The sequence below is a fragment of the Salmo trutta genome, chromosome 30 (genome assembly GCF_901001165.1).
Source record: "Salmo trutta chromosome 30, fSalTru1.1, whole genome shotgun sequence".
NCBI classification, from domain to species: Eukaryota; Metazoa; Chordata; class Actinopteri; order Salmoniformes; family Salmonidae; genus Salmo; species Salmo trutta.
This window is the reverse complement of record NC_042986.1, coordinates 35,606,059-35,750,237: the sequence shown is the minus strand read 5'-3', so window position 1 is coordinate 35,750,237 and position 144,179 is coordinate 35,606,059. Positions and strand designations below refer to the sequence as shown.

General features: G+C 41.0%; 6 protein-coding genes and 1 long non-coding RNA gene across 12 annotated transcripts in view; 1 reads left to right on the top strand and 6 right to left on the bottom strand.

Annotated features, from left to right (window-relative positions):
* Positions 1 to 16,348: 16,348 nt before the first annotated feature.
* On the bottom strand, positions 16,349 to 25,658 carry LOC115168575 (uncharacterized). 4 transcript variants are annotated; one of them, XR_003870700.1, is made up of 7 exons: positions 25,477 to 25,658; positions 25,039 to 25,210; positions 23,609 to 23,740; positions 21,862 to 21,946; positions 19,335 to 19,413; positions 17,406 to 17,479; positions 16,349 to 17,233 (listed from the first exon to the last, which is right to left on the bottom strand). It is a non-coding gene; the product is annotated as an uncharacterized LOC115168575 (long non-coding RNA). The 4 variants fall into 4 exon arrangements; XR_003870698.1 differs by lacking the exons at positions 16,349 to 17,233; positions 17,406 to 17,479 and having other exon boundaries at positions 19,235 to 19,413; positions 25,477 to 25,654; XR_003870699.1 differs by lacking the exons at positions 16,349 to 17,233; positions 17,406 to 17,479 and having other exon boundaries at positions 19,235 to 19,413; positions 25,039 to 25,133; positions 25,477 to 25,652.
* An 8,252-nt stretch (positions 25,659 to 33,910) lies between these two features.
* On the top strand, positions 33,911 to 60,701 carry slc6a8 (solute carrier family 6 member 8). Its single transcript, XM_029723975.1, has 13 exons — positions 33,911 to 34,904; positions 43,126 to 43,257; positions 43,560 to 43,824; positions 46,245 to 46,377; positions 48,434 to 48,568; positions 48,691 to 48,794; positions 48,919 to 49,043; positions 53,712 to 53,824; positions 54,247 to 54,384; positions 54,495 to 54,597; positions 54,780 to 54,880; positions 56,150 to 56,320; positions 56,835 to 60,701. The coding sequence occupies exons 1-13, from the start codon at positions 34,592 to 34,594 to the stop codon at positions 56,973 to 56,975; spliced, it is 1,974 nt and encodes a 657-aa protein (XP_029579835.1). The 5' UTR covers positions 33,911 to 34,591; the 3' UTR covers positions 56,976 to 60,701.
* Positions 60,702 to 65,022: 4,321 nt separating this feature from the next.
* bcap31 (B cell receptor associated protein 31) lies at positions 65,023 to 88,110 on the bottom strand. Its single transcript, XM_029723974.1, has 8 exons — positions 87,962 to 88,110; positions 84,113 to 84,221; positions 82,869 to 82,969; positions 82,546 to 82,690; positions 78,751 to 78,886; positions 73,039 to 73,171; positions 72,748 to 72,848; positions 65,023 to 67,262 (listed from the first exon to the last, which is right to left on the bottom strand). The coding sequence occupies exons 2-8, from the start codon at positions 84,202 to 84,204 to the stop codon at positions 67,221 to 67,223; spliced, it is 750 nt and encodes a 249-aa protein (XP_029579834.1). The 5' UTR covers positions 84,205 to 84,221; positions 87,962 to 88,110; the 3' UTR covers positions 65,023 to 67,220.
* A 2,045-nt stretch (positions 88,111 to 90,155) lies between these two features.
* slc35a2 (solute carrier family 35 member 2) lies at positions 90,156 to 102,831 on the bottom strand. The gene is made up of 5 exons (XM_029723973.1): positions 102,272 to 102,831; positions 100,106 to 100,288; positions 97,213 to 97,364; positions 96,241 to 96,947; positions 90,156 to 90,628 (listed from the first exon to the last, which is right to left on the bottom strand). Exons 1-5 carry the CDS (start codon positions 102,345 to 102,347, stop codon positions 90,601 to 90,603), a joined length of 1,146 nt encoding a protein of 381 aa, XP_029579833.1. The 5' UTR covers positions 102,348 to 102,831; the 3' UTR covers positions 90,156 to 90,600.
* An 817-nt stretch (positions 102,832 to 103,648) lies between these two features.
* On the bottom strand, positions 103,649 to 107,586 carry pim2 (Pim-2 proto-oncogene, serine/threonine kinase). Its single transcript, XM_029723972.1, has 7 exons — positions 107,330 to 107,586; positions 106,962 to 107,062; positions 106,766 to 106,816; positions 106,120 to 106,340; positions 105,805 to 105,974; positions 105,510 to 105,686; positions 103,649 to 105,379 (listed from the first exon to the last, which is right to left on the bottom strand). The coding sequence occupies exons 1-7, from the start codon at positions 107,388 to 107,390 to the stop codon at positions 105,225 to 105,227; spliced, it is 936 nt and encodes a 311-aa protein (XP_029579832.1). The 5' UTR covers positions 107,391 to 107,586; the 3' UTR covers positions 103,649 to 105,224.
* A 751-nt stretch (positions 107,587 to 108,337) lies between these two features.
* otud5a (OTU deubiquitinase 5a) lies at positions 108,338 to 132,535 on the bottom strand. Of its 3 annotated transcripts, none has more exons than XM_029723971.1 (9): positions 131,717 to 132,535; positions 128,944 to 129,034; positions 114,333 to 114,397; positions 114,093 to 114,249; positions 113,481 to 113,629; positions 110,525 to 110,713; positions 110,160 to 110,364; positions 109,903 to 110,016; positions 108,338 to 108,854 (listed from the first exon to the last, which is right to left on the bottom strand). In XM_029723971.1, the coding sequence occupies exons 1-9, from the start codon at positions 132,269 to 132,271 to the stop codon at positions 108,733 to 108,735; spliced, it is 1,647 nt and encodes a 548-aa protein (XP_029579831.1). In that variant the 5' UTR covers positions 132,272 to 132,535; the 3' UTR covers positions 108,338 to 108,732. The 3 variants fall into 3 exon arrangements, with proteins under 3 accessions (XP_029579831.1, XP_029579829.1, XP_029579830.1); XM_029723969.1 differs by having other exon boundaries at positions 128,944 to 129,037; positions 131,717 to 132,534; XM_029723970.1 differs by having other exon boundaries at positions 110,525 to 110,710; positions 128,944 to 129,037; positions 131,717 to 132,533.
* A 4,663-nt stretch (positions 132,536 to 137,198) lies between these two features.
* The window catches only part of si:ch211-180f4.1 (leucine-rich repeat neuronal protein 1), a 12,393-nt gene continuing 5,412 nt past the window's right edge, over positions 137,199 to 144,179 (bottom strand). Inside the window, exon 2 of the mRNA XM_029723968.1 lies at positions 137,199 to 141,694. Coding sequence (XP_029579828.1) covers positions 139,378 to 141,606 — 2,229 coding nt within the window. The 5' untranslated portion in view covers positions 141,607 to 141,694 and the 3' untranslated portion in view covers positions 137,199 to 139,377. The remainder of the gene's footprint in view (positions 141,695 to 144,179) is intronic.

The window sequence follows — 144,179 nt, the reverse complement described above, 5'->3', positions numbered from 1 at the left end:
TTAGCCTGCGTCCGCCCCAGAGTTAGCAGTGAGTTAATCGCCTGCACTCTTTGATGTCTCCCCCTGTTCCTTCACAAACTCCCAGTAATAATTGAAAGCATCAAAGGCTTCCCCTCATCTAATCCCTGGCTGTGGCAAATCCCCTGTTCACTCCTCTGCCTCTTTTTTAAACCACACAGAAAAAATTAGGAGGTCTTAAATTAATGTGCTTAGCATTTCCATCAAGACATGACAGATCTTTTCAAATTATCCCTTTGAATAGGTCACAGTTTTAAATTTCTTCCAAGCAGTGTAGCGCAGTTATTAGCCCTCCTCTCTCTCTCTCTCTCTCTCTCTCTCTGTCTCTCTCTGTCTCTCTCTGTCTCTCTCTCTGTCTCTCTCTCTCTTTTCTGCTTTCATATTTTCTGTGGTTCATTTGTCATCTACACACTGCTTTGAAAGAGCAAGCAATTCATTCTGGTTTTCTTGAAACCCCTAATATTCACTCTGTTTGCCTGAATAGTGAAAATGTCTGTACGGTGTGCATATCTCTAGATTTCTGCTTGATTGTGTGTTTCTAAAAGGGGAGTGGGGGAGGAATATCTAAATGTATGTGAACACCAATAGCTACTGATCTCTTGTAATGGTGACTTTGGGGGAGACAAAAAGGAGAGGACACAGTCAATAGAGAGAAACAGTAATGCCGTCTTTTTGTAGGCACTAACTCCTCCATGGTTCATTGGACTAAGCCTATGGGGAAAATGAATGACGTTTTTGTAGGGTTTTTGGATAAACGCCGGAAATAAGGTCTGTGATAAACACAAGTTTAGGAGATTTTATGCGTTTTGTTCTATCAGATAATCTTCATCAGCTAATGTCACTTTTTTGTGAATTTTTAAGAATTTATGTAATGATAAGAACACATAAAGGCTTCATGATTCATGAAGGTCAGGTTAATTGACTGCTATTATCTCATAGAACAAAATGTATAAGATCTCCTAAGCCTGTGTTAACCTCAGACCTTATTTTCGGCATTTATTCCAAAACCCTATTCTTTCCCCATTAATTTTTCCCATAGGAATTGCTGAACGAATCAGAGGTAACTTATTTCCGGCCTTTAGGACAACAAGTTGGAAAGTTCTATAATGTGGGGCTAAAACATAATTCAAAGTGCCAAGTTTAGATCTAAGATGTTTAACATGGTGTCACGCCCTGACCTGAGAGAGCCTTTTTATGTCTCTATTTAGGTTTGTTCAGGGTGTGATTTGGGTGGGCATTCTATGTCCGTGTTTCTATGTTTGGGATTTCTTTGTTTCGGCCGGGTATGACTCTCAATCAGGAACAGCTGTATATCGTTGTTGCTGATTGGGAGTCATACTTAGGCAGCCTGTTTTTCCTTTGGGTTTTGTGGGTAGATGTTTTCTGTATAGCTACTTTGCCTTATGGAACTGTGTAGTCGTTGTTTTGTTTATTTTGTAAGTGTTCACTTTTCTCAATATTAAAAAAGATGAGCATTCATATTCCCGCCGCGTTTTGGTCCTGTGTTCACGACGACCGTTACAGATCTACCCACCATAAGAGGACCAAGCAGCGTAGGAACAAGGAGCAGAGGGTTCAGGATTCGTGGACTTGGGAGGAAATTCTAGACGGAAAGGGACCATGGAGACAAGCTGGGGAATATCGCCGCCCGAAAGAGGAACTGGAGGCAGCGAAAGCTGAGAGGCGGTGTTATGAGGCAAGGGAGCGCAGCAGGCACGAGAGGCAGCCCCAAAAATTTTTTAGGGGGGGGCACACGAGAAGTTGGCCTGAGTCAGGAAGGAATTCTGAGCCAACTTCCTGTGCTTACAGGAGGCAGTGTAGTAATGGTCAGGCACCGTGTTATGCGGTAGAGCGCACGGTGTCCCCAGTACGCGTTGAGAGCCTGGTACGCTACATCCCAGCTCCTAACATCTGCCGGGCGAGAGTGGGCATTGAGCCAGAATGGGTTGTGCAGGCCGTGCGCACCAGAACTCCAGTGCGTCTCCAGGACCCGGTCTATCCTGTGCATGCGCCCAGAACCAGGCCTCCTGCATGTCTCCCCAGCCTGGTGAGTCCTGTGCCTGCGCCCAATGCCAGGCTTCCTGCATGTCTCCCCAGCCTGGTGAGTCCTGTGCCTGCGCCCAGAGCCAGTCCGGAGCAGCCAGAGCCGCCCGCCAGTCCGGAGCCGCCAGAGCCGCCCGCCAGTCCGGAGCAGCCAGAGCCGCCCTCCAGTCCGGCGCCGCCAGAGCCGCCCGCCTGTCCGGAGCCGCCAGAGTCGCCCGCCTGTCCGGAGCCGCCAGAGTCGCCCGCCAGCCGGGCGCAGCCAGAGTCGCCCGCCAGCCGGGCGCAGCCAGAGTCGCCCTCCAGTCCGGAGCCCGCTGCGAGGGTCCCTAGTCCGTGGTCGGCGGCAGGCGATCACGCTCTAGGGGAGCCATTTAAGTGGGGTGAGCCAGTGGTGGAGCGGGGCCTGCGTCCCGGAGAAATGCCCATCCAGACCCTCCCCTATAGGTTCAGGTTTTGCGGCCGGAGTCCACACCTTTGGGGGGGGTACTGTCACGCCCTGACCTGAGAGAGCCTTTTTATGTCTCTATTTAGGTTTGGTCAGGGTGTGATTTGGGTGGGCATTCTATGTCCGTGTTTCTATGTTTGGGATTTCTTTGTTTCGGCCGGGTATGACTCTCAATCAGGAACAGCTGTATATCGTTGTTGCTGATTGGGAGTCATACTTAGGCAGCCTGTTTTTTCTTTGGGTTTTGTGGGTAGATGTTTTCCGTATAGCTACTTTGCCTTATGGAACTGTGTAGTTGTTGTTTTGTTTATTTTGTAAGTGTTCACTTTTCTCAATATAAAGATGAGCATTCATATTCCCGCTGCGTTTTGGTCCTGTGTTCACGACGACTGTTACACATGGTCATAGAAGTACATTTTAAATCCAAATGAAAACCACCAGATTGCACATCATATACTGTATTATGTCCTAATGCATAAGATGAAAATGACCTACGTAATGCAGTTATGATTTTAAAGGCCCAGTGCAGTCCAAAATGTGATTTTTCTGTGTTATATATATATATATTTCCACACTCTGAGGTTGGGTAACTGTGACGGCGCCAGAGAAGATGGCTGATGTTTTACGTGTTCCTAACCGATTCTGTTTTTATGTTATTTTTTTGGCGTAGTTTGTAACTTTAAAAAAATATATATTTTGTACATAATGTTGCTGCTACCGTCTCTTATGACCGATAATAACTTCTGGACATCAGAACAGCGATTACTCACCACGAACTGGCAGAAGCTTTTTTTTCCCCTTTAACGAGTCCAACGAGCCTGACGTGAACGACATACTGCTTTCCCGGGAACAGTCCCAAATCACCGTCATTTGTGTGAAGAGACGATGGAGAAAAGAAGAGGTGGCGGAGAAAAAGACCTATGAATCTTCTGAGGATTCGTAGGTGATCGAATAAATCCCCCCTGCCGTTCGTTCTTCTAGCTAACATGCAATCATTGGAAAATAAAATTGACGACCTACGAGGAAGGTTAAACTACCAACGGGACATTAAAAACAGTAATATCTTATGCTTCGTGGCTGAACGACGACATTATCAACATACAGTTGGCTGGTTGTACGCTGTATCGGCAGGATAGAACAGCGGCGTCTGGTAAGACAAGGGGTGGCGGACTATGCTGGTGCACGATATCTAAGGAAGTCTCAAGGTTTTGCTCGCCTGAGTTAGAGTATCTCATGATAAGCTGTAGACCACACTATCTACCTAGAGAGTTTTCATCTGTATTTTTTGCAGCTGTCTACATACCACCACAGACCGATGTTGGCACTAAGACCACACTCAATGAGCTGTATTCCGACATAAGCAAACAGGAAAAAGCTCATCCAGAGGCGACGCTCCACGTGGCCGGGGACTTTAATGCAGGGAAACTTAAATCTGTTTGACCAAATTTCTATGTGCCACCAGAGGGAAAAAAAATCTAGATCACCTTTACTCCACACAGAGATGCATACAAGGCTCTCCCTCGCCCTCCATTTGGCAAATCTGACCATAATTCTAACCTCCTGATTCCTGCTTACAAGCAAAACTTAAAACCAGGAAGCATCAATGACTCTGTCAATAAAAAAAGTGGTCAGATGATGCAGATGCTAAGCTACAGGACTGTTTTGCTAGCATTGAGGAGTACACCACATCAGTCATTGGGTTAATCAATAAGTGCATCGATGACATCATCCCCACAGTGACCGTACTTAAATACCCCAACCAGAAGCAATGGATTACAGGGAACATCCACACTGAGCTAAAGGCTAGAGCTGCTGCTTTCAAGGAGCGGGACTCTAACCTCGAAGCTTATAAGAAATCCCGCTATGCCCTCTGACGAACCATCAAACAGGCAAGTGTCAATACAGGACTAAGATCGAATCGTACTACACCGGCTCCGACGCTCGTCAGATGTGGCAGTGCTTGCAAACCATTACAGGCTACAAAGGGAAGCACAGCCAAGAGCTGCCCAGTGACACGAGACTACCAGACGAGCTAAACTACTTCTATGCTCGCTTCGAGGCAAACAACACTGAAACATGTATGAGGGCACCAACTGTTCCGGATGACTGTGTAATCACGCTCTCCACAGCCGATGTGAGTAAGACATTTAAACAGGTCAACATTCACAAGGCCACAGGGCCAGACAGATTACCAAGACGTATACTCAGAGCATGCGCAGACCAACTGGCAAGTGTCTTCACTGACATTTTCAACCTCTCCCTGTCCGAGTCTGTAATACCAACATGTTTCAAGCAGACCACCATAGTCCCTGTGCCCACGAACACTAAGGTAACCTGCCTAAATGACTATCGACCCGTAGCACTCACGCCTGTAGCCATGAAGTGCTTTGAAAGGCTGGTCATGGCTCACATCAACACCATTATCCCAGAAACCCTAGACCCACTCCAATTTGCATAGCGCCCTAACAGATCCACAAATGATGCAATCTCTATTGCACTCCACACTACCCTTTCCCGCCTGGACAAAAGGAACACCTATGTGAGAATGCTATTCATTGACTACAGCTCAGCGTTCAACACCATAGTGCCCTCAAAGCTCATCAATAAGCTAAATACCTAAGGGTAGGTAACAAAACCTATTCCCCCTCAGGAGAATGAAAAGATTTGGCATGGGTCCTCAGATCCTCAAAATGTTCTACAGCTGCGCCATTGAGAGCATCCTTACTGGTTACATCACTGCCTGGTATGGCAACTGCTCGGCCTCCGACCGCAAGACACTACAGGGGGTAGTGCGTCCGGCCCAGTACATCACTGGGGCCAAGCTTCCTGCCATCCAGGACCTCTATACCAGACGGTGTCAAGCGGTGTCAGGAAGACCTTAACAATTGTCAAAGACTCCAGCCACCTTATTCATAGACTGTTCTCTCTGCTACCGCACTGCAAGCGGTACCGGAGCACCAAGTCTAGGTTCAAGAGGCTTCTAAACAGCTTTTACCCCCAAGCCATAAGACTCCTAAACATCTAATCAAATGGCTACCCAGATTGTTTACATTGCCCCCCCCCCCTTTTACGCTGCTGCTACTCTCTGTTATTATCTATGCGTAGTCACTTTAATAACTCTATCTACATGTACATATTACCTCAATTACCTCGACTAACCGGTTCCCCCGCACATTGACTCTGTACTGGTACCCCCTGTATATAGTCTCGCTATTGTTGTTTTACTGCTGGCCTTTAACTACTTGTAACTTTTATTTCTTATTCATTTTTTTTAAACTGCATTATTGGTTAGGGGCTTGTAAGTAAACATTTCACTGTAAGGTCTACACCTGTTGTATTCGGCACATGTGACTAATAACATTTGACTAGATTTGATAATACTGTGACATTTTGAAAATGATGATAATGTCCTTTTAGTTGAAAAGCTGTTTGAAATGACCGCCTGAAATTGCAGCCTGTTTTGGTGGGATGAAGTTTTGGCCTTCCATGATGACATCACCTGCCTGGTGACATCGCCAGGCGTTAAATGAATCAATAGAGCAATAACAGCTAGTTTTCAGTATTCTCCTCCCCACTCAGATCACTCCTAGACAGGCCGAGCAACATTCCTGCTTGAGAAATGTATCTTTGCTAAGATTCTATTTTTGTTTCTTTTTGACAATTTTAATTTAAAACAATCACAGAAAGGTATTTCATTGTTACCCAGAAATGATTTGATATTGAGATAAAAATGGCTGCATTGGACCTTTAAATATATCCACCCAATTTAGATCTACAGACTTATAAAGAGATCTGAAAAACCCATGTAAATCTGTAAAACTTTTTCTGAGATTTATAGCATTTTGCAAAGCCCAAGATGCAAGCTTTAAACACATGACATACTGTACCTAAAATGGTGAAATCTAAGTGGCTTTACTGGCATAACTAGTGTTAGTCCTCTGCATTGGCCTGCTATAGCTAGCCAGTCACCTGCAACCGGACCATATCTTCAACATAATAAGGGCATGAGTTACTTATAAGTGCTTATAACCTCACTCTCAAATCCTTGTGACATTGTGCATGTCCTTATGAAGGTGAATCAATGGCCACAAACAGCACCGTTGAGTAATGTCCCTATAATAAGTCTAAAGGGCATACATACATACATACATACATACATACATACATACATACATACATACATACATACATACATACATACATACATACATACATACATACATACATACATACATACATACATACATACATACATACATACATACATACATACATACATACATACATACATACATAAGTTTGGACACACCTACTCATTCAAAGGTTTTTCTTTATTTTTATTATTTTCTACAATGTAGAATAATAGCGAAGACATCAAAACTATGAAATAACACATATGGAATCATGTAGATTTTTTAAAAAGCCACCCTTTGCCTTGATGACAGCTTTGCACACTCTTGGCATTCTCTCAACCAACTTCATGAAGTAGTCACCTGGAATGCATTTCAATTAATAGGTGTACCTTGTTAAAAGTTAATCTGTGGAATTTCTTTCCTTCTTAATGCGTATGAGCCAATCAGTTGTGTTGTGACAAGGTAAGGTTGGTATACAGAAGATATCTGGTAAAAGACCAAGTCCATATTATGGCAAGAACAGCTCAAATAAGCAAAGAGAAATGACATTTCAAAAACGTTGAACATTTCTTCAAGTGCAGTCGTAAAATCCATCAAGCGCTGTGATGAAACTGACTCTCATGAGGACCACCACAGAAAAGGAAGACCCAGAGTTTCCTGCCAAGAAACAATGGACATCAGACCGGTGGAAATCTCTCCTTTGGTCTGATGAGTTCAAATTTGAGATTTTTGGTTCCAAGCGCCGTGTCTTTGTGAGACGCAGAGTAGGTGAATGGATGATCTCTGCATGTGTAGTTCCCACCATGAAGCATGGAGGAAGAGGTGTGATGGTGTGGGGGTGATTTGCTCGTGACACTGTCTCTGATTTATTTAGAATTCAATTAACACTTAACCAGCATGGCTACCATGGCATTCTGCAGTGATACCCCATCCTATCTGGTTTGAGTGGGACTATCATTTGTTTTTCAACAGGACAATGACCAAAAACACACCTCCAGGCTGTGTAAGGGCTATTTGACCATGAAGGAAAGTGATGGAGTGCTGCATCAGATGACCTGGCCTCCACAATCACTCGACCTCAACACAATTGAGATGGTTTGGGATGAGTTGGACCGCAGAGTGAAGGAAAAGCAGCCAACAAGTGCTCAGCAAATGTAGGAACTCCTTCAAGACTGTTGGAAAAGCAATCCAGGTGACTACCTCATGAAGCTGGTTGAGAGAATGCAAATCTGTCATCAAGGCAAAGGGTGGCTACTTTGAAGAATCTAAAATGTGAACTGTATTTTGGTTTGTTTAACCCTTTTTTGGTTACAACATGATTCCATATGTGTTATTTCAGAGTGTTGATGTCTTCAATATTATTCTACAATGTAGAAAATAGCTTAAAAAAATTAAGAAAAACCCTTGAATGAGTAGGTGTGTCCAAACTTTTGACTGGTACTTGGTCACCTCCCTGACCAAGGCCCTTCTCGCCCAATTGCTCAGTTTGGCCAGGCAGCCAGCTCTAGGAAGAGTCTTGGTGGTTCCAAACTTCTTCCATTTAAGAATGATGGAGGCCACTGTGTTCTTGGGAACCTTCAATGCTGCAGAATAGTGGATCGGAAAGTATTCAGACCCCTTCACTTCTTCCACATTTTGTTACGTTACAGCCTTATACTAAAATTGATTAAATCGTTTTTTCCCCTCATCAATCTACACACAATACCCATAATGACAAAGCAAAAACAGCTTTTTTGACACATTTGCTAATTTATTAAAACCAAAAAACGGAAATATCACATTTACATAAGTATTCAGACCCTTTGCTATGAGACTCGAAATTGAGCTCAGGTGCATCCTGTTTCAATTGATCCTCCTTGAGATGTTTCTACAACTTGATTGGAGTCCACCTGTGGTAAATGCAATTGATTGGACATGATTTGGAAAGACACACACCTGTCTCCCTGTACGGTCCCACAGTTGACAGTGCATGTCAGAGTAAAAACCAAGCCATGAGGTCAAAGGAATTGTCCTTAGTGCTCCGAGACAGGATTGTATCGAAGCACAGATCTTGGGAAGGGTACCAAAAACATTTCTGCACCATTGAAGGTTCCCAAGAACACAATGACCTCCATCATTCTTAAATAGAAGAAGTCTGGAACCACCAAGACTCTTCCTAGAGCTGGGCACCCGGTCAAACTGCGAAATCAGGGGAGAAGGGCCTTGGTTAGGGTGGTGACCAAGAACCTGACAGAGCTCCAGAGTTCCTCTGAGGAGATGGGAGAACCTTCCAGAAGGACAACCATCTCTGCAGCACTCCACCGATCAGGCCTGTATGGTAGAGTGGCCAGACAGAAGCCACTACTCAGTAAAAGGCACATGACAGCCCATTTGGAGTTTGCCGAAAGGCACCTAAAGGACTGTTTGGAAAAGGAAATTAGATTCTCTGGTCTGAATGAACTCTTTGGCCTGAATGCCAAGCGTCACGTCTTGAGCAAACCTGGCACCATCCCTACGTTGAAGCATGGTGGTGGCAGTATCATGCTGTGGGGTTGTTTTTCAGCGGCAGGGACTGGGAGACTGGTCAGGATTGAGGGAAAGATGAACGGAGCAAAGTACAGAGAGATCCTTGATGAAAAAAACTGCTCCAGAGCGCTCAGGTCCTCAGACTGGGGCAACGGTTCACGTTCCAACAGGACAACAACAACAACCCTAAACACACAGCCAAGACAACGCAGGAGTGGCTTCGGGACAAATCTCTGAAGGTCCTTGAGTGGTCCAGCCAGAGCCCGGACTTGAACCCGATCGAACATCTCTGGAGAGACCTGAAAATAGCTGTGCATCAACTCTACCCATCCAATTTGACAGAGCTTGAGAGGATCTGCAGAGAAGAATGGGAGAAACTCCCGAAATACAGGTGTGTCAAGCTTGTAGTGTCATACCCAAGAAGACTTGAGGCTGTAATCGCTGTTAAATCGCTGTTCAACAAAGTACTGAGTAAAGGGTCTGAATACTTTTGTAAATGCGATATTTCAGTATTTAAATTTTTTTGCAAACATTTTAAAATTATGGGATATTGTGTTTAGACTGTTGAGGGAAAAAACTATTTAGCCAATTTTAGAGTAAGGCTGTAATGTAACAAAATCTGGAACAAGTGAAGGGGTCTACATACAGACATACATACATAAATACATACATACAGTACATACATACATACATACATACATACATACATACATACATACATACATACATACATACATACATACATACATACATACATACATATTCACATACATACATACATACATACATACATACATACATACATACATACATACAACATACATACATACATACATACATACATACATACATACATACATACATACATACATACATACATACATACATACATACATACATACATACATACACTACCTTTCAAAGGTTTGGGGTCACTTAGAAATTTCCTTGTTTTTGAAAGAAAAGCACATTTTTCTGTCCATTAAAATAACATCAAATTGATCAAAAATACAGTGTAGATATTGTTAATGTTGTAAATTACTATTTGAGCTGGAAACAGCAGATTTGTAATGGAATATCTATATAGGTGTACAGAGGCCCATTATCAGCAACCATCACTCCTGTGTTCCAATGGCACGTTGTGTTAGCTAATCCAAGTTTATCATTTTAAAAGGCTAGTTGATCATTAGAAAACCCTTTTGCAATTATGTTAGCACAGCTGAAAACCGTTGTTCTGATCAAAGAAGAAATAAAACTGGCCTTATTTAGACTAGTTGAGTATCTGGAGCATTTGCATTTATGGGTTCGATTTACAGGCTCAAATGGCCAGAAACAAAGTTTTTTTTTTCGGAAACTCTTGCTCTTGTTCTGAGAAATGAAGGCTATTCCATGTGAGAAATTGCCAAGACACTGAAGATCTCGTACGCTGTGTACTACTCCCTTCACAGAACAGCACAAACTGGCTCGAACCAGAATAGAAAGAGGAGTGGGAGGCCCCGGTGCACAACTGAGCAAGAGGACAAGTACATGAGAGTGTCTAGTTTGAGAAATAGATGCCTCACGAGTCCTCAACTGGCAAATTCATGAAATAGTACCCACAAAACACCAGTCTCAATGTCAACAGTTAAGAGGCGACTCTGGGATGCTGGCCTTCAAGGCAGATTTCCTCTGTCCAGTGTCTGTGTTCTTTTGCCCATCTTAATCTTTTATTTTTATTGGCCAGTCTGAGATATGGCTTTTTCTTTGCAACTCTGCCTAGAAGGCCAGCATCCCAGAGTCGCCTCTTCACTGTTGACATTGCTTGAAGCCATCTGTCAAGCATGGTGGAGGCAATGTGATGGTCTGAGGGTGCTTGGTGGTGGTAAAGTGGGAGATTTGTACAGGGTAAAAGGGATCTTGAAGAAGGAAGGCTATCACTCCATTTTGCAATGCCATGCCATACCCTGTGGACGGCGCTTAATTGGAGCCAATTTCCTCCTACAACAGGACAATGACCCAAAGCACAGCTCCAAACTATGCAAGAACTATTTAGGGAAGAAGCAGTCAGCTGGTATTCTGTCGATAATGGAGTGGCCAGGACAGTCACCGGATCTCAACCCTATTGAGCTGTTGTGGGAGCAGCTTGACCGTATGGTACGTAAGAAGTGCCCATCAAGCCAATCCAATTTGTGGGAGGTGCATCAGGAAGCATGGGGTGAAATCTCTTCAGATTACCTCAACAAATTGACAACTAGAATGCCAAACGTCTGCAAGGCTGTATTTGCAGCAAATGGAGGATTCTTTGACAAAAGCTAAGTTTGAAGTACACAATTATTATTTCAATTAAAAATCATTATTTACAACCTTGTCAACGTCTTGACTATATTTCTCACTCATTTTGCAACTCATTTCATGTATGTTTTCATGGAAAACAAGGACATTTCTAAGTGACCCGAAACTTTTGAACGGTAGTGTACATACAATACATACATACAGTGCATACAGTGCATACATACATACATACATACATACATACATACATACATACATACATACATACATACATACATACAGTACATACAATACGTACATACATACATCATACATACATACATACAGTGCATACATACAGTGCATACAGTACATACATACATACATACATACATACATACATACATACATACATACATACATACATACATACATACATACATACATACATACATACAGTGCATACATACATACAATACATACATACATACATACATACATACATACATACATACATACATACATACAATACATACATACATACATACATACATACATACATACATACATACATACATACATACATACATACATACATACAATCCATCCATCCATCCATCCATCCATACATCCATCCATCCATCCATCCATCCATCCATACATACATACATACATACATACATACATACATACATACATACATACATACATACATACATACATACTGGATATCATAAGGTGAATGCACCAATTTGTAAGTCGCTCTGCTAAATGCGTCTGCTAAATGACGTAAATGTAAATGTACATACATACATACATACATACATACATACATACATACATACATACATACATACATACATACATACATACATACATACATACATACATACATACATACATACTGGATATCATAAGGTGAATGCACCAATTTGTAAGTCGCTCTGCTAAATGCGTCTGCTAAATGACGTAAATGTAAATGTACATACATACATACATACATACAGTACATACAGTACATACATACATACATACATACATACATACATACATACATACATACAGTACATACAGTACATACATACATACATACATACATACATACATACAGTACATACAGTACATACATACATACATACATACATACATACATACATACATACATACATACATACATACAGTACATACAGTACATACATACATACATACATACATACAGTACATACAGTACATACATACATACATACATACATACATACATACATACATACATACATACATTACATACATACATACATACATACATACATACATACATACATACATACATACATACATACATACATACATACATACATACATACATCACCCTATTCACCAAAGCACTATTTATCTCCACACCACACCAGTGTCATGCCCAGACACACTGGCTTGCTCTCTGAAATTACATTCCTAATCTCTCCCACTGCTGAGCCATGGCCCAAAACCTTGGCTAATTGGGATGAAATAGAATTCACCATCAGCCTCGCCTGTCTGAAATCTGAGTCTGAAATATTAGATAATGATGTAGATTGCTGATGAATACCGGCTTAGCACAATCAACCTTCATTTGAATACACTTTGTCAATAATGGTCATCATTCCTGAGAAAATGATGAACCACCTGTCTTCGTCAGAGGTTTATTCTGTCTAATGTTCGGGGACTGATCAAAATGTTGTGTACCCTGGTTCATCATCAACTGTGCAACAACAATCATTTTTTCCTGATGAACATGAAATACAGATAATGTGACAGATTAAAGTCAATACTGGCAGTAAAGGGATTGTTTTTGAATGACAAAGACTGTCTACAAAAATGCCTTTATCGTTATAGAACAGACCAGCGTCTCCAATTCAGTACTCCACACTCCCCAGACCTTTCCTTTATGGAACAGCCCAGTGTCTCTAATACAATAATCCACACTCTCTTTCCTTCTCTCTTGACTGAATGTCAACTGCCTTCCCTGGTCCCTGAAAGCTGATTTTTACACCACCGTAGGATTTCCATAATCGCTTTATCCATGCGATGTGATCAGCCTCTCACACAAAGAGGAAGACATTAGCCCCAATTTGAACTGCCACAGATTTGCCAAACAGAGGGTGCTGTTTGCCGCTGATAAGGGAGGAAAGGTTTGGAAGGACTCTGACTGAAGGGTTGGGAAGAGTGGTGAAATGCCACGCAAGACAACCAACCCGGGTTTAATATTGAAAATCAACAATTCTTCTCAAAGATCAGCCTGTTTTGGAGACATCTTTTCCTTGCAGGAAAATCTGTCTATGAAATGTAGTAATTGGATCAAACAATCCAATAGGATGTAATAGTTATTCACACACAGACAACTTAATGAGATGGATGTGTGAGTGACAAACAAACATACTGCATGTGAATTCAAACACATTTACAGTGAACTAAAACACTGAGCTACTGTAAATAAACTATTTGTCTTTCTATTGTTTTGTTCCAAGATATAAACACAACATGTAAAGTGTTGGTCCCATGTTTCATGAGCTGAAATAAAAGATCCCAGAACTGTTCCATATGCACAAAAAGCTTATTTCTCTCAAATTTGTGCACAAATTTGTTCACATCTCTTTCAGTGAGCATTTATTTCTCCTTTGCCAAGATAATCCATCCACCTGACAGGTGTGGCAAATCAATAATCTGATTAAACAGCATGATCATTACACAATGCCACAACTGTCTCAAGTTTTGAGGGAGCGTGGATTGGCATGCTGACTGCAAGAATGTTCACTAAAGCTGTACCATAAGCCGCCTCCAACATCGTTTTAGATAATTTGGCAATACGTCCAACTGGCCTCACAACAGCAGACCACGTGTAACCACGCCAGCCCAGGACCTCCACATCCGGCTTCTTCATCTGAGACCAGTCACCAGGAGTATTTCTGTCTGTATAAAAGCCCTTTTGAGGGGAAAAACTCGTTCTGATTGGCTGGGCCTGACTCCCAAGTGGGTGGGCCTATGCCCTCCCATGTCCACCCATGGCTGCGCCTTTGCCCATTCATGTAAAATCCATAGATTAGGGCCTAATTAATTTATTTCAATTGACTGATTTCCTTATATGAACTGTAACTCAGTAAAATCGTTGAAATTGTTGCATGTTGCGTTTATATTTTTGTTCAGTATATTTTAAAAGCTGCCTCCAGCAGCATGTTGTGATAAGGGTGAATGTTAGTACAATATGTATCAGACCCATATATTTAGAGAGGTAGGACATTGAGGTTTCTGCATTATGATGCATTTACATTACACTGAACTCCATAGCAGTCATGTTAGTTCCTCATGGGCAATATTGACCAATAGCAGTTCACAGAATTGTCAGAATTTTAAACAATGCTATGTACAAGATTCCAATTTTCGTCATGAATGGACAAATGGAATGCTTAAAGGTGCTAACATGGCGTCCATTCTAAAAGTTGGCCCAACTGTCTAAATCTATTTCTCTGGTATGTTAGTATCTGTCCATGTGGCAGGGAAAGGTACCTGTATTCCCAGTAGGCTGATAAACAGACAGATCCTGTCGACTCACTGTTACTTTACCAGAACTCCCCAGGAGACCATCTGGACAAGAGCTCTGTAGAAAAACATCATGGTACCACTCTGGCTCATGTTTGAGACAACTACACACAGACAGACAGAGTTCTGTTTTCACATGGTAAAAAGCATTAATGGAAGCTTGTGCTGTTCCTGTCATGTCCCAAACATCTGGCCACAGAGGTGGGCAGTGAAGTGTTGGAGCGAAAGGGGAGCGCCTGCATGTTTGAGAAGGCTGCCTAGCTGTCGGCTGCAGCAGTGTGGAGAGGAGAAGAGGCTGGGTGGGTGGTGGAACCAGCTGGGAAGATGGATGTCTGACAGGTGTTTGAGCTCTTACCTGAGGCAAGCTGCACTGGGCATTGTCATCATACGTCAAGAACAAACGTAAATTAGGAAATGTAAATGATAAGGCCTCTGAATTTTTGGCGGATAATTACCCATCTTAATTAAAATGAGTTACACCAGATGGGAGACAGCTTGCACTATGGAAATGAGCCAAGTTTGCTGTAAACACAGTTCTAAAGTGTGAAACTTACAATAGCTAACATGTATCCATGCATGTGTGCCAGAGAGGATGTCGCCATCCTGAGGTATCTGTGACCCAATTAGGGTCATTTGCATTAAACAGTTGACTTTTGTACACCATGCTTTCTATACACTAGGACCTGCCATCCATGATCTCCATCATTCCCATGTCAGTTGATTAAAAACCTCCTCCATTAGTCATGTATATACTGCTGTATTAGTCATGGCTCTCATACAGAGGCGTGTGCACTTTTAAAAGAATCTTTACAACGGTTACTCTGTTATTGGTCAGCGAGACATCAGCGGTACCCAATCAGAGTTCTAACTCAATTTCTGCACCTTGGAACATCTTGACAAAACACAGTAAAGTGCCCTTTGCAGCCCTTTTCAAATTGTTTAATATATAATTGCTTTGGCGCACACTAAAAGGTTTCCACATGATTGGTCCTAACCAGGATTTCATAGGGTGATGGAAAGGCAGGAGCTGCTTTACTGCTTTATGCCCACTGATATGAGCAACACCAGACAGACTGGAGAGGAGTGAGCTTTATACGGGTTTGTATGTATGACGCTTTAAAACCATTGTTCTAATGAAAAAAAGAACTACTCCATGTTCAAGGGCACTCTGCTATATTCTGACCCACATTGATGATGTTATGGGTTCTTAGGTCACTTGGACATTTATAGCTGCCTGTCTCTCTAACACACATACAGCGGAGAGCTTTCAAGGAGCTGTCTCATTAGTTTAGGTTAAGCATGGGTTATTTCTGCTGTCAAAGGCAATATGCATTCTGCCCCTAACCTACCTTATTGCTTTGGGGTTGGGGTTGGGGTTGGCATTTTTAATTCTGAAGATGTACTCAATGTAATGTGTTCTTATTCATCCCAGACATTCGAGAATTCTAATGACTGTGTCAAACTCAACTAGAAAATGATCAAATATCAAACTTTGAGTGGGAAAAAACAGTGTTAACACGCTTTTATTAGTGAAGAATACAAGGGTCTATGGATACTTAGCATCAAATAATTAGAAAACCTGTTTACGTCGATGCATGGTCAATAGACACTAGGCCTATTAGTATGTTGTTATTATTTATCAACAAAATTACACTTGATGTGTCAAATGAGTCCTGCTGCTAAATTGTGTGGAGCCAGACCAGATTCTGAGCATTGTTTGGATGAGACCATTAAATAATAATAATAATTTACAACAGAAAAAAAAGCTTGATTAAGACCGCTCTCTGCTGGCCGAAGGAGAGTATCACTCTGCATCACTCTGGATTTGCAATTAATCCCATACAGCAAAGGCAATTGAGAGCAGAAATGCCATAAATGGCTCAGGATTCTCCTGAGGTAATTTCTCTGCCAGACATAGATTAAAGGGCATCGCTTGTTAGCTCAGAGTAGCTCAGTTGGTAGAGCATGGCACTTGCAACACCAGGGTTGTAGGTTTGATTTCCACGGGGGGCCCAGTATGAAAAAAGTATGAAAATGTATGCACTCATTACTGTAAGTCGCTCTGGATAAGATCATCTGCTAAATGACATAAATGTAAAGCAAGAGAAAAAAACACAGGTTACTGTAGCGACTGCTGTCTGTTTGCTGCGGATGTTGATGTTGGGATATTTATGCCATTCGTCCCTCACCTTGCAGTGTGGCCTTGGTCTGTATGTTAGCCTCCTCCTCTACTGCTACATTCTTCTCACTGAGCATTGAATGCCCTCTGAAAAACACAATGCAGACTTGTAGTTAAGTGGATTCCTGCACGTAGAAGAGCTGATGCACATAACCAAAATAATAGGAAACATATCCAGGTTCCAGGTTTATAGGAGATACTGTGCCATGGTGTGATGTTCTGGACATTTTAAACAGTACCCAGGCAGGACTAAGCTTACCTTCCACTTGCTCTTAGCAAAGTTCTTCTGAATCTGTTCACTGACGGACTCATGTATGTTATTCTCCAGAGATCCTGATTCAACAACAAGTCCAGCACCAATTAACAAGCCATCAATACCACCATTATTATAGAACGTTGGAGTCATATGCTGTATGTTTACTGTACTGTATGTGTTATACTGATAGACCTACAGGATGCTTTTCATTGAAATCCTAAAAGAAACAAGGTGATATTCAATCAAAATAAATTCCTGGATTTACAGGATAAATTAAGAAAATGTAATATTTTGAAATTCAAGAATTTGTTTGCATTAAAGGAATGAATGTTTCAAACTCAACTGCCTTGGATATGTTTTAGTTATGATAGGCTATAGAAAATATCCCCATTTATCAGGGCACCCATTAATTGTGTTGTATAGAACATTTAATTCTGTACTTAAGTAGACTAAACACATGATGTTATAGTATTGGCCATTCTCACTAAAGGAGATATAGAAGCTAATACAGCACTGGAGGCTGCTGAGGGGAGGACGGCTCACAATGACGTCTGGAACGGAGCCAATGGAATGGCATCACATCAAACACATGGAAACCATGTTTGATGTATTTCAAATCAAATCAAAGTTTATTTGTCACGTGCGCCGCATACAACAGTGAAATGCTTACTTACAGGCTCTAACCAATAGTGCAAAAAAGTAATTAGGGGAACAATAGGTAAGTAATGAAATAAAAACAACAGCAAAAAGACAGTGAAAAACAGTAGCGAGGCTATATACAGTAGCGAGGCTATAAAAGTAGCGAGGCTACATACAGACACCAGTTAGTCAGGCTGATTGAGGTAGTATGTACATGTAGATATGGTTAAAGTGACTATGCATATATGATGAACAGAGAGTAGCAGTAGCGTAAAAGGGGTTGGCGGGGGGGACAGTGCAGATAGCCCGGTTAGCCAATGTGTGGGAGCACTGGTTGGTCGGGCCAATTGAGGTAGTATGTACATAAATGTATAGTTAAAGTGACTATGCATATATGATAAACAGAGAGTAGCAGCAGCGTAAAAAGAGGGGTTGGGAGGGAACACAATGCAAATAGTCCGGGTAGCCATTTGATTACCTGTTCAGGAGTCTTATGGCTTGGGGGTAAAAACTGTTGAGAAGACTTTTTGTCCTAGACTTAGCACTCCGGTACCGCTCGCCATGCGGTAGCAGAGAGAACAGTCTATGACTGGGGTGGCTGAGGTCTTTGACAATTTTTAGGGCCTTCCTCTGACACCGCCTGGTGTAGAGGTCCTGGATGGCAGGCAGCTTAGCCCTCTGTAGCTACCCTCTGTAGTGCCTTGCGGTCGGAGGCCGAGCAATTGCCGTACCAGGCAGTGATGTAATCAGTCAGGATGCTCTCGATGTTGCAGCTGTAGAACCTTTTGAGGATCTGATGACCCATGCCAAATCTTTTTAGTTTCCTCAGGGGGAATAGGCTTTGCCGTGCCCTCTTCACGACTGTCTTGGTGTCTTTGGACCATTCTAGTTTGTTGGTGATGTGGACACCAAGGAACTTGAAGCTCTCAACCTGCTCCACTACAGCCCCATCGATGAGAATGGGGGTGTGCTCGGTCCTCCTTTTCCTGTAGTCCACAATCATCTCCTTAGTCTTGGTTACGTTGAGGGATAGGTTGTTATTCTGGCACCACCCAGCCAGGTCTCTGACCTCCTCCCTGTAGGCTGTCTCGTCGTTGTCGGTGATCATGCCTACCACTGTTGTGTCGTCTGAAAACTTATTGATGGTGTTGGAGTCATACCTGGCCATGCAGTATTTAATACCATTCCACTGATTCCGCTCCGGCCATTACCACAAGCCCTTCCTCCCCAACTAAGGTGACACCAACCTCCTGTGGAATACACACATAGCTACTAGTCTATTTTTAAACTCACCAAGGATGCTTCAAGGCCTGCTCACAATTGTACCTAATCTCTGGTTCTTTCTGCAACATGCGTGGAATGAAATCTATTGCTGAACGGAACATTTTGGAGAGGGAAGCAGCATTCAAGAGGTCATACATTTTTAAAGACTAAAGAAAAGCACACAGAAAGATTTTTTTTTTAAATAAATCAAATTAAAAATTAAAAGCACACTGAAAGTTAAATAAGTAATTATTGCCATGACAGGGATGACATTGTGTGTCAAATACGTGTGAGATGTAAAGAACTAATACAGGCTAGCTAAAAGGATCTCTCAGTATCTTCAACTACATACTCTACCTGATTTAGAGTCAAACTCATATTCAGCCTTTATGATCAACATGTACATATGTGAGTCATTGTGGTCATTAAACAGAGGGCAGCCACAGAGTCTGGAACACTCAAATAAAACCTTGTAACACAACACAACTTTTCACTTGTCTGTATTAAAGGGATAGATCGGATTTTGGCAATGAAGCCATTTATCTACTAACCCTGGAAGTCTACATAGAAGTCCCATAGGCTTCCAGTCATTGCTCTTTGCTAATTGGTAACTTCCTTCCTACTGGATGCAGAGACATACAAATTGTATCCATGAGTTCATCTGACTCTGGGGAAGTAGATAAAAGGCCTCGTTGCCAAAATCCTGAAGTATCCCCTAAAATGTGAAGAATTTACCATTACTAAACACTCAAAGTATATACAGTTGAAGTCAGAAGTTTACATACTCCTTAAGCAAATACATTTAAACTCAGTTCTTCACAATTCCTGACAATTTAATCCTAGTAAAACTTCCCTGTCTTAGGTCAGTAAGGATCCCCACTTCATTTTAATAATGTGAAATGTCAGAATAATAGTAGAGAGAATTATTTATTTCAGCTTTTATTTCTTTCATCACATTCCCAGTTGGTCAGAAGTTAACATATACTCAATTAGTATTTGATTGGTTATTGCCATTCAATTGTTGAACTTGGGTCAAACATTTCAGGTAGCCTTCCACAAGCTTCACACAATAAGTTGGGTGAATTTTGGCCCATTCCTCCGGACAGAGCTGGTGTAACTGAGTCAGGTTTGTAGGCCTCCTTGCTCGCACACACTTTTTCAGTTCTGCCCACAAATTTTCTATAGGATTGAGGTCAGGGCTTTGTGATGGCTACTCCAATACCTTGACTTTGTTGTCCTTAAGCCATTTTGCCACAACTTTGGAAGTATGCTTGGTGTCATTGTCCATTTGGAAGACCCATTTGCAACCGAGCTTTAACTTCCTGACTGATGTCTTGAGATGTTGCTTCAATATACCCACATAATTTTCCTTTCTCATGATGCCATCTATTTTGTGAAGCGCACCAGTCCCTCCTGCAGCAAAGCACCCCCACAACATGATGCTGCCACCCCCGTGCTTCATGGTCGGGATGGTGTTCTTCGGCTTGCAAACATCCCCCATTTTCCACCAAACATAACGATGGTCAGTATGGCCAAAGAGTTCTATTTTTGTTTCATCAGACCAGAGGACATTTCTTCAAAAAGTGTGATCTTTGTCCCCATGTGCAGTTGCAAACCGTAGTCTGACTTTTTTATGGCGGTTTTGGGGAAGTGGCTTCTTCCTTGCTGAGTGGCCTTTCAGGTTATGTCGATATAGGACTCGTTTTACTGTGGATATACAGTAGATACTTTTGTACCTGTTTCCTCCAGCATCTTCACAAGGTTCTTTGCTGTTGTTCTGGGATTGATTTGCACTTTTCGCACCAAAGTACGTTAATCTCCCGGAGACAGAACGCGTCTCCTTCCTGAGCGGTGTGACGGCTGCATGGTCCCATGGTGTTTATACTTGCGTACTATTGTTTGTACAGACAAGTGTGGTACCTTCAGGCGTTTGGAAATTGCACCCACGAATGAACCAGACTTGTGGAGGTCTAGGCTGATTTCTTTTGATTTTCCCATGATGTCAAGCAAAGAGGCACTGAGTTTGAAGGTAGGCCTTGAAATACATCCACAGGTACACCACCAATTGACTCAAATGATGTCAATAAGCCTATCAGAAGCTTCTAAAGCCATAACATCATTTTCTGGAATTACCAAGGTGTCTAAAGACACAGTCAACTTAGTGTTTGTAAACTTCTGACCCATTGGAATTGTGATACAGTGAATTAAAAGTGAAATAATCTGTATGTAAACAATTGTTGGAAAAATAACTTGTGTCATGTACAAAGTAGATGTCCTAACCGACTTGCCAAAACTATAGTTTTTTAACAAGACATTTGTGGAGTGGTTGAAAAATTAGTTTTAATGACTCCAACCTAAGTGTATGTAAACTTCCGACTTCAACTGTAGGTGATCACCCCCAGAGCCCATAGGTCCACCTCTTTGTCATAAGATTTCTGCTGCAGAAGCTATGGGGCTGCACACAAAATTATAGAGAGGGTTTATGTGTGAGGTTCAAACTGCTTTAATTCTACATGATGAGGGTTCATATGGGATGTATGTATTTGGGGATCCTCACCCACATAAGCAGGGGGTCCACATGCTGTGGTGAGCACACTGCTCTTCCAAGTTGGACAGGCCAAAGTCACTGACAATCTTGGAATCTATAGACAAAGTCTGATATAGTAAGTTCTCAGGCTGGGAGGAAAAATAATAATAACAATAATAACAACAACAACAACAATAATAATAATAACAATAATAATAACAATAATAATAATAATAATAATAATGATCACAATAATAACAATAACAATAATAACAATAATTCCATAATGCTTTATTGACAATGAAGCTCTATCTATCTATCTATCTATCTATCTATCTATCTATCTATCTATCTATCTGTCTATCTGTCTATCTGTCTATCTGTCTGTCTGTCTGTCTGTCTGTCTGTCTGTCTGTCTGTCTGTCTGTCTGTCTGTCTGTCTGTCTGTCTGTCTGTCTGTCTGTCTATCTATCCATTTAACACTGCTACCAAACTATAAAACAGGTCACCTTCGGGTCCATGCGTTAAATTATATTATAACAGCTAGAGGACAGTTGTACATTCAGGTCCCTGTGTAAAGTTGTTACGTTCCCCAGTTTCTGTGTTGTTGTGGGTTTGTATGTGTGTATTCAGGAAATGGCATCCTGGATTCCTCACGCAGCTGATTGGTCGACCCCATCGCTGATTGTAGCTCTGACCCCTCCCTCTCGTCAGGGGAAACAGCTGGCTCTTCAATTACCAACTCCTTCTACAGCTTGATAAAACCCAGTGTGCCTTTGTCAGAGAGAGAGCTTCTTTTTATGTCCTGTGTTGATTGTTGTGGCGTTCAGTAAAAGTTTTGGCGGTATTATTTTGTAGCTGCTCCTTCAGAGGTATGTGTATGCCAATAGGACTTAGTGTTTTTGGTAAATTACATTTTTGTTCCCGGGGGGAGGGGAACGCGCCTTGGGAGTGTTTAATCAAGAAGCCTACGGGCATACGTCATCCGTAGTATTTATCTATGCACACTAGGTAAGACCTGGGCGGACCACCCCCCCCCCCCCCCTGTATTTGGTTAGTGTGCGCCAGGTGCTGCTAAAAGTTAGGTAAGTAGTGGAAAGGCAGGGAAGGTACTGTAGGAGAGAGGACTCTTTAATTTGTACTTTCTTTGGTTCCGTCCAGCCCCTTTTCCCCACCTTACCGTATTAAGGAAGAATAAATTCCCTGTAAATGGTATTTTTCTCTTCCCCGCACCTAAGATCACATACTTTTTCCCTCCACGGGGAGTTGAGATGTAGCAGGGTGTTGCGTTCCCTCCAAGAGGTGTACGTAGTAACATGATATTATAACAGCTAGAGGACAGTTGTCCATTCTGGTACCGGTGCACGATACCCAGCTGGTGGAGTTATTGGACTGCTTCCAGAACCTGCAGTAGGACACGGCTGGCATCTCTCTGTGTAGCTCCCCCTCTCCAGAATACGGTCCAGAAACCTGCCTCCTGTAACACTATTGTGACAAGCTTTTCATTTAGAGGTAAACGCCGTAGCTCACTTATTATTTGACAAAACTTTTTTCTTGGTGCGGGGACAAGCCTTCTATTGCAATGTGAAATATAAGCGATGCACAATCAAGCTTAGATTACATAATTACTGGGCATCTAAAATCAGATTCCACCACTCAGAGTCATAACAAAATAAAGTTTTGATGATGTCTCAAAGTTTTCCTCCATTACCATGTTGGGATGGATGATTCTGGTAAAAAAAAAAAAAGTTTTGTATTCGTTAAACATGACACTAACCTGCGGAGCGCTGCAATCTCGTTCTCCAACATGCCCTCTTTTCCCTTTAGCACCCTCTTGCCGATACACTTGACAGCTACAAGTCTCAGGGTACGACAGTGCTGAGCCACCCGCACCTCAGAAATGGATCCCCTGAAACACCCCCACATATTATTAGTAACCGTTCATACAGGCCCTGAAACACCCCCACATATTATTAGTAACCGTTCATACAGGCCCTGAAACACCCCCACATATTATTAGTAACCGTTCATACAGGCTCTGAAACACCCCCACATATTATTAGTAACCGTTCATACAGGCCCTGAAACACCCCCACATATTATTAATAACCGTTCATACAGGCCCTGAAACACCCCCACATATTATTAATAACCGTTCATACAGGCCCTGGCTCTCATTGCTTTATTTTGGAAAATAATTATTCAATCATCTGATCCCGTCTGACGTTTCAGGGTTCCTCTGCTAAAGCATTTCAATACTTAATATCGGAAGAATGTGCCATGATAGCTGTAAACATCAAGGCATCAAGGTAATGGCTCTCACAGAATTGTATGGCAACATATATTTGTAGTAAAGTGCAGTGTAAAGAAGCTTAGATCTGCTAAACTATAACACAGTCACTCTCCCAGCTTCTCTCAGATCAGACACTGTTGTGATGACCTATCCTTTCTTCCTGAATTCCTTCACCAGAGGCATTTTCAATAGGCTTTGTACAATGCCTCCTTTATCTGACCAGCAATCATTAATTCACCATTCAAATGAAAAGCAATAAGGTTATTCAACCAATCCAATTACATGGGTAAGTTGTTTGGCTACACATAACCTGGCTATGTCACTGAACAATGCACAGAAATGTCCATCACAATCACCACAACCTCTAGAATAAACACAAATGTAAATCTTTACTATTATGTTGAGAGTAGCACATATTTCACATTCTAAAGTGTTTTGAACTAATGTCTAACCAGCCAAATCCTTTTTAAAAAGGTGTTCAACTGAAATGTCCAGTATCTGTCATTATAGTATTGATGAGATAATTCTGGAAGTAATCAGAGTCACTCTTTATACTGCTTTGCAGGTTTCTGACAGCTATACAGTCAACTCAGTCACCTCCCATCCAGTGGTTATGCCCATGCCAAATATGTCTGTACAAGGGATTCACTATTACATTTTTCCAACAGTGGAGCCAAAATGTTAAAATGCAGAATTCAACTTCCTTTCAGGTGCATTTTGAATATGTATTTTGATAGTGTTCAAAGGCTATTATATTAGCCCTAAATAGCATGGTAGGATGACTTGGTAAAATCTAACCTAATCCTAGCCCTCACAAATAAGAAATTACAATTCAAAGAAACTGTAATATATCTGGAAAGGCTATGTCTATCTGTAAAGTGTTTGGTTCTAAATAATAATATGGTGCTGTTTACCTGTTGATTGTGGTGGTGGATAATTATTGTCTGTCAACGGTCTTCACAGTTCTTCTCTCCATACCGATGTCTCCACTCTCCCTAGCCTCTATGAGCTTTTATTGAAAATCAAAATCTTATTTTTCTGAAGCATCCTTGTCCACCCCTCCCACACTATCCACACAAAAGATGCCTTTTTAAAAAGGATAGATCAGAAGAGAAAAAACAGATAAAGAGAGCAGGGACGGAAACTGCCTCTCACAGTTATTCATTGTATCCGCTTCACAAGAACAAGCCGTGCTAGCAGCTTTACTGCCAAGAGGAACTACTCAGTTTAACATACCGTATGCAGTACATTTACATTTACATTTAAGTTTGGTAACACTGTCTGAACTTTGTCCAATTTGTTTTATTATAATAAACGATCAGGTAGAAAGCAATGTGCACCAGTTTACTTACAGGTTGTCTGAGCCTGTGAAGGGAGCACCGCAGACCATTAGCTATACTTACATGATGAAACCTGGCTTTTGTCTCTGCAACACCAACCTGCACTATCCTTCTATGGACACAGTGTTATCCAGTGAATCGATCTAATCCACCTGGCACAAAGAACTCAAACAAACCTCTCGGGCAGAAGAACAGTCTATACAACAGTCTGCATGCCTTTCACCACAGAGTAGCTGCTCAATAGAGGAAGATGCATTTACACAAAGGACATAGTCATGCTTTGGGAATGAAAATACAAACAAATAATTTAATTCATTATTGTGCCTAGTCTATCTGAAATCGAATGATATACGTATACTATTATTAATATTATTTTAAATAAAAGTACACTCCCTATTTATAATTTAAAATATGCTGTTAGACAAAGTAATTTCAAACTTCTAACTGCTGTGTAGTATTCAAATTGTCCTGAGTGATAACTGATAACATCCAATGCTGTCCATTTAAATGTGAAGAATATTACAAAATGATCCCTCTGTGATGTTTGGACATTTAGCCACTAGGGAGAGACATTGTATCAATATGCTATCTTCATGTTTCAAGTACAACCTTTGAGAATGCAGAGGCTATCTGTAAACTCTTCATTATAACACAATCAGTTAAACTAGTAGTAAAATCTGGTAAATTGGTACTAAAAGGCATCCTGACTTGCAGACAGGTTTCCTCAAGATTTCCCCAATAGATTTGGATTGTAAATGAGGCTAGGTGTTAGGGTTACGGCTAGGGTTGAGCCAGGGCGTGGACATGAAACCAGGGTTGTGACAACCCAAGGACCCTTGATAGCACCTACTGCTTTTATATGGTCCCTGATGTTATTGTCCGTAATGTTGTGTCCCTGTTTTAACTAGAAAGACAGATCTTCTACCTGTAACACATTAACAAAGCTGCTTCAGGCCCTTTCTCCAGAGGACATTCCTCATCAGGAAATGTAAACTGGCAATTATCTTTATCCCTTCACAATCAACCAGTTTACAGCAAATAGTTTACCTTACCTGTGCAGTGTTCAGATTTCAAATATCATAAAATATATTTAGACGGCAACTATACCTTTCGTGTCAACGGAGGAACTCTAAAAGTCCATGTGTCATCTCTGAAGACTGTCTGCTTAGGAGGTTAACAACAAACCATTCTCTCTGGCCACATACAGTAGAGAACATACTGTACATGATGGGGATGATGTGCCAGTTATGATTTGAACACTACACACATTTACAGTAATACCTCTGTCATTTTATGAACATGTTATATTTAAAAAAGAGGAGAACATCGTGAGTCAGTGGCATGGCTATTTCCAAAGTGCCATAAAAGAAGAGACTGTAACCTTTTCATGGCAGCTGCTCCTAAGTCACGGGTTCTATTCAGGACTAAACTTAGAGCAAAACATGGAAGAGTTACCATAGCAGTACCCCCACCTTGCCTTGGCATGGCTACCACGTTACCTCACACATCGTGGCTCTGACAAAGACATCCGGGCAACTCCCAACATATCTGTGTTTCAGCACGTTGGCTGTCCAATACACTTTCAACAACGGAGTGTGAGAATTACAAGCAGGAAATCACATTCCGTAGTTGTAATCTCTCCTGTTACAATCTTAATCAAGGACAGGAGGTGGTGAAATGCATTATAAGGGTTGCTATATGCAGGGAAGACTTCAAAGAATCGTTCAAACGTTCATGTGATGGCAGAGGCTTGACTACCAACAAACTGAAACGTCAGGTTCATGAATTAAACCCACTGGACTATATAATGATCCTGTGCTCATGGAGAAGACGTGCTTCTGAAGCACTTCATTATGACCTGATGATCGAGTAAAGCCAGAGCCAGTGAAGTGAGATGAAGGAGACAGTTTCATGGCTTGCTCTCTGTTATTAAACGGTTATGTTTCAACATTGCCTACCTGTTTGTGGCACGCTCAATTTCAATAATACGCAAATAAACTATACACATGTATCTGTATGGCAGTAATACAGTGGGGTCTGAAATTATTGACACCCTTGATAAAGATGATCATAAATGACTGTATAAAATAAATAATTCAAATACTGAGCTATATTGTATGGTAAAAAAAAGGGAAATTATATTATTTTTATACCAATACAATTACTCAGAGAAATAGATTTTGTTTAACTAGTAACAGGTTTTTTTCACCCAAAAATGATTGACACCCTTAAAGATTCTTTGAAATAAAGTAATTAAAAGATGGATGCTATTATGATTATGGATAATCCTAAATGAATCGTGAATAATAATGAGTGAGAAAGTTACAGTGGGTCAAAGATCATACATGCTAAACTCTCACCATTAACAATAAAAGGGGATCTTAACATGTCTCGGAGGTATGATTTTTCACCCTCTGTAACTTTCTTACACATCATTATTCATGATTCATTGAGGATTATCCGTAATAATGGTAGCATCAACATTTATGTAGAAGTGTTTAGAAACCTATAATATTCTTATTTACAAAATGACCTAATACATTATTTACCATGGATTTCTATTCGAAACAAAATAATCAAACACAACCAAAATGAACTGCAAATGCATCCAACGAGTCTGTAGAGTTACAAGATTGATGTACTCATTGAGTGCTAGGAATATGAGACCAAATACTAAACTTTTGACTACTTTATTTCTAAGAATCTTTAGGGGTGTCAATAATTTTCACCTCTACCTTTTTGAGAGAAAAAAATGACTTATCAAACAAAATCTTTTTCTCTGAGCAATTATATTAGTATAAAATACCGTAATATAATTTCCCCATTTTCTTTGCATACAATTATAGATCAATATTTGAATTATTTATTTTATACAGCCATTATTGCTCATCTTTATCAAGGGTGCAGTGGTGTAAAGTACTTAAGAAAAAATACTTTAAAGTACTACTTAAGTAGTTTTTGGGGGATCTGTACTTTACTTCACTACATTCCTAAAGCAAATTATGTACTTTTTAATCCATACATTTTCCCTGACACCCAAAAGTACTCATTATATTTTGAATGCTTAGCAGGACAGGAAAATGGTCCAATTCACCCACTTGTCAAGAGAACATCCCTGGTCATCCCTACTGCCTCTGATCTGGCGGACTCAATAAACACACATGCTTTGCTTGTAAATTATGTCTGAGTGTTGGAGCATGGCTCTGGCTATCAGTACATTTAAAAAACATCAAAATGGTGCCGTCTGGTTTGCTTAATATAAGGAATTTTAAATGATTTATACTTTTACTTTTGATAGTTAAGCATATTTTAGCAAATACATTTACTTTTGATACTTAAGTATATTTAAAACCAAATACTTTTAGACTTTTACTCAAGGAGTATTTTACCGGGTGACTTTTACTTGAGTCATTTTCAATTAAGGTATATTTACTTTTACTCATATATGACCATTGGGTACTTTTTCCACCACTGCAAGGCTGTTAGTAATATATATATAGTAATATATATGCAGCAACAGTGTAGCCTAATTACTATCCCAAAAAATGTGTAATCTGTATTTTGAAACTCCTTGGGGTTGGGTTTTTTTACCTAGAAATATTGTCCCAGACCACTCAGAAGCCTTCATTGTGATGTCATGTCAAAAACAGATATATCACTGTTCCCAGGAATAGCTCACCTATGTGGGGCATTCACAATTTCAAGAATTTACTACAATAATAAAATATACTGACAATGAAGACTTCTGAGTGGCCTGGGACAATAATTCAAAACATATTATAAATGCATGTATAATGCTTTATAAAAATGTTGACCTTCAATGTGACCGGTCACAGCAGGCAGGAGATCATCAGAATTGAAAGTGCAATGTTGTGAGAACAGCAGCTGGGTGACTGCCATGGTCCCAGATGGCACCATACACAGCGGAGTGTCTGACTTGGTTCCATTAATAGAGGCAGTGGCGATTTTAGCATGTAAATCTTGGTGGGGCAAACTCCCCCCAAAAAATGCATGCATGCCAGCAAAGCCACTACACAACACAACACAGCACAGCACAACACGAAACAATGCATTAATTGCACTATACCGGTGACAAATGGTTGGCACAAACTGTTAGGGCCTGCATAAAGCTGTCCAAACAGCAGAGTCCCAACACCTTACCCCTGCTACACCTGGCTATTAGCGGAGCCTTGTCTGGCAGCGAAACAGTTCATTCAGCCTCATTTACAGCCTTTTAAAAAAAACATAGTTCCCAGACATTTCTGGGGGGGATGGCCCTAGCCCTCACCCTCCGATCCAACAGGTCCCAGACATGCTCAATGGGATTGCGATCCGGGCTCTTCGCTGGCCATAGCAGAACATTGATATTCCTGTCTTGCAGGAAATCACACACAGAACGAGCAGTATGGCTGGTGTCATTGTCATGCTGGAGGGTCATGTCAGTATGAACCTGCAGGAAGGGAGGAGGATGTTTTCCCTGTAACGCACAGCGTTGAGATTGCCTGCAATGACAATAAGCTCAGTCCGATGATGCTGTGACATACCGCTACAGACCATGATGGACCCTCCACCTCCAAATCGATCCCGCTCCAGAGTACAGGCCTCAGTGTAACGCTCATTCCTTCGACGATAAACGCAAATCCGACCATCACCCCTGGTGAGACAAAACCACGACTTGTCAGTGAAGAGCACTTTTTGCCAGTCCTGTCTGGTCCAGCGACAGTGAGTTTGTGCCTATAGGTGACATTGTTGCCGGTGATGTCTGGTGAGGACCTGCCTTACAACAGGCCTACAAGCCCTCAGTCCAGCCTCTCTCAGCCTATTGCGGACAGTCTGAGCACTGATGGAGGGATTGTGCGTTCCTGGTGTAACTCGGGCAGTTGTTGTTGCCATCCTGTACCTGTCCCGCAGGTGTGATGTTCGGATGTACCGATCCTGTACAGGTGTTGTTACACGTGGTCTGCCACTGCGAAGACGATCCGCTGTCCGTCCTGTCTCCCTGTAGCGCTGTCTAGGCATCTCACAGTACGGACATTGCAATTTATTGCCCTCGCCACATCTGCAGTCCTCATGCCTCCTTGCAGCATGCCTAAGGCACGTTCATGCAGATGAGCAGGGACCCTGTGCATCTTTCTTTTGGTGTTTTTTACCCCAAAAGAAAAACAGTCAGTAGAAAGGCCTCTTTAGCGTCCTAAGTTTTCATAACTGTGACCTTAATTGCCTACCGTCTGTAAGCTGTTAGTGTCTTAATGACCGTTCCACAGGTGCATGTTCATTAATTGTTTATGATTCATTGAACAAGCATGGGAAACAATGTTTAAACCCTTTACAATGAAGATCAGTGAAGTTATTTGGATTTTTACGAATTATCTTTGAAAGACAGGGTCCTGAAAAAGGGGTGTTTCTTTTTTTGCTGAGTTTATGTGTTCAGCACTTTTGAAATGTACAGCGATAGAATTCAGAACATGGGTCATTTTCCTATAGTGTTCTCCCTGTACACCAAGTCAGAACCGTAGGATATATAAAGGGGGCATATAAGCAGACAATGAAAGCTCTTACAATATTTGATTATGACATTTCTTTAAAACAGGCTATAGGCTACATGTGCACCACCAAGTCAGAGCAGTAGGCTAAGTTATGAGGGGAAAAGGGACCAAGTTATTAGAGTGAGGCACATGGGCTATTAACAGCTTACTACACAACGTACACTTAGTATTACTTTTTTAGCTACAGTATACATATCTCCCTGGAATATTACATCATTTATGCAGCAGCATACAAGACATGTTTGGACTCACCTTGTGGGGCTGTGCTCACTTGAACAGGAAGGTGGCGCGGCGGTCCTTCGTGGGCAAATTTTGTCACCAAACTTTGTCATCAAAGTCTGGCATTCTCTGGATTTATGGTGCTTTCCATACAAATGGGAAATCGAAAAACACAAGGTAAAATCATGACATCAGTGATCTTCAGGTTGGAGCTCTAGAAAGATGCCCGAGTTCCCGACTTGCAATTCCGAGTTGGATGACCGTTCAAAGTGTATTTTCCCAGTCGGAGCTTGTTTTTTTCAGAGTTCCCAGTTGTCTGGAACTCACTGAAGTCTGAGATTTCCCAGTTCCGAGTTTCCAGTTGTATTGAATGCTGCAGAAGTCATGCTGTCTTGACAGCATGGCCAATGTTGAATGTTTATCCTTTTAAACTTGGAAAAGAGACCCTTAAACCCAGACTTGGACCACACACCCAATCCACTGAACAGCAGGCTAGTGATTTCTTTGCAATGCTTGCAGTTAGCCACTGATTCCTTCCAAATCAACTTGTTGTGTAATGTTTATGTCTAACGGCCGATGAGCATTGATATGTTTTCTCTATAATTTCTCTTCATTATTTCTCTTCATATGACAAGGATTGAAAAGGATTTGCCAGTCGGTTGTCGCCTTGATTCATGATGACTATTAGCTTGCAAGCTAAGATTTTGAAAGTATGATGTTGGCATGACCAGTCCAATCAAAACTACTGTAGATATAACGTGATTTGACATAATTTTATCTGTGGCCAATAACCTTGAGACTTTTTGGATGGGCACTTCTAATGTAACTATATGGTAGCACCCAAGGGGCTTGATTTTTTGAGCTCTCCTCGTAGATTTTGTGGTGACGTAGTGTCCCCATGAGTTACAGAACACTGAGCCAATCACGGCGCGCCTAGGAAACATTACCAACCCCTACGTGCCATATTTTCCACTGGCTGCCCCACCACCATAGAAAGCACTGAGCTAGGCTGAAACAGATGCATTTTGGAGCTGCCTTACTCAAGAAAGCAAAAAAGAGAGCATGTTTGTATGCGGCTTTATTAACTCAAGTATTATTATTTTATTTTGTTTGTTTTTTTACATTGTTTGCATATGAATATGTGACACGTATTAATGCCAAAATAATATGCAAAACAGGCAAAAGGTTTCTTTAGCTGAACAGGTGGGGCTCAAAACAGTTGGGACTCTGCCAAAGTTCTGTAGTAAAGCAGTAGCTCAGACCAACAGTTGAAATACTAAACTGATTCAGTCTGTCAACATCCAACTAGTCCACCACCAGGAGGACAGTAGGACTTATTTCCAGCATATATATGCCTTTACTTCCACCTCTGGAGGTTGTAATATACATACTGATGAACAATTTGACAAGATCAATCATATATAAATGGAATAATACAACTCACTTTGCATGTGTGTAAATAAAGCATGTATGTTCTCACGTGCCTTTGTCTTAGCTATCCTAGTATGGTAAACAACATTCTGACAATTAGTTATGTAACTTGGTAGGGGAGAATAATTTTTTATAGGTTACTTGATATACAATTCCTTCACCAATAACACTTTCTATGTACAACATATAGTATGGATGTTTCTAGTTTAAATAAAACCACCAGACATTCCAATGTTAACGTTTACACATAATTACATTTTTTGTCATTGCAGGTGTCTCCTTACTAATGGTATTGAGTTTAAAAAACAAATAGTAAAGTTTGATTGTCTAAATATTTTACATTTACGATAAGATAAAGGCCCACTAATCATATGAGGAATGTTTTAGTGTCAGTCTGGTAATCTAACACTCATCTGACTCCCTTCAGCAAGTTGTAGCCTATAGCAGGGGCGCAACTTTGGTTATAGAAGTGGGGGGGACATAATATATACATATATCTATATATATTTTTTTTATACAGTCGGATAAACACTCCAAACAGCCTACCCAACCGCTCGGAGGCGTCCGCATGGTCCTAAAGCACACCGTTACCTCGTTTTGTATCACATTCCAATGATAACACTGGGGGGACAAAAATACAATTTCAGAATGTGGGGTCCCCCGTCCCCAGTGAAAGTTGCGCCTCTGGCCTACAGTATGAGTGAGGAGGATGGAGGATCTGGGTGGATACAGCCTCCATTTTATCTGACTCCCATGCACTGGGATTCTGGGTCAAATATCTTTCTTACAGTAATGTTGAATGATGAACAATCTCTACCTTCAGTTCTGTCAAACATTCTATTTTTAGGCTATAAGCTAATACTAACTGAAGCTTTGACAGAACTAAAGTTAGAGCTTGTTCATCATTCATCATAGTGCGAAATATCCTAATTCTTTCCCAATGCATGTGTAATGACACTCGGGTTGCCTAAAGGATTTCATGCCCTTGAACAGCATGTATGTCCCAGTTCTCTATTCTGTGCTTTTGGCAGGCACACAATTTCAGTGCACCTGCAAATATGACATAAATTATCGCCCTCGTAGGCTAGACAATGTTGAATGCACATCTTAATAATTTCCTGATATTCGTTGCAACAGAGCTAGTACAAGTGATAAGGCAACTGTGTCCTTAAGGATGGGGGAGGGATGAAATCCAAGTGACGTGCGCCTCAGCACCATCGCCTCCGCACCAACCCTTTTAAAGCTGCGCGCGGCTGCAGGCTCAGTTAATTGTCATACATTGCACCAGGAGAGAGCAGCTAAGGATAACCGCGATAGACCTATCATATTGTCAGTATTTTTCCGAAGCGAAGGAAGCCAAGGAGCAGGATGATCTAGCCGCGGAATCTAAAGACAAAACCACGAATGTAATTCCGTTACATTCGTCATCGAGCGCGCGCAAAGGCCCGCTGAGTTTTTCGCCTCGACACCCGTCTCCTCTTTGAGAGATACGTTCCCATGCGATTCTTCAGACTCACATTCAAGTGTTTCGTAGATTGTTTTTGAAGGTGCTCTCAAATTCGGTGTTTTTCTTTGGGGGCAAGTGTCCTTTATTTTTATACACCTCAAATGTAATAAACATTTAATTCTGATCACCGTCTCATCGTTGCGCGTTTGACATTGCTATACGATAATAGAGATACAAATTATAACTATTCAAGTGACTTATCATACCCTTAAATTAAAAAGGGGGAAAAAATCAGATCCTATTCCCATAGGATTGCCAGAAGAAGAACAAAGGACCATCTTGGGGTCCAGGGAAATCGACCCGAACGAATAAAAGCTTAAGAACGCTGTATTTATTGTCCTGAATCGTCACGATCTTTCCACTGGTTTCCTCCTCGGTGTTAGTGGGAAATTGAGGGTGCATTGTTTACAAGAGCGTAATTGGCATGGAGAAACCTGCATTCGAAACTGACTGCTGTGCTGTGAACGTGGTCCTCGGGGAGGAGAAAAAGGGTCACCTCATTCCGAACGGAAACGGGCACCAAGCTGGCGTGAACGGAAGCCTCATTGGTGGAACTGACGGGGCAGGATGCGGAGCCACACCTGGCACGATGTCGTCAGTGGAGAAGCCGGTGCCAGGGTATCCCGAACGAGAGCAATGGACCAGACAGATGGATTTTATCATGTCCTGCGTCGGCTTCGCTGTTGGGCTGGGAAACGTCTGGCGCTTCCCTTACCTATGCTACAAAAATGGTGGAGGTAAGTTAACCAGTAGCCCAAGTAAATCAGTAAAAAGCTAAACACAAAATACTATTCTGATGAAATCCCTATAGTGGCTGATGGCTCTCCTGTCCCATAATAAAAATTCCCTAAAACAATTGAAAATGTGGCTGAGCAAAAAGCATGTTGCCTTGAGATGTCTATGAGAGGGATTGTATAGACGTCACAGCATCCAAAGCAATAATCATATGATCAGCTCCTGTGAGGACACTGCAGACATCTCATATAGCAGCAGCTCACATTCTTATTTTAGTCCACATATCAGAAACGGTATTATAGAGAGACAATATCGCTTACAGTGCCCACCTTTCTATATTTTAACGCCAGTTCAGGCTATCTATCTATTCTACTGGCTGTTCATCGTGAAGATTAGCGCACAGTGCACACCGTTCTCTACCCTTGATCAGAGCGTCAGGTCATACCTCACATATGGGCCTGCGTATGACGCTGTGTGAGGGGGGTGGATGTGGGTGAGTCAGTCCTGTGTAGCATTTGTAAACACATCATGTTGCTGGAGAATGTCAGAACAGAACTCACTTTGCCACTGTATTATCATTTGTGTAAAATTGATTGCCATATGTAAATATATATATATTATAATAATAATAATAATTTAACAAGTGTAATTAAACTGATTTATCCATTTACAGATGAGAATAGTCTAAATGTAAAGAGATTATACATTCAACATGCACAGTGCTTGGATAGATTGGCTGTGAAACAACATGGAAATTACATTTTTGTTCCCACATCAAAACAGAATTTAGTTTGTGTAATAAACACTACATTAAAACATGACTTACTGCTGTCAATAGAAACCTGTGTGTAGACTAGATCGTGAACACAGCTTGCACACCTGTCCATTGAAATGGACAAAAAGCAATACTATTACCAGCTTAACATCTGAGACCAGGTTGGATCTATAAACTCAGTGGAACAAACAATTGGATCCTCTTGTAGTTTCATTAGATTGAAATTGCATTTATTGACAAAATGTTGTGATACACTCTACTGGCAAGTCCTTCATAAACTTTTCCTAGATAGGCCTGTTTTGACACCCTTAGCGGGTCTGCCTACAGGCTGGGAGACCCAGGTTTGAGACCGGGAAGGGCCTTTACACTGTTCCTGTTTGCAAATTTCGCAACATTGGTGTCTGTGGTGGGATTGTGCCTTGGGGGCCATTGGAGAGGTGTGGACAGGTGAGGGACTTGGTATAGTGAAGCGTGGGGACACGCTCTCCTGAACAGTGAGGATAGTGTAACAAACTTTGCCTGGGAAGGCTTGTTACGATCCACCCCCCAAAATAGATCATCCTTATTGGGCAGTGGTTAACAGGTCTGCTTATGGTCTGGGAGACCTGGGTTCGAGATGAGGGCGTTCGCTAAACATCGCTACAATAGTATAATGATGAGGTCTGTCTAAAATATGAGTGTGTGTGATCAAAGAGAGATGCAGTGTGTCTGCCTCAGTGAAATAGCTGTCTCCATGTGCCCTCAATCATCTGGATAGCAGATAAAATGTACTTAATGAATGAAGGATTTGTCTCACTGAATAAGTGATGCTGTCTCACTGAAAATGGGTATTTTGGGTTTTTTAAATAAGTGGCTATTTGAACGAAACTACATAACCATGCACTGTCTTTTTTTAGTAGAGTATCTAGACAGTGATCGATATGGAGGGATTTTATGAAAAACAAGGTGGAATTCATCACTGTCTGTCAATGAAAGTATGGAGCTTCGGCTTCCAGATAACTCAGGATCTCCAGAGTGACAATATATATTTAGTATAAAAAATGGAACCAGAGAGGTGAACCTGAATAAATACTGACTATATGCTACACAAATATTTGGTTGGTGTTTAGGGTAAAAAAATTGAGTGAAGAATGAAATTCCTCTGAATCCCCCAGGCTAAAAATTGTATTAGGGCTCTGCTTGGGGTTATTATTACACTTGGGATCCATGAGCAACGTCATCTGGATAATGTTTCTATGTATCCATCCAACTATTTGGTTAAAGGATATCTCTGAGGCGGTTCCGGTTGACCTTACCGGTGGTGGGCAAGGAAAGGGCATGGCGACCAGCTGGTGGGAAGTGTAAGAGAAAACATCAATTCTGTAAAGAAACAAGAGCTTCAGTTGTGACCTGACAGTGAGTGAAAAGAGAGATGTCAAAGAGGCAGGAGCGAGCGTTGGGTGATCCCTTAAATTCTCCTCTTAAAAAATACTTGTTTTACCCCCAACTAGGAGCTCCAAGGCAACATGGAGATGTTCTCCTAGTTCAGGTTGCCAGACTCAGTGTGTGTCTCTGGATTTGTGTATATTTCCTTGGAGACCCCTGCAGGGTTTGGCCAAATCAAATCAAGCTGGCCAAGTTGAAAAGGTCTTGTTCACACAGACAGAACCAAGTTGCAGCGGACTAGATCTAATGAGGTGACATCTCTGCCATCCCTCAACTACAACAATGCACTGTGTCAGTAGGCTACCTTTAATGCCCAGGTACATTGGATGAATTTCATTTTCTAATTTGATGGTATCCCTCATTCAAGTGATACTTGGGTTTAAGTCTCTTTAAATCTCTTTCCTATTCCCATCAGTTGTAACATGACAGGTGGATTACTTGCCATGGCAAATCATCTGCTGTCTTCGCGAGGACATTCTTGTCACAATCTTTATATTTGCATATTTTGACTTGTTATAATACACACATAAATGTATTTGCCAAGTGCAAGTATCTTCTTTCCCTGTCAGGAAGTATTGTTAAACATTCTATGATTGGTGTCTCTGTACATTGTAGTCTGTATTGATGGCAATTTTTATGAAGTCTTAGAATCTGACTTGTCTATACTATCAAAGCAATATAACGACATAGACAGTCTACTCAAAGTACAGTTGCCTATCAACATCATACATTTTACAATGTTCACCATTCTTTGTACTCCTTTCAAATAGAGAGAAGGCATATCTATCAACTACCATATCGGCAACTATCCTATTGTCACATCCATGAACATATGTTCAGTATATGGGTTCATAGCACGCAGCACAGGTGCTCTCTTCTCTGAGAGTTTGTCTGGGAGCTGTGTGGTTTTAGGGTTCTCCTGTGATGGGGTTGCCTTCTCTCTAGCCAGGGCAGTACTGTACTGCGTAGCCTGGCCTCCTCAGCAGCAGCAGCAGCAGCAGCAGCAGCAGGTAGCACCCAGTCAGACAGCAGCCTTACAGCCTGTAGATTTACAAGCTCTGCAGTGAGCTCTCTGATTGTCCTTGGCAGTGTGTCTGCAGCCGTGCAGCGGACTCCGTGTTCTCATCAGAGCAAAGGACCCGAGCATTTAAGCCATGTTACCCACCAATAAGGCCCTTTGGCATTACACTGCAGTGAATATTGTCAGAAGCATATTTTTCATATTTGGGTCATCAGATAAAGTCATGCACGGTGTCAGGCAGACTGAGTATGTCTTTGTGTTGTTTTTAGGCCTTCTTTTGAATCAAAACCGTAAAGGGATTGTCAGACATATTGGGCTTCCAGTTGGGTCTAAGTAAAACACTTAGTCATTTGCCCTCTTTTGTCAAAGAATACATAACGTTGAATTTATGTTTATGAATTTATCTTTTTACACAGCAATCTGTAAAGTTTATTTTCTCACAGCTTCAGTTATCCAGCAATTAGTTTTTAGCAGAATAATGCTCTTTGGCACAGTGTCTAATCAGTGTACGTCACACTATCAACCATCATCTTGGCTTGCCTTTTGCAAGTGAGTCCAGCATCTGAACGGGTGTGATGCGCAGACCGCAGGGTTACAGTACGCTGGCCCTTTGCCCTGAGTGACATCATCTCCTCACCCCACGTGGACGGGCGATTATGAAGAGTGTCTGTTAATCTTTTAATCTCCTTTCTCTGACTGGGAGCTGGTGTGGTGGGGTGTGGTTTGGTGTTGTTCGGTGTGGCATGGTGCGGTCCGGGGCAGTGTTGTGTGGGATATGGCTGAGCCTCAGGCAGGGAATGCTAGGCTATAACCCACAGTTAGGTCAGCTCAATGCTCTGGGGATATATGTAACACTATACCACATGATGTCACCTCAGGTTAGGAATGTGTTCGGGCAAATGTCTGTGTGCTCTCTGACCTGGCGTTTAGATAAGGCCATTACATCCTGCACAGCTTTTCTGAATGATGTTTATTCTGGTGTAGTGCAGCAGAGAGAATTCATGTTCAATATGGTTGCCTTCCAATAATCTCTCCTTTCTATGGTGTGCACTGTGTACTTGTTCCCTACAAATGTAAAAGCATTGGATTGGTGTAGGCATGGGCCAGAGAGGGAGTTTCTATATACCAGTCATTACCTTTCAAATCCATGAGGGGAAGGGAACAAGTGCACACTTTGGGAGAAAAGGAGAGAATATTGGGACACAATTTAGGTTTTGTGGTGATCTTTGCAGTGTGGCGTGTGTAGTCATTATAATTTTTACATTTTAGTCATTTAGCAGACGCTCTTATCCAGAGCGACTTACAGTAGTGAATGCATACATTTCATACATTTTTTATTTTTTTTGAAGTAACATACATGGTATCTCTGCTTGAACGAAGCACATGAATGAAGGGGATGGGTCAACATAAATGCACCGTCATGTTTGAAATGTAAGCTAATCTTTTCTATTCCCGAATTTAGGACACTGCAGTTATTTCTTTTTTTGGATGAACAAGCACGTCTGGCAACAACCTACTGTGCTTTAAAGAGGTGTGCCAATCTCTTGTGCCGTAATCTCATTGTAAACAACATATCCACTTACATGGAGATGACCAAAGGGTGATCTGTCCAAGCTTCCTGGCTCTCTTGAGAGTTGAAAATCAGGCTTCACGAGCAACATGTAAAGTAGGGCACTCAGTTGTAGGGAAAGATACGTTTTACAAAATAAAAGATGAATGACAATTGTTGTGTGATTTTGACAGCATAGCACATTGTCATTTACAAATCAATACAATTTGCAATTTTTTGTTGTTGTTGCTTCAGGAGTAATTTCGCAGGACCATACAAGAGATTGCATCTGTGCATGGAAGATACCATTTCCATGTGTATGTTAGGGGGGAGGGTGTATGTAGGGTTGCAAAATTCTGGGTACTTTCAATACATTTCCTGGTTTCCTGAAATCCCAGTTGTAGGACTCCCGGACTCAGGAAGGAATAAGCAGGAAATCCAGCATCCTCCAACCAGTTCCTGGAATTTTGCAACCATAGGTGTAGGGGAGTATTTATATATTGTCATGTACACTAGAACAGTAAGTCAAATCCAAGTCCACACATGTCCCATTGGAGCTTTGTCAGTGTTTTGAAGCTTGTTATAGACAGGGCCCAGGGATCACCTGACAAAATGATGCATCTGCTGCTCTAATCTTGGTTAACCCAGAACAGAAATCGAGCGTAATTTGGTCAGATGTATGTAGTCTGTCCACAAGAGAATACACCTGGTCTAACCAACCTCAGTTGTACTGCTAAATGTTGCATTAGCTGCTCCTGTTAGTTCACTCAACTAACCAGAAAAAGGGATTCAAAGGCCTGTCAATACTTAGCGTTCAGAGCTGCTCCCGACACTTACTTAATCAAGATTAGAAAGCTTAGCACATGCCATATGTACCTGAATTGGTTCTCTATTTGTGTGACTCAATGTTTCAGTTTAAATGTGGGCCTTCCTCAGGTTACTATGAATAACCTCCCCAAAAGTTAAGTATACCAAATATAGCGTTTTGTTTGAAAACACGTAGAAGTTTTGTAATTCATTAGCATTTTTTGTTACTTTAAAGATGGCCATTTATTGAAAGGAGAATTACAATGTCAGTAATTATCCTACATAATCACTATATGGTGAGGTTATTGCATCTCCCAGCCAGGCAGGACCATGTTCACCATAATCACAGAACTAGCATGTTCACCAGTGGTAACAGCATTACCTCAGTGGGAGATGCCATTAACTGGGGGAGTAGCATCTTGTGGACGGATAGCTCCTCTCTTTCTCTCCCTCTCTCACCCTCCTCCTCCCCTATCCTCTCCTCCCCCACTTCACTACACTCTCTCTATCTGCTAGCTAACTGTTTAATTAAGAGGCTGAGCAGAGTCCCAGTCAGGTTCCTCTCTCCTGACAGGCTGGAATGCCTCAGTGGCTCTGCTAGCTCTGACTGGAGTCACGACACACTACGTAGCTCCTTCCCCTTCTGCGCCATAGGCAGCGTCTGTCTGACTCACCGGCATGCCGTCACTGAGTCGGTCCTGTGTCTGTCTCTGCGACTGTTGTGTGTTTTGTGTGTGTGGGGGTGGGTGTGTGTACACTCTCATACATAATCACTGCCGCTGCTTCTATAGCAAATGCTTTGTTTGCAAATGAACAGCCATTTACATCAGCCCTCACAAAGCCCACATGACTACACATTTTATAGATGCTTGAGAGAGAGAGAGAGAGAGAGAGAGAGAGAGAGAGAGAGAGAGAGAGAGAGAGAGAGAGAGAGAGAGGCAGCTATTCTTCCCTCTGATGCTGGAATCTTTCTTTCAGGTCAGTGGTGTTTAGTGCGTGCAGTTTCCCAATCTTACTGAGTTTGTCAGGCGGCTTCAATACAGTAGTAATGTCACCAGTCTCCTCTTAAAGAAACCGCTTTAGCCCTGAATCACACCCTGTAGAAATTGCTGTTCACACGTTTTTCCTTTAATAGAGGTGCTATTATGTGTTATTTTCAGTCACACCCTAGATATGTGTTGAACTGTATGAAGGGATTGTGATTGTGTTCTCAGGCTGGTTTACATGCTGAGAGTCCCCATTGCTAATTCAGATTGGTTTGTCAACCCCATCCTCTTCACAAAGGAGAGCCTTCGCTTCTGCGCATCCATGTCTCTTTTCTGTTAGGGAGGAATTGGTTTCCACTAGCCTGCAGAGCCTACGTTACACAACGGGTGGTGCTTTTTATAACGCAGCCCATGGCCCTCCCCGGCGCTCGATGTCAGCCTATCAGGAGACCTCTGGGCTGAAGGTGACGTCATCTCAGCTTCATTCAGTGCAGCACATTGTTCAATGGATAATCTGCGTTATAGGCTGAAGCAGGAGCTGACTACCACTGCAAAGCCCCCTGTCCCTCCCACCACTCCTCCCTCCCTCCCCTCCCTCCCTCTCCTCCCACCACTCCTCCCTCCCTCCCCTCCCTCCCTCTCCTCCCACCACTCCTCCCTCCCTCTCCTCCCACCACTCCTCCCTCCCTCTCCTCCCACCACTCCTCCCTCCCTCCCCTCCCTCCCTCTCCTCCCACCACTCCTCCCTCCCTCTCCTCCCACCACTCCTCCCTCCCTCTCCTCCCACTACTCCTCCCTCCCTCTCCTCCCACCACTCCTCCCTCCCTCTCCTCCCACCACCCCTCCCTCCCTCTCCTCCCACCACTCCTCACTCCCTCTCCTCCCACCACTCCTCCCTCCCTCTCCTCCCACCACTCCTCCCTCCCTCCCTCTCCTCCCACCACTCCTCCCACCTCTCCTCCCACCACTCCTCCCTCCCTCTCCTCCCTCCCTCTCCTCCCACCACTCCTCCCTCCCTCTCCTCCCACCACCCCTCCCACCTCCTTCCTTGCTCCAGTCCCCCAGTCAGTCTTAAGCCCTGCTACCCCTGCTGATGTTCATTTGGAATCAGTCAGCCATGGTGTTATTACTGTTGATGGTTTGCCGTGCTCCTAGACCCTGTTTGATGCAAGCCAATGCAGCAAACAGCATCACAGTCACATTTTAACATACTGAAGTGTAGGCAGACGTAGGAGGGGTGAGGTGAGCGTGTTTTCACCGATAAAATGGACTCCCCTTCTGTGCCAATTAGTGGATGAGACTGAAATATGCACTCCCTGCTCACACCCAGTTATATAAGGCCATTAAAATGTAACTAGATGGTAACTTTACATGATGTAAAGTTGTGGGGCTTGCTTTACCTCTTTAAGAATAAGTTTAAAGCTATTAAAATGTAATGAGAACACCAACTATAGCTGCATAGACTAGAAGGTAGAAGGTTTTATGTTGCATCCTTGTTACCATTTGATGTCGCAGAGTGATGTTTTCTTTAGGGAACATAAGAGGGGGGGTTAATAATGGGTATCCTAATGCATTGTGCAGCTCATACGTCCCCCATAGTGACCTAAGGAGTGCATTACTCTACTGTTCCATTGAACACCTGTCTGTTTGTCCCCCACAGGAGTGTTTCTGATTCCCTACCTCATTATTGGGGTTGTTGGAGGAATTCCTATATTCTTCCTGGAGATTGCATTGGGACAGTTTATGAAGGCTGGCAGCATCAACGTGTGGAACATCGCACCTCTATTTAAAGGTACTGAACATGTTGCTCTCTCAGCAGTTTGTGTGGCTGCTCTGAAACATTTGTACAGCCATTTGTCAAGTCTTTTAACTGATCCTTTCAAATAGAAAAGCAGTTTGCAGACATTCACAACTGTGGCCTATTTACTATGTATTCCTCTATCGTTTTATTCTAAGAATTGATACACCTTTGTTACATAAAAATCAAGGCTGTTACAATGTTTCTCACAAAAATTGACATTATCTTATAAGTAAGTTCTGTTTGTCTCTTCAGTGCTGAACACTAAACTGTTGAATCGCTCCGTATTCCTCCAGGACTGGGGTATGCCTCCATGGTGATAGTTTTCTTCTGTAACACCTACTACATCATGGTCCTGGCCTGGGCCTTCTACTATTTCATCAAGTCCTTCAACGCTACCCTGCCCTGGTCCACCTGTGACAACCCCTGGAACACGCCCAGCTGCATCGAGATCTTTCACCATGAAGACTGCCTGAATGGCACCATTGGCAACACTACCTATGGCAACATGACATGTGAGGAGCTGGCAGATGGGCGTTCTCCCATTATTGAATTCTGGGAGTAAGTTCTTTACTTCCTCTATCCCAATGGAAAAGCACACTATTATATCAAAACTAGACGTTGAACTGACATCTGTGCCGAAAGTTCTAATAATAATACATTGTTATTTGTCAGTCACAGTTAATTATTTGAAATATTTTGCAAGTCGTCACTTAGAAAAGGGATTTTAGTAATTGGTCCACAGCATGAAAAATTATCCACCAAAATTGTTGCAACCCCTATTACTAGCCTCTTCAAACTCTCTTTCGTATCGTCTGAGATCCCCAAAGATTGGAAAGCTGTCGCGGTCATCCCCCTCTTCAAAGGGGGAGACACTCTCGACCCAAACTGCTACAGACCTATATCTATCCTACCCTGCCTTTCTAAGGTCTTCGAAAGCCAAGTTAACAAACAGATCACTGACAATTTCGAATCCCACCGTACCTTCTCCGCTATGCAATCTGGTTTCAGAGCTGGTCATGGGTGCACCTCAGCCACACTCAAGGTCCTAAACGATATTATAACCGCCATCGATAAGAGACAATACTGTGCAGCCATATTCATCGACCTGGCCAAGGCTTTTGACTCTGTCTATCACTACATTCTTATCGGCAGGCTCAACAGCCTTGGTTTCTCAAATGACTGCCTCACCTGGTTCACCAACTACTTCTCAGACAGAGTTCAGAGTTCGGAGGGCCTGTTGTCCGGACCTCTGGCAGTCTTTATGGGGGTGCCACGGTTCAATTCTCGGGCCGACTCTTTACTCTGTATACATCAATGATGTCGCTCTTGCTGCTGGTGATTCTCTGATCCACCTCTTCGCAGACGACACCATTCTGTATACTTCTGGCCCTTCTTTGGACACTATGTTAACTAACCTCCAGACGAGTTTCAATGCCATACAACTCTCCTTCCGTGGCCTCCAACTGCTCTTAAAACGCAAGTAAAACTAAATGCATGCTCTTCAACCGATTGCTGCCCCCACCTGCCCGCACTACTCTGGACAACTATAAATACCTAGGTGTCTGGTTAGACTGTAAACTCTCCTTCCAGACTCACATTAAGCATCTCCAATCCAAAATTAAATCTAGAATCGGCTTCCTATTTCGCAACAAAGCATCCTTCATTCATGCTGCCAAACATACCCTCGTAAAACTGACTATCCTACCGATCCTTGACTTCGGTGATGTCATTTACAAAATAGCCTCCAACACTCTACTCAGCAAATTGGATGCAGTCTATCACAGTGCCATCCATTTTGTCACCAAAGCCCCATATACTATCCACCACTGCGACCTGTATGCTCTCGTTGGCTGGCCCTCGCTTCATATTCATCGCCAAACCCACTGGCGCCAGGTCATCTATAAGTCTCTGCTAGGTAAAGCCCCACCTTATCTCAGCTCACTGGTCACCATAGCAGCACCCACCCATAGCACGTGCTCCAGCAGGTATATTTCACTGGTCACCCCCAAAGCCAATTCCTCCTTTGGCCACCTTTCCTTCCAGTTCTCTGCTGCCAATGACTGGAACGAACTGCAAAAATCACTGAAGCTGGAGACTCATATCTCCCTCACTAACTTTAAGCACCAGCTCATTTACAACTGCGACCTGGCCAAGATAAAGCAAAGCAGTGCGACCCAAACAACAACACAGAGTTACACATGGAATAAACAAACATACAGTCAATAATACAGTAGAAAAAGTCTATATACAGTGTGTGCAAATGAGGTAGGATAAGGGAGGTAAGGCAATAAATAGGCCATAGTGGCGAAATAATTACAATATAGCAATTAAACACTGGAGTGATAGATGTGCAGAAGATGAATGTGCAAGTAGAGATACTTGGGTGCAAAGGAGCAAAATAAATAAAATAAATAACAGTATGGGGATGAGGTAGTTGGATTGGCTATTTACAGATGGGCTGTGTACAGGTGCAGTGATCTGTGAGCTGCTCTGAGAACTTGTTCTCAACTAACCTACCTGGTTAAATAAAGGTCAAATAAGAAATTAGTGGCCTTTGAATGCTCTGCTTTTAAAGAGCAGTGTGACACAACTGGTCAGTGTTCTGATTTGGAATGTCATTTGTCCTCTGCCCAGTTCTTCATCCCTCTCTGTTCATCTAGTCCTCATCATAGTTCTCTTTGATGGTCATCGAGGTCGTCACGTTTTATGTTCTCATGTGATCCCTGTTGTCCATGACTGCCAGAGTGTTTGTTCCCACTCTCCCTTATGGCATGTGCAGGGACATAAGTGCCTTTGTCATGGCTGTAGGCAGCAAAAGCCAAATGGTGTTACTGAACGACATAGCTTTTATTGGGGACAAAGGTCAGACTTTTGTTACAGGAGTAGAGCATCGTGCCGTTCATTTTCTATCCTGTAACTTAGACAAAGCATGTCGTTTTCATATAGTTTTATTCCATGCCCCCCTACTCTCCCTACAGGAACAAGGTGCTGAACATCTCACAAGGGCTGGACTACCCAGGATCCATCAACTGGGAGCTGTTGCTGTGCCTGGCAGCGGTCTGGGTGATGGTGTACTTTTGTGTGTGGAAGGGGGTGAAGTCCACAGGCAAGGTAACTAATACACATTTCAGGCTCTGAAAAGCTCATCGTTATCTTATTAGTTATATGAGCACCACGATGGTGACTGCAGTGAACACGTGACTCACTCTGGTCCTTAGGTATCTCCTATAGCTAACTGTTATGTAACAGACTATCCTCCGGCCGTGGCAGACTGATTGCTTTGCATCAGCTCAGGTCACTGCACTGGTCTCTGATTGGATACCTGCGTTAGAACAACTCAGTGGCTAATGCAGCTGCAGTGGAAGGATCTTGCTGTGTGGTATCAAACATAGTCTGGAATGATATTAAAACAGCAAGAAAGGTTACTGAGAAAAGTAACAAATAGATGTGAAAGGGGGTTAAAATGTATAGATATACAGTTCTCCCAGAGAGAAAGAGGAGATAGATTTGTAGCTATAGCCAGATAGGTTTCTAATTTAGTTCTGGCTATCGTAATGGACTCTCAGTCATGAGTGAATGAGAAGGCATTGTGACTTTTTCCTAACCTTGTGTGATTCACATAGTGCCACCCTCTACTGCTGTGTGACAGCAAGGCAATGATGAGGCAGTGTTGCTATAGCAACATCAAGAGGACAGGGGGTGTGGCTATGACATATCACAAAGTGTCCCTGTCACATGGTGCGTTCTGATTGGTGGGCAGTTGGTAGGTTGACTGCAGTGCGACGTGACTGGGGCCCTGTGCGAATATTCCAACAGCCATGTTTTCTGCTTGTTGAGGTGGGATCACATCCAAGCCTCTTTAAATGATATCAGTGTTTATCTCCAGCGCTGGTCCATTTTATATGGATCTCTATCAGGATTTCTAGATCACTGCATATGTAGCAGCACTTTCTGTCCAGATAATGAGTTCAACCTCTAGTGTTCATTAATTAACATTTGATTGTTTTTATATTTTTATGATATTAAAATGGATTCCTCATTGCTCCACCTGTACTTACAGTTTATCTTTAAGAGATCATTAGGTCAGAGCTGCTCACATTTTAGCAAGAGGGAATTTTGATAGATTTGTATTTTTATTTTTTAAGGGATAGGCTTAGTGATGTAATTAATTAATGACAATTAGCCATACATCCACAACAATGTATAGACGTTTTCTCTAGTTAATGTTACAAGTTTTCAGGTAAGGGCCTATTAAGGTTGCTAATCAAAGATAAGTGCTTGAGTAATGATTATACAAAATGGGTTTGTTATATGAATAAGGGTTTGGTCGAGAATGGGTGTCCTACATTAGCTGTGTATTTAGGTCAAGTAGACTGGGCTGCGGAGAGTAGGTAGTCATGCCTGAAGGTGTGCCTGGGCCGCCAAGTCACAAAAACAATTGGCTTTGAAATCTAACAGCTTTGTTGAAAATCTCTTTATAATACAGTGGTTCGTATGTCACTAGGTCAAAGTTCAGTGTTTGAAACGTTCACCTGATTAGATAAAGACTTCCACTTAGCTCTATCTTGTACGGGTGCTAGGTTGGCAGGAATGCAATAAATTATATTCCCATTGCTCATATGAAAAGTACCCAGCATGTCACTGTGACTGCAATCCCCTTGTGTAAGACACCTTTGACAAAGGTAGTTCTGCAGTCTGAAATGTGAATGATCAGCCAAACTGTAGTTATCTACAGCACAGCTCCTCACACTATGCATGTCAATGAAACTACAGTAAGCTGAAATGACATCCAATCATTTTAGGTCTCCGACTGCACCACTCTGCAAGTCTTCTCATAATGTGACATCTACAGGTGTAGGATCTTAATTAGATCACCCTGTTGTTGCAGGACATTTCCTGTACAGCAGGAAATGCAAACGTGTAATGGATTCTAGTTTTAAAAAGGCATCTAAATTTAGTAATTTCCTCTTCAGAATTTTGGACTTGTATCGAACCCTACAACCCCTACAAAAATGATTCACATTTCCACACAATAATACAAAAATGTCCAGTTGCTGCAGGATTATTTCATTGCTGTGAGAAACTGGTCAAATTAAGGTCCTACATCTGTAACCGAAATATCATATGGATTTAGAATAATGACACTGGTCTCTCTGTTTCGCTGCAGATTGTGTATTTTACTGCCACGTTCCCCTACGTCGTCCTGATCATCCTCCTGGTGAGAGGGGTGACTCTTCCTGGTGCCTACGATGGAATCATGTACTACATCAAGCCTGACTGGTCCAAGCTTGGCGAGGCGCAGGTGCGACCTATCATCCACCCATCTGTCCACAGTCCTAACTGATTGATTATTCAAATCAGTTAACTCTGGTGCTGTGATGCAGATTAAACTGATCAGTTTTCATTATTGTTCCTGTCTGGCAGGTGTGGATTGATGCTGGCACACAAATCTTCTTCTCTTATGCTATTGGGCTTGGAGCTCTCACTGCCCTAGGCAGCTACAACAGATTCAACAATGACTGCTACAAGTAAGTGATATGACAGCTGAATGGTCTCACCTTGGCCTCTTGTTGCACTTCCTGTCTCCTGTATGATTCTGACTTGTTTTTTGTGATTATTTCTCCCTTTGTTTTTGTTTTTATTTCTGTCCAGGGATGCCTTCATGCTAGCTCTAATCAACAGTGGCACCAGTTTCTTTGCTGGCTTTGTGGTGTTCGCCATTCTAGGCTTCATGGCAAACGAGCAGGGAGTGGACATCTCCCAAGTGGCTGAAACAGGTATGCAGAACACACTCACACTACAGAGGCTGTCTTATATTCTGGCATCTCAAAACCTACCATGGTACTAACAGGAGAATATTACTGAAGGCTTTGGTCCTCCTTGTTAGGAATGCATGAAACTGTTCATTGAAAGTCTTGATGTCATTGTTTTACCTTCAAATTGGCAGCCCCTCTAGTACTGAGGAAGACAGCCGTACCTCTTCAATAATTTAGACCGATTCCGGTCCTCAAAGCTGAATCCTTATTTTATGCTTGTGCTGCACTTTTGGCAGTGCATTATTAATATGATGAACTTTCAATATAGAAATGAAATGGAAACTTGCTGTACAGTGTGTAAGGATAGTGGGTGTAGCAAGTCACTTGTTTACAGAAATGTGAAGATGAAATATTGTTGTTTAATGTGTCAGTAATGATATAGAAATATACCAACTATCAAGAAATGATTGAAATGCATGTTTGAATTGAGTCTGTCAGCATTTGAGAAATTCAAAATGTAAAAATGTATTTACATGAACTGTATGTAACTTGTACCTCAACCAAATGTTTTCTTACTGGAGTCAACTGTATTGATTCACAAGGAAATCAGTATTATAGAATTAAGTTTCTCTGATGGAGAGAGTGTGTGTGTGTGTGTGTGTGTGTGTGTGTGTGTGTGTGTGTGTGTGTGTGTGTGTGTGTGTGTGTGTGTGTGTGTCAGTATGTGTGTGTACGAGTGTGTGTGTGTGTGTGTGTGTGTGTGTGTGTGCGTGTGTGTGTGTGTGTGTGTGTGTGTGTGTGTGTGTGTGTGTGGGAATGAACAGTATGTTTTCGTGTGTGTGTGTGTTTGTGTATGAGTGAGTGTGTGTGTTTGTGTATTTGTGTATGTGAATTCTGTGTGATTCAAGAGAGAATATTCTGAGATCTCTTGGTATAGAGTATGAAAGACAGTGATGTGGATGATTTGTCTGTGTTTGTACGTGTTGGAATACATGATCTGTATGAGTGTTTGACAGTGAGGGGGATGCAGTGAGGAGAGATTGAGACATTGGCAGTGGCCATGTATTTGTCCATAACATCTAAATTGTTGTAAGAATTACATTTTTTTTGGTGTGTGAATTAACAAGAGATGTGTAATTACCAAACAACTGTCACACATAACTGATCATTATTTGTATTCATAGACTTTCAAAGCATATGACATTCACAACTAATTCTATCCATTCAGTTATTTATAGGTTTACTGGAGAAGATAGCGTCTGTGTGTGGCACGACTCTGACATATCGCTTGCTTTCACATCAGTGCTCTTGCATGTAACTTCCAAAAATAATCACATTAGTTTGCCAAATCAGTTAATAGTTTGTCCATTTTCATTCAGTGTCTTAGCTCTCTCTCTCTTAATCATTATTTTAATTTAGTATTGACTTACTGAGAATAGTAGGGAAGTAGACGTGTGCAGTTCATTACTATCTGCACATGTTATTCGCTTCATGACAGTAGTTATAGATACATAGTTGGAAACGCACTGGATTGAATCATCCTGGACTTATCATCTATGAAATCCATCTCTACATATCACAAAATGTTCTTTACTAATAGCATACTGAATTATATTTCTAATATTTTACCCTGTAAGTTTAAATATTCACTATATTTATTCAGAAATACATTTGCACTATTATGATGTGGAACCCCATGTAGAAGTGTAGTCAGCTATGCCCATAGCCATGCTGTTAAGGAATGAACACAACAAATAAACCAGTCAATTTGAGTCACTCTTCACGTTCCCCAATTAGTGCAGTGCATACCTGTCTCCTCACCAACCAAACCATGCATGAGATTTTCAATTACTGGACCATCTCATCAAAGAGACGATCAAACTCAAGTACAGCAGGAAGTTTAGCCCTATACATCTTAGGGCTGGATTTAATCCTTCGAGGAAGTATCACGGAAGATCTGCGTTGAAATGTAAAGGTCATTTCTGATTGAGTCGTTTACAGTAAATGGAATCTCCATGAACGCGGGGAACATTGCCTTTAAATTTCAATCAAGCTGTTACCGCGGATCTTAATGTGATACTTCCACGATACGGATAGAAACCAGGCCCTTAGTTTCATCTCATCATACTAGGCTAAAGTTGACCAATTCAAATACATTGTTTTGGCAGTAGTCATCTGTAAAGACACCACTGGACCGGGATTTAACTGGAAGTACAACAAGGGTGGTCTTAGAAGTATTATGTCTATAATTTATATGACATATATTTTATTTTATTAGATATCTTAAGCTGTATCTGTAAAATATCTATTAAAAACATTCAATGGGACAGTGACGATGATAGCTACATTTTGAAATCTGCAATACTTTTAAAAATGTTTTGTCCTAAGGACACCCTTGGTGAACTTAAATAGTATTATTCCTCTACCATCCCCCAGCATGATTCTGTTAACATAGTAGACCGACAGGGGACTTTGGACAGACAGTGTTACTGTGTTGCAGTAGCACAGTTGAGCAGGATTTTGTAGGAGGCAATTTACTAAGCACTGCTATTTACAGTGAAACCAATATTGAGTTAAAGTCCATCTGTTACTGCCTGCCCACACGCAGAAGGAGAGAGGTGGTGATGAAACTGATAGGCCTTGTTTAGCCCTAGTTACCCCTCTCATTTCAACTGTACAAATAGCTTTCTGTCACTCAATATTTACTATACTGGTACTACACATGAGTGCAGTTACTGTGTGTACGTGTGTGTGTGTGTGTGTGTGTGTGTGTGTGTGTGTGTGTGTGTGTGTGTGTGTGTGTGTGTGTGTGTGTGTGTGTGTGTGTGTGTGTGTGTGTGTGTGCGTGCGTGCGTGCGTGTGTGTGTGTGTATGTACGTGTGTACGTGTGTGTGTATGTACGAGTGTGTGTATGTACGAGTGTGTGTATGTACGAGTGTGTGTGTACGAGTGTGTGTTTACGAGTGTGTGTTTACGAGTGTGTGTTTGAGCGTTTGTTTATGTGTGTGCAGGACTGTCTGTGAGAGGGTCAATAGGAGTGTGATTTTGTGAGAAGGTACATTAATGGAGCTAGGCCCTGATTTTGGTTCAGCGTTAGACTCCTGTTTTTTTTGCAAGTTGGTACGAACGAAAGAGAAAAACTCCCCTTCCTCATGAATCTTCTTATCCTTTTAACAGGGTTTCGGTTTATTTTCCTCAGTCCCATTCTATATGACTTGTGATTGACATCAGTTCATTGATCTATATCTCTATATATATATATTTTCGATTTTTTAAGTATTAATTTAAGGATTATTTAACCAGGAACTTTGCCTCTTGAGATGTGCACATCTCGCTTTCAAGAGGGGTCCTGGAGCTGACTACTGTTGAAGGTAAACATCTGTTATCTAATGACAGCATTTACACCTTAATCCAGCCTAGTCAAAATCAGAACCAATGACTGCATTTACCGATCGCAGCAGAGGACAGGGCTAGAGAAATCAAACTAGTGACATGACAACATTTTCCAAGCGTAGACCCAAATTCCCAAATCTATCTTTACTAAACCCAAACACAATAAAAACATTAACGGTAGAACTAACTTATTCGATAACTGTGTGTACACACAAGACACCTGACAAATTCTCTACCCCAGGCAGCAGCCCCATAGCCATAGCCCCATAATCTGCAAACATATCGAGAGCAATTTGCAAAACATATGTGTTTTCAAGTTATTTTCTTATTTTTTTGTGTATGAACCTTGCAGTGGTTACTATACCAGGACTAGTTCTGGTGGTGAAAGTACAGTGTCATACATCTTCACCTGTTCCATCCCTCTCATCTTCAATGAAAACATGGACCTATTTATAATGACACAACTAAAATTCAAATTTATCTAATGAAATTTGTATAGTTGAAGCAGTTGTAACTATAAGCAAATATTGACCACCTCTCTCTTTGCTACTTCAGTGCAGTGTGTCTATAAACTACAATCTAAATGATGGTTACAACCAAGTACAGCGGAAATCTCTTTATAATGCAAATATGTACCATGACCTTAAGTTTGTGAGGTCGCTATTATAAATGCGTTTTTATAGGTAGTGCAACTGTTTTACTTTTACTACCATAGTTAAGGCTACACAAGTTTAAATCTGCTATTTAAACTTGGTTGACTCTACACTACCAAGTATTTACCGTTGTCAGCACATTTAGCCGTGTGACGCTCACCTGGCTTAAATTAATGTTACTATAACACCTACTTATTCATATGCATTAATAAAACGTTTGTTTGAGCATCATAAGGCATGAGCATCATTGATTCTTTTGAAAATACCTCACTAACAATATACAAAAAAAAGCTAGAAAGCATGACGTTATACAATGCACATTGTTGTTAGACACTGAAATGATCATTATATCTAGCTACTGCAATGACGCATTTAACAACTAAAGCCACACTAGTGTTGCGTTGACGGAATGCACCACAACACAACAATAGAATCAAACAGGAGACAAAAAGGCAGCCAACATTGTCACATCCAGCTTTTGCACAATAGCACCTCACTCAGGTGCCTCTCTTTCTCTCTTTCTATCTCTCTATCTCCTTCTCCCTCTTTGCAGTACTGTACGTATGTGTGTAGAGTGTGTCTGTGTTAAGGGCTTAGTCTGAGCTGTAGGGTTGAGTCTCTCATCCCTACTTCTCTTCTACAGGTCCTGGCTTGGCCTTTATTGCGTATCCTAAAGCTGTGACTCTGATGCCAATGCCCCCGGTCTGGGCTGCTCTCTTCTTCTTTATGCTGCTCGTACTGGGTCTTGACAGTCAGGTAGGAGCAACTTTACACTACTGGACACAACACTTAAATGGTTGCCATTTGTCATAAACTTAAAGTATCGGGACCAGATTACTCTCATTCCACTGGGCAAAAACTGGTTGTATCAACAGTGTTTCTACCTCTTTTCAACCCCCCAACAAATCAATGAGACGGCATTGAATCAATGTGGAAAACTCATTGGATTTGTAAAAAGTCATCAACGTGACATCAAAGAGCATTTCCTATTATTTTTCACCTAACTTTGTACCTAAATCTAATGACATGGTGACATGTTTTTATTTATTTCACATTGAATTCACATCAGTTGACAACTCAAACAAATGTAAATCAAAACTAGACGTTGAACTGTCTGTGCCCAGTGGGAAGCTTACTGAGTACAATTATATTTGTGTTTTCTTCTCTTCTATCCACAGTTTGTTGGAGTGGAAGGTTTTGTAACTGGGATTCTAGATCTCTTTCCTGGAAAGTATTACATGCGCTATAAGCGTGAAATCTCTGTGGCAATCTGCTGTTTAATGTGCTTTATTATAGATCTCTCCATGGTTACACAGGTAAGCCACCGCCGTTTGATGGGTGCTGATTCCATACTGTGTAACATCCATATCAGATGGTAATCACAAATGATGAATGATTATTCATTATTTCTCATGTGTGCCAACAGGGAGGGATGTATGTCTTCCAGCTTTTTGATTATTACTCTGCCAGCGGTATGACCCTGTTATGGCAAGCATTCTGGGAATGCATAGTTGTCAGCTGGGTCTACGGTAAGAAACATTAACTTTTGTGACAATTTATGTATTACCGTCCTACAAAGAGTAGCTTCAAGTTGTATTAGTCGTATGTACAGGATACACATGGTACATACCGTATACCAGTATTTGTAGTTGTGCTTGTCATCCATTCTTAGACAGCTCGAGTCTCTAACTGTGCCATTCTCTGTGTACAGGTGCTGACAGGTTCATGGATGACATTGCTCGTATGATTGGTTACCGGCCTTTTCCTTGGATGAAGTGGTGCTGGTCGTTTATTACTCCATGCGTTTGCATGGTAAGTGATGTACAATACTATACACACACAGTGGTGTAGTGGAGGGCGTATGCAAGTATACGCCGTATACCTACTTATTTTTCAGTGGGTATTGTGTACACTCAATATCAAAATGGTGTAGTGGAGGTATACGCCGTATCAATTAATAAGGCTGGTGGAACAGATCAGAATGTCTAGCTTAAAATGTTGATCAAGTATTATTTCTTCACATTTTAGACACAGCAATGTGCACACGGCGGTAGGCCTTCGGGCAAATGTTCCAAAAATGCAATTTGCGGGAATATACAGTTCTAAAATACACATAGCACATGCGGGCAATTTCATGGACAGAGATGGAAGTATGGGTTAGAAATTTAGAAAGAGGGGAGATCTAAAGATGCAACAACTATCATAGGTTGCTATTTGATTAGAAGAATGCCTTTGGCTGCTAGACAATGAAATACAGTTGAAAGAAAACCAATAGAACAGGAGAAAGCATATGAGGAAGTCTTTGTTAAATAATACCTCCACATTTATATGGTGGTATTTTAGCTATAGGCTACTTTGAAGCAAAGTAAGACATGACTCATAATATGAAGTAAAACATGCAGGTTCCAAATAATTAAGGAACATCTGCTAGATGGAAAGGCTTTCCCAAAAACCTTCTCTATTAAATGTTAACTACAAAGTAGTCTATGCCTACCTGTCAGAATAATATCATGATTATTTGCATCAATCCAGTTGCCATTTGTTTTGCAAAATCCATCTCATGTGTGTTACAAAAACACCACTAACCAAACAACAGTGCTAGGTGCATGCATACTAGAATTAAAGGGTAACTACACCAAAAAATCTAAACTACTTAGATTTTTCCCAGACCTCCAAAGTGTTCTCCAGCATTGTTATGGACTTAGAACATCCAATTTAGATTTTCTACCAAAAAAATGTGATGGAGAGCGAAAACCTGACTTAGTTGACAGGCTCATTCATCAGTTTCAATAGTAGGCCTACTATTAGCCTACTTACATAGTACAGCTTGGGTTGGCTTGACTGTGAAAGACCAATATGGGATTGATCATTTTAGGTCATTCAGAGTGTTCACCGTTTCTCATAGAATTTTTCACACAGGGCAGCTTTCCTTCAGGCCATTTGGGAGAATACCCACTTCTCCAGACACCAACACACTACTGTACACACACCTGTAGTCATGACGACATAGCCTGTCATTGTACATTTGTGCCTAATTGACCTGCCTGGTAAAATAATCATGTTTTCTTTGTCCTTCCACAGGGTATCTTCCTATTTCACCTGTTCAACTACAAGCCTCTTACCTACAACAATACGTATGTGTACCCATGGTGGGGCGAGGTGATTGGTTGGTGTATGGCTCTGATGTCCATGCTCTGTATCCCTGTCAGCGTGCTGTACAAGCTTTGCAGGGCCACGGGAACCTTCAAGGAGGTCAGTATCAATATCATACTGTGCTACTTACCAACATGGGTAGCAGCTAGCCTAGCAGTTAGAGCGTTGGGCCAGTAACCGAAAGGTCGCTGGTTTGAATAACCGAGGTGAAGGTGAGGTGAAAAATCTATCGTGCCCTTGAGCAAGGCACTTAACACACATGCCCTCACAAAACCTGTGGAACACTCAACACAGTTGAATGGTCTTTTTGAAACGTTGGTCACATTAATATTTCTATTAGATGATGCAAATAATGGTAAAGACTTAGCATCGAGTAAGGGAGAGTGGAAAGGAGTTTACTGTATAAGCCATGAGAAAAATAAAATGCATAACATACGAAAGTGTAAATAATGAAGGGAAAATGGGAACGTGGAAACCTCAGTTGACATTGACAGCATGCACTCTTTTAATATAGCTTGTTTATTTCATTCTCACCCATCAGAATGAGTAATACAGCAGTTTGATTACTATGGGGTCTCCATGTCTTAAAGGAGCATGTTTTCTCCTCCTTCAGCGTTGGGAGAAGCTGACCAAACCACAATGGGGTCCCCATCACCTTGAATACATGGCGCCTGATACTGACATCAAGAGCCTGGCCTCCCTCTCTGCCAGCACAGAAGACAACAAGGTTATCATCTTTGAAAGTGGTATGTAGGCTATAGCCTACAGGAAAGCCTTTGACAACACTCTAAAGACCAGATGATTCTGGATCTTGGCCTAACCATGATAATTTATGTAATAATTGATGTATTCATTTGAGTTAATGACACAATCAAAAAGGATTCACCTGGTAATTATGTGCAATTAATTAGAGGATGCAGATAATGTACACAGACGGTTCTCTGAACCAATACAAAATCAATTCACAACCGTCTATTGGACGGTCGATAATCTTCACCTGGGATGTTGATAATCAATGTCCTGATTGGTCCATTCTATAAACTGGTGCCGTGTAGTCTTTTTTTGGGGGGGGTTGATCTGATACCCAAACTGACCCTCCCTGTCTGTGACTCCATCAGGCCAGAGCCATAGTCTACCAATGTGTAGCCCACCACCTCACCCAGTATGGCAGAATTTTTACAGGCTATCTTTAAGACTGATATGGAATTCCTTGAAATTACACATTACTGCAAGACCAATCATGTGGTACGGAGGGTTTGTATATCAACCGGTGTAGTTCTCCTTTATAAGAAATCTTGCATAAAAATCTATTTGGCTAATTTGATACATGAAAATATATGTATTACACATTGACAGTCAGAATTTCGGGGTAAGGTCTACTACACCTGTTGTATTCGGCGCATGTGACAAATAAAGTTTGATTTGAGATATGAATATATAATCAAAAGCATTAGTTCAATTGATATTACATTATATACTGTATAATACACTACAGTTTGTCGATTTGGCTGAGTTGATATATAAAATACAGCATTTTTCCCAATTGACTTCAATATTCTGGCTTCTTTAGGCCCCTGAAGTTACATAGTTGCCAAACTGTCAAAATGACCATCTTTGATCATTGAGCTTGTGTAATGTGTCTTTCATGGCGACAATAGTCCTCAGAACTTTAGACATAAACTAAAGATTGATTCAGTGCCAAAATGGAGCATACTTGTCATTCTCTTGTTATTGATAGAGAATGGTTTTGGTTGCCATATACACCATCTATTTTTATTTGCCTAGATCAGTCTGATATATATTGTGTCTTCCGATTTAACTGTCTGATGTTTGGGAACATCTTGAAAGCAAACAATGCAGCTCTTACTCATGAAGCAGTTTAGATGCCTTGAAACATTGTCATTGATAAGTGTGTCTACAGATCAACAATAATCACTAAATTGAACTGTTCTGTATGATCTAAGATCACTCTTCTCTAATTCAAAAAAGGTGACTGGCTGATATATTGCACGTAAAGGCCATTAAAAACAAATAATCCAATACTTAACTCTGTGGCATTAACTTGCAAAATTATCACTTGGCCAAGTGGTAAGGATATAAGGATTTACCTCATATTTCAACCAACCTATTGTTACAAAGACAAGTACATCTCTGCAGCATGTAGGAGGACAGTATTTGGATCTAACTACAACATTGCCACAACAAGTAGCTGCTGTGCCATTTGCCATTGACTGGAACAGGGTGATGAGTGACTAACTGTAAGGTGTTATATCATGAGTTTAACTCTGAGTATTACACACACAGTATTAATGTTGCAGCCGTACAGGAGCTGGACACGTAGATCATTGCCTTATGTTGTTTGTCTTAAATCTAGAGCCCATATGTGAACTCTGACTAGCCATATTTTTACCTGGTCCTCTGAGGAACAGTCTTGAAGATAACCAAATGGGAATTCTGCCATTTACCATGATATGGATAACATATGATTTATTTCGATATTGAAAAGATCATTAGAATGTAAAATATATTAAATAATGCAATGCTAAAAACTACATTTGCACATTGTAAAATATCTCGCTAGCACTTTTTTTTAAATCGTGTTAGAATAACAATTTTTGTTTTGTTTTACATATTGTAAAATAAATCAGAGATTTTATTTTGTGAAGGCTTTTATTTTGCTTATACATACAGTATAAAAAAAATATATTGAATATCTTGTGTGTTATATTTTAAAAAAGTTTGATGCAGTATGTAATTTTGATGAAGATTTCTAAGGGGAAGAGCATGCGCCATTGAGATGCTGCGATGCAGTACTACTTGAAAGGCTTGTGTGATTCATAACACACAGAAGGGATTTTTGGTTTCAAATATCAAGTGCTCCAGTGTTAAGTAGCCTAATAGATTATTTGTGTGTTTTTAATTACAGTATTTCCCTCAGACCACCCAGAGCTCAGTTAAACTTTAATATTTCTCAGAAAGACCTTCTAATTTGGTCCACACAACACAGGAGTATTCATTTGATTAAGAATTATGTGTGTGTGCTCTCATGTGTATGTGTGTGTGCTCTCATTTGTAAAAAAAAAAAAAAATCATTAAGATTAAAAGTTCCTCTTTTGTGGCAGAAACTATTTGACAAGAAACTAAACTCTCTTTCTGTAAATGCCTATTGACTGTCTGCCATGGTCCTCCTACACTCAACCTGGCATATAGAAAATATTCTAATGCACTCCCACCTTTCAAAATTGAAAACCACATGGTAAAAATGGTGGTTTTGGTTCTTGGTTATGAAACTTTGAGACAGAACAAACATTCCCTCCTAAATGTAGTGCTAGAACTAAATGCGCCTTTCATACTGTTGGTCTATGGACAAATGTAAGGATGAGGACACAAGGCAAGTTTTATAGCAAGGCTATGGTAACATAAATGTTAAGTTAGGAATCTTTTTTAACAACTTTTTTGACATTGGCTTTCCTTATAATACTCCTAGATTACAGCCTGGGTCGGTCAAAAGGTGAAACATTTAAATGTAGTCATTAAATGTAGAAAATCTAAATGAAATATACATAAGCAAAATCATATGTATGGTGTCATCTTTTGCGCTCTGCCAAATTGTTCTTGACAGTATCTTTAATCCAAAGTATGACTCACAAAGGGGAAATGTTGAATTGATAATGAAAGCTTTGTGGATCTATTCCATATCATACAAAATGGTAAAAAAACATTGGATATGAAAAAAATACTCATTTCCCATTGTTGAATATGATTTGTTTATTTTAAAATCTACATTGTCTTTTAAAATGTTCTGTTTATTTTCATAAACTATACAGACCAATTACCATGGTTACCATGAAATATGTTGTACTGTAATTATTGTATACAGTACATTAAACTGGAATATCCATCATTAACTGATAAAGACTAACGCTCACCAACTATGCAAAGCTGTAAAGAAACACTTGTTGCGACAGTTGACAGTTGAATAGTTTTTATGGCATCTGCTGTATGATTGACAGTGAACAGATAGTCGTCCAAATGGGGCTACAACTCTCCCCTACACAGCTATCGCTCTTCCTCATCCCCTCTCTTTTTCCAGGATGTCATTTTGAGTTTTGTTTTCACAAGTCCTACACAAAGGCATGGAAAGAAGGGTACAATCAAGCCTGAGAAAACGGCATTTCATCATCCACTGAGTACTTTGGCAAAGGATACTGTCTTGAAAAAGATATAGTAACACTGTTGACTTCATCTAACTGTTATTGTACTCTGTATCATGTAAGATTTAACATCAGTCTTCCATTCATAACATAGAATAGTGATAAAGAGATGACTGTAAACCTATGTTGACATCAAGTGTTCCATCAACCTTGTCCCTCACAATTTATGAAGGGATTCATGCTTAATACCACTGTGATTCTGTGCTAAAAATCCACTCGCCCTATTCAAAATAACAAAATGGCAATAAAACTTACTTCAATAAAAATATTGTCTTTGTGTATACATTTGAAATTGTCGAACCAACTTTCAACAATTACCATTTTAAACATCTCAGGTTTAATTGTTCATTTGAATCCAAAGGATTTACGTTTTATTCCATATTTTCAACTGGCAGACACTTTGAATCCCACCTTGTTAACTGGTGACCTTGTAATGGGTTCATGGTTCTGCGCTTGCACTGTGAGCAGGTGGGAAAAGTCATTTTATGATCAAGAGGTTAATTCAAGCTCACATCACTTTATTAATCCAGAAAATGATTTTCACAGAAATGGATAGGTATGAACCTCGGAGCCTGTAGGTATTAGCTAACAGCAGCAGTATGTTACCCGCTAATTCAAGTCAATCCTTGGTCACCACTGTGATGGGATAGTTAATGCAGTTCAAACCGGTTTTAATGACAAATGCCCAGTTTGCCAGTGAAGTGCAGCTGCCATATTAAGCCAGGGCTCCAGCATGCTAAAGTTGGTTGGCTATGTTTAGCCAGTGCCCTCTGAGCTCTGGGCTATTTCTGTCTGGAGTCTAGAGCAGGTCGGCCTTCAGTCCCAAACTGTATCTGAGAGGGACAGCTGCCCTCCTCCCAGCACCTCAGATACCCCACGATGTCCCCAGAGCAGGAAGCCATAGACACCCAATAGTGCTGGGGTCTGATCACATTGGGTTGATTGGCATGGAGGCCTGGAGGTTAGCTGTTACAGATCACATTGGTTTGACTGGCATGGAGGCCTGGAGGCTAGCTGTTACAGATCACATTGGGTTGACTGGCATGGAGGCCTGGAGGTTAGCTGTTACAGATCACATTAGGGTTGACTGGCATGGAGGCCTGGAGGCTAGCTGTTACAGATCACATTGGGTTGACTGGCATGGAGGCCTGGAGGTTAGCTGTTACAGATCACATTAGGGTTGACTGGCATGGAGGCCTGGAGGTTAGCTGTTACAGATCACATTGGGTTGACTGGCATGGAGGCCTGGAGGTTAGCTGTTACAGATCACATTGGTTTGACTGGCATGGAGGCCTGGAGGTTAGCTGTTACAGATCACATTAGGGTTGACTGGCATGGAGGCCTGGAGGTTAGCTGTTACAGATCACATTAGGGTTGACTGGCATGGAGGCCTGGAGGTTAGCTGTTACAGATCACATTGGGTTGACTGGCATGGAGGCCTGGAGGTTAGCTGTTACAGATCACATTGGGTTGACTGGCATGGAGGCCTGGAGGTTAGCTGTTACAGATCACATTGGGTTGACTGGCATGGAGGCCTGGAGGTTAGCTGTTACAGATCACATTGGGTTGACTGGCATGGAGGCCTGGAGGTTAGCTGTTACAGATCACATTGGGTTGACTGGCATGGAGGCCTGGAGGTTAGCTGTTACAGATCACATTGGGTTGACTGGCATGGAGGCCTGGAGGTTAGCTGTTACAGATCACATTGTCAGCTGAGTGGGAGAGGGTGATTCTTTCCTGTAGTAGAGATTCTGAGGTTATGTTTCAATGGCAGGTGAAACATCTCCCTGCTCACTTCCAAGCAAGTCTGTTCTAACTCACATTTAATTCAATAAACAGTCACTCTTATCCAGAGCGACTTACAGTTACTGCATTCATCTTAATGATACCTGTCCGGGGGTATCATCGGATGGGGCCACAGTGTCTTCTGATCCCTCCTGTCTCAGCCTCCAGTATTTATGCTGCAGTAGTTTATGTGTCGGGGGGCTAGGGTCAGTCTGTTACATCTGGAGTATTCTCTTGTCTTATCCAGTGTCCTGTGTGAATGTAAATATGCTCTCTCTAATTCTCTTTCTTTCTTTCTTTCTCTCCTTCTCTCGGAGGACCTGAGCCCTAGGACTACCTGGCATGATGACTCCTTGCTGTCCCCAGTCCACCTGGCCATGCTGCTGCTCCAGTTTCAACTGTTCTGCCTGCGGCTACGGAACCCTGACCTGTTCACCGGACGTGCTTGTTGCACCCTCGACAATTACTATGATTATTATTATTTGACCATGCTGGTCATTTACGAACATTTTAACATCTTGACCATGTTCTGTTATAATATCCACCCGGCACAGCCAGAAGAGGACTGGCCACCCCTCATAGCCTGGTTCCTCTCTAGGTTTCTTCCTAGGTTTTTGGCCTTTCTCAGGAGTTTTTCCTAGGGAGTTTTTCCCAGACACCGTGCTTCTTTCACATGCATTGCTTGCTGTTTGGGGTTTTAGGCTGGGTTTCTGTACAGCACTTTGAGATTTCAGCTGATGTACGAAGGGCTATATAAATAAATTTGATTTGATTTGATTTTGATTTGATCTTAAGGCAGCTAGGTTGGACAACCACATATCACAGGCATAGTAAGTACATTTTTCGTCAAAGTAGCCATCAGCTAGTAAGAAAATAATTAATTGCAAGTCAGGTCTTCCATAACTGACAGAACATTTGAATGCAAAAAAGGACCAACCAATGTCAGATGATTTACCCAGAAAACCCGAAGCAGATAGTTTATCAGTGAGTGATTTGGCACCAATCTCAGCTCAGGGTCAGATTACTGATTGGCAGGAAAAAAGTTGATGTTTTACTTTTGGTCAAAGTTCAATTACTCTGGTTATTTTAATTGGTTGTCAAACAGTTGTAGAGAACACTTCACTCAGTCCCTAAAGTGTACTAGTAGTTATTGACTATGATTTATATAATCAAACATCTGCATCAGCAACACAAGTCATTGAGCGTCTATATCCATCGCTTATTGGGGTGCCCATCCCAGCCAGAACACATTCTTGATGGACATAGACAGGTTGGTTGTTTATCAACAAAACCGACACGTGCACAACAATTGGACAAAACAGACGTGGTTGGCTTAGACTGTTGACAACATGTCAACTATACTTAGTCTCTATGTTTATTGAAAACAAATACATTTGCACAATGAGCACTTGTCTCAAATACATTGTTACAGTTGCTGGTTAGCTAGCGAGTTTCTGCCATATTAGCATAGACATGACATCAGTCAAAACAAAACATGGTATCAATAACAAGATGAGCTGAAACTAGCCACCTATGATTCCTCAAAAGGCAGGTTCTTGTCATTGTTGCTAGCTATCTGACCGTTCAGTTCAGAATCATAAACGCGCACCTTTCGGCCTCGTCAATGCGCCGTGCATCATTTGTGATGTTGTCAGCCAACCCGTCTATAGTGTTTGAAAGGGAAGGAAACCCTACTGCATGAGCACAACCATTGATAGTGGCTAAATGACTACTTATTACTCATTAAAAAAAAACATTTAAAAAGCCAATGAAACATGCTTAGTGTCATATGACTGGAAAGACAGGGTGCCTGGTCTTCAATCACACTCATGAAGAGAATTATTCAGAAAGCATTTTTATCAAATCATGGTTGGATCATCATCAAGGATGATGCAAATCTGTCTCTGTGAGAGGCTGTTCTAGAACACAAATCTATGTCTCTTTGAGAGGCTGTTCTAGAACACAAATCTGTCTCTGTGAGAGGCTGTTCTAGAACACAAATCCGTCTCTGTGAGAGGCTGTTCTAGAACACAAATCTATGTCTCTGTGAGAGGCTGTTCTAGAACACAAATCTATGTCTCTGTGAGAGGCTGTTCTAGAACACAAATCTATGTCTCTGTGAGAAGCTGTTCTAGAACACAAATCTATGTCTCTGTGAGAGGCTGTTCTAGAACACAAATCTGTCTGTGAGAGGCTGTTTTAGAACACAAATCTGTCTCTGTGAGAGGCTGTTCTAGAACACAAATCTGTCTCTGTGAAAGGCTGTTCTAGAACACAAATCTGTCTCTGTGAGAGGCTGTTCTAGAACACAAATCTGTCTCTGTGAGAGGCTGTTCTAGAACACAAATCTATGTCTCTGTGAGAGGCTGTTCTAGAACACAAATCTCTCTGTCAGAGGCTGTTCTAGAACACAAATCTGTCTCTGTGAGAGGCTGTTCTAGAACACAAATCTGTCTCTGTGAGAGGCTGTTTTAGAACATAAATCTATGTCTCTGTGAGAGGCTGTTTTAGAACACAAACCTGTCTGTGAGAGGCTGTTCTAGAACAATAATATATGTCTCTGTGAGAGGCTGTTCTAGAACAAAAATCTATGTCTCTGTGAGAGGCTGTTCTAGAACAAAAATCTGTCATGAAGAAACCTGATTTGCAAAAGCCTAACCATTTGTGCATCCATATTTAGTCATTTATAACTTAGTAAGAGAGCAATAGATGAACAACTCAATTCAATGATTTACACATACAGCATGTGGGGCACATTGTGGACAAACTTATTGTAAATGACCAAACCTAGTTCTTGCCAGACATTGTTGAGAAATATATTTATTTTGCATTACACATCAACAGCATTGACCATGTTCATACATGTAGTTGACTGCAAACATGGACCCTGTAATCAAAGAAAATACATTTAGTTATAATGAAACAGCAAACTCCTTCCCTCCAAGGTAAGGGGAAAACGTTGATGTGACATAATTAGCTAACATTTCTTGAAAGGACAGATCATACGATGTGTAAATGCAGTTTTTGTGAGAAAGTCAGCATGCAAAAATAGGTCAGTTAAATGACATCTCGTTTAAGGCCACCAAATGAGATTATATAATAGAATTAATAACGTCAAGAGTCAATGACAATATCTGCAAAACCTGTGAGACTCATCTTTTGAGAATGAATTTCAATAGCCCTTGGACTAAGGTATGAATATCACCAGTGTCTGAATATCACAAGTGGCGTGTAAAATCAGATGGCTTACAGGCATCTATCACCTACTGTAAATAGTTCAACAAAACAAACCCCTCGCCCACAAGAAAACAGATGAAAGCAAAAGAATCGTCAAATACATAGAACCTTTACCTCGAGTACTAGGCCTGCTTGGCAACCTTGTAAATGACACAAAAGTGAAGGTAACTAAACTCTGATATTACATATAAACATGGATGAAAAGTGTACTCATGCCTATTCTTAGGCATGTTAATATCACCACAAACTAAGAATTTCTAGACAGACCCCGACAGGTTACCATCTGCCCTAAAGGTCAGCGTTGCCATGACAGTGAATTTCTACAAGTCCCTATTTTTACCTGGTGCAACAATTCATGGTGTAATTCCTCAGATAACCCAAAGCACTCATTTCAGCAGGTTACCAGGCTATATATTCCACTGTCACCTGGTGAAAGGCCAGTTGACTATTTAATAAACTGACAAGTTCCACAATTCTTTAGGTTGCTGCTTAATGAGGGATTTATTTACAGCCCTCACTGTTCAAATTGGATCTACAGGCAGGGAAAGCTTGTTATGCAGTTTAGAAAATTTTCCCTCCAATTAAATTGTCAATGACCATTTCTCAGTGGGTGAAGCACTCCAAATAGACCATTCTGTGATCAGGAAGTGGGTAAACAGGAAAGAAAAGACAGGGTGTGAGATCGCAAAGAAGTTTAATAAACACATTTCCAACATGCTTTCAAATATCAGAATTTAAAGACTACATCGTGTCTAATAACATTTGAAAGACTGAACCGTGTTTTAAATGCCAACTCAACCAATGGGATTAGAGGCAAACTGACTACAAATGGAAGGACACCATGAAGCCCTACATTCCAATATAGCTCGTCTCATATCAGGTTATGCAGGCTTAGTGATTTGAGTGGTACAAGTTCGTCACATGTGCCTGAGACACTTCTCCGATACAGAAGTGTGCAGTCAGACGAGGTAAAAGGAACTTATTAATTTTCAAACAAAGCAAGAGGATAAGGGCTTCAGAGAACACAAGATATGCTAAATCACAGATTTGTTCAGCCAAAAGTATGAAATGGGCCTAATTACTGGAGTGAAAATGAACTGCTTTCCATCAAAGAAGCATATGCAGATTCCCACCCATACAATACAAAGCACAGTGCAATAGGATGCCCTTAATGACAGTAGGGTCTGCCTCATAGGCCTACTGAGTAACAGGCAACACACAGATTATATTTAAAACAAGAATGAAGAATTGACAAATAGGAATTGTGACATTCATGGAATAAGATGTTAAACCACACCTTACAGTAAGTTCAAAGGTGACTCGCAACTACATATTTTCTTTCAGATATCTGAACAAATGTGACATGGACAACTGTTACCTGGTCCCCTCAGAATAGATACATTGGTTGAACAACTAAAGTAGTAAAATCAGACTTCCAACAGGGGACATAGCCTTCTCAAATACAAAGAGGCAGAGGATCATCTGTTCAGATGTGCAATTTGTTCATTTAATTTCAAATGGAATGAAAACGGCTAAGTACAGATATAAAGTACATGGTGGTTTCACAAATGGAGGCAAACCATACAAAAACATTGCTATCCATTGTGCGCCACAACAGAGTAGCGAGGCTTTGAAGGCAGATAAACCAAATCCTCCTCCAGCAGGTCTGCACATTCAGCACCTAGTGACATCCTGTGTAAAGCAGTGGTGGGTGGCTGTTATTGACGGTGGATGGTACGAGCACGTCAACACTCCTCTCCCGATCAGTTGGACTTTTTGTCCTGCGATTGAGCATCACTGCTTGCCTGTAGAAAAGGGATTCAGAAAAATGATTCATAAACTGAACAAAAATAAAAGCAACAATTTCAAAGACTTCGCTGAGTTACAGTTCATAAGGAAATAAATTAGGCCCTAATCTATGGATTTCACAACTGGGAATACAGATATGCATCTGTTGGTCACAGATGCTTTAAAAATAAAATGTAAAAAAAAAAAAAAAAAAAAAGGTATGGACGTGGATCAGAAACCAGTAAGTATCTGGTGTGACCATTTGCCCCAGGCAGCGTGACATCTCCTTCACATAGAGTTTATCAGGCTGTTGATTGTGGCCTGTGGAATGTTGCCCCACTCCTCTTCAATGGCTGTGCGAAGTTGCAAGAACTGGTACACTGTCGTACATGTCGATCCAGAGCATCCCAAACATGCTCAATGGGTGACGTCTGGTGAGTATGCAGGCCATATAAGAAATTACATTCAGCTTCCAGGAATTGTGTACAGATCCTTGCGACATGGGAACGGCCATGCATTATGGTGAAACATGAGGTGATGGCAGTGGATGAAGGGCAAGACAACGGGCCTCAGGATCTCGTCACAGTATTGCTGTGCATTGAAATTGCCACCGATAAAATGCAGTTGTGTGCGTTGTCCATAACTTATGCCTGCCCATACCATAACCCCAACACCACCATGGGGCACTCGGTTCACAACGCTGACATCAGCAAACCGCTTGCCCACACAACACCATGCACACTGCCATCTGACCGGTACAGTTGAAACCAGGGTTTATTAGTGAAGAGCACACTTCTCCAGCGTGCCAGTGGCCAAGAAAGGAGAACATTTGCCCACTGAAGTCGGTTACGACGACAACTGCAGTCAGGTCAAGACGACATGCATGCAGATGAGCTTCCCTGAGACAGTTTCAGCCAATTTGTGCAGAAATTCTTCGGCTGTGCAAACCCACAGTTGCATCAGCTGTCCAGGTGCCTGGTCTTAGACGATCCCACAGGTGAAGAAGGTCCTGGGTTGACGGGGTTACACATGCTCTGCGGTTGTACATACTAGAGGTATATTGTTGAGAAATTAACATTAAATTCTCTGGCAACAGCTGTGGTGGACATTCCTGCAGTCAGCATGCCAATTGCACACTCCCTCAACACTTGACATCTGTGGCATTGCATTGTGTTGTGTGACAAAACTGCACATTTTAGAGTGCCCTTTTATTGTCCCCAGCACAAGGTGCACCTGTGTAATGATCATGCTGTTTAATCAGCATGTGATATGCCACACCTGTATGGTGGATGGATTATCTTGGCAAATGAGAAATTATGACTAACAAGTAAGTAAACAAATTTGTGCACAGAATTGAGAGAAAAGCTTTTTGTGCGTATTAAACATTTTACCAACTGGTACCAACACTTTACATGTCGGGTTTATATTTGTGTTCAGTATAAAAACACAATGACTAACTAAAGCTGTTCATTTATACATAAACTGAAAGCATTAAATAGAATGTAAAAACATAGTACAGTCTAGGGTTGAATTTTCCGAGGAAATTTTCCATGGGAAGTTTAGCCCAGGAATTTTGCTTAAATTCATAATAAAAAAAAAGTAAGTTTACAACAGTGAACCTTTTTTGTGTGGGATACACTTAAGGCAATTGTAGGTGTGCAGTGCACTCTTCCATCACGTGCAGCTGATTCTCAAGATCTTGCACACTAATGCGATGCTATTGAGCCCACACTACTACACCTTCTGAGCTACAGACTACACTACATATGTGAAGAATGCAACAAAGATGCATAATCTGGCCAAGTGCATGAAGTTCCTTCAGCGCTCACATCAAGCAACCTCTGACAAAAGTCCCTCTACTTCTATTCCAGGTGAATGCATTGAATCTGCTCATCAATGACATCATGGCACTGAAAACCATGGATACACTCTACAAGAGAGCCAAGGAAATAGTTAGGTAGGTGAAGGGTCATAGCAGCGATCTACCTCACCAAGCAAAGTGAGAAGAATAAGAGCACCACATTGAAGCTGCCCAGCAACACCCGTTGGGGTGGTGTTGTCGTCATGTTTGACAGTCTCCTGGAGGGGAAGGAGTCTCTCCAAGAAATGGCCATATCACAGTCTGCTGATATGGACAGCCCCATCAAGAGGATCCTCCTGGATGATGTATTTTGGGAGAGAGTGGTAAGAAGCCTGAAACTCCTGAAACCTATAGCAGTAGCCATTGCACGGATTGAGGGAGACAATGCCATCCTGTCTGATGTTCAGACTCTGCTTGCAGATGTAAGAGAAGAAATCCGTACTGCCCTGCCCACTTCACTGTTGCTCCAAGCAGAGGAAACAGCAGTTCTGAAACACATCAAAAAGCATGAAGACTTCTGCCTGAAGCCCATACACGCCGCAGCGTACGTTGGACCCCAAGTATGCTGGCAAGAGCATCCTGTCTGGTGCAGAGATCAGCAAGGCCTATGGTGTCATCACTACCATGTCTCGCCACCTTGGCCTGGATGAGAGCAAGGTTCTTGGCAGTCTGGCGAAGTACACTTCCAAGCAAGGGCTTTGGGATGGAGATGCAATATGGCAGTCGTGCCAACATATCTCATCAGCCACCTGGTGGAAGGGACTGTGGATCTGAGGCTCTTTCCCCTGTTGCCTCCATCATCCTCCAAATCCCACCAACATCAGCCGCCTCAGAGCGCAACTGGTTCTTGTTTGGGAGCACACACACCAAAGCACGCAACAGGCTGACCAATATAAGGGTTGAAAAATTGGTGGCCATCTGTGCAAATGTGAGGCTTTTTGAGCCTGACAACGAGCCATCCTCAACAAGGCTGGAAAGTGACAGTGAAGATGAGGCCTCAGAGTCTGATGTTCAAGAGGTGGACATTGAGGAGGTCCAGGGAGAAGACATGGAAGCCTGAGAGGAAGACAACCAAAGCTTTAGTTTCTAGACTATCACTTTACAGATGTTGAAAACCTTTTTGGGAGATGCAATGGATCATTCAATATTCCCTTTCTTTTGTTGTTCAGTGAAATCGTCCCATGTGAAGAATCAACTCAATTAAAGTTGAATTCGTAACTACATTTTTTTTTGGTAAAAAGGTTTATGTTAACATATATGGTAAATATACCCAATGCAAAAAACATCTACATTTAAATGGTATTAATTTTCAGATATTTCTGTTAATTCCAATATATTCTCGTTAATTCCCACGGAAAGTTTCGAGCTCTAAATATTCCCCAAAATGTGCAACCCTAGTACAGTCCATTTTGTAATTTAAACAAGTCAACCACTTCATTGGCACAGTTTATTATATAATTGAAAATAGGCATTTTCTGATAATCAAATGGCCTTTCAGTAATACAAGGACCTGAAGGTTAACCTACCTAAAAACGTCCACACAAGGATTTACAACGTTACAGATAAGGCAGTAAAAGCTCCAGTTTTTATATAGGTTAACCTTTAGTTCCTTGTCTTACTGAAAGGCCAATCTCAAATTACAGCACGTCTCTCCTCACTGCTTACCCTGAGAGCTGATAGCCGACGTGACCTCTGGTCTAAATAAGTAACATGATTTAGCCTTTGTGTATAGGTTACACGAACATCTGGCCACTGGCCAGTGAATGAAAACGGTCTAAACATAAAAGGGTTTTCTCCTGTTTACATTTGAAAGAAGTGGGCAGGCTAAAGCAGCAGGGTAAAGGCCTTGTGCCAGGAGCCTTGTGCCAGGGAAATAAAGTCCCTGATACCAGAGTAGCCCCATGTGATCAGGTGCAACGAGCTCAGAGGGGATCCAAAACCCACGGATCCAAACATTAAGTAGCCATGTACGCCACACGTGTACCAGACCACCTGCCTGCTGACATCATGTCTGGAGCCTCAAGTGACAGCAAATAAATAAAAAAACTAAAACAAGAGACACGACAATGCAGCGCATGTGGGAGGTCATTCAAGAAGCTGTGGCATATGTCCCCGAGTGGTAGAAATGTAACATGTCTTTTAAGTCTTGAACGCCTGGTAGAATTTTAGGCTTCTTCAACTTGTCAAACGTCTTCATGAGACATGTTCGTTGCAGAAGAGTAAGTGTCTTCCTTTTAATTTTTTTGCAAGATATCCGACTGACTCCCCTGCCAGTAAAAGTGGGAAGTGTTCATTTTATCATAAGACTATTGCTCAAGCATCAGCCATGAGAAAACCCCACACACTGTTTAGAGGTGGGACTGGGATATGTTCAGCATTTATAAGCTATTAGTCACCGCTCAGGTCAATATACCCGTGGGACTTGAATGGCCACAACATGATGTAGGGTTAGTGAAGTGTCTTGGTGCAGCACTCTAGGTTCAAGAGTTCACAACACAAACATCTGTCTCCGTGACCATTGACAGGTCTTTAGTGGTCATGCCTTCCTGTATGGTTGTGATATCATTACTCCTCTAATCAGCAGCTCGTATTACAGACATACTGTATGTGTGTGCAGTAGAGTGCACTAAGAAACACCATTAATCATTACAACATGTACAATGACTGATACTGTGATAGGGTGTGTCCTAAACTAGCTCAGATCAATGCTTCCCAGCACGTATACATGATGACATCCATTGTTACTCAATGAGATCGTTACCTGATTGTAGCAGTTTTGCACAGATCAGTGTCTGTGTCAGAAAATGTGATAAAAAATGTGGCGCAGAACATTTTAAGTTTACCGGACGTTTTAGAAATGTACCGGACCCATATACATTGGATGTGTAACCTGATTAGGACATCCATCCACCCGCTCCGAATAATCCACCCGCTCACCCGCTCCATCCACCCGCTCAGAATAACAGAAATCCCATTTATATTATGGTAAGTCATTAACAGAACATGTAAGTACAGGATGGAACGATGCGCGCTCCTTCTACCTAATTCTGATGCGCACTTTGAAGACGTTAGAATAACTGTCCACATTTACTTTTCCTCAGCAAACAAGACGAGTAACAAACTGCAAAATCACTAGCCTATGTCGATCTACAATACCTCATAGTAGAAAAGATGACCTATTCTATTGGTGAGCTTGTGGAGAAAGAAATAGCCTATTCCAAACAGACTCTGGGACAGTCTTGAAGGCACCACAAAAGGCTGCAGCAGCTCTCGTGCTGCCTGACAGATTTTCCACGCAAAGGCTCTGTATCCATCTTAAATCGTGTGATAATAAAGACACATAACGAATATACCTGTACACGTGGCAATTTAATTCCACTAAATTATGCAAATTTACCTATATACCAATAAGCATGACCAGTCAATGTATTTCCATCAATAAATTGGGTGAAAAGCATTGTTTGATTTTTTTCTTCTCCCAGACAATTGGCCGGCACCAATTTTATTTATCGGCTTTTCAAAAAAATGAATTATTATTATTATTATTATTATTATTATTATTATTATTGCAAAAGCTGGCTATTACCAGCTAACAGAAACCCTGGTGTGGTTGTGTGTGTACACATGTTCCCAGTACGGACCTGCAGCTTGGAATGTTCGTTGAGTAGGCGGTCATACTCCACAGTCAGGTTCTCAGCCTGCTTCTTCATTGCCTTCACGTCACCGTCAGACTTGAGGAGGACTGGGGGCACACAAACAATACAGTCAGGACAAGAGGGCAGACCACTGTACATTTCACTGATGATCAAATTACATTTTTGGGGTTCTCACCCCATTTTCATCCAGCCATCACCATTTGGTAAAGAGAACCTCTACTAGAGGTAAAAAAAAAAAAAAACATACGTTTAAAAAAATAAAATAATTTAAGTCACCTTTCTTTGTTGCTTCCAGCTCATCCTTCAGAGAGCGCACCTCTGCCTTCAGCGTCTTGTTCTCCTCCTGCACGCCAACTCCAGATGGCTTCTTGCCCACTTCTGGGACAGCGATGCCAGCATCCTTTAGTTTCTGACAAGAAAAATTAAGAATTTTCTTTAACCCCTGATTACGGGTTGTGGATAGCTGACTATACAAAACTAAAAAAACGCAACATGCAACAATTTAAAAATATTTTTGCTGAGTTACAGTTCATAAGGAAATTAGTCAATTGAAAAGTATTCATTAGGCCATAAAAGAAGAACAGGGACATTTTCAGCTTCCAGGAATTGTGTACAGATCTTTGCGACATGGGGCCGGTTGTGCATATGCTGAAACATGAGGTGATGAAAGTAGATGAAGGGCACAACAATAAGCCTCAGGATCTCGTCACGGCATCGCTGTGCATTCAAATTGCCATTGATAAAATGCAATTGTTTTCCTTGTCCGTAGCTTATGCCTGCCCATACCATAACCCCACCATGGGGCACTCTGTTCACAATGGTTAACATCAGCAAACCACTCAACCACACGACACCATACACATGGTCTGCAGTTGTGAGGCCGGTTGGATGTACTGCCAAATTCTGTAAAACGACATTGGCTTATGGTAGAGAAATTAACATTCAATTCTCTGGCAAAAGCTCTGATTGCATGCTGACTGCATGAATGTCAAATTGCACGCTCCCTCAAAACATCTGTCATTGTGTGACAAAACTGCACATTTTAGAGGGGTCTTTTATGTTCCCCAGCACAAAACATGCTGTTTAATCAGATTTTTGATATGCCACACCTGTCAGGTGGATGGATTATATTGGCAAAGGAGAAATGCTCATGAATAGAGATGTAAACAAATGAGTAAAGAATGAGAGAAATAAGCTTTTTGTGCGTATGGAACATTTCTGGGATCTTTTATTTCAGCTCATGGGACCAATACTTTACATGTTGTGTTGATATTTTTGTTCAGTGTAAAAAAAAAAAATGTTCTAGGAAAGTATGACATTTAGACTCATTGTGGGTTACATTGAGTCTTATTGATGAATTACAAGAAGCTCTGTGAAACCATTTCATACTGAAAGGAAGGTAAAAAGCATGGGTAATTGAGCCATACAAGAGTCCAACAGCTTAAGTACTCCACCTGTAAGCAGGTCGCCATCTGCTTTTCACTGTGGGTTTTAGGTAAGTCAGTATTCTACATAGTCTATGGCCCTTACCTAAACCTCTACTAGCTCAGACCCATGCTTCCCAGCACGTACAGGTATGACGACTAGGGCCCTGTGACACGATTAACCGAAACACATAACCTGGATTTGAACCTTAACCAGAAACTAAAATTAGACCAAAAATGAAAGGGATTGTCTGAGGATGGTGCTGGACCATCTGAGGGGACAGTTTGATGAAATAGCTTTCAATTAAAATGTTAAAATCCAAGTCATGTGACAAAACAAATGTGTTTGGTCTGCTTTGTTTTTCATTTTTGCCATGGAAAAAATATTGCGATAATTGTTGCCGTCACAGCCCTAATGACCATTAGCCTACATAAAGCTAGTGTGACCTGCTAGTGTGACTGGTTCCATCCAGCCAACAGCCTCAGAACAGGTGTTCATACCAAGCCCACCACCCAGCTGCTGGTCTTGGCCCAGATCCTCTTGGATTGCAGCAATGACTCAAAACCTTCTTCCACAGAATCATCCACCACACCACTCATATCTGAGGTGTATCACAGTCTTAAGCAACAACATACATTTGATTAGGTCAATTTCCTGATATGCTGGCCAAAAACCAGGGAACGGATTGTGATGTTATTTGCTGAAGACATTGGCTCTTCACCAGCTAAAACTGGAGATAGATAACGATACAAACCAGGTTCCCACCCAGCCCTTTAATGCAAGTAAAGTACAAGTCAGATAAAAATAGTCATGTCAGGCATGATGGGAACAAAATACGCTTGACAAGGTGGGATCTTTGTGTCGGTAAAATTATTATGGGAAAAATGGCGGTGGAAATGCTGTTAATGGGCAAAGTCAACTTGAAGTCACACGATGACATGTGTGGTCCTCCCACTAAGACTTGAGAAAGCATGCAATTTAAGGCTACAGATTAAATCAATTATGATTAACTTCAGAGTGGTGAATGTGCAAGTTGAGCTTGACGCACCAATAAATATCGAGGGTCTTATTCTGGTGACATATTATTATTTTATTTTTTTTCATTTTTTTTTTCCTACTGCATCATTGATTGTATGTTGTTTTACTCCATGTGTAACTCTGTGTTTTTGTATGTTGTCGAACTGCTTTGCTTTATCTTGGCCAGGTCGCAATTGTAAATGAGAACTTGTTCTCAACTTGCCTACCTGGTTAAATAAAGGTGAAATAAAAATAAATAAATAAACATGCTTGGCTGCAATTTGACAAATACAAATTGAGCTCATTTGGCCATAATAATCTCATAATGTAGGCTAGCCTACCCGCACTGTAGGCTAGAGCACCAGTGCTTATATCCGAGTGGGTAGTATTTAAAAAAAAATACTTAAATAATTGTGTGAGTTTGCAGTATCTTTTATACCATTTTTTTTTTAAATATTTTTTTTATATATATTTAATATACAAAAATACAAACACGCAAAAAAAGTTGCCATTTAGAAGGATTGCCGCTGCGGCTAACAGGTGTCAAACCTGCAATGGCCAAACCAAAACGTTCAAAGTAATTTACATGACGCATTGGTACAAATCATTAAAAATATATTTCAAGGCCATCTGATACCTCAAACCAAAACACACTGATAAAACGCTATACACACACACACACACACACACACACACACACACACACACACACACACACACCACCAGGAACACAGAATCCATGTCCTAGAGGGACATTAGGACCTGTCACTAATGTCACTAGGACCTGATTAAGGACTGCCATTTGAAGTGTCCCAACTCTAGGTCTAACAGGAGAAAAGCTTTATGTCTAAATAATATCAGACAGATCTGGGCTAGGATTTTCCCCTACGGGGGAGCAGACCTTGTAACTAGGGCAGAGGATTTGTGATGTTCCTTACAGACAGATTCTAAGACCAGACAGAATGTACTAATCTAGGCTGAGAAATGCTGCGTGCTGTAAAATAAATCAAGCCGTTACAGTGTTTCTGTTTGATGACGCAAGTGAAAACAAAACATGTAGCTAGTCTAGTTGTAGCTCAGATTGTACATTCATAGCAAGGAGCCTCATACACAAGCTTGGTTAGATCAACGAGTAGAAACATCTCCATATCCCCCAGTTGGAGTCCACTTTAGTAAGCTACACTACAGAAGATATTCTAGTTTAGAAACTGGGTGGTACGAGCCCTGAATGCTGATTGGCTGAAAGCTGTGGTATATCAGACCGTATACCACAGGTATGGCAAAAAAAAAAAAAAAAAAATTCTAATTACATTGGTAGCCAGTTTATTTACGCAACAAGGCACCTCAGGTGTTTCTGGTACGTCGCCAATATACCACGGCTAAGGGCTGTATCCAGGCACTCTGCGTTGCACATAAGAACAGCCCTTAGCCGTGGTATATTGTCCATATACCACACCACCTCGGGCCTTATTGCTTAAATAGATCAATAGCTGGGTTAGTCAGTCTGGCTCAGATAGGTAGTGCAGGGAATCAATAGCAATATGGACAGCCATTACTCAGTGATTGGGTAGAGGGAGCCCAGAGGTTTAAAGGACATACAGTGCATTTCAGGGTTAGCAATGGCTGGGCCTTCTGAGGACGAGCTAGTCACAATACATTTAAAGCCTCTGGCCTCAGTGAGGGATAAAATAGATTAATAAATAACTTGAAAATTGTGTTCAACTTTATCTTATGTAAGCTACACTGCAATTTAGTTTTCTTTACTGTAAACAGGGATCATCAGCTACATTCAGCCGCGGGCCAATTATTATTGAGAGGATGGTCAGGGGGACAGAAAATAATTATTAGTAATTTGTAGACTACAAATAGACCACAAGAAACCTGTCTAACCATGAATGATCGGTTATGAAAAGCCAACTGACATTTACTCCCGAGGTGCTGACCTGTTGCACCCTCTATAACCACCGATTATTATTTGACCCTGCTGGTCATCTATGAACGTTTGAACATCTTGGCCATGTATGCTTATAATAACCACCCGGCACAGCCAGAAGAGGACTGGCCACCCCTCAGAGCCTGGTTCCTCTCTAGGTTTCTAATCTCCACCCGGCACAGCCAGAAGAGGACTGGCCACCCCTCAGAGCCTGGTTCCTCTAGGTTTCTTCCTAGGGAGTTTTTCCACCGTGCGTCTACATCTGCATTGCTTGCCGTTTTAGGCTGGGTTTCCGTATAGCACCTTGACATCAGCTGATGTAAAAAAGGGCTTTATAAATACATTTGATTGATAATATTTGACTAAAACAATCATTTCAAACCTTGCTTACATTTGTATACAATCATGTCTGTATTATGCGTAGGAATATTTGGGAAGAGACTTCCAGAATTAATTTCACTTGGAGCCAATTTGCTGGCAGGCCAAATTTGTGTAAATAAAACCTCTCCATCTATCTAAACATAAGTATTTCCATCCCCACATTGCTGCAGTGCTGTATTTTATCTGGCTTATGATTCCACTCTTCAGAGCATTACACCCATTTGCTGGTCATAAATAATGATGGCATATTCAGGCCCTTGGCTTGTGGAGCATCCACATGCATGGTGACCTTCTGCAGACCCGAGATCCATATTTTGAATGATTACATTGTCCCCTCCGTAGTTGAGGTGCATTACAAGCTTCAGCCACAGTGCTTATTTACCAAATGAACCCAGTTTGTTGCTTAAATCTAAACTCAAACACTCAGCCCATAGAAGGACGAGAATATATGTTTGCTCACTCTAATTCAATACTCTTTGGTAGGAAAATATTCCAAGTGTTTATAAATGCATTGGAGTAAATTAAGCCTTTTCCAAACACTAGTAGTTTGTTAATATTATACGGGCTGGGCCTAATCCCTATAATAAAGTGAGCTGCGAAGAGAAACCTCAGAAAAGTAGCAGTTCTGATCTAGCAGAACATCCGAGCACAAAAACTTCAGCAGAGGAGTACACACTAGTCCTATATTGTGACATTCAAGTAACCTAATTCCACTAGCATACTGTTTCTCATCTCAAACACTTAATATGGCAATAACAAGGGACTTATCATAGCAATTGGGATAATGGTTGGTAAAAAACTAAATAATTATGATGTAAAATACAAACCTGTCAAGCTAGTTAGTTTTTTGCTAATCTCTTAGACTGATTCAAATAAACACTGATTGTGTATCAGGTGACGATGAAGCTGTTTAAATTGTTAACTGCTTGAAGTACAGTGTTGCCCCCCTGTGGCTGTCAAAGGAACAGCAGCAGAACGCTGGTTAAATGAAACTTGCACATATTGTTCTGCTTGCAACACCTAGCTCTGAGGAATGTTGGAAACTCAAACAGTAAACCACTGCCACAAGACTTTAGTAAGCGTAGGATGACATCCTGTTCCACATAAATCACGTGCAGGCATTTACCTCATATCTAAGGATGTCCTTACAGAGAAAGCCAAAACTCCTGTAAAGGTCACGATTGACATCAGAAGCACAACAGTGTCCTGTACAGCACCCAACCCCAGCTCACCGCCTGCAGCTCCTCATTCTCCTCCATGTACTTCCTGGCAGCATCACTAGCCCCCTCGGCTTGCTTCTTGAAGGCCTCGTTGGAAGCCATCAAAGTGGCCTGCTGAGAGAGCAGGGTTGCCAGTCGCCTCAGCAACCTGGACATGCATGGGAAGGGGTTAAAGGGTCACTGACTAATTTCAAACTTTTAAGAGTGTTTCAAAACAGTTTAGATGTACAATACAGTATACTTGGTCCATTTACATGGAAATAGATTGTGACATCAGCATACAAATACACAACACATTACATGCAGTATAGAAATCTGGGGAGTTAGCAAACAAGTCACGTTTAAAATGTGAACATATTCAAAAATGCATTAGAAATTGCAATCACCTTTACAAGACAACCATGGCTTAGGCCCAAGATTTGCACATTTCATGTAGTTTCAGTAGTATCCAAGGAATCATGATGAGGTAAATGGCAGCATTTAATGGTATCGGATGATAAGACATTTATGTGAGTGATGGGCCCCAGTCTTATTGAAAAGGTCATACAGTACCCAAGATAAAATTACAGCACATTACTTTGTGAAAGCGCATCACACTTCTAGGAACAGTTGACCAGAAAAATGTCTGTCTAGTCAATTAACCAATGGCAATGTGGTAAACATATTTACCTCAATTTCATACTTGAAACAAATCCGAAATATAAACCCTGTCAATCTGAACTAGTCATGAATTTCAAATAAATCAAATTGTGACATATTTAAGACCTTACGTAATGCATCATTGTGCATACCATGTTATTCCTATAACCAGCCTGATCTCAACGACTAGACGTAACACAGTAATCCTGGACAGTGAAATGAGTATGCTAGGTTATGGTTGGTATGGTTACATAAGAATGATGGTTACTTAAGGCAAAAACAAAAGTAGGGTGGTTGGTCGGGGTGGATGGGTGGTCGTGTAACAAGCAAAGGTTGCAAATTTGAATCTCATCACGGACAACTTTAACTAATTACCACTTTTTAGCTACTTTGCAACTACATAGTCCATTTCATTAACCCTAACCCTCAGCCAGCGTTTGCCTGCCAGCCGGCCGGCCGGCGTTTGCCGGCCGGCCTTTGCCGGCCAGCCAGCCAGCGTTTGCCAGCCAGCGTTTGCCAGCCAGCCAGCCAGCGTTTGCCAGCCAGCGTTTGCCAGCCAGCCAGCGTTTGCCAGCCAGCGTTTGCCAGCCAGCCAGCCAGCGTTTGCCAGCCAGCCAGCGTTTGCCAGCCAGCCAGCGTTTGCCAGCCAGCCAGCGTTTGCCAGCCAGCGTTTGCCAGCCAGCCAGCCAGCGTTTGCCAGCCAGCGTTTGCCAGCCAGCCAGCGTTTGCCAGCCAGCGTTTGCCAGCCAGCCAGCCAGCGTTTGCCAGCCAGCGTTTGCCAGCCAGCCAGCCAGCGTTTGCCAGCCAGCGTTTGCCAGCCAGCCAGCGTTTGCCAGCCAGCGTTTGCCAGCCAGCCAGCCAGCGTTTGCCAGCCAGCCAGCGTTTGCCAGCCAGCCAGCGTTTGCCAGCCAGCCAGCGTTTGCCAGCCTTTGCCAGGATGGAACGATGCGCACTCATTCTACCTAATTCTGATGCGCACTTTGAAGACGTTAGAATAACTGTCCACATTTACTTTTCCTCAGCAAACAAGACGAGTAACAAACTGCAAAATCACTAGCCTATGTCGATCTACAATACCTCATAGTAGAAAAGATGACCTATTCTATTGGTCAGCTTGTGGAGAAAGAAATAGCCTATTCCAAACAGACTCTGGGACAGTTGTAGGAAGATAGATCCCAGATTCATACAACCAGTAGGACTAGGATAAAAACAGATTTTTGTTGAAAAGCAAAATGAGCATGATGCAACAGATCAGAACATTTCGCTTCAAAATGTTGATCAACTATTATTATTTCTCAACATTATAAGCGCACCAATGTGCACAACACAGTAGGCTACACGCGATTGTTCTTTCCATAAAGCAATTAGCGGAAAAACAGTTTTCAAAAGCGCACCGCACATTCGAGCGGTTTCATGTGACAGAAGAAAATATCCCGTTAGGAATTTAGAAAGAGGGGAGAGCTAATATGCAACAACTAGTATGGGTCGCTAATATGACTAGGATTGTGCCTCTGGCTACTGGACAATGAAAGAAAGTTGATATAAAATAATTGCCTCCACAGATACGGTGTGATTTTGGCTACTTTGAAACAGGGTAAAACACGCCTCATAACATGTACATTTTCCCCCGGCTAAAAGTCAGCTTTATCGTCTAACGGAAACCCTGGCCAGAAGTCAACTCATTCACAGATCTTTCTGTGTACAGTTGCCATTTTCACTCCCCCCCCCCCCCCCCCCCATGCTGCTCTTCCTTCAGAAAAGCATGCTTCATAATTTCTCATTCACTTTCGCTTGTAAAACTGTATGAGCTGGATTTGCCCATCTTTGCAAATAGTCATGTTCGTTTTCGTTCGTTAGCATTCAGCTAACAGTGTTTATGTGATTTTGCTATTAGTTTATCCAAATTTTGTTAGCATTCTGGTAAGAGGCCCAATTGGATTTTTTTGCATTTTTAACGCCCCATTGTGTGCTATGCCGGTAATACCGTAAATCCCAGGATGAGAGAAGGATGGTATTAAAATCTGGATACCGCCCAAGTCTAGCGTGGATTATGCATGGGAATACGTGAGCAAATTTCCTAAATTAAAATCACTTGACGTCAATTTCCTAGTGTTAACAGTCTTATGTCCAACAATGCCAACCATGCTGCAAATAATCTAACATGATGCAAATAACATGCTGTAAACAACATGCTGTAAACAATCTAACATGTGTTGTCTATACGAAAGGAGAAGACGTTTCAGACATGTTTAAATAGTGTATATTTGATGTCCCTATGAACTGTTATGTAACACCATAAATGAGTTACTTTGATGCCATTTAAGTGGCCAGACCCTGTGTGAGTTAACACTAGGCAGCTAGTAATGTGAATCCTGAGCTATAGGTCTACAGTCAAGCATGGCATTCAGAGGCTAAATTTAAATCTCATCACCAGTTGCTTGATCACATGTCATTTGGTTTCTCAGACACAGCTGCCCAAAAGATTACAAGTCCAAACACCCAAACCTGGAAGCAGTGGTAGAGCAAAGTAGTAGCACAAATAGCTGTAGTAGCCACTCAAAGGTCTATTAATAGCATGCCATTCAGAGGAATATGACAGGGTCCGTGTATGGAGAAGATATGCAGACTGGACACAACCAGGCATTAAAAGAGTGCTGTATATACACTACGTCAGACAATGCTCATCCAATCATGTTAACCAGACTTTACACTTCGGATGAGACTTGTGAATGGAAACCGTCAGGCTAGCTAGCTCCACCTCCCACCAGACATTCCTTCAATAGCTACTGTACAATCTCAGTAGATTAGTCAAGTATACACACACCACCTACTCATCACTAGCATAAGGGCAAACATATCATTTGGGCTGATGACAGAACGTATGCTTTCATCTTCATGTCTTTTGTCCTTCTATCAAGTGATTCCAGCTATTCTATAAAGAACATGAATGGCAGTTATTTAAACTGTAAAGGTCATTATTTCATAATTCAATCAGAAGGTACAGATGCCTACAGTGATTGTGTACTAAGAAACCAGGAGTGCTAGTGAAAAGTCAGAGTAGCTAAACATCAACCTCCCTACGTCAGAAACCATTCTAGAACAAGAACAAACTGGAGCCAGTTGGTGTGCTCCAGGCGGGGGAGGAGGTGGTCAGGCCTGGATACTCACACACACAGGAGCAGGGCGAAGCCAGCAATGTACTCATTCCTCTGGGCCCTGAACAGCTTCATGTGAATGTGATCTACAGCCACTGGGTTGTTGGTCAGGTCCACCTTCTCAGTCACACTGTACTTTCGCACCTCCCTGAACGCATCTACATAGAAACAGAGACAAGAACATGGGGAAACTATGGAAGACTAAAGTGGTGTGGGTTTTTCTCAGCCACTACACAATTTGCGATCGTGAGCACAATTAACAATAAATGATCAAAACCTGTGAACTAAGGTTGATGTGATATGTTTGGGTGTAGACCGTAGATAACACACACTTACCAATTAGTAAGAAAACTAGAATGGCAATGGCTACAATGAAGGAGGTGTTTCCATAATATGCGATAGTTTGAACCAGACGAGATTTGAAGATCTTACTCCATCTGCAAAAATACATTCATTAAGGTCAAATTAGGCAGTTTTTTAAAATCCTAATATCAAACCATTTGTGGGTAACAATTAAGTATCTTCCTGTGATCGTATTAAATTAAAATGTTTAATTAAAAATCTCTTCTTAGTAAAGAGAAATTTCTCAAGCAACAATTTTGCTATGACTGTGTCTGGGAATGGTCTTAGTGGCGAGGGGAAAACATAAAACTACATTTACATTTAAGTCATTTAGCAGACGCTCTTATCCAGAGCGACTTACAAATTGGTGCATTCACCTTAAGATATCGAGTGGAACAACCACTTTACAATAGTGCTTCTAAATCTTTTAGGGGGGGGGGGGGGGGGGGGGGGGGGTTAGAAGGATTACTTTATCCTATCCTAGGTATTCCTTAAAGAGGTGGGGTTTCAGGTGTCTCCGGAAGGTGGTGATTGACTCCGCTGTCCTGGCGTCGTGAGGGAGCTTGTTCCACCATCAGAGCTAGTCATTACTGGTAGGGGTTTGGAACTTCTTATTGATATGCTAACTAATTTACCAGCTGGTCCTGTCACCAGGCAGGCCGAAACTACATCACACCAAAACAATTAAGTATTTCAGGCGGTTTTTTTTCTTCAAACAGCTCTTACACTAAAAGGGCATTAACATAGTTTTCCCAATTTCACAGTATTATTCCAACCTCAGTGTGGAAATATACACAGGCAAGTCACATTTTTGACAGCACTGGGCCTTTAACATTTGAAAGTGAACACAAGACTTGAAACAACTCATCTTATACCGAGCCTGGGCAACCTCCGTATTTCTTAAAAATATTATTTAACAGGTTATTGAACGACAAGAAATAATCACTCCATTCAAAATTATTGTTGTGTAACCCAACCAAGTATCAAGGGAGGTAAGTCACATTTTGACTAAAGGCTATTGGGTAATATGTGTTTAATGTTTGCAATTCCCACTTCGCAAGAAGACCTGCCAAGATCGCAACTAATTAAGTGGTTATGTGATCAAATCTTTTTAAGCAATCGAGGAAATACATGGAGTTTTTTAATGGCAAATTAGATACCGCACTAGTGGAATTAGACTGTGTGCATTGAGACAGTTTGTTTTGACCAGTTGACTGCAGTTCAACTGGGTGGCTCACCTCTTGGGGGAGATGAAGGGCACACACAGAAGCAACACAAAGAAGACCTCCGCATAAAGGAATGTGGCCACGGCCGTCCACTGTAGACTCATGTTGATCAGATAAGATTCTGTGAGAGAAAAAATGTGTTCATTAAGCAAATAAAACATAAGAAAGTAACGCCCTTGTTGAAATCAACAACACTACCGTTATCCAACAATTCAAGGTTATTAGTGTGCTGGCTGAAAACGTAACAAAATTTTAAGATCTCCCATTACCATAAACATACTTTTGGACAGTTGAACACGACAGTCTAAATCAGGTCATTCTATCCTTGAATTAATGCTGGCACAAAAAGTTCACATAATTTCAAGGTGAATGGAACAGAGACAGCAAGAGAGATCGGCCTACTGCTAGGAAAGCTGAGTGGCCTGCTGTCCATCCCTGCCCTATGCCTTGCCAAAACAGACTTATATTCAGTCTGAAAGAAGCCGCCCTAAAGACGCAAGAGTCTCAACAAGACAATGTTGAATAAAATTATATTTTCACTTTTCTAGTTCAACATGCTGTTGGTCCTTTTGGCGGTAGGAAGTGAAGATGACTTTCCAGTGGATATTTTTTGTTCACCCGAGGGTAGATTCTGTCACTTGTATTTTTAATATCCTGATACTCTGCACAATATGTACTCAGCCGAATGTACCTGAACTTTGTCGACCAAAGCACATTCCCACACAAATCAGCTGGAAGTGATTGTGAAATTTGCCAGCTGATCGCGTGGGACAACTTTCGATCTGTGGTTTGGTTAAGCTAGGCCAGCCATGGTTTACATATTGTGCAAGGTGTTTGTCGCGTGCGAATTACATCAGTATTGTAAATACAAACCAAAATACAGACCAGCGTGCTGAAATTCGGGTTAATAACAGTTCCCTGTGGATAGTTTGTCTCAGATTACCTCTGACAGACAAAATCAGCAGACAACAGGTAAAGTTAGTTAAAATTACATTTATTTCAACATTCTGACATGTAATAGGGCTGTTCGGGAATGCTGAGCCTACATGTTAAAGAGGAGAAAGTAAGTCTCCTCTCAGATTCTAAAAAAAGGCTACCCCATCTATGTCTTGCTGTTCATGGACAACTTCATTTTTATTTAACTTTATTTAATTAATCAGTTAACCTCTTTGGGCTGGGGGGGCAGTATTTTCACGTTCGGATGAAAAGCGTTCCCAGAGTAAACTGCCTGCTACTCAGGCCCAGAGGCTAAGATATGCATATTATTAGTAGATTTGGATAGAAAACACTGAAGTTCCTAAAACTGTTTGAATGATGTCTGTGAGTATAACAGAATTCATATGGCAGGCGAAAACCTCAGAAAAATCCAACCAGGAAGTGGGAAATCTGAGGTTTGTAGTTTTTCAAGTGATTGCCTATCCAATATACATTGTAAATTTGGTCAGATTGCACTTCCTAAGGCTTCCAATAGATGTCAAGTCTTTAGAAGTTGTTTCAGGCTTCTATTGTGAAAGAGGAGCGAATAAGAGCACTCTAAGCAGATGGCCCAGGTAAAAGCCTTTAGTTTAGTCACGCGCGCAGCCGTGAACACGAGCTCCGTTCCCTTTCATTTCTAAAGACAAAGGAATTGTCCGGTTGGAATATTATTGAAGATTTATGATAAAAACATCCTAAAGATTGATTCTATACATCGTTTGACATGTTTCTAAAAACTGTAATGGAACTTTTTGGACTTTTCGCCTGGACTTAGTGCCCGCGCATTTGGAATAGTGAACTAAACGCGCAAACAAAAAGGAGGTATTTGGGACATAAAGATTAACTTTATTGAACAAAACGAACATTTATTGTGGGACTGGGATTACTGGGAGTGCATTCCGATGAAGGTCAAAGGTAAGTGAATATTTATAACACTATTTCTGACTTTTGTTGACTCCACAACATGGCGGGTATCCGTATGGCTTGTTTTGGTGGCTGAGCGCTGTACTCAGATTATCGCATGGTGTGCTTTCACCGTAAAGCTTTTTTGAAATCTGACACAGCGGTTGCATTAAGGAGAAGTTTATCTTTAATTCTATGCATAACACTTGTATCTTTTATCAAAGTTTATGTTGAGTATTTCTGTAAATTAATGCGGCTCTCTGCAATATCACAGATTGTTTTGTAGGCAAAACATTACTGAACATAACGCGCCAATGTAAATAGATTTTTGGATATAAATATGAACTTTATCGAACAAAACATACATGTATTGTGTAACATGAAGTCCTATGAATGCCATCTGATGATCAAAGGTTAGTGATTAATTTTATCTCAATTTCTGGTTTTTGTGACTCTCTTTGGCTGGAAAATGGCTGTATGGTTTTTTGTGACTAGGCGCTGACCTAACATAATTGTATGGTATGCTTTTGCCGTAAAGCCTTTTTGAAATCAGAAATCAAAATGGTGTATAATACTTGTATGTTTGAGGAATTTTTACTATGAGATTTGTTGTTTTGAATTTGGCGCCCTGCAATTTCACTGGCTGTTGTCTCGGTGGGATACCAGAGAAGTTTTAAGAACACATTCTTATTTACAATGACGGCTTACCCCGGTCAAATCCTAACCCGGACGACGCTGGGCCAATATGTTATGAACAGTGTGGGATAAGTTCTGTAGACTTTACTCTTTGCCAAAGTCCCAAAAAAAGTGTTTAAGGAGTGGAAGGGCGAATTTAGTTCATGCACAGAGTAGACCCCTAACGGAAATATGCAAATACACGCGAGAACGCGCCAATATGATCTCGTTAGATTCCCCTTCTTTGCTTGTTCCCACTGGAAACGACAGGCTGTGGTCTATCTTCGGTTAGTTATAAACATAATTGACTACACTTGTATTACTTGCAATATGCAGATGTAACAGTGTAGGTTCCGTCCCTCTCTTCGCCCCAACCCGGGCTCGAACCAGGGACCCTTGCACACATCAACAACTGACACCCACCGAAGCAACGTTACCCATCGCGCCACAAGAGCCACGGCCCTTGCAACGCAAGGGGAAACCCTACTTCAAGTCTCAGAGCGAGTGACGTCACCGATTGAAACGCTATTAGCGCGCACCACCGCTAACTAACTAGCCATTTCACATCGGTTACACAGAAATCGATCCGCTATTTTCTGGTTGCTAAACATGTGTCGTTCGTCTAATTTCAGTTTGTGACAAAACAAGCAACCGTGTAGAGAATCGTCGCCCAGAAAGTTAAATATCGTAACTTTAGGCACCCTGTCAAGCTGGCTTAGAAACGTGTTCTGTGTCGTTCTGCCCTCGAGCAAGGCAGTTAACTCACTGTTCCCCGGGCGCCGAAGACGTGGGTGTTGATTAAGGCAGCCCTCGCACCTCTAATTCAGGAGGGGTTTGGTTAAATGCGGAAGACACATTTCAGTTGAAGGCATTGAGTTGTACAACTGACTAGCTACCCCCCTTTCATCAATGATGGCTAACTAATTATACAAATTTGTAATAGCTGCTACCTAACATGAAGATAGCTACAGGGCTCTACAGTGCAACCATTTTACTCACATATGGGCCTAAATATGTGCTTCTAAATGTGACGCACACGTGCTTCTTGCAAAAAAAGGTCGCTAACAAGCCAACTGTTAAAAATATCCGGCTGGATATTACGTATAAATTACTAGTAGCTGGATGGCTAGCTGGAAGTTTGGACAAAGACCAGACATTGCAAACACGAAATAATGACGTAGATAGCTAAATATGCTAGTTAACTAGCATGCTAGCTGGATAACGCGCAATTGTTGTGACAAAGTTACCTGGTAATTTTCAGCACAGGCCTAATAAAACTCACTTTATGCAACGGTTAGCAGTACTCACCTACAACACTTCAATTATTGGGTGCACGGAGACTGGTCTTCCTATAGGGATCTCGACCGCCGAGGTATATCAAAACACAAACGACGCGTAGCTCGCTTGAGCGCTAATTAGCAAAAATGCATTCTTGAAGACTTCCTAGCTAGTTACTTCCTACTTCCGGTGCCAGCTCATCTCATCATGAGACGGGGGTAAAGGTTAAATTTCCCCATACTGCAGTGTAGTTGAGTCAGAGATACATTCCAGATACTGATATAGATCATCTTTGTCTAAGGTCAGTTAAAGCACAAGACTTCACATATGCTTGGTGAAAGAGGGCACAGATCAAAAGTCCATAAAATGAGGTTGGGTAATCTAATGTATTTTAGAAGGTTTCCACTTATTACCACAGCCACAAATGCTATATCGTAAAAATTAATGAAAACAAAAATGTGCTTTTTGGTCATAATTTAAGGTTAGGGTTAGGCATAAGGTTGGTTTAAAATCACATTTTAAGAAGATAAATTGTCGAAATGGGCGGGAATTATGACTTTGTGGCTGTGGTAACTAGTGACGACCATTTTAGAGGTTTGTATCCTTCCATAACATGCTAGTGGGCCCTCTTGTCAACTAAAATGGTCTGGTAAGTGAAGAAATATATGGGTGTTTTTTTTTTTTACTAATACATTACATATCATTAAAGAAAAAAAGAAAGTATTGACATCTAAGCATGTTTATCTGAGAAAGCTTGAACCAACATTGACAATTTTGCAAAATATTTCAGTTTGCATGACATAAAACTAGGACATTTATTTCATTTCATACATAGTTATTAGGCAATAATTACACACACCTCTCCCAAATCGTGTTTTTGTCATGCGTATTAACATTAAAAACGCACGTCCCCACCGGTGTGATTATTTCCTCTCAGGGTTTAGAGCTTGAGGTAGTCACCTCATACAAGTGCTTGGGAGTGTACCTAGAGTCTAGGCACACTCCCAAGTGTCTAGGCCCTAGACGGTACACTGTCCTTTCAGCACATATCAAAGCTGCAGGCTAAGCTAAGGTTAAATCTAGACCTGGTTTCCTCCATCATAATCGCTCCTCTTTCACCCCAGATGCCAAACTAACCCTTATTCAGATGACCATCCTACCCATACAGAGACGTAATTTATAGATCGGCAGGTAAGGGTGCTCTCGAGCGGCTAGATGTTCTTGACCATTCGGCCATCAGATTTGCCACCAATGCGCCTTATAGGACACGTCACTGCACTCTATACTTCTCTGTAAACTGGTCATCTCTGTATACCTGTTGCAAGACACACTGGTTGATGCTTATTTATAAAACCCTCTTAGGCCTCACTCCCCCCATCTGAGATATCTACTGCAGCCCCTCATCCTCCACATACAACACCCATTCTGCCAGTCACATTCTGTTAAAGGTCCCCAAAGCGCACACATCCCTGGGTCGCTCCTCTTTTCAGTTCGCTGCAGCTAGTCACTGGAACGAGCAGCAAAAAACACTCAAACCGGACAGTTTTATTTCCATCTCTTCATTCAAAGACTCAATGACGGACACTATTACTGACAGTTGTGCCTGCTTCGCGTTAAGTATTGTTGTCTCTACCTTGCCTTTTAGCTGTTGTCTGTGCCCAATAATGCTTGTACCATGTTTTGTGATGCTGCCATGTTGTCATGCTATGTTGTCTTAGGTCTTCCTTTATGTAGTGTTGTGGTGTCTCTCTTATCGTGATGTGTGTTTTGTCCTATATTTTTAATCCCAGCCCTCGTCCCCGCAGGAGGCCTTTTGCCTTTTGGTAGACCGTCGTTGTAAATAACAATTTGTTCTTCACCGACTTACCTATTTAAATAAAAATTAAAAACATTCAAAGCTGAGATATAAAAAATATTCAGTAGAGGGCGCCAAATGATCATGGACTGTCTTCAACCCAAATAAAAGTCAACACATTTACATTTATTTAGCAGATGCTCTTATCCAGAGCAACTAACAGGAGTAATTAGAGCTAAGTGCCTTGCTCAAGGGCACATCGACAGATTCCCCCCTAATCGGCTACAGATTCAAACCTGCAACCTTTCGGTTACTGGCCCAGCCCTCTAAACCACTAGGCTACCTGCTGCCCTTACTTTCAACACATTTTCAGTTTTGCTTAGCTGGGGGTTGAACAAACACATAAAAAAAAAAATAGGCCGTGATAAATTTAGTGTTTCATAGTGTTTGATATTGATAGTGTTTCAATGCATCACACTCACAACTAATAATTAAACACTATTCAACAATCCTATGGGGATTAAATAATACTTGTTATAAATGGGTAGATAGGGAGCAGAAAATGGAATATACATTTTTTTTTTTTAAACTCATGTTAATGTTATATAGATAAAAAGTAAGGCAACAGTGTAAGGAAATATTTTCTACAAAGGAAGTTTCAACTTCTGATCTGTTACATGTAAACTAAGCATGATTAAAATCTGTAATTCTCTTCATACAATACCCATTCGCAACTGAGGCAAACATCTCCAACACATCTGCTAGTATAGGAATTTCAATTCAATTAATAGAAGGCATTTGTAATAATTTTCCTTTGAACATCACTTTGGCATGAGATGCAGGCATGGTATACCTTCAGACGTGAAGCATTTTCTTAGCATCCTTTTTCCTTTTCAGAGGCCCTAGGAACAGAGAGAAAATGGAACACAAAGCACCAGTCAGATATTGTTTTCAAGAAGAGATCTTTGTTCTGTCCTATGCAAATACTATAACAACCGTATAAAAAAAAAAAGACATGTTATAGTCTCACATGAACTAATGTGAAAATAAACATTCTCCCTCGGGAGAACTTTAGAACCATACATCTTACAGCTCAGAAAATAGGGTAGTGAAATGCTCAATAAACACACACATATATATATATATATACATATACACACACACACACACATACATACATACAGTGTGGGGAAAAAAGTATTTGATCCCCTGCTGATTTTGTACATTTGCCCACTGACAAAGAAATGATCAGTCTATAATTTTAATGGTAGGTGTATTTGAACAGTGAGAGACATAATAACAAACAAAAAAATCCAGAAAAACACATCAAAAATGTTATAAATTGATTTGCATTTCAATGAGGGAAATAAGTATTTGACCCCCTCTCAATCAGAAAGATCTGTCTCCCAGGTGTCTTTTATAAAGGTAACAAACTGAGATTAGGAGCACACTCTTAAAGGGAGTGCTCCTAACCACAGCTTGTTACCTGTAAAAAAGACACATGTCCACAGAAGCAATCAATCAATCAGATTCCAAACTCTCCACCATGGCCAAGACCAAAGAGCTCTCCAAGGATGTCAGGGATAAGATTGTAGACCTACACAAGGCTGGAATGGGCTACAAGACCATCGCCAAGCAGCTTGGTGAGAAGGTGACAACAGTTGGTGCGATTATTCGCAAATGGAAGAACACAAAAGAACTGTCAATCTCCCTCGGCCTGGGGCTCCATGCAAGATCTCACCTCGTGGAGTTGCAATGATCATGAGAACGGGGAGGAATCAGCCCAGAACTACACAGGAGGATCTTGTCAATGATCTCAAGGCAGCTGGGACCATAGTCACCAAGAAAACAATTGGTAACACACTACGCCGTGAAGGACTGAAATCCTGTAGCGCCCGCAAGGTCCCCCTGCTCAAGAAAGCACATATACATGCCCGTCTGAAGTTTGCCAATGAACATCTGAATGATTCAGAGGACAACTGGGTGAAAGTGTTGTGGTCAGATGAGACCAAAATGGAGCTCTTTGGCATCAACTCAACTTGCCGTGTTTGGAGGAGGAGGAATGCTGCCTATGACCCCAAGAACATCCCCACCGTCAAACATGGAGGTGGAAACATTATGCTTTGGGGGTGTTTTTCTGCTAAGAGGACAGGACAACTTCACCACATCAAAGGGACGATGGACGAGGCCATGTACCGTCAAATCTTGGGTGAGAACCTCCTTCCCTCAGCCAGGGCATTGAAATTGGGTCGTGGATGGGTATTCCAGCATGACAATGACCCAAAACACACAGCCAAGGCAACAAAGGAGTGGCTCAAGAAGAAGCACATTAAGGTCCTGGAGTGGCCTAGCCAGTCTCCAGACCTTAATCCCATAGAAAATCTGTGAAGGGAGCTGAAGGTTCGAGTTGCCAAACGTCAGCCTCGAAACCTTAATGACTTGGAGAAGATCTGCAAAGAGGAGTGGGACAAAATCCCTCCTGAGATGTGTGCAAACCTGGTGGCCAACTACAAGGAACATCTGACCTCTGATTGCAAACAAGGGTTTTGCCACCGAGTACTAAGTCATGTTTTGCAGAGGGGTCAAATACTTATTTCCCTAATTAAAATGCAAATAATTTTATAACATTTTTGACATGCGTTTTTCAGGATTTTTTTGTTGTTATTCTGTCTCTCACTGTTCAAATAAACCTACCATTAAAATTATAGTCTGATCATTTCTTTGTCAGTGGGCAAACGTACAAAATCAGCAGGGGATCAAATACTTTTTCACCTCACATATATATATATATATATATATATATATATATATATATATATATATATATATATATATATATACACACACACACACACATACATATGTGACATAACCATGGTAGAACTGAGACACTGGTGTGGGGAATGTTAAGATAGGGCAAGCCAAGGCACAGCTGGTTGATCAAATTATAAACATTGAAATATACAGTAACAGTCAAAAGTTTGGACACACCTACTCATTCCAGGGTTTTTCTTTATTCTTTATACATATGGAATCATGTAGTAACCAAAAAAGTGTTAAACAAATCAAAATATATTTTATATTTGAGATTCTTCAAAGTAGCCACCCTTTGCCTTGATGACAAGTTTGCACACTCTTATCCAGCTTCATGAGGTCGTCACCTGGAATGCATTTCAATGAACAGGTGTGCCTTGTTAAAAGTTAATTTGTCGAATTTCTTTCCTTAATGCGTTTGAGCCATTCAGTTGTGTTGTGACAAGGTAGGGGGGTATACAGAAGATAGCGTTATTTGGTAAAAGACCAAGTCCATATTATGGCAATAACAGCTCTAATAAGCAAAGAGAAACGACAGTCAATCATTACTTTAAGACATGGTCAGGAAATCAGGAACATTTCAAGAACTTTGAAAGTTTCTTCATGTGCAGTCGCAAAAACCATCAAGCTCTATGATGAAACTGGCTCTCATGAGGATCGCCACAGGAAAGGAAGACCCAGAGTTACCTCTGCTGCAGAGGATAAGTTCATCAGTTACCGGCCTCAGAAATTGCAGCCCAAATAAATGCTTCAGGGAGTTCAAGTAACAGACACATCTCAACATCAACTGTTCAGAGGAGACTGCGTGAATCAGGCCTTCATGGTTGAATTGCTGCAAAGAAACCACTACTAAAAGGACACCAATAAGAAGAGACTTGCTTGGGCCAAGAAACACGAGCAATGGACATCAGACCGGTGGAAATCTGTCCTTTGGGCTGATGAGTCCAAATTGGAGATTTTTGGTTCCAACCGGCATGTCTTTTTGAGATGCAGTTGGTGAACCGATGATCTCTGCATGTATAGGTTCCTAACGTGGAACATGGAGGTGGTGTGATAGTGCTTTGCTGGTGACTGTCTGTGATTTATTTAGAATTCAAGGCACACTTAACCAGCATGGCTACCACAGCATTCTGTAGTGATATGCCATCCCATCTGGTTTGCACTTAGTGGGACTATCATTTGTTTTTCAACAGGACAATGAGCCAAAACACACCTCCAGGCTGTGTAAGGGCTATTTTACCAAGAAGGAGAGTGATGGAGGGCTGCATCAGATCACCTGGCCTCCACAATCACCCGACCGCAACCCATTTGAGATGGTTTTGGATGAGTTGGACAGCAGAATGAAGGAAAAGCAGCCAACAAGTGCTCAGCATATGTGGGAACTCCTTCAAGACTGTTGGAAAATCATTCTACATGAAGCTGGTTGAGTGTGTGCAAAACTGTCAAGGCAAAGGGTGGCTACTTAGAATCTAAAATCTAAAATATTTTCATTTGTTTAACACTTTCTTGGTTACATTCGTAAAAAGTGCAAACTAACCATGATAACTATCTTTTTCTTCTTAAGTTCATTTCATATCACACAGATATAAATGCATCCAACGCTGAACAGTGATGTGGGACAATAAGACACCAAGTGGAGGCCAGTGGCTCTGTATCAACATTGAAGGCAATGAACGCAGAAAAATACATCCCATACTCAACAGCTGCTAATAGTCTTTCTGAGGAGGAACCCAACGATAACCTCATACTGAGACCAGATACTATTTCTTAGGTAACTTAAATAGGTAACACGTAAGTGTCCAATAATTACTCCAGCATATGGTGGTCAGGTAAATTCTCATAGAGGCCAAAAGGCATGGGGATAGTGTAGTAAAATGTTGATGACTAAATAAAGTTTTGCTTTTGTCTGAGAGTGTACAGAAATAGCTAAGTCATGAACATAGTCAAAAATTTCAGAAATACTTTTCTTGTTCTAAACTGTATCAATTAGTTTTTTTCCTGATATTTCACACTGAAAAATGACCACAGACAAATTGTGAGGAATATCACCTCCCTTATGAATTCCATTTGTAAAGCATTTTCAAACTGCCTTTAAGTCTATCAATTCATTTGTTTGATTCCAATGATACTAACCTAGACTTAAGATAGAATTCCATATACAGGCCTACTTATTTATGCATTTAAAATTATATGAATGGGCTCTAGGTCAAAAGACTATGAGCAGCTGTATCTGAATTTCTAACCCACTCCAACACCAACAGCCCGAAAGTAAACAAAAACTAAATAAACCAATTCATGACAAAGGATTTTAGCTGCCTAAAAATACAGTATATTGTTCTTGTCAGCTTGATGATTTTAAAGAAACCATTCTTGCAAAATCTAAGCAAGTATGTTCAATATTCTCTGGTAACAATGGGATTTAACTTCGATTTAAAGAGAAAAGCTCCTTCATTTCATATGATAATAAAGCAGACTTGAGCGTTAAAAAAAAAAAAAAAAACACCCACAACTAATGCTTTACCATTTGATACTTGTCCAGTTTACTCTGTGTTTCGTGCTCAGGGACAAACACTTTCCACTTTGACAAAAAACATTAAAACATTCCATCTTTAAAAAAAGACATCTTAGAGAACAGTTTGTGTATAAATATGCGCATATTTCCACAAACCTGTCACAATTATTCAAAGCAAACAATGAAATTATAAATGTGATATTATTTATACATTTTCAACTTTTGTCAACAAATGATATCATTACTGTACAAATGAAAGAGAAAAGGCACAGCATGACCATTAGCTCAGGTGATGCCCAAACTAGCGCTGCCCACCCTAAACTAGCCTCCCTTTTAGGCGCCGTTAGGATGGGATTAGATTAGTTGGGTCTACTTCAGAAATTAATGTACACCTGAGGAGCTCAAACGAGAGCAAACAGAAATAAATTAATTCCGGAACAACTCAAACTCCTTTTCAGTTTCTAGGTTTACAGACATTTATAAAGTGGCCATGCCAATTGGAAATCTTTCAACTATATTCCATTATAGTTCAGATGGACAACCATCTCTGCAGCACTCCACTAATCAGGCCGTTATGGTAGAATGGCCAGACACTCTGTCTAAAGAGTTGTATCCAAGTAACTAGGTTTCTTGAAGACCATAACTTCAATTAAAAAAACAACACAAAAGTTGCAGCTGTATTTTAAATCCTCTGGCATGTCATCTGGATATGTGTTAAGGCTTTCTTTTGATTAAAAATACATTGTTTAAGGCAAAGAGGGGTCTGTAGAGAACTAAGTATTGAAAGCAAAGATATTCCCAGAGGCATGATTAACATGAACAGAATATCACAAGTTTTCATACTTCACCCCTCTTGTGCTTTCAAAAGTATTGAAACTTAGCAGACTACTGCACGAAAAGGGACTTAAAATCTCTGGCTACCCATTCCATTATAGGCAGAATAAACTGATGGATAGTCTGAGGAAAAACAACCTTGGGTTATCTACAGAACTAAAATACAGAGATGCCGTACCCCTTCCGTTTGTATAAAAAAAAAAATCTATTGATATGAAATTCCCAAATTAAATATAAGTAGCAGAAAGATGGAAGGTAAAGTTTGTTTTAGTCCAGATGGAAAAATAATGAGATTTGAAAGGAAGAAGAGAAGGACAGATAGGATTGCAGATCACTCATTTCACCAGGACTGACTTTGGGAGGAAAGCTTCCGTCTCCGAGTCTCCAGCGCCGTCGGCCAGACTGTGGCTGGAAGAGGAGAGGGTAGCAGTAGACGGGGAGGGAGCAGCTGCTTTGGGCAGACTATACATATAGACGGCTCCAATGACCAGACCAGCACCCAGAGTGAAGAGGAGGTCCACGTGGAACCCAAAGAGGTAGACAGAGACTACAGTGGAGACGATGATGGAAAAGGAAGTGGCGAACCCCTTCAGGATGTTGTCTGCGTACTTCACTACCACCGCCACCAGTAAACCCCCAAAAGCCTGGTTAAAGATGACGCCCCACACCATGGGTGTGTACCCAAACAGGAAGCCCTTCTCTGCAATGGCAAGGCCATCGTTCCACCACATCCCCAACAGGCCTAATAGAGTGCCAAATATGCCCAGCTGGATGTTCCTCATCCACACAGAAGCTGAGCTGCCCTTAAGGATTTTCTCAAAGTACACTCCAGCAAAGCCAGAGGAGAGGCAGGACACTATCACTGCCACCAGTCCTTTGGCATAGTTCTGGCTCGGTCCAGTGACTGTAGTCTCCTTCCGTTTTCCTTCCTGCTCCAGTTGTACGATAGCAACTCCAGCAAACAGCAGGAGCAGGGACAGCCACTGAATCCGTGATAGGCTCTTCCGCAGCATCAGCACAGAGAAAAGGGCTGTGGTCAGAATTTTCAGCTGGTAGGTCACCTGGAGAAATAACCACAACATTCATTAAACCAAACAGCATTTACCAACATACATTTTGCATATTGCAGACTAAAATATATATATATTTTTAAATGGCTTACAGAAGGGTATGGGAAACAAACAAAAAAATTGCATTATAGGCTATTGTGGGGTACTCAAGGGGTTTATGCTTGTGGTAAAGTGATTTGCTATGAGATATCATAAACAAGGATGTGACGCTAGAAGAAACACATCATCCCATTACCGGGCAGCCAGAGCAACTAACCTGGAAAGTAGCTGCGGGTAAATTGGAGATAGCCACATACTGGAGGTTGTTCTGCAAGGTATAGATGAGGGCTGGGACAGCCAGTTTAAGCGTGTCCTTGTATTGGATGACAATGGAGTTGTACTGCAATACAATAAACTCCTTCAGGTTTCCTGGGAGAGGGAGAGAGTGGGTTGATTGTAAGAGACAGGTGAAAATGCAGACCACCACATTTACATTTTGCAGGTAGGTCATGTGTATTGACAACACAAATTATCCAAGTATTGAACTTTAAAAACAATGTCAAAATGTTTCTGCAGTAAACACAATGGAAATGGAAATATTTAAGATGAATAAAGTTCATATTCAGTTAAGAGTAATTAACACAATGCTTCCAGTGCTATATTCATGCGTGTACTGGTTGATGGTCAGTAGCAGAATTGTTACTGAATGTTATGGGTTGTTATGACGTTTGATAGTGATTGACGTCAGGGCTACTGAAGGTACAAGGACCCAGGACACACTGGTTATTATTGTATTGATGACATGAACACTGATTCTGTAGCAGCTGGCAAAGTCACTGTCTTTTGTTTTGACTTCGTACAAGATTCTCAGGCTGATGTTTGGAGAACATTTTTTAAAATGTATTTTACCTTTATTTAACTAGGCAAGTCAGTTAAGAACAAATTCTTATTTTCAATGACGGCCTAGGAACAGTGGGTTAACTGCCTTGTTCAGGGGCAGAACGACATATTTGTACATTGTCAGCTCGGGGATTTGAAATTGCAACCTTTCGGTTACTAGTCCAACGCTCTAACTACTAGGCTACCCTGCCGCCCCGTACATTGGGTACGGTCTGATTAGAATATTAAGGGCCTGTCTCCAATACATGTTTTTTGCTTCTGCTCTGGAGGTGTTCTCCCTGAATTCTTGTTTGATATTATCAACAACTGCGCTCCTTGGTTCAAACGAAAATCCCCATTACACACATTAACCCAGTCTACCATTCTACTAAGCTATATGGAATGTTTAATACAGGTCAAACAAAGGATCATTTTGCTATTTCATTTAGAATTTTAAGACCCCTTGAAGTAAAAAAAAAAAAAAAAGTTACTAAGTACTTTGTTGAAGCACCTTTGGCAGCGATTACAGCCTCAAGTCTTCTTGGGTATGACGCTACAAGCTTGGCACACCTGTATTTGGGGAGTTTCTTCCATTCTCTGCAGATCCTCTCAAGCCCTGTCAGGTTGGATGGGGAGCATCGCTGCACAACTATTTTCCGGTCTCTCCAAAGATGTTGGACCGGGTTCAATTCCGGGCTTTAGCTGGGCCAGTCAAGGACATTCAGAGACTTGTCCCGAAGGCACTCCTGCATTGTCTTAGCTGTGTGCTTAGGGTCATTGTCCTGTTGGAAGGTGAACCTTTGCCACAGTCTGAGGTCCTGAGTGCTCTGGAGCAGGTATTCAACAAGGATCTCTCCTTTTCTCTGTTTATATTTCTCTCGATCCTGACTAGTCTCATAGTCCCTGCCGCAAAACAAATTAAAATACAGCATGATGCTGCCACCACCATGCTTCACCGTAGGGATGGTGCCAGGTTTCCTCAAGATGTGACACTTGTTATTCAGGCCAAAGATTTCAATCTTGGTTTCATCAGACCAGAGAATCTTGTTTCTCATGATCTGAGCTCTTTAGGTGCCTTTTGGCAAACTCAAAGCGGGCTGTCACGTGCCTTTTAATGAGGAGTGGCTTTCGTCTCGCCACTCCACCATAAACACCTGATTGGTGGAGTGCTGCAGAGATGGTTACGCATCTGGAATGTTCTCCCATCTCCACAGAGAAGTCTTTAGCTCTGTCAGACTGACCATCGGGTCCTTGGTCACCTCACTGACCAAGGCCCTTCTCTCCCGATTGCTCAGTTTGGCCAGGCAGCCAGCTCTAGGAAGAATCTTGGTGGTTCCAAACTTCTTCCATTTAAGAATGAGGGAGGACACTGTGTTCTTGGGGACCTTCAATGCTACAGAAATGTTTTGGTACCCTTCCCCAAATCTGTGACTCGACACAATCCTGTCTAAGCTCTACGGACAATTCCTTTAACCTCATGGCTTAGTGCACGTCAGAGCAAAAACTATCAACTGTGGGACCTTTCCAAATCATGCCCATTCAATTAAATGTACCATAGGTGGACTCTAATCAAGTTGTAGAAATATGATAAATGGAAACAAGATTCACCTTAGCTCAATTTCGAGTCTCATAGCAAAGGGACTTGTAATAAGGTATCTTTTTTTATTTTTAATACATTTGCAAAAATGTTTAAAAAACAGTTTTTGCTTTGTCATTATAGGGTATTGTGTGTAGATTATTTTTTAATCCATGTTAGAATAAGGCTGTAAAATAACAAAATGTGGAAAAAGGGAAGGGGTCCGAATACTTTCTGAATGCACTGCACATGCTCGTGAGTCTCACCTTTACCCAGAGGCATCATATTAGTTTTGTAGCCCAAACTGTTCAGACGCTTCAGACAGAAGTTGGCAGATCGGCTGTACCAACTGCAGATAAGTCTCAAGACGCTTGTGGGGGTCATAGAGCAAAACAGAGAACACCCTTGTGTTCCTGAGAGTCTCATCTTTTCACCATAGTTTGTAGGCCAAACTGTTCAGACACTACAGACAATTTTGTGAGAATACCGATTTTTGGGATGTCTCATGGTCTGACAAACACCGCTCCAGCTCTGCCAGCAGATGCGGAAGTGCGACAGACGGATGCAGGGGATTGAGATGCATCCAATGCAAAAAAACATCTAGAGCTTAAACTGACAGATTTTTATTGGGGATTTTGTATTATGCTAATTATATTTCCGTACAGGCGCAGACATTGACCTTAGGGGGTTTCAATATTCAATAATTGAGGCTTACCTTTTCTCTGGAATAAAATGATGAGAAGGCAGGTAAGTACTTTGAGCACCTCTGCCATAACCACTGCAGAGGTGGTGAAGAAACGATCACCGGGCAGCGTACGGACATAGCGAATGCTGAGGATGAGAGAGGCATTCTGGACAACAAGGATGGCCAAACTGATGTATTTCAGCTTTCTGTTCACTGTAGTAAGAAGACAACATCAGATGACATCATTAGACCCACTTTGCATGCATAGCTGAAAATCCAAGCCAGTTGAACCAGATGAAAATCTATTCTCACAAGACATAGGCAGAGCATAGCTTTGGGACAAAAAGTTTCCTGTCAACAAAACCATATGTATAATCTCTAAGAATTTTACTTATCAGACAAAGTGAATTTGTTCCTAGCTATCAAATAAACATCTGAATCCAACTTCTGTCCAAACTGCACCATATTCCTGCTGTGTAAACAGTGGTAGATTGTATGGTAGGAAGTCTCGAGTGGTCTAATGGCAGCCCGCTGTCTAACTTGGCAGGAATATGGTGCGGTTAGGACAAAAATTGGATTGTGACGTTTATTTGATAGCAAGGGATAAGAACGTTGCCAGCCAATATGGCTACGACTGGGTCACGTCCATAGATGCAGAACAAAAAGACTGAACGACTGGGTCACGTCCATAGATACAGAACAAAAAAACTGAATGACTGGGTCGCGTCCATAGATGCAGAACAAAAAGACTGAACGACTGGGTCACGTCCATAGATACAGAACAAAAAAACTGAATGACTGGGTCGCGTCCATAGATGCAGAACAAAAAGACTGAATGACTGGGTCGCGTCCATAGATGCAGAACAAAAAGACTGAACGACTGGGTCGCGTCCATAGATACAGAACAAAAAGACTGAACGACTGGGTCGCGTCTTTGGAAACCGAACTGATAGAACAAACGACCAGGCGGCTTGGGTTGCAACCCTAGATGTGTAGGGACTATAACTTGTGGAAGGAAGATATTAATCTAAATAACATTTATGAAAATATGTCAATCATTATTTGAATATGCTGTATAAAAGTGATAATGCCCTCGAAGCCGGTGTTTGGAGGATATATTGGTACGGTTTGCCATCTCAGGCCTAACAACACCCGTGCTCCAAACAACGGCTTCTCAGGCATTATCACTTAAAAAACAACTAAAATCATCTAACATCATGGCTATAATTTAACACATTTGCTCTAGAAATGTGTTCAACGTGCACTGAAGTAGCTAGCTGGCATGTTTACGAGATAGCTACAGTTGTTGCCTTGGTAACCAAACAAAATGACTTGCTAGTTTAGCTAACCAAAACATCAGTCCTAGCATGCTATTATGAACACTGAATTCAACAATGCCATTAATGCTTTCAATTTGACTTTTATACTTTCAAAAGCAAACAGAACATATAATAATAAACTACTGTGCTGATATATACCCTGCATTATTTAAGCAATAAGGCCCGAGGGGGTGTGGTATACGGCCAATATACCACGGCTAATTATAAACTAGTTACCAACGTAATTAGAGCAATAAAAATAAATGCTTTGTCATACCCGTTGGTATAAGGTCTGATAAATCACGGCTGTCAGCCAATCAGCATTCAGGGCTCGAACCACCTAGTTAATAATTATTATCTGCCTACTGTATGATAAAGGACTACTCTTTTCACATTTTCCTTCTAGTTGTCTGACTTGTTTGGTTGGTTCATATTAGTTACATTAAGGCGCAGTTAATTCAAACAGGTGTGGGGAGTTTCTGACCCCACCCTCACCTGGCTGTAAAGAAAGACAAAGAAAAGTTCCACATCACCAAAGTTACAACACACAGGACTTAATGGATGAAAGAGGCTATAGCTAACGTTTTGAATGCAACTTTCAGAGTCACACACATATATATACATATACATATATATATATATATATATATATATATATATATATATATGTTGAATAACAGGCCATGTCCTCTGCCTGGATACTTTATTAATGAACTAGGTAGCTATTTTAAAATAGCTAGATACGAGCCACCGGATACACTGACTGACACTGCTGTAGCTGTATAGTTAGCTAATGAGCTAACACGGCTAGCAAATCAACACAGTGCAGTCAGCTAAACATCATGCTAACTAGCAGCTGAACAAAATATAGTTGTACCTTCACTCTGTCTAGGAGAAGCCGTCTTCTCCTCTCCGACTCCTGTCCCTTGGCCGTTGTTGTTGCCCCCTGCCATGTTGGCATTGACGTTATGTGAACTGGAATGTGTTGTCACCTAGCCAGCGAGCTAATTCTTTGACTTTCACCGAACGTTAGCTAATTTAGCACTGGTAGCTAGCTTGTATCCAATTGCTATTGCAGCCCCTTTCACACGTCAACTGACAACGAGTGCTAGGATTCCCAACCCCACTAGCTGAGCCATTCCACGTTACGATTAAAACACTGATGTTTTGTTTTTCGTTTTTACTTCACAATCATTTCCTTGTTCACTGGCACATTCACAAAACCCCCAGAGCTTCCAGTACCGATGATCCTATTGGTTGTTGGGTGAGGGGCAGCCTCTCCGTCGTTCGGTGGTATTGATAGGACCAATGGAATGGTCTAAAATGTGCATATCCCGTCCAACCCCGGCGATGCAAACAAAACGAACTCGCCAATTAACCGCCATTACTGTCCTCATCTTCTGCAGACCAGAAACACGACTACTGTATTTCAACGTTAGCCTAAAGTGATTACGCCAGACTCAAATTATAGGCTACGGCAGCATTGCACTGGAGCTGTGAAATAAAGTAAAAACGAACGGCCCGCCTGTCTTTGATGAGAGAAACCAATGCTGAATAGGGTTGATCATTGTACAACCAGGACAGACTGGGATCTTAAAATGTATCCGCTAATGGACCCATACCAATTTATACGATCCTCAAGCTTCTTAAATATCCCAAAAGTGTCAACCAACAGTCACATAACCCTGGTTCGAGCCCAGGTTGGGGCGAAGTGAGGGACGGAACCTACACGGTTACACTTGCCCACAGGGTGAGGTACTAAACCATTCTGCCCTGTGGTTGCCTTGCCTTTTACAAAAAAAGATTGCAGTCACAGTGCAGTTCAACTGTAGTATGATCCTATAGTTTTTTTTACTGCTGTAATTTTGCATTGTAACTGCAGTTACAGAGCAGTATAACTGCAGTATGATCCCACAGTTTTATATAATGCAGTAGTTTTGTAGTGTAACTGCAGTTACAGTGCATTATTCTGCAATTACTGTGTCCAAAATACCATTGTCGACTGCCATTACTGCAATTTTCGAAACTGTAATCTTTTTTTTGTCAGGGACAACCCCTTGCCTATTTATGAGTGCTGTTGACATTCGTTTTGATATAACAACTCAGTGATGGTTAAAACTTCCTACTGCTATCAAGCCCTTTAAATGGAGGCCTATCGTTCTTATATGTGTTTGACTGATCACAAAGGCACTCTAGATTATTGAAGTCTAATCTTGTGAAATCATGATTAATGAAAACCAAACAGTACAGAGAAACATTGACAGCCTTTATGTACACTTAACAATCAAGAATTTGACAGAATGTGTCTCCTGAAATTCTCATTTAATGTAAAGAGATTTGTGACAACTGGCAGTGTATAAAACAATACATAAGTATTTACAACAAATATAACTATCCTACCTCAGCTCATTGACTATGATTATGTCGATGATAGTTTTAAACAATCAAGCGGAATTATGTTTTTTTTATCCCATTTTCATGACAAGATTTGAATGTATTAACTCTTCCATTGGGTAAATTGAGTCATGAATGTTTTTGGAATGAGAAAATGTTGGTCGTTACAGTCCCATCATTAAGGTAGGATTTAGATTAAGGCATACGATGAAGTCTCATCAACATTTAAACAACATATATACATACATACATACAATTGGTCATGTGGGTTCCACTTGCAACAATAGAACAAAAGTAAATAAATAACACAAAAGTAAATCACCCAGTTTTGAACGTTGTCTATTGTCTTGAACAACAGTCACTGGTTAAAACACTGAGGCATTTACTTCAGGTAAACCTTCAAACTCCACAGAAAACAAGAACATATGTCCTAGGAAGGAAAATGGAAGCACAGATTTGAACTTCCCTCCAAGATAAAGTACGTGAAAGATCATCCAGTTTAGTTTCTGGTTTGGACACATTCTTGGATGATTCATTGCTGTGGTGTTGACAAAACCCTTGGAGGCCTGCCCATCACAAAAAAATACACAGACATTCTAAAGGTGAATCCTGAAGGATAGTATTACATCCTGGATAGTATTTAACATTCTAAATGTGTTAAATTTCCTAAAAAAAATATAAAATATTATTTTGCAGAGAAAACAGTGTCAATGTCCCATTCACAAGACTACTCAGCTCCAGCAAACAAGTCCATTGTATGAGGCGTATGAGCCTGACTTGCGTGTCCATAGAGATGTTGCCTTGCCTGTGTCACTACCAAACCATCAGGACAAAGTCCATGGAAAATTTAAGATATCCATAGTGCTCCGGATTACTGTTGTTTTATAGTCCTCTATTCCTCTTGAAACAAGGTAACTTAAATAACCTGTAAAACCAGGTCTTCACATGGAAAAGTATGTGATCTCAACCAAATCACATTAAATAATAGAATCAAATGGTATCAGAAACTTCGACATGCCTCCAGTATAACTGATGTAAACAGAAAGTCCAACCCTAAAGATAAATAAATAGTAATTGAAATAAATACCGATAAATGATTTAAAAATAATAATAAAGCATACATATCTCTTCCCAATATAGTCTATATTACTATGGAATGTGCCATTTTGTAACACTTATGAAGATAATTTAGATATAGTTTGCCTTGGCTCAAGATAAGTGTGTGATACATTTCTTTGTACTAAGGTAGTACATTAGTGCAGTATTTTTTGTATAATACTTATCAAATTAAAATAAAATAGTATAGCAACACCACAACATTATAAATAAATAGCTTTCCATAGGGGGACTTGATAAGTTATGCACAGTGAATATAAGATAAGTGTGATCTTAAAAGGCATCTGAAGTTTCTTTAGCCACCCAATAATATCCAGGAATCATAGGCTTGACTGGCTTGGCAAAGAGTTGTGATCCCCATGCAAGTCTCCACTGTCATTAGATGACTCCATCCAGGGATGGAGTAAAATCTCTTCTAAGCTTGGCCGATCCTCTGGTCTGTAGGCAAGGCACCAACGAACCAAAGACTGGCACTCTGGGGGGAAAAGGAAGGGGATTTTCAGTAATTATGATGAATTGTATTTAGAAATGAAATCCAGAATTTGTTCTGTCATTGCCCTAGAAATGTTGTCAGATAGTAAGAATAGGCCTATGTAGTAATGTACCTTTTGAAATGCGTTTGGTGAAACTTGGTGTGGCCTGCACAATGTCTCTGTCCCTCTCGAAGGGGATGTCCCCGCAAACCATGTCGAAGAGAAGCACTCCAAGTGACCAGACAGTCAGGGACCGGGCATGGTAGTGTTGATGTTGGATCCACTCAGGAGGACTGTACACTCTGGTGCCTAGTGAGAGAAAGGGATGGTTACATTACTAACAAACAAAAAAATAAGCGGCATCAATACTTCTAAAATAAGTTTAGAAGGGTACATATGGATATCATAAGTAGTGTTTTTTACTCACCCTCAAATTCTGTGTAAGCAGTGTCTTTGAGCAGAGCACCGGAGCCAAAGTCAATGATCTTAACATCTCCTGTCCGAGTGTCGACTAAAATGTTCTCATCTTTCACATCCCTATGCACGATCCCCTGTGCTTGACAGAACCGCAGCGCTTCCACTATCTGGAGCATGAACCTGGAAAAAGAAGCCTTAATTAGAATATCATATAAAATCACATTAATGAGCACAGAAAACCCAGCAGTCTCCCAAACATGGAAACAGAGTGGAGATGTTCAACCTGTGAGTGAAATAGGTCTACTGACTTGAAACAGTCATATACCTTTGTGCAAGTGGCTCATCCAGGGCTCCCCGCTCTGTGATGAAGTCAAAGAGGTCCTGACTGGGTTGTGGTCTTTCGAACACGATGAGGAATCCCTGTCCTGGCACCTCAAACCAGTCCAGCATCCTGATCACCCCATGGTGCCAGGGTCCTGCCCCTGCACCGCCCCCCAGCTGTAAGAGCAGGGCTATCTCCATGGGTACCAGGTTGGGTCCCTCTGGCTGTTGGCAGAGAGAGAGAGAGAGAGAGAGAGGGTTAGTATTATTATGAGTAGGTCAGCGTCAATATACTTGTTCCTAAAACACATGAGAATAAAAAGAGTATTTTTTACATATGACTTTTTTTGTTGTTGGTCCAGACAGGGGAAATACTGATACTAAGTTCCTAAAAATATATATTTATATACTTGAGGAAAAACCCGACCACGTAATTTCCACAAAATTACAACTACGTCACGGTTATGAAAAAACAACATGTGGGTTCTCTTCGATTTCCAGCAGAGGGCACGAAATATCCGTTTTTTATTTCCACACATGACGAGACTGTCAGGTGTACAAGAATGGTAACCACAAAAAAATACAATTGGCAGAAGCCCCAACAAGACAAACGCACATCTTAAATCATATAAAAATAAAAAAAATCTTACCAATCGCGCCCATTGCTGCACTCTGTCACTTGAAACTTGCTTAATTGCCACCTAAGGATAAATAAACAAGTGTTCATATATCCATTTTTTAAAGATGGTCTAAAAACACGTTTTGAATTTTTGTTATTGTCATTAATTGACTATTTTCTCGTCACTTGAAAGAAAAAAATGTAGTACAATATTTTGCTGTAAGTACCTGCAGACCATCTGAGATGCGTTGACCAGCAAAGACGGACCCAAATCCACCACTTCCAAGAAGCGCACCGAATTGGTAATGCTTCTCAAAGGACTCTTTACCTGTGGTGTCAAATAACATACATCAAAACATAGTCAAAGCTGTAATGAATTGTAATGTAGGGTAGGCTATGTAAGAAACTGTCTCTGTCCACTACATTGTGTCATTACTGGGTATGTGTCTTGCTTGTTGTGAAAGCAAATATCTGTACTGGCTATACCTCCTGTCTTGATCAACCTTGATATTCCAGTCAAACGTGAACCATACATTAATGACACATAATAAGCCATTAAATGAAAAACATGGCACTGGCACCTCCAAATTCTTACCGCTTTTTCCTTTGACATCCTCCTGATCCAATTGCAGCTCAACACTACGTTTGTCCAACATTTTTATAAATTGAATGTATCCGAAGTAAAAACAGTTGTGTAAATTTAGTTCAAGGTTATGTCCATTTCGAATTTAATCCGTGAAGAATCTTCAGTTTTCAAAATATCCAACACAGAGCAAGTTGCTGTAGACAGATGCGCTTCCCAGAAAGACCAATTTGCACAACAAACTGACACGTCTGGCCAAAGAAAGTTTGTTGCTGTTTTTAAGGTTAAAGTGGTGAACACGCCTACACGAAGCACCTGTCCAATCACCGCTGCATTAGCGGTAGTATTTTGAATTGTGGTCCAATCACAATGTAGCATGATTTAACTATATTAATATTCATATACCACTACTGCTTTACTCCGAATTAGATACATTCCAGTAAATGAGCGGTCTTTTGATGAGAAGCACCTTCCTTGTGGTACTTTTTCATTTTAGCGCGCACATCTCTCTTCTTGTTACAGTGCATGATGTGCTTGATTCTGTATCTGCATTCACTGTGCATAGGTGTGTGTGCTCATAGCATGAACATAATATTTTACATTTTACTGAAGTAAATTGCAAATAGCACTGTCAGCATCATCGACAGCATAGTAATAGATGAATAATAACAAAGTATTATCCGCCTGTCACTATTGCAGCCAAATGTCCTGCAGCTCATATTATGGCTGTTATTGTTTGGAGGTAATCCTTGCAGATTAATTTGTGAAAGAAATGCTTCCGGAAGGTTAATGTTAATTTTAGGTGGGAGTAAAAAACAGCGCCCAAAGGGAAAAAGTGGGCGGAGATAACAGAGAGAAAAAAAACCTCACATAAATGGGAATTCCATTGAACTCGTTATCTACAAATCCAATCAATTATTCAGGTAAAATGCAATTCAATATTTAGAAGTGTATATCAATTCGAGTGGGTATGAAATTAATAAGTACAGTTATAGCAAAAAGAAATACACAAAAATGCTGTTTTTCAGAAAGATTTCCTCTTTTATTCCAAGAAAAAAAAAATGTATTTTCATCCCAAACAAGAAAAGAAAATAAAACAAACTTATATTAACCAATCATTAAGAGGATAAGTATGACCATTTTTATATATTTTTTCTTCTTGTTTTCTATGATGATATTGGTTGTGTTCAATTAAACATGCAACTAAATAAGTCCAATGATGGTGTCTATGGTATTAGAAAGGAAGGGGGTGGAGTCTGATTATGCTGGATCTTTATTGGTAGGTGTGGAGAGGCAGAGATGGATGATAGGGAGAAGGAGGAGAGAAGACTGGATGGTTACATGATGACGTTTGGATTTTTCCCCGTTCTGCCACCTTCCTTCCAGGGGATGTTGTGTGTGCTTGATCCCCTTTATCAACTGCTGTCTGGAGAGGGTTCTCTATGCATTGAGTTCTTCTTCATGCTGTCGAGGTACTCTTGTTGTGAAACGGCCAAGACTGAGGCCAGAATCTCATCATCCTCCCAGTCTGTTAAGCCTACACCATAGAGAAAGGGAAAAATACACATTCTAGCATTCTAATGTAAGAGGACTTTGAGAAGAAAATCTGGTAGTTATTTTAAATCAAGAGGGGTATTGGAATTACTAGTTTATAAAATATTGTTAGTTGCTGTTTATATTCTGCACATTAGCGACAGTGGTTAACATAGATTTTGTTTGGGTTGAAAAAGCTTGTACACAAATACAAATGTGGCAGTATATGCACCCAATCACGACCCAGCCAATATGAGAGGGAGGTAATTTCAGGTGAAGTGCATCTGTTTTTAGCTTTGCTCCCGCACCACACCCTTGTTTCATGTTTCTACTATTCTACGTTTTTACAATTCTTCTTCTGATTTCCTGTTTGTTTTCCTTTCAGATACAGAGTAGCTAAGCGATAGAATATACCATCATGAGAAATGATCATTTAAAAAAATACATGTCCTATGGTGACCCAAATACTTTAAAGATACATGTATGTATAACTGATAGGTGCACACACACAGTTTTTAAAAATGTACATTATGTACATGAAATTATTTTGTCTGTAATGTATTTTTCGTTATGTGTCGGAGCCCAGTATGATTGGCTTTCGCCATTGGCGTTGGCTAATGGGGATCCTAATAAATCTAATAAAAAATAAACATTGTGATGATACACTGTAACCTATCATTATCATTTGAAAGTTATGTAAAACAAAACAAAAATGTTCCACTAATCTCTAGTATACATATGTTGTTATTCAAGTGTCTTCAGTCCAGCAGCAGCTACAGCACCGTGCTGTCACAACAGAGGATGTGTAATAACACTGTCTAGAACACTGTCATTGATATGCCTTATGTTAAGGATTGCAGCTAGTGATGAAAACTATCCCAAGCGAAATATTACATCTCAAACTGAACATACTACCCATTCTATGAATAACATATAAATAACATACAACAGCAGTAATTGCCCTAAGGGGACAGATACAGTTGTTTGAACTGAATTGAATGCATTAATTTGAGTAAGTCTTTAAGTAAAGAAAGAGCAAGTGGTTATCTTACCAAAAGCGGTGGGTGACATTTCTTTCATGATAGCACGGTACTCCAGGGCCGGGTACAGAGACTTCAGAGAGGAGGTGGGTCTATCAGGCCCAACACAAGCCTGGTTGCTGGGACCTAGAGTAGGGGGCAGAGAGACATTCCCATCATCAAATCAGGATTCTTTACAAAGATGAAACCCTACTATTCCAATGTTCATTTGATACACAACCCTCTCAGTTGATTCATGACACTTCTGATGGTTTGTCACAGTGACTAACCTGGGGCACAAGGTGAAGGGGGCTTGGACATGAGGGCTGCCCCAGCAGGGGAGGGAGGCTTGTTGCTTGTGTCTGAGTGAGAGGGGTCAGTGTTCTCCGGTGAGGGAGCGGAGCTGCGCTGCCGGGGCGAGCGGGCACTCCACTCCTCCAGACCACTAGAAGATGCTGCGGTGGCCGAGCTGCAGGTGGCACTAGCCTTACGGGGCTGGGGGGAGAGCGAGACATGGACCTCATTAAAAACACATGCCAGCTGCTGCAACACTTCAATACTGGACACTAGATTCATATGAACCAAATGTGGTACTATTGTCTTTCTAAGAAGGATGTCACTGAACTGCTCTTCAATCTTCCACGTTTTCTCTCACCTGGCGCGCCTGCTTCTCTTGGTCCTGGAGCCACTGCAGGTAGGACTCCCTGGCCACCTGCTCCTCAATGGCCTCGTTGGTGGCCTCCCAGTCCGTGGCTCTCTTCTTGTCCTCCAGCATCTGCTGCTCAATCCACGACTCCTCAGAGGTCTTTATAGCGTTCTTCATAAGTGACTGGTCTACATACTGCTGGGAGGGAGGGAGAGGACAGAGGTCACTAACTGGACATAAAACTGAAAAAAATCCATACAGTTACATATCGGGATATTATTTTTGATGATATATCGTATCGACAATATCATTTTTGTACTAGTTGGCTGGGCCTGCACCAAAACTCAATTTTTAAAATAGGGATCCAAACTCATTTTCTCATGGCTCACTCTCTTGTGATAGTGATTCACTCTCTTTTCTCAATCTCTCTCTCTCTTGTCCCTCTGCAGCAGACATATGGTGAGCAATATGCACATATAGAATCATGAGAATAGCATTACATATCGCATTGGCACCTAAGTATCGTGATAATATCTTATTGTGAGGTCCCCGGCAATTCCCAGGCCTAGGGGACAATGTGTAACGATCAAGTAACAATGTGTAACAAACAAGGCAATGTGTAACGAACAAGTAACAATGTGTAACAAACAAGACAATGTGTAACGAACAAGTAACAATGTGTAACAACCAAGTAACAATGTGTAACGAACAAGTAACAATGTGTAACGACCAAGTAACAATGTGTAACGAACAAGTAACAATGTGTAACGACCAAGACAATGTGTAACAAACAAGGCAATGTGTAACGAACAAGTAACAATGTGTAACAACCAAGTAACAATGTGTAACGAACAAGTAACAATGTGTAACGAACAAGTAACAATGTGTAACGAACAAGTAACAATGTGTAACGACCAAGTAACAATGTGTAACGACCAAGTAACAATGTGTAACAACCAAGTAACAATGTGTAACGACCAAGTAACAATGTGTAACGACCAAGACAAACTCTTCAGATCCTTCACACCTTATCAAGGAGATTTGACAAGTTGAGTCTGCTGGCTATCAAGAGAATGTTTCGCTATCTGTCTAGAAATGACTCCAGGTCTTTGATATCTTTGTCCATGCGTGCATTAGTAAGAGACAATCAGGACACTCAGAATTTAGCAAATGGAAAAACTGCCTCTAGCCTTTCTGGGAAAGCATGCCCGTTTCCTAATCTAAGGCTAAATGGAGATGGCTAGGTGTGTGGCCCTCTATGTGGGAGCTCCACCCATGGTAGACAACATGTCCTTAGCGCCTGAACTGTCCGACTGCACAGTCTGTTCCCCATAACGTCATGGTCCTCTGCCCTGCTCAATATGATGAATGAGACCAATGCACAAAGATCACAGCAAGTTCCCAACTAGCAACAACTCCTTAGGCCTACCGATAACATCTGATGTGCTTCTAAAGCACTTTGAGTACCCAAGATACCTCAACAGTGCCACCGTTATCTAGCTAGCACTTCATGACAACCGCAATGTTATGAAGCTGTTTACTGACAACAAATCACACTATTAAGACAATATGTTATTTATCTTACAAATTTGAAAATTAAAGAAAATAAAGTAGATAAGAGACTCTCCAACCACATTTATGTGTGGAATCAAAACATTGCCACTTCTAACTGGCTCAAACATCTGCCAACATTCAACCAATAGCAATACAAAACAGGAATCTTCAATAAATACGATATACAAACAGCTAATCTGTTGAGTGCTACAGTGGTTTTCCTGGTCAAGGAGCCCAGGCTAGTGTTTTCTAATTACTGTGGGGTCATTCACCATGATGTGCTGCTTGTTGATCATGGTAGTGTTATCATTAGGCATCTCAACACAAACAGCACAGTGTACTGCTAATAGGCTCCTCCAGAGAGACGGGGACATGTGGAATGTTGCCCCTCTCTGAGCTCAGCCTCCCTTCCTTTGATGTGTATGTGTTCTGAAAGTGGGACACTCCAGGCCACACGCTCTCGTCTCGCAGGGATCTTAAGCTATGATGACCCAAAGACTGTCACCTCTCTCCCACTTTTCCACTCTGACTGAGTCTGCCTGGCTGCCTGACTGTGTCTGGATGGACCCATGGACGTCATCCATTTCGTCAGGGGAAAGTCACAAGATCTCCGAATGATTCAGTTATGAAAGATTTCAATTGCACTATTACACAACCAACGCAGCATCCAAAAAGCCTTTATAACTTTATGCGGCTAATCAATTAAGTCAAATTTGATAACAACCACCTGTTTAAGACAGGAAAAGGCAATGGAACCGATAACAACACTAACAGCAATGCTAGCCAGCTGCTAATTGGTTAATGTCAATAAATCAAATAATCATGAACTCAACTTAAACTGCTCGTCACTGAAATGACACTGCAATGTGAGATGTGTCTGTGACTCAGAGGCAATGCAGGCTGCCAGCTGGAACATGTCAATGCACTGAAAAGCAACGATTAGGCAAGAGTGCTTTCAAACAATCATTTAGCGTGACAGAGGGGTCAACTGAGTCACACACAGGAAGAAGACAGTCACACCATCGTAAACTGGGCCAATATCCATAGCATCGTAAATCAAGGTGAATCAAGGAGAATCAAGGTGAACCAATTAGAATCAAGGGAACCTAATGAAATTCTCCAGAACGCACATTTAACCTTTATTCTGACAGGGAGCCATGCTGAGACCAAGGTCTCTTATAGATGAGCCTACATAACACTACCACTTGTCCTCAAATGACATGTTTTATACATCTAAATACTGTTTTTATTTTCTAGTAATGTAAGAGACCTGGTGAATGCACCAATTTGTAAGTCGCTCTGGATAAGAGCGTCTGCTAAATGACTTAAATGTAAAATGTAAATGTAACAACCACAAGGATATATTGCCCATTTCAGTGTTAAATCCTAAAGACAAGATGTAGGTACCCACCCCTGGTTTTAAAGCAGGAAGCCCAAGGCCTACTCCAATTGTCGCTTTGTTGGGGTTCACCACAGAGTTGTAGTGAATGTTACGATGGTAGCTGACTCTGATTGGTTCGTCATTGTTTTGATGAATGCCATGGAACGTGTTGATTGGTTCTGGAAGAGAAAAAAAAGAGTTTAACAGAACTACGTGATCAATGTAGTGCACTACTATGGCCACACTTATTCAGAAGATATTCCATTTAAAACACTAATGTCCAAATTGTCTAGATTTTAATCAATAATAAAATGGCAGTTCTGTTTGAAAAACAGTCCAATTACTCACAGGAGTACCTATTAGTAATCTCTCTCAAGTAGGCCTATACGTCAAAGGCCATAAAACTCAAAACTTAAACTGTGTACAGTAATAATAATATATTCTATTTAGCAGTCACTTTTATCCAAAGCAATTTCGTCATGCTTACATAAATCTTTACGTATGGGTGATCCTGGGATTCGAACCCACTACCCTGATGTCTCAAGCGCCATTGCTCTACTGACTGAGTTACAGAGGACCTACCAGAGGACCATTAGCTCTGATAATAATGCACCTGGCATGGCCCACTGCTGAAAAACACACCTGTGCCCTCCTGGTAAACTTCCACTGGTCGATTGTACATCTCTGCCATAGCCTGCATCTCGATATGGTTCCCGTGGCAGTTGTTTTTCCTCTTCCTGTTGATGTACGTGGTGAAGTCTTCTGTCACGTAGTTCGAAAAGTAGTCTGCATTTTTCGTCTGAAATTAGAGAACACATTTCCATTATGAAAAATCCCAACAGGTGAAATCTGCCTGGTAACCAAAAAAATAAGAAAACTTACCAAGTAGTCCATGCAGTGTTTACGGACAACTTCATGCATATCTTGGTCTCCATATACTTGATCAGCTGCAAACAAGAGGGAATTAGGTGTTACAACAAAATGCAACATACATCTTTCTGACGAAGGCTAGATCAAATTAATACGTATGAAGTAGCATATGACTGACAAAGTATGATTAATGCAGTTGTATGTAATTTACAGTACCAGTCAAACATTTGGACACACCTACTCATTCAAAGGTTTTTCTTTATTTTTACTATTTTCTACATTGTGGAATAATAGTGAAGATATCAAAACTATGAAATAACACATTTGGAATCATGTAGTAACCAAAAAAAAAGTGTTAAACAAATCAAAATAGATTTGAGATTCTTCAATGTAGCCACCCTTTGCCTTGATGACAACTTTGCACTCTTGGCATTCTCACAACCAGTTTCTCCTGGAATGATTTTCCATCAGTCTTGAAGGAGTTCCCACATATGCGGAGCACTTGTTGGCTGCTTTTCCTTCACTCTGTGGTCCAACTCATCCCAAACCATCTCAATTGGGTTGAGGTTGGGTGATTGTGGAGGCCAGGTCATCTGATGCAGCACTCCATCACTCTCCTTCCAGGTCTTGGTTTTGGGTCATTGTCCTATTGAAAAACAAATGATAGTACCACTAAGCGCAAACCAGATGGGATGTCGTATTGCTGTGGTAGCCATGCTGGTTAAGTGTGCCTCGAGAATTCTAAATCCCCACACCTCCTCCTCCATGCTTCATGGTGGGAACTACACATGTAGAGATCATCTGTTCACCTACTCTGCATCTCACAAAGACACAGCGGTTGGAATCAAAATCTGAACTCATCAGACCAAAGGACAGATTTCCACCTGTCTAATGATCATTACTTGTGTTTCTTGGCCCAAGCAAGTCTCTTCTTCTTATTAGTGTCCTTCAGCAGTGGTTTCTTTGCAGAAATTCGACCATGAAGGCCTGATTCACAGAGTCTCCTCTGAACAGTTGATGTTGAGATGTGTCTGTTACTTGAACTCTGTGAAGCATTTATTTGGGCTGCAATTTCTGAGGCTGGTAACTCTAATGAACTTATCCTCTGCAGCAGAGGTAACTCTGGGTCTTCCTGTCCTGTGGCGATCCTCATGAGAGCCAGTTTCATCATAGCGCTTGGTTTTTGCATCTGCACTTGAAGAAACTTTCAAAGTTCATTAAATGTTCCTAATTAACTGACCTTCCCGGCTTAAGGTGATGATGGACTGTCGTTTCTCTTTGCTTATTTGAGCTGTTTTTGCCAAAATATGGACTTGGTCTTTAACCAAATAGGGCTATCTTCTGTATACCACCCCTACCTTGTCACAACACAACTGATTGGCTCAAATGCATTAAGGAAAGAAATTCTACAAATTAACATTTAACAAGGCACACCTGTTCATTGAAATGCATTCCAGGTGACGACCTCATGAAGCTGGATAAGAGTGTGCAAACTTGTCATCAAGGCAAAGGGTGGCTACTTTGAAGAATCTCAAATATAAAATATATTTTGATTTGTTTAACACTTTTTTTGGTTACTACATGATTCCAAATGTGTTATTTCATAGTTTATGTCTTCACTATTATTCTACAATGAAGAAAAATGTAAAAATAAAGAAAAACCCTTGAATAAGTAGGTGTCCAAACTTTTGACTGGTACTGTAATCAATATGAATCTATAGGACTATTTTATTAAAGCAGGTGCAAATGCTTTATCATCAGTATTGCACATTTGAATGCATAAGATGGTAGATTGACTATAAAGGGGTATTTTGGCGGGCTTTCTCTTTGGTTGCATCCCCAGCTATAAGTGATCTATATAGAGATATGAGTTGAGTCACTTGTATTATCCACATATGTAAACAAAACTAAAAGGTTTCCTCTCCACAGACCCCCCTTTCCTCAACCAGCGCAAAATATGCAAATGAGCACAAGTTTCAGTCTTCATTCCGGCAAGTCACATGGTACTGTAAGCCGCAAAGATTCTGAGAAACTCTTAGTCAATTTCCTCTTTCTCAGCATCAACCTGCTTAACCAGGGCAGGAACAGAAATACATTTAGCAAAAATGTTTATGGAAATAGAATAACAGTAAAACCTATCTTACTTCCCACCACCAAACATATTTTTTAACTAAATAAAGATATCTATAATGCAAACTAAAAAGAGTAAACAGCCTCAATGTTTTAACCTGAAGGATGGTGACTAAAGTCTTTGAAAAATGTCAGTTCCAACAACTGTCAGTGCCATAATGTCAATATTGACAACGTAGTCTTGAATTTCACTACAAAAAAAAAAGTGTTTTGAAGCTTGTGTATGACTAGCACAAAATATTCTAGTTCCCTTGTGACTGAATGTTCTCATGGCAAGATGTGGCACTGACAACACTCCAAGTGGCTAGTGTTGGATGGAGGGCACATTTTCTGGCAGGTCCAGTTTGTCATTATGCCTCAGCAACACGCCTGAATGAGCTGCTCATGGTGTTCCTGACCTTCAACATGTTCCTCACTGTCACTCTGGACAGAGTCAGATTTAAACAAATAGGCCTACAATACATAAAGATTGACACAAAGGACGACAGTTCAAGGTTCAAATACAGATGTATGGATGTTTATCATTCAGCAGCCTGTGACCTACTGGTTTAAAGAAGTGGTGGAGAATTAGGTGAGAAGAGACGAGTCACATGTTTGACTGCTTTCAGTACCCAATTCCCCGATGAGGTTGAGATGTAATGGTCTATGAACCAAGTTGACTCCAGTGAAGTATGACATGGACAGGTGTAGGAGGGCTGTTTGAGATGGGGATTACCCCCAAACCCATTGGTGTAAATCTGACTCATCTGCCAAAAATCCCATTCTCATGAGATCTTTCCACTGCACGTTTCAGTTCTGAACAAAACAGAAAGGACTAGGACCTCATTTAATTATGTGGTTGTTTTGTCATGTAGCCTTCAGTCATTTTCTAAAATAACTAAAATCATCAATGAAGAGTACAAAGGGTGATTCCACGCCAGCAGGAGCAGAAAACATTTTTGGTATCTCAGATTGTTCTGGTAATTCTCACATAAACTTCATTAGGAGGAAGGATGTTTGAAATGCTTTTTACATTTGTATCACAAACCATTTTTTAGAAAATCCATGATGAAAGTGTCTGTTTTAAGCCCTTTTTAGACCCGTACATGTAAGACCCTCTGATCTGTGAACTGTACACAATACAGACATCTTTGTGTCATTATATTCCTTATAGCAGTGGACACCATCCTTTTCTGAGTACAGTTCACTTTTGCAGTCAAAAAGCAAGCAGAGATCTACCACTCAGACTTTTTTTTTTTAATATTACTTACATTTTTTTGTTTATTACTATTAACCTAATAAAACAGTTCTATGTGAATGAGGTTTGTGCAGTAGGCCTAATACATTATCACAGCATATTGGCTATATGCCTGGCCTGACAATATTGTTCTTCTCAGACCATATTCTCAGACCATATTTCAAAACTCAAGCTTTGATTACAAAATAGATCAGTTGGTGTAGCACTTGCGAGGCACAGCTGAGCATAAATGTAAATAATTATATGTTTTATTTTAATGGACTGATGGTACCTGCATCTAATGGTCATGGTGCTTTCAAGACAACTGAAAAAAACAAGGTCAAATCATGATGTCAGTGATCTTCAGGTTGGAGGTCTAGAAAGATGCCACAGTTTCTGACATTGAATTCCGAGTTGGATGACCGTTCAAAACCATTTTTCCCCAGTCGGATCTCGCCCCCTCCTCCGAGTTCCCAGTTGTCTTGAACACGACATTAGTCTCAGTGGAGGGCGGGCGAGAGCAGCATAGGGTCCGCCTCTCACGGCCCCTGCTCTCTCCTTCCTATGGTGAGACTGACCAGAGAGAGGGGACAGCTTCTTCCACCTGATGGTGAACTCCAGTCGCACCGAATCTGCCTCATGCACAAATTCATGTAGTTTCTATGACCAAATAAAGTGAAATAATCCTCTCTATTGATATAGACAGGATAAGCTGCTAATAATAATAATAACGCAGGACTATCGATACTCTTGGCTACTGATTCATAGCAGCGTGAGTGAAAGTAGTGAGAAGCATGTTTTGTAATAGTGTTGAAAAAGAACAGTGTTGACAGTGCTGAACACGTTTTTTAACATGAACTCACTCATAAAATACAGCAGCTCTTTGCTGTATTCTTTGAGTCTCTCCGTGGTCATGGTTTTAAAAGTGATTAAATCTTAGTTAGTTAGTTAGAATCAAACTTTGCTGTGGCCGGGGTTGTGGAAGCTCTGTTGGGACGGTGATATGCGCTATCCAATTGGGCAGTGCGTAGGAGCACTTCATTTAGCCACAGATCTCCCGGTCCACTGGGTAAGTGGAGTCTTTTCAGACAAATTAAATGGTTCAAAATAGGAACACTTTGCTTACCCGGTGCGCAGGGCTTCTGAATCAAGTGCACCTACCGCCAACAGTGCAACACAAATAAAATATAAAAAAGAGCACAAGCCTTTTATCACAGCCTTTATCGTTGGCTTTTCTACAGAAATGTTTGGTGATCAACTAGGAATGCCTTGAAGATTGACCGGTTGGTGACCCCTGCCTTATAGTGTGCTCCAACATACATTCTGAAATACACATTTTCACATTAATTTATTCAACATTACAACTATTAGTATGAATATCATAAAACGACCCTTTTTGACTTAACTTGTTTGTTTTTTTGTGGAAGAACATAGTCTTCAAACTTCAGAGTGAGTTCTCTGGTACTTATAATGATATGCCCCATTTTGACCATAGAATGCACACCGTGTATAGCAAACATTAAGAAGACCTTCCTAATATTGAGTTGCAAAGGTAAATTACCCTGACAGATGAAAATGCACATCATTTACTTACTTAATTCAATTATCAACGAAATTGGCTAATAAATAGCTTAATGCATGGCTGGCTATTACTGCCTGCATTTTTTCCAGACACAGATTTAGATGAAGGAAGTTGAATTCACTTGACCCATGTATTGTTTCACTTGATAGAGGAGCAAATCAGAATGAGTTTTCCCCCCACAAAAGGGCTTTATTACAGAAAGAAGAACTCCTCAGTTGTAGATTGAACAACAATGACTAGCTACGGATTCATAAATTATGTTTGGAGATGAGTAAGTGAGTGAGTGAAAGAGATCCTCGCGTGTCTGTCTTGGGAATGAGAGCAGAGGAAGAGCCATGTTATAATCCAATCGTTGCAACAGGCTCAACCGATACCCCGCCCGTCTCTTTACAGACAGAAGAAATAGCCAACAGTCATTTAGCACACACAGTGCTTCACACTGTTTGAATGAAAGAGAGATGTGTGTTGGCAGCTGAAATTGTTTTTTTGTTCCTCTTCTGATCATGGACAATAAAAAAAAATATTTAAAAAAATAGACTTGTGTCATAATCATATTTGGAAAATTCATATCAGTTACAATACTTGTTTTGTCCGAGTACTCGGTACATGCCTACCATTTACCATTCACGGTGCTCATAAAACAGATTAAAACGGATTAGAACTTCAGAATCACTCCGGAAATGTGATGTACTTGTAGAGTATATTGTTCTAAACAAAACCTCTTAAAATGAACAATCTAAAAAAGGGAAGTCTGAGATATATTATTCATGTTGAATAGATTCATGTGTAAATGTGTATTTCAGAATGTAGACATACTCCATATGTTAGAGAACAGTATAAGAACTATGACACCGAGATGTATCATGTACGGATCACAGGGTCTTACAGGAGGCATGAATATGTCTGAAAAGGGGCCTAAAATGGTGACTTTTATCATGATAAAACAGAAGAAAATAGTAATACAAATGCAAAAAAAAAAAAGAATGGCAATAAGTTTCTATGTGAGAATTGCCAGAACAATCTGAGATACTGTACCAAGAATATCACCCCAAAGGAACCTAACAGTGTTCTATGGGTATGGTTGGTGAATATGATGAACTGGGGTTTGATGCCTGTCAGAAAACATGACCAGGCAACTGGTCAATGAGGAGGAGACTGACAAGAAAAACGGAAGAGGAAGAAATTCTATGTGCAAGATTACTGAGAAAAGAGCTGAATAGATAGGCTACATTTCACAAGAAGAGACCAACACCACACAGAGAACCAGAAACCACATGCATACTAGCTACAACCAAGCGATAATGCAATGCTGGTAAGTAACCAATGAGTGCATTTCTAAGAAAGGGGCAGGGCTCTATGCAGATCTAGAGACAGGCAGATTAGTTAGGTTCCTACCCTGCTGGTCTGTCAACGGTTGATAAAGTTTATCTAAATTATGCATAAATTACTCTTAAGTCACCCGTCAGTGGAGAACAAGCATGTGAATAAAGAAATCTGCTCTTCACTGGAATCATATCGGCGAGGCCTGACGTTGCTCCATTGTGTCTTTATGCAGCGAGTTGTGGAAAGATAGAAAAAACTCAGTCTGTAGTGTTTTGTCAACTCAAAACAGTATTAGAGTAGGCTGTAATAAGACATGCTACTAACAGATCCTTAGAGACTGCTTCACTCACTCTACTCTGGCCAGGAAACATAGTAAAAAGGGCTGATGGCAGACTCAACTCAAGAAGATGAGAGCAGATATTGAATGCCATGAACGGCCCTGTATTCATACCATTTCAGACACCACAGTTGAGTGGACATACCCTAAAAAGTTCTTCTTCTAGTTTTTTTTTAAGGTAGCCCTGCCAGTCAGATGCAGGTGAATCATGGCTACCATTGTTGATTATTTGCTACTGAATACTGACCCACTGATCCTGGAGGAGATGAGCACCACTGTCACAGTCAAAGGCAGAGCAGTGTAACCTATTTGACAATGATACTGCCAGGTTCCAGTGACCTGTTGTACTTGACCGGACATCTCCAACTTGAACTTTGCTCTTTAAACATAAACAGATCAATAGCCCCCTACCTATGTCAACTGCATTCAACATCTAATCACAGATAAGCCCTACCTGCCACCGTCTGATCTTTTGAGCTAAAATTACACTGCGGCCTCAATGCTCGCTTCAGTGTAATTCCTACCCAAATTAGACTTCCTCAATCAGGCTGCTAGGAATAAAACTGGATGAAAGATTGCTTAAAGCCTCAATTGTAAGGGCTTATCCTGTCATTACACCCCTTTATCTCGAACTATGTCTTCACCTTCATCTAACAGTTCAGAAGCATTTCAATATGGAAAAGTTCAAACTTACTAGCTCTGAATTACTAAGCCCGGTGTGTGAGTCTAGGGGGGGACGTCCCACGTGTTGTGTGTGTGTGTGTGTGGGTGCGTGTTGTCTGTACTATTGCAACTCATAAGAGCAATGTGCAATTGGGCAAAAGGGCAAAGTGAGCAATGTGTGAACTTCAAAATGTCCAAATTAACAATTATTACTTAAGATTACCATCACTTCTGAATCATAGTATGGCACAGAAGGCTTAAGGTCATGAATAGTGTATTGTGATCAGACTGACTCTGGGTAACATTTCAAAATTATAGTGGGGGGCGATCTCCAATCTTTCTCAATTTTTCAGACGGTCGTCTATGCTGGTTGGGATTATTGCAAAACTCTGCTTTTTCGGACCAGACAGACGAAAATGTGTAGACTCACTGTAACAGTAATTAAGCCAAAGGGCACCATCTCTAAGTTCACCAGTACAGTGTGCCTTCACATACAAAATTGTGACAATAGTGTTTATTTTTCTCTCGCTTAAAAAAAAAGAAGATCTTGCCAGTTGAAGTTTCACAGGTACTACTAGCTTCGCTCATGACCTCACTGTGTAAGGTCAAAGGCCACCAAATGTGCTGTCCTGACCGGTTACATGGGTAGTGTTTTGTGATCCTTATGAAATGTGCAGTCCTGAGACCTATAAGAAGCACAGGGTCAACACAATGATCGATGTCTTTGGAATGCACCACGGAAAATTCTTAACTCCAGTTTAGCTTCAAACTGCTCTACGTTTTTGAATAGACAAATAACATGAGATCCTTAGTGGAGCAGCTTCAATGTTATCAAAGCTCAGCCAGTAGCCTTCATGCCAGTCATTTTACTACTATGAAAATGTGAGAGCATAATATCTAGATGCTCTTGTCAGCCTTCAGGCTGTGTGTTCAGTGGCTTGGGGAGTTGCAGGTACAATCCTGAGCCTCCTGGGACACTCACTCACTTCGCAAAGAAAATATATTAACTGGCTTCTACCTCAGATTGTAGGCCAAGTTGTTAATACATTTTGTAAAACAGAGAGACCAGTCATAAACTTAATTTAGGCTATGTGGATTTGGAACTTTCTTTAACAAGTTTAGACTATTTTAAAGCCCCTCTGGGCTTATTAAACACCATGACAACGCACACGACTCTCTTCCTTACTGGAGACCCCGTTACCATGTCAACATTGTCAGTAAGGAATTTCAACCACACCTTGGCGCACAATGAAATCAAAGGACTGGGGAGAGGACTGCACAGAAGTCAATAACTAAGGCCTAAATGATAGCAGCAATATACAGGCACTGCAGGGTCCTAATGGAGGGGAACCCATCAATGTTGTCATGGGAAAAAGTGGGAATTGAGAAGAGGCTATGGGTCTATCAATCAAGCCTGATTCTCTGGATGACATCATTGTTGTTGTGCAGCAAGTATCCATGTTTGGATTCATGGACAGACAGTGCTAAACAAAAATACATTCACAGTGTAAAACACAGAGTACATGTTAACTCACACCTGTCTTTTCTCTGGATGCCAGACAGAAAGAATCTCAATCATTTTGTTTACTACCACAGACAGAGAAACATTTAACACAACCCGTTCAACACAACCCAGAGTCACATGCAGCTGGAATGTGTTTTGCATAATTTAAGGCTTTCTCCGACCGGTTCACTCACTCACTCACTCACTCACTCACTCACTCACTCACTCACTCACTCACTCACTCACCTGAGAAATGAGTTGACCTACAGTCTCCACACACACAGGTTTAACTTGTTTCAGCCCTAGCATGTTAATGTGTAATTCACATTCCTGTATAGGATTGTGACTAGTGATAGTATCACTCATACCTGAGAATGCCGCAAGGTTGGCGAGAATACTGCTGGAATGTTAATTGGTATAAAACCATGGCAATAGAATTAGTAGGACATTCTGATCAAAGCAATTCTCCATGGTATGTGAACTGTCAGACATATTTGATTGATATTTGATTTTCTTGTGCGATTGGCAACGAACAAAAACATACAAACTTTTGTTTGTATCTTAGGCACACACACAAAAAAAAAAGTTTTTTAATAATAAAGTTAGTGGAATTGGCCTGTGTGGAGAAGAGATAGTCCTGGGAATGATAAGTGCTAGGCAGGGACTGTTAGTTCTGGCTCATTGGCAGTGTGCGTTCCAGTCTGTTAATCAAGAAAGGGTAGGGATCAAAAGCACAAAGGGTCTAGACTAGAGCTCCTTTTGCACAAGTGTCCCACTACCAACCAATTATCACAAAACAGGCCCGATACTGATGAGAGAAAGACAGTGACAATTCATTTCTCCAATAAGTCCTCTCAATATTAGGGTCATTGCACCAATTCAGTGCATTTTGGGAAGTGTTTACATGTTTATTTTGTTTTTTTTTACATTCTGTCATAAAGAGCCGTTGAACTTAATAAAAAACCCGTTCTAATTTCAGCAGGTTAAAAGGGAAAAAGAATTACTACAGTAATTGCCTATTAAGTGCCAAATAAAACTAACAGGGTTGACGATGTCATCTTAAATCAGTCATGAATCCCCTTGTGACAGGAGGAATGGAAGCTTGTTGCATGCAACAGGGAGTTGTAATTGAATGCAAGCTTCACCCCCAAAAATGTATAAACATTTCTAACCTGTCCGTCTATGGGTAACAGGGTTGACGCGTTCTGCTCCACCACTCACGTTTTCCACCAGATAACACAAAACAAATAAACGACTGGCTAAACTGCTTTTACACTATGATTTGACTATTAGATGTTGCTTTTGAAAGAAAAAAAAAAACATTTGAAAAAAGGCATTGTTTCACCATATTAAAACAAAAGTTCAGTTCACAGAACAGGGTTGACTTTATAATGAGGGACAGACGTAAATGAATCACTAAACACATTAAATAAATAATGATCTTCAGAAATGACGGTCAAAGCAACAAAATAACTAGGACTTTACAATAACAGTGAAAACTGCGTGGTTTAAGTGGGTTAAAGTCTTCCTAGAAGTCACAGAGGGTGCACGGAGGGACACTTTAAAAAGTCTTTATTAATATTACAAATCTGATTGATTCAATTCTCCATGTTATCTAAAGGAAGAGAACTTTGTTTAATATAAAAGGCTTTTAAAATTCAACATTGGTGCACAATTTCTACTTAAAATATCACTATTTTTGTGGAATGACCCGTTAACCATTTTAATCTCACTGATATCAATTAAATGTATCAACCAAAACAATACCAATGAAGTTCTATTATTCTGGCGCCTGTGTCAGGAAAATATTAACAGAAAGCCTCGATGGTTGACCAGGTGATTAGCTGCCTGGGTCAGAGTGGCCCCCTCCCACATGTCCACACAAAGTTTACACACAGCTCTAATGTCAAGTCGATTTCCGGTATGCATTATTCTCTGCCAACACAGAGCAAGGAAAGGGAACAAAGTGACTGAAAATCTAAAATGAATGAAAGGAGGAGTGAGGGTATTGATAATAGTGAAGGTGAGCAAGAGAAAGAAGAGTAAAGTCAAGCAATGAGATGGGAGGAATAAATTAGTGGGAATGAGTAAGTACAGTAATGATTGAAAAGGGATGCTAGGGCAGGGCTCTGTAACCACGGAGACCTTTACCTTATTCCTGCACTAGGTCTAGTCGATGACAATGTCATGATGCCACTGGCCGATACAGACTGTCACACCATTTAGCGAAATGTGGACATGCAACATATCTACACACACATGATCTTGGGTTGCAAAAATGCTAAACTTAATTGACATGGGTAACTAGCCAATAAGTATAAAAGGTTGTGTTCTAGGACGGAAGACAAACAATTGTTCCGTGAACGTTAACTTGTTATGAAAGGAAATATATTTAGATTTTAGTCATTTAGCTTATCCAGAGCGACTAACAATTAGTGCATTCATCTTAAGATAGCTAGGTGAGACAACATATCACAGTAAGCTACTTTATTGAGAAAAAATGTACTATCAGTGCTTGTAGGAAAATATACTCTAAAAATACATTATTTTGTATTGTTGTAAAATTCCATTTCAATTCAGAAAGTAGGCTAAACCAAATTCCAATTTTTCCTAATTGAGAAACACTGGAGAGAAGAGGAATTGGAATTTCAGTATTCTTCCTGAATTGAATAGAATTCAAATTGGATTGCACCCTAACCCTCCTAATCAGCGATAGAAGGAAAATACACTTTAAAAAAAAGTGTGTGTGTGTGTGTGTGTGTGTGTGGGGGGGGGGGGGGGGAATACTCTTCTGCCTATATACTGAACAAAAATATAAACTCAACATGTCTTTAAAGTGTTGGTCTCATGTTCCATGAGCTGAAATAAAAGATCCAAGATCTTTTCCATACGCACAAAAAGCTTATTTCTCTCAAACTTTGTGCACAAATTTGTTTAAATCCCTGTTAGTGAGCATTTCTCCTTTGCCAAGATAATCCATCCACCTGACAGGTGTGGTATATCAAGAAGCTGATTAAACAGCAGGATCATTACACAGGTGCACCTTGTGCTGGGGACAATAAAATGCCACTAATTTGATTTGATTTATTAAAATGTGCAGTATTGCCATTGCATTTTATGGCAATTTGATACCGTGACGAGATCTTGAGGTCCATTGTCGTGCCATTTATCTCCCGCCATCACCTCAAGTTTCATCCTGATAATGCACAGCCCCATGGTGCAAGGATCTGTACACAATTCCTAGAAGCTGAAAATGTCCCAGTTCTTCCATGGCCTGTATACCCACTCAGCATGTTTGGGATGCTCTGGATTGAGGTGTTTGACAGCGTGTTTCAGTTCCCGCCAATATCCAGCAACTTCGCACCGCCATTGAAGAGGAGTGGGACAACATTCCACAGGCAACAATCAACAGCCTGACCAACTTTGTGGAAAGGACGTGTCGTGCTGCATGAGGCAAATGGTGGTCACACCAGATACTGAATGGTTTTCTGATCTACGCCCCTACATTTAAAAAAAAAAAAAAGGTTTCTGTGACCTACAGATGCATATCTGTATTCCCAGTCATGTGAAATCCATAGATTAGGGCCTAATGAATTTATTTAAAATTGACTGATTTCCTTATGTGAACTATAACTCAGGAAAATCTTTGAAATTGTTGCATGTTGCGTTTATATATATATTTTCAGTGTAGTTTAGCTTAGTTAAGCCATAAGACATCACAGTTCAGAAGTCAGTAATCAATGATGCTAAGGATTTAAACATCTAGGTAAATTATACTCAGTGGACAGGGGGAGATATACCGCTTTACAAAAAGTGTGTTGTGGGTTAGATAGTCCAATGCTTTTTCTCAGGAACTCCAAATGTGATCTGGCCACATATGAAACCAAAGCAGAAAGTACAGCATTGAGAAATCCCCACCACAACACATCAGGTGTGGACAGGGGTGAATTACCGTCAAATACTACTCACATTTACACCACTGATGTAGAAAAACCCACCAGCATGTCGTCTGTGTATTATTGTTACATGTTGATGGCGAAATTCATTTCTATGAAATGAAACTAGTTTATGGCAAAACTTTACACTGAAGCGAAGGGAGACCTTTTTGACTTCACCTGAGAACCCTAGTTTCAAGTGAGGTGACTAAAAGAGCGTATTGCTGGGAGAGGAAGAGTGCAACATTACAATAACCCTTATTCAAAGATGGAATAACCATCAGTTGAGTGATATGTTGTAAAGCACACACAGTTGATGAAAAAGAAAACAGGTTGTTTTACTGTTTACATCTTCTCTTTAGCTAGGCCTGTTTCCAGATCAAAGAAAAATATTAACCAGAAAAACAAAGGCAAACACCTGATGACTTAAAACTAAAATAACAAACCTCCATCAGACTTCCAAATAATTTAGTGGAATGTTTTCCCATAGAGTGAAAAGAAACTAGGCCAGTCTTTTTGAGCACCTGGCTGAAGGGAAAGCGCTAGCCTCATTTCAGGACTGCTCTTATATAAGCCCATTCTTGTTCAACTATCCCAATTGTTTGGGAATGGATTGATTTCACACCTGAAGTACTGGGAGTGTGAAGAGAAATGTAACTGGTGTGAATTCATAGATGTAGGTCAATATGAATGTGGTTTCCATCCGAGCCTAAGGTTAATAACAAAGCTATGAGATCCAGATATGAGGAGCCATTCTCAGCCTGTTCTGACACCTGCAGGTGGCCGGGTCATGGCTATGCTCAATCGACAGAACACATTCAGGGAAACAATGCATTTTTTTCACAACAATGCATAAAAAAATGCAACAAAATAATGACAAAAATGAAACCCTTACAAAGTAGGCCTAAACAACGTTTTTTGGGTCAAGAAAAAAAATACACAGAAGTAATTCATTTTTTAAAAACACCAACTAGAAGCATTAGAATTGGCCCTGTGCTTTTTAACAGGGTTCATACAGTCACAGCGTCATAGAATCCACTATGAAAAACCATGGTAAAGTAGCGCCATCTAGTGTCATAAACGGAAATTGGTTGGCATTGCTCTTTACCAAATTATACCTTGATTTAGTTCAATGTCAGGTAGACAAAATGTAGGCTAACGATACCAATGTCAAAAACGTGTACATAACATTCAAGCTCCTTCATGGAGTCCATTACTGACATTCTTTCAAAATTCTTTCCACATTTCATTGGAGCATTTCACATCACTGCATTCTTTACCAGGAAGTAGGTTGGTAATCTTTGACATTGTGTAGGTAAATTAATTGATCTCTATATTTATAAAGCCCTTTTACAAAAACTCCCACTGTACCTTACATCATTAATAACCTTAAGACATATGAATTACCACATCCAATCTCAGGGATGGTTAATTCTGGAAATTCCTTCGGTCTCTACCGAGTTAGGTAAATCAGCTTTTCTGGGGTTTTTTGCACTGTATTTGAGGAACAAAATTCTCTTAAATTTGCTTATACATCTGCATTGCTTGCTGTTTGGAGTTTTAAGCTGGGCTTCTGTATAGCACTTTTACATCTGCTAATGTAAAAAGGGCTTTATAAATACATTTGATTTGACGTTTCGGTGCCTCTAGGGCAAAATAGACTTGTGATTGAGGACCTTATTACTGATTGTTTTTGTTTTTTTTATGACCGTGTTTAGTTTCCGTTTGCATTTCGTATTTGATGCAGTTTAGTAATTTTTGTAATTCAGGGCTCTTCTGTAAAAGAGACCTTGGTCTCAGTATGACTCCCTGGTCAAATAAAGGTTTAACAAATGATCAGCACATCTTTGCTGCAGGTTTTATGTTGGATTGATCGAGTTCAAAGACAAGGCCTGGGTCCATTGGAGGGCAAATGAGAAGGCTGTCCACTTACCGACAGCTCTGAAGAGACATGCTCCATCCTCTTTCATTTTTTTAATGACGAAGCCTTTCTTTTCCCCAAGCGCTTTCTCAAACCAGTGCTCCTGCTGAGAGAAATAGAAAATCTGTAATTCAATGCAATGGGTTATACAGGCAGGTCTATCCGACTACCATAGGAGGCAACCTTACATTAACGTCTCAAGTGAGCTTGTTGAAGTATTTATGGAATAACATTCCGAGTGCAGATTAGGCTAAAATAGAGTTTTAGCTACACATTTGTTTACAAAGTCTCCAATGACATGAAAGCAGACCTGTGTGCCAGTGTGAGGTTGACGCCCTCTAGAGGGGTAACAACCGAAACTTGCTCAAATCATTGAATCATTTCATCCAACTAGGGTTGAGCGATATCCAGTGGTGTAAAGTACTTAAGTAAAAATACTTTAAAGTACTACTTAAGTAGTTTTTTGGGGGTATCTGTACTTATCTATTTATATTTTTGGCAACTTTTATTTTACCAAATTCCTAAACAAAATATTGTACTTTTTACTCAATACATATTTCCCTGACACCCAAAAGTACTCTTTACATTTTGACAGGAAAATTATCCAATGCACACACTTATCAAGAGAACATCCCTGCTCATCCCTACTGCCTCTGATCTGGCGGACTCACTAAACACAAATGCTTGTTTGTTTGCAAATTATGTCTGAGTGTTGGAGTGTGCCCCTGGCTATCCGTCAATAAAAAAAACTAGAATATTGTACCTTCTGGTTTGCTTAATATAAGGAATTTGAAAGTATTTATACTTTTACTTTCGATACTTAAGTACATTTTAGCAATTCCATTTACTTTTGATACTTAAGTAGATTTAAAACCAAATACTTTTTGACTTTTACTCAAGTAGTAGTTTACTGGGTGACTTTCACTTTTACTTGAATCATCTATTTAGGGATATTTACTTTCACTCAAGTATGACAATTGAGTACTTTTTCCACCACTGGCAATATCCAGATTTTCACACGTCATACTGTTTCTTTACCATACCGGGGTATACGATATTACCGGAAGTGCACACAACGGAGCTATTTAAAAAAAAAAACCTGCACAACACAATTGAGGTAATAGGGATCTTGATCCAGGAGGGGATTGAATGTCTCTGCTGTAACCATGAAGCTTGATCACAACATCTAGCCACTTCGCTAGCAAGTTAGCAAACCAAATGCTGGAGCCCTGAGCTGGATATTATTTATTTGACATCTTAGATTTCTTATAGTTATACTTAACTTATAGTTATAAACAGTGGCGTAGCACACATCCCCACTGCCCCCGCGAGGTGGGGATGCCCCCAACCTCCCCAAAAAACGGTATTGAAAATCCTATGGTCGGTAATTCAAAATCCCCCGGTATACAGTGGAAATGGTATATCTGCCAAGCCTAAGTCAAAATGAATGAAAGAAATTCCTTGTTTACCACACCATTACATGAACATGTCTGTTTCCAACTTATGTAGGCTAATTCATTAATGACAAGTTGTATTATTACGTTTGTCCTTTTCTTACCGAGAGGTAAAATACAAATATCCTCAAATGTCTTCAAAGCCAACCGTATGAGTAGTAAGCCTATTAAGCACAGCCTTGGCTTAGTCTATTCACTTTATTCAAATCGATGTGCAACCTATTGCAATTATTTCTTCCTTTTTAAGCAAAGGCCTAGGCTACATGGTTTAAAAAGACATTGTTTGTAAACAATTGTGTAAAACAAACTTTGCCAATATTTTGGGTTATCATGGAGTATAACAGCTGTACTAAGTTCATGAGTATGTTCATGGCATTTTGATTCTTGAATAATCAAATAGAACTAGGCCTACCATTAATGGACATGACCACTGAATAGCAGAAGTAGGCTTACTATTGCTGATTGAACAATTAAATAGGCCTACTTTCTGCGATGCAAGAACTTAAAATTCCTGGTTTATTAAATAGCATCCCTGATTTGTCACTAAACAGCCTAGATATGTTCATAATGATGACAATTCTGTCAGAATAAGAAGCTATGATGAATTTCAGGAATAGACTTATTCGAGATCTTTGAGCAACTGTAGAATCTGTAAATGTAATGCTAGCTTAGCCCTCTTTTTTAAGGGATGAATATTACTTGTTTGCCTACACTAGCTTTAAATGCTACCACATCATATTTAGCCAAAGAGATATTGCTATCATGTAGCCTAATGCCATTTATTGACTAGCAGTAGATCAAACAAACTGCTATTTGCATGTGAAAATAGAATGGGATGCATTTGCTCCATTGTTTGTGACGCTGATAGTATGCACATCGTGCAGAGACTGTCTTTACTGTTAAGGCTTAATCGAAAGATGCTGCATTATGACACCTGGTACGTAATAAAAACAAATGACTGGCATACAAAAAAAGCTAGCTAGCTCATTATTTCTCCAAACTTTGAATACTTTCACATTCCATTTTAGATGATGCCTGAATTGATGTGGTTGACAGAACAGACCTGGATGGAGAAAGCAAATAACTAGTGACATTCAAAACATATACGTTTTACCCACTACTCCCAAACGGGTCATTTCTAGAACGCCCATTTAAAACCAATGTGCTACTGGTATTGCTTTATTTTGCAAAAAAAAAAAGTAGCTGTGTGAAATAAACAGTAAGAATTGTTCATATAAATGTTCATTTAAATGGCTAGTTGCGGGACGAAGGTAGTGGTCACCCTGGAGGCCATGAGCTGAACTAATGAACTACATTTTACACAGCATTACCTGCTCCACTGTCGCTGGGTCCTCAGACTGCAGTCTCGATGCGTTCTCGTATTCATCTTCACTGTTGTAACCCGCTCCTTCCTCCGAATCAGCACTGGGACCTCCACCGCCACCTCCAGCTACGCCGGGTGTTCCACCACCGGCCACCCCAGAGCAGGTTGCTTGTCGTCGCCTTTTACTCAGACCAGGCCCCGAGCAACAACTTCCAATTCCCCCACCACAACCAACGCTGCCTGACAGTTCTCCGCGTGTCCCAGCAACGCATGGTATTCCTCCAGTCCCATTACCATCCCCAGGTCCAACAGGAGACCCTGAAACCACGGGAGGGGGAGAGGCCTGCTGCGGCCGAGAGCTAGCTTCGTTCCGTCTATCCTCCCTTGTCGAAGGTGGAGCGGCTTGATAGGACCATGGTGGCGGCGAGGCCCTCGGTCTTGCACCTGTACGACCTCCGTGTGGATGTTGATGTGGGTCAGAGCCACTCCTTCTGTCAGTCTCGTCCGGGTGGTCCGAAACACCGACACTCGAGTTCGGCTTCTTCTTCGGAAGAATCGTCATGGTTGTCTGTTAGGGAGGGGGTCAACGGGGTGACGATTCCTTCTTTCCAGAATGTAGCTAGTAGGCCAACTTTGCCGTTAAGGCCGTCTGTTTTTGTGCAATATTCGACCTTAAACACTTAGGTTACAAAATATATCGATATCATCTGTTATTGGCTTTGTTTTCTGGGGATAGCTAGCTAGTTGAACAATAACAAACCGTCTCCCTCTTCCCGTCCTCCAAGCTCTCCATTCCCCACAAAACATCAACACAGATCTGACGACACAGGAACGTCACTTCCCTTGCAAGAGCTTTTTTTCAGGGTCTGTGCTACTCGGGATCCTTGGGACGTCCATACCCCCCCATTGAAGTTGACGTTTAAAAATGGTTAAGGTACGGTTATGAAAGGTTTATAGTTGAGGGTAGGGTAGGATAGGGGTTAGGTCTGGACGTTTTCCTTCGTCAATGGTCTTTCTGGGCCGTCACTAGTTACCACAGCCCCAAAGTCAAAAACCCTGCCCATTTCTACAATTTATCTTCTTAAAATTGGATTTTAAACCTAACCTTGACCTTAATTTTAACCAAACAGCTAACCTTATACTTAACCCTAACCTTAAGTTAAGACTGAAAAGCTCATTTTAGTTTTTATGAATGTTTACCATATAGCCACTTTGGGTGTGGTAACTAATGGAAACGCTCTTTGTGGCATTTTAATGATAATGGAGAACAAATGCAAATAATGTATAGATTATAATGGAAAATATAAATATTACCAGAATTTTTTTCTTTCTTTATTAATCCAGGTGTCATTGATTAAATGTTTGTTTTTTCCTGCAAGAGACCACAGTAAATGTTTGCTGGACATATAATTACATTTTAGTAATTTAGCAGATAGTCTCATCCAGAGCAACTAGGGTTATGTGCCTTGCTCAAGGGCACATTGACAGGTTGTTCGCCTAGTTGTCTTGGGGATTCAAACCGGCAACCTTTTGGTTCCTGGCCCATCACTCTTAACCGCTAGGCTACCTGCCGTCCTATAATAATCATGTGTTACTATTTTTGGACTCATATTATGAATAAAATAATTAGATAAAATGTGTGTTTGATTTTAGTATCTGTATGCACGTATTCCTAATGCAAATTCCAGCAATTTAGCCTAATTAAATCTACCCTCAGAAGAAGAGGCATTTTGGAAAATCCATATGATGACAATTGGCATGTGTCATGATTAGTTGTTATTTTTTCTGTTCATAAAGCCTTCTTTGCTTTATTTGAGTGATTGGGAATAGGGGCCCCATGGGATGGCAATTGCTTCAGCATTCACCTCTGAAATAGTAGGTCTAATAAAACAAATTAAATACTCACTTTTTGCCAAGATGTTTAGATATGCTCCAAGCCCCACTGCACAAACCTTACTGTATGTAGTATTGTTGATGTTGTGAATGTGCATAGTCTATATTTACCCTGTTGGGCCTACAATACATGGTTGAGGTGGGTCATCACATCTCTGATCAACTGAAGTTCTTTATGGAAAAATAAAGTATAATAAACAACAATATGAACGCGACATGCAACAATTTCAAAGATTTTACTGAGTTACAGTTCATATAAGGAAATCAGTCAAATTAAATAAATAAATTAGGCCCTTGTCTATGGGTAGGGGTGCAACCATGTTTGGGCCTCGCAGTGGAGGTTCCTCGGAGGAGGAAGGGGAGGACCATCCTCCTCAGTGAATTTCAGAAAGAAAAAAAATGAAACATTAAAAAAGTTATACTTTTTTGATAAAACTATACTAAATATGTCACCAAATAATTGATTAAAACACACTGTTTTGCAATGAAGGTCTACGGTATCCTTGACAGCACTCTGTAGGGTAGCACCATGATGTCGCTGTTTGGACAGCTAGCTTCCGTCCTCTTCTGGGTACATTGACTTCAGTACAAAATTTAGGAGGCTCATGGTTCTCACCCCCTTCGATAGACTTACACAGTAATTATGACATCTTCCGGAGGACGTCCTCTAGCCTATCAGAGCTCTTGTAACATGAACTGACATGTTGTCCACCCAATCAAAGAATCAGAGAATTAATCTAGTACTGAAAGCATAAGCTACAACTAGCTAATACTGCAGTGTGTAAAATGTGGTGTTTACGTGTGATCAGGGGTGTATTAATTCTGCCGATTCTGTTGAAAAACGTTTCTTAAAGGGAAGCAAACGGAACAAAACAGGGATAAACATACCTGAATATGTCCAACAGAAACTCTCGTTTGCAAATGTTGGACTAATGATTACACCCATTTTCATCTAGATGCATGCAAGAGTGTGCAAGGCTGTATTGAATGTCGTTGTCTGTCCATGTGTCAAATTTGTCTCTCGACCTGTGTGCACCTATGTTGTAAACTTTAATTCATAGGCTAGGTTGTAACAATCTCATGATGGGTATAGGGCACATTTAAGTATCATTTAGTAGCCTAAACGCATTGCTGTTACATTGAACTGGGTGAATGGACAATGAATGAGAGTCATCCGATATGCTGTAATAGAAATGAGGCCAACGTCACTGCTTGGAGGGCATAGGCCCACCCACTGGGAAGCCAGGCCCAGCCAATCAGAATGAGTTTTTCCCAACAAAAGGGCTTTATTACAGACATATATACTCCTCAGCTGAAGAAGCTGGATGTAGAGGTCCTGGGCTTGCATGGTTACATGTGGTCTGCAGTTGTGAGGCCGGTTGGACGTGCTGCCAAATTCTCTAAGCAACTTTGGAGGCAACTTATTGTAGAGAAATTAACATTCAATTATCTGGCAACAGCACTGGTGGACATTCCTGCAGTCAGCATGCTAATTGCACGCTCCCTCCAAACTTGAGAAATGTGTGACATTGGGTTGTGTGACAAAACTGCACTTTTTAAAGTGGCCTTTTATTGTCCCCAGCACAAGGTGCACCTGTGTAATGATCATGCTGTTTAATCAACTACTTGATATGGCACACCTGTCAGGTGGATGGATTATCTTGGCATAGGAGAAATGCTCAATTAACAAATTTGTGCATAAAATTTGAGATACATCCTTTTTTGGTACGTATGGAAAATGTCTGGGATCTTTTATTTCAGCTCATGAAACATGGGACCAACAGTTTACATGTTGCATCTATATTTTTGTTCTGTAATTCTAGTATATTCTATTTGCCTACCTCACCTAATTTAAAGCATGATGTCATGTGATTTATCTTCCAATTCATAGGCTATTCATTGTGGGAAGAGCATTTAGAACGTTGATAAATTACCTGTAATTCTTGGAATGATCAAATGGCGATGCTGCTGCCATAGAATTAGGAAATAGAATACTAATTAAACTAGTAGTTTATTGGGATCTCTATGGCTGCTATCCTGCCTTACCTTCACAATTTCCTAATCCTTTCATTCCTCAAAAAGAGGAAATATAGTCATAATGTGTTTATTTAGGTAGAGTTACTTAAGCAATAATGCATGAGTTGGTGTGGTATATGGCCAATATACCACAGCTCAGGGCTGTTCATACGTACGACGCAACTCGGAGTGGCTGGAGCCCTTAGCCGTGGTATATTGGCTGTCAGCCAATCAACATTCAGGGCTGGAACCACCCAGTTTATTATAGCAATTATAAACTGAATAGCAATTATAAACTGGGTGGTTCGAGCACTGAATGCTGATTGGCTGACAGCCGTGGTATATCAGACCGTATTCCACGGGTATGACAAAACATGTATTTTTACTGCTCTAATTACATTGGTAACCCGTTTACAATAGCAATAAGGCACCTCAGGGGTTTGTGGTATATGGCCAATATTCCACGGCTAAGGGCTGTATCCAGGCACTCTACGTTGCGTCGTACCTAAGAACAGCCCTTAGCCGTGATATATTGGCCATATACCACACCTCCTCATGCCTTATTGCTTAATTATTATTATTTATTTTTTATTTAACCTTTATTTAACCAAGTAGGCTAGTTGAGAACAAATTCTCATTTGCAACTGTGACCTGGCCAAGATGAAGCAAAGCAGTTTGACACATACAACAACACAGAGTCAATAATAGAGTAGAAAAAAAAGGTATATATACAGTATGTGCGAATGAGGTAGGATAAGGGAGGTACGGCAATAAATAGGCCATGGTAGCGACGTAATTACAATATAGCAATTAAACACTGGAATGGTAGATGTGCAGAAGATGAATGTGCAAGTAGAGATACTGGGGTGCAAAGGAGCAAGATAAATAAATAAATACAGTATGGGGATGGGGTAGTTGGATGGGCTATTTACAGATGGGCTATGTACAGGTGCAGTGACCTGTGAGCTGCTCTGACAGCTGGTGCTTAAAGCTAGTGAGGGAGATATGAGTCTCCAGCTTCAGTGATTTTTGTGATTCAGTGAATTAGTGATTTGTGTGTATTGTGTATTGTTGTGAATTGTTAAGATACTACTGCACTGTTGGAGCTAGGAACACAAGCATTTCGCTACACCCACAATAACATCTGCTAACTATGTGTATGTGACCAATAACATCTGCTAAATATGTGTATGTGACCAATAACATCTGCTAAATATGTGTATGCAACCAATAAAATTTGATTTGATTTATAGGATTTGCATTTACTAAAAGTTGAGAAACAGGAAAGTCTGCACACTTCCATTCAGATTCTTGGTGCTGAGCTCGGTAAGCAGCCCATCATCAGAGCCTCTGATGAAGGTCAGCTGACCGAAAGCTAAGCCACAATTAAAGTAAATTGCATCTGTCTAGAAGTGTGCAGAGACTTTTTCCTGTTTCACCAGTTTTGCCTTCAACACCTTCACTAATCAGCTGTGGGTGTGCAGTAGATTCTGCCTATCATTTACTAAATCTTTGAAATGTTTTCTCTTTCATATTACAAGAGAAGAATGTTCCTGTAAAAAAAAAATGGATACAGGAAATTCAAATAAATGGGATAATGATTTTATTCATGTCAAGAAATACATTTCTTCACAGTCATCTCCCATTAACTACAGAAGCACAGACCGATACGTCTAAAGTGTTGAGGAATATTAATGGTTTAATTAAAATATAACAATATGCTTTATAATACAAAATACCCTGCATTTCACTGTCAAGTTTAATCAAATTATAGACTACAGCATTTGAAACGTCACACTGTACTTTGATTAATGACCTAATGCCACTAGAGGGCATGTTTTAGTCAATAACATTTCATTTTGAGATTCAGCCTTTTGCTACAGCATTTTGATAGATCAAAAGATATTTTCAGCCTCTTTGTTATGGAACTATACACACAATAAATGTATTGTGTCTGAAATGGTATTCCTTGGCTTAATGTTTTTGAATAGCTCAATATATATATATATTTAAAAAATGATTTGTGATTAATATGTGTCATATTCATCATCAATCAATCAATACATAAACAAATAAACATAAATAAAATGTTTTGATGTTTCATCAGGTTATAAAATCAAATGAAAAAAGAAGCAGTTTCCTACATTTAATGCAAAACCATGTTTCATCTATGAGTTAAAAAGCAGTGTTTCCTGGAGACATTTTCCAGATATGCTCAAGCTGTCAAATCTAGGTTGAAATATTTTGGTACAGGGGAGACATTTGGATGAGCATATTCCAACAACTAAGTGCATTGTATTTTGAGTAAATATTCCATCTTAAATAGGTTCACTTGTACTGTATGGCATGGTTTAAAAAACAGTCAAAAAACAGTCCACAAAATATAGTGCAAACTCATGCAGTAACTGGCCATTGTGTGCAACCTTAAATTGCTATATTCTAGAAATCTATTTTTAATAGAACATAAATAAATCACGTGTATGTGGTAATTAACCACCATGGTAGACAGTAGATAGCACTAAATGTTACATTGTGTGTGAAGGAAAATGCATGGTGTTAATACCACTTAACTGTCCATGCAGTGAATCTTAATAAAGGTTAAACTCTGCACGACTTCTTCATGATCTAGGTCTGGTAATGAACAAGTCAAAGAACATGAGGGTAGTATTAATTTATCCTGCATAGGTTAACTATAATGCACATTTTTCGATTATAAAATGTGAGAAAATAAATATATATGAAACAAGTTAGCAAAGAAATAAATAAACATACATTCAAATGCTGTTTTTTTCTTCATGTGCAGGCTAACAGTAACAAATGGACAATAAATGCAATGCCAGACAAGAATGGCATTTATTTCCTTACTGTATGTTCATGAACTGTTAAAGGTAGACTCAGTGAAATGACGTTGCCACGAGCTGCACCGCAGATTTGAGCAAGACTTCGCTCTCATACAGTCACACACAGTATCTGCGCAAGTGCACGATTTCGTTTTCACAGCGTGGTAGCCAGGGCACCAAAATAAGCGGAGAAGTTGAGCCTCGCGCTTCAACGCTCTTAGTTGTTGCGGAAATTGACCCACTATGCTCTTTACTTTCTCCATCTACGTCATATCGCTGAGTCCACCTTTAAAGCAATGAAACAGGGTTCGTTTTGGTAGGACTAATCATCTAAAGAAGAAAGAACAACAGGATACGACCCCCAAGTAGAAGAAACATTTTTGTTGTCAGCTTTACACCTGTATATTGCAAAGGGAAAGGAGAGAAGGGGTACTTGACTAAATACTCAGAGCACAGGAAAAACATGCAGGTAGACATGCAAGAAATCCTAAGCAGTGATTTGGAATTAGTAAGCAGCAGTGAACAGGTCTTGACCTAAGTGCTCTGGCAGAAATGTAGTATGGTTTCGTTTCATATTTAGTTAAATATAATCTAGAAAGTGAATTAAATAAACAATAAAATATCTTACATGCTTGATGTTACAGTGTACTTCTGTGGAGGTGTGTTTGGCCATGGACACTTCAAACCAGGCCCACTCAGCATATTTCCTTATGTAACATAACTGCATTACAATAGGATCCTTATTCAACAGGACAACTAAGTGTGCTTGAGCTAGAGATCTGCAGTCTAAAAATACCTTATCTTTCACAATGACATCTTACTCTTAAATCTCAAGATTGAGCAGTAACTAAGATTACATACAGTACAGTACATAAACGTCTTTAAATGTCTCTTTTACATCTACGCACTTTGACCTTTATTACCACATGTATGTCTTTGAGGTGTCAATCTGAGAGTTCTGGGGATCCACTGGACCCTCTTTCTCCTTCTCAGTCTCATTCTCCCACAGGTTGATCAGGGGAGGGTAGAGCTCGTTCAGGGGGATGGAGGTGGCATGCTGCACGTATTTCTTCAGGGAGTGATGGCAGGATTTCTGCTTCATACGCCGGCCCATGTAGAACACAAGCAGGGCCATGATGCAGATGGCAAACATGGAGCCCATGACAGCTGCAAGGGCCACATTGGTGGGCTGGGCCACCATCTCCACAGCAAAACTGGCCTCCTTGGTGGTGACGTTGATGCAGGAGTGTTGCGTCTGCTGTTCTGTAGCTGACATGGTCAGACACACTCTGTACTCTGTCGAGGGCAACAGGTGAGTCAGGTTGTATTCTTGCACATCAACCGGAACCTTGGCTGTATAGCTGATCTGAGGGTTGTCAATCTTCATGGTGGCGCTGGACCACTTGGGCTGAGATGCCTCATGGCTGTGGAAGTGAGGAGGGTAGAGCTTCCACTCCAGGACCACTGACTGGGAGTGGATGATCTTAGCCAGGACCACCAGGGCCATTATGGTGTTTACCGTGTGCCCCCCTACATTCAGCCTGCCACCGTGCCAGTCTCCTTTCTCCACGTACACTGACACACTACGCGTGTCCGCCCCCTCTGTGTTCCACGCCACGCACGTGTACAGGCCAGAATCAGCTGGCTCAACCTGGAGGATCTCCAGAGCCCCCTGTTCCTGCAGTCTGTGTTTCTTTGTGCTCCTGCCGTCCACCATGACTGCAGAGACAGCCTCTGAGGTCACCTTGTCTCCTGTTGGCGTCACCCAGTAGAACTGAGGTGCAGGGTCAGCGACAGCCCAACAGTTCAGAGTCAGGGGTTGTCCAGCAGTGACATTGAGCAGAGGGGGGAACGTGTGCAGGGAGATGTGAGGGAGGCAGGTGTTGCTGACAACATTCCAGCTGGTAGTGACCACTTCCTGGAGAGCGTGGCCAACCAAATGGGGAGGGGAGGCACAGAGGGTGATTTGGGACTCCAGCAGCTTGAGGGTGGACTGGTTCCCCAGGACTGGGCCCCAGTTAGAGAGGCAGTCACACCTGAGAGGGTTACTGTGGAGACTCACTTCATCCAGGCTAGGGAAAGAGGACAAAACCTCGTGTGACAAGAGGCTGATGTCGTTGTTGTGGACTAATAGAGTGCGCAGGCCGCCCATGTCAATGAAAGCAGCACGATCAATATAAGCTAAATGGGGGTTGTTATAAATTTCCAGTTTTGCCATCTCTGGGAGATTAGAGAACGCCCCCCTCTCAATGGCAACCAGTCCCTCCATGTTGTTCAGACTCAGCTCCTCCAGATGGGGGAAATCATGGAAGTCTCCCTCCTGAACACGGCCAATGGGATTCTTGTTAAGGTCTAAGAACTTGAGATTTGGTAGGACCCGGAGGGCATCTTTGGGGACTGCTGTCAGCTTGTTGTCAAAGAAGGACAGACTCTCCAGGTATTCCAACCCCTGGAAAGCTCCTGACGGGACCTCCCTGAGGCCCATGCCAGCCAGCACCAGACTATGCAGCTTTGACAAGGGGTGGAAGTTCATATCCTGTAACCCCAGGATGGGGTTCTCCCCTATCATGAGAATCTCCAGGTTAGGGAGAGACTCAAACCAGTGGCTGTCTATGGCCACCAGCTTGTTGGAGTTGAGATGGAGCCTCAGGAGGTTTCTGAGCCCAGAGAAGGCTTTAGGCCCAATGGAGGAGATTTGGTTGTGGTTGATGTAAAGCTCTTCCAAACTGTCAAGATCCTTCAGACAGAAATCTTGCAGTTCTTTCACTTGGTTTTCCTCAAGGTAGAGAGTGACAAGCTGGGTCAGGTTGTGCAGTCCAATGTCTTGGATCTGTGTGAAGTGGTTTTGGGAGAGGTCCAGCTCTGTGAGGTTGACTAGACTCTGGAGCTCCACAGACACAGAGGAGATGTTGTTACTCTGGAGGAGAAGCACCTGAGTGTCACCTGAAATATTCCACGGGACCCCACTAAGATGGAGCTCATTGCAGTCCACCGTCTTGGCCTGATGGTATACCGATTGAGGTGTGTACCATGGACGTGTTTCACATACACACTGCGCTGGGCAGAGAGAACTAGCTTCTGAACTTTGACATGAGATCACCATCAGAAAGACAATCATCAGCCGAGCACAGATCCCAGATCCTCCCATGTTGCAGTAGAATGAGGTAACCCTGTTAACCTTGGGGCAGGTTAAACTGTGACTTCTTCTGCTATGACGATGGAGCTTTGGTCTAATGCTGTAAGAAAAAATTATAAAACATATTGTAAAAAATATTGCATGACAATAATGCATTTCACATGGTAAATATGGTCAACAATCATTACTTTGTAAGTTATTATTTATTTAAGGTAAAGATACATCTATCAGGTATTTGTTTATGTTTTACAACACACCTGCAAATAAATCAGTAAAAAAATGTAATTTAATGAGGCAGCCCACTTAAACAGGTTATCTCTCTTAAACGTTCATGGTAATTGTAGAACACATGGTGGAAAACAAGGTTTCCTTAAAGCTGTGATGTGTTACTCCAAGGGGCCACAACTATAAGAAATAAAAGTCTATGTGAAGACTGGGGCAGTATGAATGATTCAGAGCTCTTGTTACTCTGTAAATCACCCTGACCCAGCAGGAAAGAATATTGTCAAGCCAAAGGCATTAAGGTGTCCGTCAGCTTATGGAGCCCACGGTAAATTCAACCGAACCTCAACATGGCACAGCAGATATTGGGCTGTTTTCTTTTCTGTGACACGAAATCTATCTTCTAACCCTGAGGAAACTAAATGTACAAATCAATGCTGTAGCTGTGTATATTCATTCTGAATGTAGCTTTTTAATAATGTAATGTGTTTGTGACGATCATTTACATGTTACAATAAATCTAGGATCAGTTTATGTGTGCTCAGGAAGCTAAATAATGTTATTCCCTGCTGCCTCTGCACCGGTCAGAAACAACACCAACATGAAAAGGAAACCTGAAACCAGACAAGGGTGAAATGTGGAAAACTGGCACCTAATTCTATAATACAGACTTTGATTCCACTGCTTGTTTTAAACACCTCAGTATCGTGCAAATGGAACTGAAGCCTCCCTAGCATACCTGCCATATTGAAGTTCATATTGCTATCCAATAAAGCTTCTTTGAAAACTACCAGTTAGCTTCAATAGGGGAATGTCAACACACACCGATTTCTCCAAACATTAGAATGACTCTGTTTACCAATGACCTCACAGTAAAGAGGATTTTAAGTTTGGCAGAGTGCGATTGTACAGCCTTAAGATGACAAGCATCAGGCTCCGTTGATGCAATATCAGGAAATTGCTTCTTCTCCGCTCAACCATCTTGATGTTTCTTCTCCGCTCAACCATCTTGATGGTTTATGAGAGAAATAGCTCTAAAATGTGAGAGATGCACAGGTAGACTGGGGTATTTTTGGTATTTAGGTCAGACGCCTTTCCTCAAATGTAACTTATTAATCAGCACAAAACATTAGCATCTCACTCAACCCCAGTAACATGTGGACTACTGTAGCCCACATCCAATGTATTAACTATGATTTTTTTAATTATAGCTGTCAAGAGGTCGATTGTCAACCCACTCCAAATCTGTTGTGTTTCTCCACAAACCTCCATAGACACATACCTCATGCTGTCAGTGGCTTACACCAAAGAGACAGCAAACCCACAGTCTCATTCAATTATTCACTACAGTACAGTTTGGGGAGAAAAAGAAGTGGGTAACAAATCAAATCACAAAAACACAGTGTGAGTATTCTGTGGCGCTCCCAAGACATATTCTCTTGCTCAGCCTTTGGAAACGTTGGCATGACAAAGCCTTGTTTGAAATTTTCTGAACAAAGCCGGTACATTGACACACTAGAGTTACACCAATAGCACCAGAATGAAAATACACGAAAATGAAAACAAGATGGGAATAATTACCCAGCTCCTTTCAAGCGCTGCACACAAATTGACTCCCTGGAGAGTTGCATCAGAGAGAGCTAAGCCGCAGAGGGGCAGAGCTGAGCACGGTTAGTGGCTTTAAAATATATCTGATGGAGGAGGCTACAGTGGAGGCAAGCTCCAGTCCTAATATTACATTGGGAGATGTTTGAGAGTGGTATTCGCTGAGCTGGCAGCACTCAGCGATGGGCTGGGGCCCCTGTCTGGCTGGGAAGTGTGACAGTCTCCACCACGCCTGTCTGATCACATTAGATAACAGGGGCACACTTAGGACGTAACCCCCACAGTTCCTCTGGGCGGCAGGAAACGGGGCCACCTTGCCTGATGCCATGGCAACCAGACAGGAAGTAGCAAAGGCACCAACCCTTGGGCTGCTCTTAATGGCTGGTGCTCCGGGGCTGTTCCTTATCTCTAAAACCTCAACGGGCTCTAACGGGTGGAACACTGGAACATGCAAATGGAGGACAGGATAGAAATAGAGCTGAAAGATCAGTGGGTGTAACTAAAATCTAAAAATGTAGGTATATATAAAACAGTGTGCGTGAGAATGCTTTTACAGCAGGATGTACAGTAGGAGGGATGGATCAGTTGAGAGAACACAACAACCAGACCTCTATCTGGATCAGAGACACATTCAGCAGCCAGTACTCTGACACCAGTATCATTGCACATTTTCCTTCATTTCAGGATGCTCGGTCCCCATCATTCTCCAATCCTTTGTCAACAGGATGCTCGGTCCCCATCATTCTCCAATCCTGTGT

Excerpts from the sequence above, each read along its gene's own strand:
- slc6a8 (XM_029723975.1), top strand. The coding sequence starts at position 34,592 with ATGGAGAAACCTGCATTCGAAACTGACTGCTGTGCTGTGAACGTGGTC. Across the intron at positions 49,044-53,711 it reads CTCCCAAGTGGCTGAAACAG|GTCCTGGCTTGGCCTTTATT; the intron begins GTATGCAGAACA and ends TCTCTTCTACAG. Across the intron at positions 53,825-54,246 it reads TACTGGGTCTTGACAGTCAG|TTTGTTGGAGTGGAAGGTTT; the intron begins GTAGGAGCAACT and ends TTCTATCCACAG.
- bcap31 (XM_029723974.1), bottom strand. The coding sequence starts at position 84,204 with ATGAGTCTACAGTGGACGGCCGTGGCCACATTCCTTTATGCGGAGGTC. Across the intron at positions 82,970-84,112 it reads CCCTTCATCTCCCCCAAGAG|ATGGAGTAAGATCTTCAAAT; the intron begins GTGAGCCACCCA and ends GTATTTTTGCAG. Across the intron at positions 78,887-82,545 it reads TTCGCCCTGCTCCTGTGTGT|GTTGCTGAGGCGACTGGCAA; the intron begins GTGAGTATCCAG and ends ATGCATGTCCAG.
- slc35a2 (XM_029723973.1), bottom strand. The coding sequence starts at position 102,347 with ATGGCAGGGGGCAACAACAACGGCCAAGGGACAGGAGTCGGAGAGGAG. Across the intron at positions 100,289-102,271 it reads TTCTCCTAGACAGAGTGAAG|TGAACAGAAAGCTGAAATAC; the intron begins GTACAACTATAT and ends TTCTTACTACAG. Across the intron at positions 97,365-100,105 it reads CATTTTATTCCAGAGAAAAG|GAAACCTGAAGGAGTTTATT; the intron begins GTAAGCCTCAAT and ends TCCCTCTCCCAG.
- pim2 (XM_029723972.1), bottom strand. The coding sequence starts at position 107,390 with ATGTTGGACAAACGTAGTGTTGAGCTGCAATTGGATCAGGAGGATGTC. Across the intron at positions 107,063-107,329 it reads GGATGTCAAAGGAAAAAGCG|GTAAAGAGTCCTTTGAGAAG; the intron begins GTAAGAATTTGG and ends TTGACACCACAG. Across the intron at positions 106,817-106,961 it reads GCATCTCAGATGGTCTGCAG|GTGGCAATTAAGCAAGTTTC; the intron begins GTACTTACAGCA and ends ATTTATCCTTAG.
- otud5a (XM_029723969.1), bottom strand. The coding sequence starts at position 132,271 with ATGACGATTCTTCCGAAGAAGAAGCCGAACTCGAGTGTCGGTGTTTCG. Across the intron at positions 113,630-114,092 it reads AGTTTACCAGGAGGGCACAG|AACCAATCAACACGTTCCAT; the intron begins GTGTGTTTTTCA and ends TTTCTCTTCCAG. Across the intron at positions 110,365-110,524 it reads AAGAGAAGCAGGCGCGCCAG|CCCCGTAAGGCTAGTGCCAC; the intron begins GTGAGAGAAAAC and ends CTCTCCCCCCAG.